The sequence below is a fragment of the Camellia sinensis genome, chromosome 14 (genome assembly GCF_055761805.1).
Source record: "Camellia sinensis isolate YWXY chromosome 14, ASM5576180v1, whole genome shotgun sequence".
Classification (NCBI taxonomy): Eukaryota; Viridiplantae; Streptophyta; class Magnoliopsida; order Ericales; family Theaceae; genus Camellia; species Camellia sinensis.
In genome coordinates this window covers 2,238,255-2,382,433 of record NC_138974.1, presented here as the reverse complement: position 1 = coordinate 2,382,433, position 144,179 = coordinate 2,238,255, and the positions used below count along the sequence as shown (strand labels likewise).

Genomic DNA, 144,179 nt, shown 5'->3' with positions numbered 1-144,179 from the left:
TTTTAAATTTATTAATTGTGTAGTTATATGAGAATTTAATGTGGTATTTAATTAATTTAATGTGTTATTTAATTATAAGTAATTAATCCGAATATTGATATGTTTATATTGTTTAAAAAAAAATTATATATTGATAAAATATATATCATATTTATTTATATTTTAATTATGTTATATTTATATTATATAATATAATAACTATTATAGGTATAATAAGTGATTAGTTTGTATTTATATTATACTATTAAAGTTATAGAATAATACAATAAGTGATTAGATTATCAATTAAAGAAAGAAAAAAAAAAAAAAAGTGATTCAGAGATGCAGCGGAAAGGCGAGAGAGAGAAGACAGAGACGGCGCGGAAGTAGAGGGAAGGGGAAAAAATATTAGGGTTTTGTTTGGGCGGCTCTATTAGATTTTTAAATAATTTTTTCATTTTCAAAAAAAATATTATAAGTACAAAATTTACTTCTCTTAATTTATGTTTAATTTGTTGTTTTATTTATTTATTTTTATTTATTTGATGTTGAATTGATTTCATATTTGTATGTAGATGATTGATTATTTTTAATTATTTTGATTAGTTGTGTATGTAAGGTTTAGAGTTTTTAGATGTTTAATTGATTTTAATTATTTTGATTTGTTGTGTATGTAAGGTTTAGGATTTTAGATGATTGATTGATTTTAATTATTTTGATTAGTTGTGTATGTCAGGTTTAGGATTTTTATATAGATTTATTTTATGGTTGTAATCCCCCTCATGGATATATGAAATTAAAATAAATTAAAAATCCATAGATAAATTCATTACATTCCACAATGACTCATGGATTGTTGTTTTATTAGAGTGTTGTGAGAAAGAGTGTATAAAAAAAAATTGAGAATTATGAGATTTATTTGAATACCTTAGGCTTAGCATTGTTATGTTTATTCTCATGAGTGAGATGTTATGTAAATATATATTATTGACTCGTTCTCATGAGTAGACGAGTGCTTTGATTTACACGCGTACGTATATGCTAACCATCCAGGGAGTGTGGATTAAACTCGGGACGATATCTCCGTGTAAGTTTAGCTTTGGAGCTGTGTTAGATATACGGAAGGCACATGAAATATATGTGTAGGCGGGAAGTGATGGGCCGAAGTGGTGGAGTTAAGGTACAAAGAGTTTAATTATGAGATGATTGTTATAGTGTGTATTGTATTGATTTGTAAAGGTTGAAAAATAGTAAACGACCTTGATAAATTATGAAATTTGAGCAGAGACATTTATACATGATTCTAGACAACTTTTGTGATTTAGTTTGTTATTAAAAAGATTGATTAGAACTTATAATCGGATGATCTTCGTTGTTGTCAGTTTGATTCATTTTACCAATTAAGATTTTAGAGGCCGTTTTAACCCACAAAATGAGCTCATTTTTATGGGTTTCGCATAAACTGAAGTAAAACATTATTCTGCACACTTTTCATATTTTGAACTTTTTTGAAAAAAATCATCTTAGGGCAGTTTTTGTTCATTTTCAGTTTCAGATTTTCCGATTGAATTCCGTCTAGGTTTTTCTATCAAGTTTTTCTCTCAACCTGTTCAGTTTCTGTTAAATTCATTCGCATAATTTTTCATGAAATTTGATTCTATACAACTTTCGTTCTTTGAGTTTTGGTCAATTCAAATTATTTAAGCATGAAACGGTGTATTTTTATACTTTTTCAGCAAGTTACTTATGACTAAATTATACTTACTTTATTTTTTTTCCAGGATGGTGGGTCTTACTAATTTTTTTTGCAGGGCTAACCCACCATATTTTTATTTTTATTTTGTTTATTTTATAATCAATTTATATTTCGTTGTGTACGGACAATAAACTAAATGCCACCGTATTTCGGGAAACTACTCATTCGTCTCAGTGCGGTTAGAACTACTTGTCTTGTCCCGTAACAAGAATTAAATGTATTTTTGTTTGTGTCTGGTGGACATGTGGGAGTTAAATTTTATACTCATACAAGTATACCTGTATACTGACCTGTTTTGTCTTTTGGCAACTCGGGTGTGTTCTGTTTGAGAGCAGTCGAGCTTCCTTTGCAGGATTAGTTGGGGCTACGGTGGTGACATGGAGTAACTATAGTTTTTGGACATATCTCTTCGATTTCTTTTGTTTTCTTGAGTTTAGAGATGATATTAGTTTATGTATTTATTATTTTTTTTATGACTTTAGTATTGAAATAATTTGGCATGATTTGTAACCGTACTTTATTTAAGTTGTTTTGACTGGTTGTTGCTACCTGAACGTTAGATATTGGTTAGTTATGATATTATGGTGGATGGTTTGGTTGACATTTAGTTTTTTTTGTTTCACCCCTAGGATTTGGATGATGGAATATTGATTGGGGTTTAGCCCTAATTTAATATTTAATTGTCTAAATTTTGGGACATGACACTAACCATTTAGAGAAGAGTTAGCCAACAAGTGGCTGGTAGGCCATTTTCAGGTGGCTGGTCGTACCTCATCATGACCGGCCGGCCATGTTTAGCACAAACAAATATTTGTCCCCATGTGCATGCTTTGCCCCAACTTTCCTCATTCAGATGTTTCCGACTTGAAATGCTGTTTTTCTATAAATACAAGGCCCCCCTTATGGTTTGGGGTTGAAAATTTTTGCCAAGAACCATAACTTGTCCAACACACTTCCCTTCTCTCTTGCAATATACATACACCTTCCAAGCTTAAACTTGAGGCTTTTGCTCAGGTTCTTGAAGATAATTTTACCTACTAGAAAGTGTTAAGCTTATGGTTTGTTAACTAGGAAGCTCTTCCTCTCTTTAAATGGGTAATCTTTGAACTCTTTAACCATTTTTTCTCCCTATTTTTGTTGTATTTTCATATTGTTAGACTTATTTATTTTGATGATTTATTTAATTATATTTTAATTTATTTGAAAGGGAAAAATAGAATCTAAAATTTATTTTGATGATTTATTTAATTATATTTTAATTTATTTGAAAGAGAAAAATAGAATCCAAAATTTATTTTGATGATTTATTTAATTTTAATTTATTTGAAAAAGAAAAATAGAATCCAAAATTTCTTTTGATGATTTATTTAATTATGTTTTAATAGAATCCAAAATTTATTTTGATGATTTATTTAAATTATGTTTTAATTTATTTGAAAAAGAAAAATAGAATCAAAATTTATTTTGTCCCATTATTTCTCACCTAAACTTTTTTCATAAATATTGTTTGAATGTATTTAATATTTGCTTAAATCAGGAGTTTATTTTAACCTAAAAATAATGCCCAAACTAGAGGTTCAAATAGCCCAAAACAAAAGCAGCAGGCCAAAAGGTTCAAGTGGAAGATATTCAAATTAGTAATGATGGAGTGGAAGATGTTCAAATTAGTAATAATGGAGTACAACGGCTATAAACGGCTATAAGTTTCATTATATATATACCAAAGCCTCTAATGTAAACAAGTTACAAAAAAAAATCAGAAAATATTCTTTAATCTATAATCACTCACATCTATTCTCTGAAAAATTCTCTGAGAAATGTTCTTCAATTTTTGTTTACATCCTCTTTCAGAAATTATGCACTGAGACGTATAGCTTTAAGCCCATCTTTCTTGTGTGAGGTTTACAAAAAAACTAGAGTTTCATTTTTATGTCTATCTTTGAGAGATAATTCTTGTAGTTTCTATGAAAGCATAGTAATTTCAGAGTTATTTTAAGCTTAAGCCTCGTTTGGCAAGTGACCTTTTTAGCCAAAAAGTCAAAAAGTCACTAAAAAAATTTAAAAGCCAACAACTCATACCAAAAAGTCAAAGATTCTCTTTTCTCTCTATTTGCACATCTTTTCGTAAAAAATCAAAAAGTCATCCCAAACATACTAGTTTTTTTAGCTCATATTTTAGCCAAATAGCCAAAAAGTTACTAAATTAGCCTGTTCCCAAACGAGGCCTTAAAAAAGTGATTTAAAGTCACAAAAAGATGAGGGGTTAGCCACCTTTCCTTAGGTCTTGTTTCATAGCTTGTTGCTTTACCTTTTCTACTTTGTTTCTTTTGGCTTTGGCCACTGTTTTTTTTGAGTTTAAGGGTTGTTTAGTGTGTGAATTTAATTTATGTTTTGAATATTACGCTTGTGTTGTTGTGAGTCCTCATGGATTTGGTGTCTAGGCCATAGCTTCCAATCCATTTGAGTTGATAGTCTTTTCTTTCTTTTTTATAGCTTTCATACACATATTCACGTCATTGTAATCATCCACCATTTCATTCATGATTTGAAACCTCCTTCATTTCTTTGTTTTTTTTTATGATTAAGAGTTGTATCAAATAAAAGGCTACTGCTCAAGGCATAAGAAAGAGACCCCTCATGCTAAATAGTTTAATCTCTTCGGAGGTTCATTAACAAGGCATTACATCTCTCTTATGCTAAGCATGATCTCTTGTTTGACATTTATCTATCGCTAGTGCATTACTTCTAAGGGACTAATTTTCTAGTTAGACCCTTGGAAATCATAAAGGAAAGAGTCATTATAGCTCATTATCGGGTTTGAATTTAGAGTCATTATCACTCAATTCGGGTTTGACTCCAAGTTCATCATCGCTTGTAAATGAGTTTGATTATTCCTTTGTAGTTTTCCCTGTAGAAAAGGGCTTGAAAAGCTCATTTCTCGAGTCAAGTCATGCTTGCTATTCTTTATTGCTTTGAACTTAGTGGACGTATTCATCACCTTTGGACAAAAAGGAAGAAAAGATAAGAAAATGGAAAGGTAAAGTAAAAAAAAGGCTAATAAAATTGAAGTAAAAATGGGTAGAAAGATAATAAAATTTGGTCAGGTTTGGTCAGACATTATACTGAACCTATTGCGTTTTGAATCATCGCATACTATTTCAGTGATGTTCGATGATTTTTGAAGCAAGTCTACCACCTCCCTTAAGATTACTCCATGACAGGGAGGAGTTATTGTCTATATTTTGTTTCATTTATTGAGCTATTGTCCTATCGTTTCTAAGATCGTCATGCAACAAATTTGTAATGATTGATGATTTGAAAATCGAATCTACTTCTCCCTTGATCATCTTCATGATAGGGAAGGGCAGAGAGGATAAACATATCTTGGAAACACTCTATTTTGTTCTATTTCAGCTCTATTGCAATAGGATATTCCCCAGAAGTAATGGTCGGTCGCCTATCATTCTGTATGGCCAACCACTCTTTTAGGCCGGCCGACTACCAATTTTTGTACAGGTAGTGGTATTTTTACAATAGAATAGAGCAAATCCAGAGGCCAAAACAGAACAGTTTTTGGACTATAAACAGAGCAAATTCTGGCAACAAATAGAGACGTTTCCAGAGGATGTTATCGGTTGTGCACACGCAGTTCCTCACCTCTAGTTCGAGTCTATTAGATTAGTAGCTTTTAGATTCATATGTTGTAATTAATTAGTTGTTTTGGTTTCATTCGAATTTGTAATAGTTAATTAATTAGCTTATCCATTTGTGTTGTAATAATTAGTTACTTAGGACATTTATTCGAACCCTCTTGTGCGAGGGTCAACTTGTAATATTTGTATGTCTTCCAATCCTCATTTCTTTATTGATAGGCTTATTGTCACGACCCCATTCCGCCCCTGGTAGAATGGTGCCGTGATGGCCAATAATCCGAGATTACCAAAGGCCAACTTGCAAGAATTCACACACAATCAGAGTATATATATATGGGGCTAACATGTGAGGAAGTAATAAATTTAGATCTAATTAGTCCGTAAGAGCTGTGCATAAGTCAAATGAAATGACATACATCTTTACATAGCTTTACACCTTGGGTACAATAAAATGAAGTACAAAAATACATCTTGACCAAAAGGCTTCTCAAGCCATCATATACAAAACACAATGAATTACAAGCTAAGAAGCATGACCTTCAAGATGCTACAAAATGCGAGTCCAAAACAAGTTGTAAAGCACATCTAGGCGTCACTGCCGTCCTGCTCATCACCTACATATATATAGAGAGGGTGAGCTTGGATACTCAGTGAATGGTACAAATAATAAAGGGTTTGCATGAATAATATCCGAATCTTTATCAAAGTGACACACATTATATCTTGCACAAAGTCAAAGACAAAGCAAGCTCATCTAACAAGTCTTTCAAGCTTCATCAATCAAGTCTTTCAAGGCTTTCAAGTTTCAAGGGGTGACATTAATAAAGGTTGTACTACAAATGCTTATAGTCCCCTAGCACGTACAGACTGTCAAAGGTTGTGCTACAAATGCTTATAGTCCCCTAGCACGTACGGACTTTCAAAGGTTGTGCTACAAATGCTTATAGTCCCCTAGCACGTACGGACTTTCAAAGGTTGTGCTACAAATGCTTATAGTCCCCTAGCACGTACGGACTTTCAAAGGTTGTGCTACAAATGCTTATAGTCCCCTAGCACGTACGGACTTTCAAAGGTTATGCTACAAATGCTTATAGTCCCCTAGCACGTACGGACTTTCAAAGGTTGGGGTCCAAAATAAGGCTAACACTTGATACACAAAATAGGGACAATCATTCATGCTTAACAAATACTTTTCAAAACAAAGTAAAGCTTTATCAAAACTTTATAACATAACTTTATTAAAAATACCACTCACATAGTTCTTCAATGTCGGGGTCAAGCGAGAGTCCAAGTCCTACAAGCACATGGCAAAGTCTATTGAATGCACTTTCAAACAAGCTTTACATGAATGCAAATGATCTCGGCATTCCTTCAAAACTGAGTCGAGCCGAAACAAAACATTGTTTCTCATATCGGGGAAACTTGCTGGGCACCAACCAGGTCTTGGCCGAGGTCCCACATCTCCTTGCCGAGGTGTGGTCCCGATGGCCACATTCAAGGAAACAAAGTCGGGAAAATCTGGGTTTCCCTTTCTTGAAGAACATGAACATAAAGAACATGGATGCAAAGATCATAACTTATCATTGCAAAATTTGAGATTTCATGCTATGAATTCAAAAACATGGACCTGGGTACCCATACTCGAAGATTTCATGAAAACAAACACAAAAACATGAATCTCGATGCAAGCTTTCATATCAAACAAGGCTTCTATTCAAGAACACATGAATATCACTTTCTCTTTCTAAACCCAACTTTAAATCGATGCATGGCTTGCAAATCAGGTTCGATCATGTAATGCAACTAGATGATCAATAAGAACAACAAGAGTAGGTTAAGATTCTAACCTCAAAACACGAATCAAACGGTTTGAACTCTAAGGATCAAGCTTGGAAATCTATTCCTCCTCTAAGAACTTCTTCTTCTTCTTCTAGAGCTTCTCTCTCCTCACAAACAAAGACATATAGCAGATGATACATTTCTAGGTCTGCTGGCTGGCTTAACACTCAGCTCAGACACGTGGCAACGGTTGGTTGGTTCTACTCAAAAAGGTGACTGAGTGAAAAGACAAGACTATGACAAAGTGTGTTCAACAAGCAAGATGGCATAGGCACTCCGGCAGGTAATGATCTCGGCTAATAACAAGGCATCGGCAAGTAAGGGAACAATGATCTCGGCTAGGAAGGACAACACTTGACTAAGCTGTGCCTGTCACGACCCAAACCCGGCCCTATGGGTTTAGCACCGTAACCGGCCAGTAATCCGAGATTACCGAAGGCCTACAGGACAGTAGTACAGTAAAACAGAGTACAGGGCCTGGCGGAAGCCAATACAGTAATTAAATAGTGTCCATTGAGCTGTGACAGTCTGTATGCCAAAAAGATTTTTCATGCATTCATACATAAATAGTACAGAACAGTATGTACAATATTTACATTCATTTAAACTAGGGGCTCAACCCTAGGTAGCAGTACAGTGAACAGTCAGTCTATACAAAACAGTGAAACAGTACAGAAGGGGGAATTCTTAAAACACCCCTAAGCCTTAGCAGGTAGGCTCGGAACCTCGCAGTGAGGCACATAGGCTGGCTTGACAAAACTGGAGTTACTCTGACGCACCTAGCTCCGATCTGGTGCCTGTACACCTACATATATATATGAGCAGTGAGCTAAAACCCAGTGAATAACATAAAGCGTAAAGGGGTTTAGAATGAATGTCCTTACAGTAGTGAAAACAGTACAATTCAATCAGTGTTTCAGTTGTTCAGTACAGTAAACAGTCATATGTGGTACATCCATTAGCATAACAGTAACAGTAGGTCTTAAAAGACCGAGCAGTAATGATGGCCATCAGTCAGTAAACAGTAGTGGTTCCACGAGGGAACCGACAGAGATCTCTGTATCAGTAACAGTAAACAGTAGGTACTAAGGATGCCACAGTACAGTTCGGAAATAAAGGACATACATTCATTCAGTAATACCAGTTCAGTAAACAGTTCAGTTCAGTATTCAAAAGATATCAGTTGAACATATCTTTACACAATCGTTACTCACAGAGTTTGGGCTACGGTGTGCTAGAGCGTGTCTCTCCAGTCGCCAACCCTACACAGTTAACAGATTGAACACACTCTAAGCTACGCAGTTGGGAAAGATAATAACTTAATCCCTAATGCCTCGGTGTGCTCTACATCTATATCCTCAACAAGATGCCTTAAACTAGGCCTAAGAATGCCTAGAATGGGATGAGGATGCAAAGATGCACAATTAAAAACAGTTTCAGAATTTTCGCAAAAACAGAGTCCCGCTCGAGCGCAGGTTTCCCCGCTCGAGCGGTCATGCAACAAAGGTACACGCTTGAGCGTAAACTTTCCCGCTCGAGCGTACTGTAAAAGTACTAGATGGGTGAAATCTCCGCTCGATACCCGCTCGAGCTGAGACCTGACTCCGCTCGAGCGCCCAATCCTCCGCTCGAGCGTACGGCGAAACAGTGCAGAGAGATGGTGAATGCTCGGATTCTCCGCTCGAGCGTACACTTCCCCGCTCGAGCGGAAGTGCAGAATCTGGGAAACCCAGATTGCACCTCCAAGCTCAAAACCAAGTTTAAAATGCAACAAAACCGATCCTCTTGGGCCCATTTTCTGGAAAACATTTGTAAACACATAGGATATCATGTTTCAAAGCTCAATTTTTAGAAATCAAAGCCCAATGGTGTTTAATTCAAACTCAATTTAAACCATTTTTCAAGCACAAGATGAACATGCAAACATGCATGAATTCAAACCATTTCAAAGCTCCAATTTGATGCTCTAAGGAGCTAATTCTTTTCAAAACATGGTGAACTCATGGACTATTACAAAATTATGAACATGCATGCACCAATTTACCATGAATTCAACCCCAAACTCATTAATTCCAACATGCATGCATGAATTACACTCTATAACAACATGTATGCACCAAAACATGGCTTAGCTCTACAATTGAAGCATGAATTGTGCAAGAATGAATTCTAAGACAACAACAAGAAGGTGAATGTCCTACCTTAGTCTTGTGTTCAAGGTCTAGGAGCTCAAAGTAGCAATCAACACTTCAATTTCAAGCAAGATCAAGCAAAACTCTACAAAATGAACTCAATTCTCACTCTCACTCTCACTCTCTCTAAGTCGGCAAGAGCAAGGAAGAAGGCTGAGGGAATGGTTTTTGATTCAAGTGTATGAGTGTATACAAGGCTCAAAGGTGTGTGAGATAGTGGCCCACTTAGTGGCAAGTTGGTAATTACGACGAACTTTGCAATTAACTTGTTTTAATCTAATTTAATCATACCTAATCAGTTTTCAGGTGATTATACCATAAAATCATATTAATTATGAGGATCATAAAACCTCAATCAATTCCTGGTTCGGCCGCCGATAAGGCCTTCAATTAGCAGTTTAAACATCTAAGCATGAACAGATAATCATACAGTCAAACAGATAGAATGCAATTTAATTAACATATACTCAATCAATTCGGTTTAGCGGTAATCGATGGTTATCGGTAATTAATCAGTCATAAATCGGTAAACAGTATGAGGGTTGTTACAGTCTCCCCTCCTTATAAAGAGTTTAGTCCTCTAAACTCGAGTTACCTTCATTCTGGAAGAAAACAGGATTCAGTGGAAACAGTTCAGAATATCGTTTGGCCATGTCATCTTCCCTTTCCCAAGTGGCATACACGCCACCGTGGTTTTGCCAGTCAACTTTCACTAACGGGATCTCTTTGTTCCTCAATTTCTTGATTCGTCTGTTTACAATCTGTATAGGCCGTTCCTCGTAAGTGTAGTCATCACTCAACACTACGTGGGTAGGCTCTATTACATGGAAGGGATCCCGGAGATAATCTCTTAACATAGAAATGTGGAAAACATTATGCATGTGTTCCATTTCAGGAGGAAGCGCAACTCGATACGCCACCGGATTGATTTTCTCAATAATCTCATACGGTCCGACATATCTCGGCGCTAACTTGCCTTTGACTCCAAAACGAGTCTGGCCTTTCATTGGTGTCACTTTCACGAAAATGTGATCACCCACTTCATACTCTCTGTCCCGTCTTCTGACATCTGCATAACTTTTCTGTCTACTCTGTGCAGTTTTCAGTCTTTGCTGTATCAGTTTCACTTTCTCAGTTGTTTCATAAACAATCTCGGGCCCAAGCAAAGGCCCATCTCCAACTTCTGCCCATCAAATCAGAGATCTACATTTCCTGCCATACAATGCCTCGAAAGGCGCCATACCAATACTCGAATGGTAACTGTTGTTGTAGGCAAATTCAACTAATGGCAGATGACTTTCCCAATCTCCCTGAAAATCAAGGACACACATTCTCAGTAAATCCTCCAGAGTTTGGATGGTCCTTTCTGACTGTCCATCTGTCTGAGGATGATAGGCACTACTCAGCCTCAATTCAGTACCCAATGCAGTCTGTAGGCTTTGCCAAAACCTCGATGTAAACTTCGAATCCCTGTCAGAAACAATAGACACAGGCACTCCATGCAGTCTAACAATTTCATCAATATAGATAACAGCCAATTTGTCCGCATTATAAATCGTCTTGACAGGTAAGAAGTGAGCAGATTTAGTCAGTCTATCAACAATAACCCAAATTGAATCCATACCTTTTCTGGAGCGAGGTAACCCAATGATAAAATCCATGGTGATATGCTCCCATTTCCACTCTGGTATGGGTAGGGGTTGCAATAATCCGGCAGGTCGTTGATGTTCAGCTTTGACCTGTTGGCAATGAAGACATTTGGACACAAAGTTGGCAATTTCTTTCTTCATTCCCGGCCACCAGAAATTCTGTTTCAGATCTTGGTACATTTTCGTGTTCCCTGGATGGATAGACAGTTTTGAGTTGTGGCCCTCTTGCAGAACTCTTCTTTTCAGTTCAGTATCATTTGGTACGCACAGTCTTTCTTGAAATTTCAGCACATTATTCTCAAATTTGAATCCCGGTCTCGGTTTAGATTCCTCTTCTTCGATGATCTTTTTCAAGAAGTCATCCAGTTGCTGTTTCTCTTTAATTTCTTCAATCAGAGCCGGTTGAGCAGAAATAGCAGCTAAGATTCCACCTTGTTCTCTCAAAACAATTTCAATTTCAGATTTTTCAAGGTCGCAAAGCAACTCTTTCTGCCCTGTAAGCAAACAGGCTAAGTTTCCAATCGACTTCCGGCTCAATGCATCGGCAACGGTATTGGCTTTTCCCGGATGGTACAATATCTGTAGGTCATAGTCTTTAATCAGTTCCAGCCATCTCCGCTGTCTCATATTCAGTTCTTTCTGTGTGAAGAAATACTTTAAACTCTTGTGGTCGGTATATACTTCACATGTTACCCCATACAGGTAGTGACGCCAGATTTTTAGTGCAAATACTACCGCAGCAAGTTCCAGGTCATGGGTCGGGTAGTTCTTTTCATGTGGTCTCAACTGTCGGGAAGCATAAGCAATAACTCTCCCATTCTGCATTAAAACACATCCCAAACCCTTATGAGAAACATCACTAAAGACAGTATAACCATCCGTACCTGATGGTAAAGTTAAAACTGGTGCAGTCACTAATCGAGTTTTCAACTCCTGGAAAGCAGATTCTCTTTGGTCAGTCCAGTCAAATGATATCCCCTTCTGAGTTAGTTGAGTCAACGGTAAAGCAATCTTGGAGAAATCTTTGACAAATCTTCTGTAATATCCGGCCAATCCCAAAAAGCTTCGGACTTCAGTCACATTTGTTGGTCTAGGCCAGTTCACTACAGCTTCAATTTTCTGCGGATCAACAGAAATCCCATCTTTGCTAACAACATGCCCCAAAAACATAACATGATCAAGCCAAAATTCACATTTAGACAGTTTAGCATACAGTTTCTGTTCTCTTAAGGTTTGTAGGGCAAGTCTCAGATGATGTTCATGTTCTTCTATACTCTTGGAGTAAATCAATATATCATCAATAAATACAACAATAAAATTGTCAAGGTATGGTTTAAAAATTCTGTTCATGAGGTCCATAAAAGCAGCTGGTGCATTCGTGACTCCAAAAGGCATAACTAAAAATTCATAATGTCCATACCTCGTTCTAAAAGCAGTTTTATCAATGTCTTCCGGTTTAACCTTCAGTTGATGATATCCCGATCTAAGATCAATCTTGGAAAACACTTGCGCACCCTGTAATTGATCAAACAGGTCATCGATACGCGGTAATGGGTATTTATTCTTTACAGTTACCTTATTCAGTTCACGGTAGTCAATGCACAGTCTCAGTGAGCCATCTTTCTTCTTTACAAACAAAACCGGTGCACCCCAGGGTGAAGTACTGGGCCTGATAAACTTCTTATCCAGCAGTTCCTGCAGTTGCACTTTCAATTCTTTCAGTTCCGTTGGGGCCATTCTGTAAGGAGCTTTAGAAACCGGCTGTGTTCCGGGAATCACATCAACAGTAAATTCAATCTCCCTGTCAGTCAAATCCCCTGGAAGATTATCTGGAAAAACATCTGGGAATTCTCTGACTATAGGAATACAGTTCACATCAGTCTTAACACTATCATCAGTAGACACAGTCAATACAGAACACAGATACCCTTTACACCCCTTTCTAATCAGTTTAACAGCTTTCACAGATGAAATCAGATACGGGGGAGGTACTACTCCAACCCCATTAAACACAAATTCAGGTAGACCAGGTGGACGGAAAACAACTTGTTTGGTCACACAGTCAATAGTGGCATGATATTTTTGTAACCAATCCATCCCCAATATTACATCAAAATGATCAATGTTCAATGGCAGTAAATCAATAAACAGATGCATATCCCCAACAATAATTTCACATGCGGGGTACATATAAGCACATGTCATGGACCCTCCTACGGGTGATGATACGGCTAACAGATAGTTCATAGGTTCTAAGGGTCTATTCAATTTCCGTGAAAAAGCATGCGATACATAAGAATGCGTAGACCCCGAATCAATTAATACATAAGCATTCTGGGTACAAATAGAGAGAATACCTGACACAACGGTCTCGGTATTCTGGACGTCTCCTGGTACTAGGGCGAACACTCGGCCCTGCCTCATAGGCTCTTTCCCGGTAGCTTTAGGGTTCGGTTTTGGTGGAGCATTTGATGCTGCGCCGCTGGCTGCAGCTTTGCTATTGCCCTGAGGAGCAGAAGGGCAATCTTTAACCATGTGGCCCACCTTGCCACACCTGTAACAGGCTCCAGATAATTTGTAACAAACTCCCTTATGATTTTTCCCACATTCAGAACAGGGCGGTATTGTACGGTTTCCTTGACTAGAAGTAGTCATTGACCCTGTGTTTTGCTTTTTGTTCAACGGGTTGTACTTGCCTTTCTTAAATTTGAAACCCTGCCTTTTACCATGCCATTCAGTTGTTGGTGTTTCAGATTGTTTCACTGCTGCAATGTTTGACTCGGCCATCAATGCCCGGTCGAGAACACCCACAAAAGTCGGTAGTTTCAAAACGTTTATTCGGTCCAGTATTGCCACATTAAGGCCACCTTCAAATTTTCTGGCCTTCTTATATTCAGTATCCACCATGTGCGGTGCATAACGGGCAAGTTCAGTAAATTTGGTTTCATATTCTGCAACGGACATTGTGCCCTGCTTCAGCTGTTCAAATTCAGTCACTTTTCTATCCCTGACACACTGAGGGAAGTACTTTTCAAAGAAGGACTCCTTGAACTGAGCCCAAGTCAAAACAGCATTTGTATCGCGAATCAACATCCACCACCTTCTAGCTTCTTCTTGAAGGGTAAAGGTAGCTAACAATACCTTGTTCGCTTCCGAGCACGGAAACACTTCAAATAATTTCTCTGTTTCCAGAACCCAAGCTTCAGCTTTTAACGGTTCAAGGCCTCCCTGAAAGGATGGCGGTTTCATTTTGCTGAACTTCTGGGTCAAAGCAATTATGTCCCCATCATTCACATTCGCATTAAGTTCCGGCTGTACCGGAGGAGGAGGAGGCTGTTGGTTCTGTTGTTCAAGTCTAGCAGTTATCAGTTCCATCATTCTTTCCATTCTTTCCATTCTTGCCTCGGTAGACGAGGATTCAGGTTCATTTGCATTGTCCATTTCACTATAAGCAGTTATAACAGTTTTAAACATAAGCAGTCATTTGTTTAACAGTTTAACACATTAGCATGTATTCGGTCATAACATAACCACACACTTATCATGCTCATGAGATGCCCTAATCACTTTTCTAGGACACCCTATAGCTCATTTGGACACGTGTGTGCGGTATAACTCGTGGTAAGTATCGCTCTGATACCACTCTGTCACGACCCAAACCCGGCCCTATGGGTTTAGCACCGTAACCGGCCAGTAATCCGAGATTACCGAAGGCCTACAGGACAGTAGTACAGTAAAACAGAGTACAGGGCCTGGCGGAAGCCAATACAGTAATTAAATAGTGTCCATTGAGCTGTGACAGTCTGTATGCCAAAAAGATTTTTCATGCATTCATACATAAACAGTACAGAACAGTATGTACAATATTTACATTCATTTAAACTAGGGGCTCAACCCTAGGTAGCAGTACAGTGAACAGTCAGTCTATACAAAACAGTGAAACAGTACAGAAGGGGGAATTCTTAAAACACCCCTAAGCCTTAGCAGGTAGGCTCGGAACCTCGCAGTGAGGCACATAGGCTGGCTTGACAAAACTGGAGTTACTCTGACGCACCTAGCTCCGATCTGGTGCCTGTACACCTACATATATATATGAGCAGTGAGCTAAAGCCCAGTGAATAACATAAAGCGTAAAGGGGTTTAGAATGAATGTCCTTACAGTAGTGAAAACAGTACAATTCAATCAGTGTTTCAGTTGTTCAGTACAGTAAACAGTCATATGTGGTACATCCATTAGCATAACAGTAACAGTAGGTCTTAAAAGACCGAGCAGTAATGATGGCCATCAGTCAGTAAACAGTAGTGGTTCCACGAGGGAACCGACAGAGATCTCTGTATCAGTAACAGTAAACAGTAGGTACTAAGGATGCCACAGTACAGTTCGGAAATAAAGGACATACATTCATTCAGTAATACCAGTTCAGTAAACAGTTCAGTTCAGTATTCAAAAGATATCAGTTGAACATATCTTTACACAATCGTTACTCACAGAGTTTGGGCTACGGTGTGCTAGAGCGTGTCTCTCCAGTCGCCAACCCTACACAGTTAACAGATTGAACACACTCTAAGCTACGCAGTTGGGAAAGATAATAACTTAATCCCTAATGCCTCGGTGTGCTCTACATCTATATCCTCAACAAGATGCCTTAAACTAGGCCTAAGAATGCCTAGAATGGGATGAGGATGCAAAGATGCACAATTAAAAACAGTTTCAGAATTTTCGCAAAAACAGAGTCCCGCTCGAGCGCAGGTTTCCCCACTCGAGCGGTCATGCAACAAAGGTACACGCTCGAGCGTAAACTTTCCCGCTCGAGCGTACTGTAAAAGTACTAGATGGGTGAAATCTCCGCTCGATACCCGCTCGAGCTGAGGCCTGACTCCGCTCGAGCGCCCAATCCTCCGCTCGAGCGTACAGCGAAACAGTGCAGAGAGATGCTGAATGCTCGGATTCTCCGCTCGAGCGTACACTTCCCCGCTCGAGCGGAAGTGCAGAATCTGGGAAACCCAGATTGCACCTCCAAGCTCAAAACCAAGTTTAAAATGCAACAAAACCGATCCTCTTGGGCCCATTTTCTGGAAAACATTTGTAAACACATAGGATATCATGTTTCAAAGCTCAATTTTTAGAAATCAAAGCCCAATGGTGTTTAATTCAAACTCAATTTAAACCATTTTTCAAGCACAAGATGAACATGCAAACATGCATGAATTCAAACCATTTCAAAGCTCCAATTTGATGCTCTAAGGAGCTAATTCTTTTCAAAACATGGTGAACTCATGGACTATTACAAAATTATGAACATGCATGCACCAATTTACCATGAATTCAACCCCAAACTCATTAATTCCAACATGCATGCATGAATTACACTCTATAACAACATGTATGCACCAAAACATGGCTTAGCTCTACAATTGAAGCATGAATTGTGCAAGAATGAATTCTAAGACAACAACAAGAAGGTGAATGTCCTACCTTAGTCTTGTGTTCAAGGTCTAGGAGCTCAAAGTAGCAATCAACACTTCAATTTCAAGCAAGATCAAGCAAAACTCTACAAAATGAACTCAATTCTCACTCTCACTCTCACTCTCTCTAAGTCGGCAAGAGCAAGGAAGAAGGCTGAGGGAATGGTTTTTGATTCAAGTGTATGAGTGTATACAAGGCTCAAAGGTGTGTGAGATAGTGGCCCACTTAGTGGCAAGTTGGTAATTACGACGAACTTTGCAATTAACTTGTTTTAATCTAATTTAATCATACCTAATCAGTTTTCAGGTGATTATACCATAAAATCATATTAATTATGAGGATCATAAAACCTCAATCAATTCCTGGTTCGGCCGCCGATAAGGCCTTCAATTAGCAGTTTAAACATCTAAGCATGAACAGATAATCATACAGTCAAACAGATAGAATGCAATTTAATTAACATATACTCAATCAATTCGGTTTAGCGGTAATCGATGGTTATCGGTAATTAATCAGTCATAAATCGGTAAACAGTATGAGGGTTGTTACAGTGCCACACCTTGGCCTAGATGTGTCACACCTCGGTGTAGGTCATACCACTCCAGGACAAGATCACTTAGGTGCAAACGCAACATCTCGGCCTAGATAATATACATCTCGGCTTTGGTGATGAACACCCCGGCCTAGATAATGACATCTCGGCCAATATGTCAGGGCGAAGGTGGAGGTCAAACAAAGTGGTTCCAAGATAATTCTAGACCGAAGATGACCTCAGTTAAACTTACACCAAGCAAGGTACAAAACATGCAAGAAACACTTAAGCAAAACAAATCAAGGTTTGCAAAATGCAACATATCAAGGCAAGACCATGTAATATATGCAAGCATGACTAGAGTAAAGTGAGGGTTGTTACACTTATCGTGGTCGCATATAGCATTATGTTTTCATTTTATATCATTATCATGCTTTATATCCATTTTTGCATAAATAAGGTTCGGTTCATCATTTATTGAATATCATTGTCATTTTTTACTTACTTGAATACGTGCATTACCGCATGCTCTAAGTTGATCCATATGACATGTTAATAAGCCGAACTTACTAGTTGCATTACTGTATGTGCTGCATTAGTCATTTTGCTTATAGGATCATGCATTTTTCTAACTATATTCTTTTCTTTGGCTTGTCTCGGTTGAGTACTAGGTGAGCACTATTACATGTGTGATTGTGTTGCCATGTCAAGCATACCACCCTGAGGCTACGTGCTTATTTGAAATACCTCTTTGAATGCCTGTGGATGAAGGCTATTTCGCTTAAGTTGGAATGACTTTGATTAGTGTACATGTGAGCTCACTTTTTCAAGTAGCACATATTCAAACCTCTTTTCAAACAAACATGAAATCAAAGCATTCCAAAGGTCTATACTTATGTGCCTCACGTAGTAAGTTAGCCTAATAATCAGAAATATGAGCATATACTATCTATAAAAATCACATCATGATTAGTAGAGGTCGATCTTTGATCGGGTGAATGGGGTGCTCAATTCGTGACCTTCCCCTCTCATACCTAAGTTTTCCAAGCCAAGACACTTTGGTTATGACGGACAAGTGGCTTTCAGCATGAGTCATGGGTTTCCTAAATTTTCTAAAAATATTTAGGTGGTGACTCTGAAATCTGGCAATGTAGTTCATTTTTGGCATCTCTGATAATTAATGGATTTTTCTAAGATTTGCTAGATTTGGACTCTCATTCATTTTTCTGTTTCACATTGCACTTGTGAAACCAGATTCAGAACCACGGGAGTTCGAACTGTAGGACTATCGTACCCGAAGAGACTAACCCCTCCGAGGAGCGCAAAAACCAGCTATAATCTCAAAAAGATATAACAATATCTGAATTTGAATTATGATTTAGTAATATAATTATCTATTTTTTAACCAACTACATACTCAAACTTGACTATTTCAAAATGTTATTTCATTATAATTCCAATTAAGAGAATTTTCAACCCTTAATATTTTTTTTATTAAATTATAATTTGATAAAAAGTTAAAAAGATGAAACGTTGAAAATTATTGTTTTTTCTATCAAAATTGGTGAAAATAAAAAAAAATTGACATAAGAATAAAAGTTCTTTTAAAAATTGATAAAAATTTAATGAACAAGTTAAAATAATTCATATCAAATCAAAAAATTTATTCAAATTTAAAATCAAATTAGATAAAAAAATTAATTTTAAAAAAAAAAAAACTAAAAGAAAATGATGAAAGTTTAAAATTTTTTTGAAACCTTCTTATTCTTAAAGACTAGAAATGTGTATATATATTATATTCATATTGTATTTTTAGTTATAAAATTGAAATCAAAAGAAATGTAATTTAAATTATTGGATTATTAATAGAAACGTCATATTAATTGTTGTTAAATATCACTTCACTTTACATTTAATAATAAAATTATATATTTGTCTTAATTATAACTTTTAAATTTGTATATTTTCATATCTAGAAGAGGTATGTCATAACTCATTTAATCAGGTTTAACTTCTTTTTTTTAATACAAATTATCAAAATTGCTCTAAATAGATTTATATATATATATATATATTTTAATTTTTTAAAACTATAATTTAAAATTTTATAAACGTAAAAGTTAACTTATAAATTTCATGTATACCACAAGACAAAATATTAGATTACTTCAAGATAATGATTTTTTTTTTAATTTATAAAGCCTCGTGCATAGCATGGGCTACCACTAGTAATATTATATATATGAGCACATGATTTGGCGTTTAATAGTGTGGTGACTTCTCCTTCTGCCTTGTGCAAATTTTCCTATCCTCAAAAAAAATAAAAAAATAAAAAAATAAAAAAATAAATTTAAAAGCATGAGCAAGATTTGAACCTATGACCTTGAGTTCCATTAAGAATATTCTTACCATTTAGACAATACACATATTATGATATTAATTTCTTTATTATTTATTTTTATGCTTACCTATCTGAATTGCACACGCATTGTGTGTGCCACCCACTAGTATATGTATATATATACACTATCGAGTCTCACAAATAATGCGTGTGCAATTTAAAAAAATATAATAGTATAAGAATAATAAATAAATAAATAAAATGTATATTTGTTACTTAAATGGTAAGGACTTATTTGTCAAACTCATGACAAGGAAAACAACAAAGTTGAGATTTGGATTTGTCCGCTATAATTGTCCAGTTGCAACAAATGTTGCCATTAAACAAGATATGGTGCAATAACAAAGCGTTGAAGGTGAAGAATGCAAAGTTTGAAAATGAGCAAAAAGGTGAAGTACAATTTCCAGTTAATCAGATAAAAGAAAGGAAAATGATTTTCAATAATGCTGGTAGGGAAATGAGGGTATCATATGCTAAGGTAGTGAAAAGAGGGAAACATTGAAGGATTTAGTATCCACAATAAAAGTAGAAGACTATGGGACTGACTGGTTGTATGTAAGTATAATGATTAAATTTAGAAACCAATTGTCATTTTATAGAATTCACAAATGAGCAACAAACAAGTGGCTTGAAAGACATTTAAGTACAAAAAAGGGTGTAGCATCCTCAGTTTTAGACCCGACTTGAAACCTTGTAGGTGGGTATACTAACGTCGAGTTCGAAACTTTAGTGTGACATGTCTTGTTTCGGTGATTGTAATTGGGACCACATTAATTCCTTTTGGCATCTAGTGTATTCAATATTTCGTTTCAAGTGTAAAAATGAAAAACAGAGTAGAAGCATTTTTGGAACTAGTGAGGTTTGGCCGTACGAGCAATCAAATCCACTGCACGAGCGACTAAGTTAATATTCTTTTCTACTAGAGCTCCACACAAGCCACTGTTTCCTCTGTACGAGCGATAAGGCCACCGCACGAGTGGCCAAGTTGAGTTCTCTTTTGCTGAAGCTCAGCACGAGCGGCCAAATTCTTCTGCACGTGTGGTGAGGCTACCAACACAAGTGGCGGGGCCACCGACACAAACGGCCAAGGCTTGTAGGCCACGACGTGGCAACTTCTCAATCCAATATTTTGACTTTTTTCATATTTTGTGTAGAGAAATCAGCATCCCTTTTCATTCTTTATAACTTTCGCTATATCTCTCTTCTCTCTACACTCTCTCTCCACCATAACTACACAACTTTAACTTTTGATTTAGAGCTTTTAGAGTTGAAACCGATCTCCAACTCGAGTATTAACATCGTATAGCTTGACGAGGGCATTGAGACCATCCAAGCCAAAATTTGATTAGGATCTCATGAGATTTTGCTTCTCCTCTTCTCTTCAAAAGATAGGGTTTTCTTCTACTTATGTAATATGGATTTAGATGAGTATGTGTGCTAGTTTTGATATTTCATTGAAAATTTTGTAGGGATGTTGTGAAAACTCGCATTAAAAACTAGGGTTTGAGATTGGTTAGATAATTCTCTAAAATTTTCTTATCAAACATATTTTCATGTATAACATGTGGTTATTTTAATTTGAGAAAGCCTCAAATTTGGTAAACCTTAATTTGTGAAATGGTATGAATCGTAGAAATTATGTCAAATGGTATGAATTGTAGAAATTGTGTCTTTACCTTGAAATTGAGAAAATTTTGCATGAGTATTATGAAATTGAATACTAATAGAGATTGCATTGTTGGCCATTGGTAGCAAATGACATGGTTGTAGAAATTGAAATCTTAGGATAAACTAAAACCCATTTTTTTAATTGTATATGTAAATTATTGTATTCACCGGATGAAGACCTGTTGTTAAACAAAGGTGTGATGAATACATTTTGAATATAATTAAGAATGGCATAAGTTGCCCATTTGTTTTATTTAAACATTATGGTTTTAAATTGATTAGTATGGTGAATCTATGTAATGTATAGAGAGTGAGATAACTTGGCTCGATAGTCCAGGGTGAAAGATCGAAAACCTGTGTAGTGTATGTTCCAAGCTCCTTCCGGTTAGAAACTTGTAAATTAGGTGGTGCTTAGCGATAACCACTAGTAGAGTAGTGCTCATAGAAGCCTACTGGTTAATTAGGTGGTTCTTAGCGATGACCACGGGCAGAGTAGTACTCATGGAAGCCTACTTGTTGATTAGGTGGTGCTTAGTGATGACCATTGGCAGAGTAGTGCTCATGGTAGCCTATTAGTTGATTAGGTGGTGCTTAGCGATGGTCACTAGCATCTGTACCTTGGTAGGATTCATTGGAATAAAATGAAGGGTTAGGATTATAAAACGATATTTTATCAAACTTGTGATAACTTGTTATTTGAGAAAGTGGAAACTTGCCTTGATTTTGAGAATGATTTGAGAAATCAAAGAGCATCTTATACCTTAGTAGCATCATGATTATGTGCTTGTGTAGATGCATATTAGTGAGTAGAAAGATTATCTTACTGGACTATATGTTCACTCTACATGGCTAAAATCTTTTTCAGGTATTGATGACTTGCCACGATAATAAGTGGCCTTGGACTTGTGCAAGGGCTAGTCAGAGCTCTCTTGGAATGTCAGCCAAGCGATTTTTTGTTTCATAGGTCAAGTTCCTTTACATTTTGTAAGGTTTAATCCCTTTGTAGTTGATGTAAGCTTGAGGGAATTTTGTTTTATTGTTGGATGTTTTATTTCGTATAACATACTGTATGTTCACTCCACCTAGAATTGAACATATGGTGTATGTAATGAACCAACTTGTTGGCTACATATTTTGTATAAGCCAATCACAGTTCGACACATGGCAGGATGAGGGCAATACGGGAAGACAATTCAAATCTTCAATCATAATCACACACGTGGTAGTTAGTATTGGTCATTGTAGACCTGCATAGCACTCGATCAACAAAGAGATGAAAAATGACGTGGCTTCAACGGTTACTCATATTTAAATTCAAAATCATGAGGGAAGCCTAACTGCAAATATGGCATAGTGGAGCTAACTGTAAGGCAATATGATCAGCGATCATAGAGGGATGATTCGACGGTTAGAAACGCATTTCGACGGTTGTCATTGAGAAGTATAAATAACAGAGAATGCCCCAGAAAGAAGCCCCACACTCAGATCCAAAAAATCAGTTTTATCTACTTTATTTTCCTTCCAGTTTTTACATTTCTTGTTTTTTATAATTCTGTACTTCAAATTCCTGTATTGCACTTCGTTCATAGGAGTAGTTTCAAGTAGTTTGTTGTTGTAAACCTCTATGAGGCTGATTTGGATCTTTGTAAGTCTTCCATTTTACTTAATGAAATACTACAATTGTTCTTCATTTAATCGTTGTTTACTTAATTCTCCTAAACAAAGCCACCAGTAAAAGTTCTCTTCATTGAGGCTGAAAGAACTAAAACACAATTGTCTGATAATTGGTTGACAATTAATATTCTATAAGGATTGATTGATCCTTACTGGCACACTCAAAATTACAATAATAACCTTCGAAAGCCAAAAAAGCCAACATATATTTTTGGCACGCCCAGTGGAACTAATTGAAATGGCTAGACGTAGGAGACAACGAGAAAATGAAAGCTTGGAAGAAGGCGTGGAAGGAGAGGTAGAAATACCTAATCCAGAGGATAATGTAATAATACATCCTGTAGAAGTACCTGTTTTATTAGAACCTATGGTCGAACAGACCAGCACTTCGGAGCAAGTACCGCATGTTCAAAGTATTGGACAAGGACAAAGAATTGGATCATCCACTGTTCCATCTACTCAGCCAATGAATCCATGAGGAGGCCTAATAGATGCCATGGGACAGCAGTTAATGAACACAATGGAAAGATGGGCAACATCCTTTATGGATCGAATGAATACTCATCAACCAACTAATGCAAGGCAAATTGAGAAAATTTCAAATGTCCCTCAGCAAAGATTGGTTAGAGATAAACAGCCTACGCAAAATAATGGACTTTCTAATGGTCAAACTAGTAATCAAAACAATGAAAGACCATCACCTCAGTCTTGGTATGAGCCTCTTTCGAGGCCTGTGACAAATCAAAATGCCTCATTACTTAGCAGTGAAGCCATGCAAATTGGTGGATATGGCCCAATACAAGAAAATGGCATAAAGATGCTTCCAAATCCCATGTTCGAAGCCATACTTGGCACGAGGGGGTTCACTAATCCTTTGTTTGAATTTATACCCGGGGGGTTGGAAGGGTTTCCTGCAACTAAAATAGACAAAACACCTATTCTAGCACCTTTCGTAGGACAGGCTTAGAGGGGTTACCCATACCCTCAACAGCAGCCAACACCACAGGGACAACCAGTCCCAAATATACCGCCCTATGGACCAAGAGGACCTCAGACACAAGGTTATCCACCAAATCCTGTGTTTGTTCCTCCAGTAGTGGTTCAACAAGTACAAAATATGGTCCCTAGGGACCAAATTGCTGATATTGTTAGAGAGATATATGAACCAATGGCTCGGGGGGTTCAAACTCCTGTGTACAGGAAACCATATCCAGAATGGGTAGATAGGGTACATGAATACCCAAGAGGGTTTAGGATACCAGACTTTGCTCTTTTTTATAGAAATGGAAACCAATCAACGGTAAAGCATATTGCTAGGTTCGCTGCTTAATGTGGTGAATTTACCAATAATGATTACATGAAGTTAAGACTTTTCCCAAATTCTCTAACTGGGGCAGCTTTTGTATGGTATATTAACCTTATACCATGCTCCATCCAAACTTGGCAACAAATGGAGGAGGCATTTCATGCCCAATTCTTTCAAACGGAACCAGAAGTTTCCCTGGCAAACTTGGCAAGGTTGAGTCAAAGGCCTGATGAGAAGGCTGCTCAATTTATTGCCAGATTCAAAAGAGCATGAAACAAATGTAGAATCATCCTACTAGAGCCTGAGTTCGTGAGATTGGCTCAAAATGGTTTAGAGTTTAGGCTTCGAAAGAAGTTTGACTCAACAGAGTTTAGAGACTTAGTGAAACTGACCTATAAGGTGTCTATGTATGAAGCATTACTAGAAGAATAACAAGATTGAAGTAATGCATCATACAAGACGTATTATAGAGACCCTAATTATGAGATTGATTCAACAGAGATTGTAGGGAAAGAACCTGTGATCTGTGAAGCATTAATTCATAAAGACACAACAATAGACTAGCATTTTAAAAAGAAAGACTTTCATAGGAAATACTCTTTCGATTTAACAAAGGCAGATGACATTTTTTATCATTTACTTGCGGCAAACTTCTTGAAGTTACCAAAATAAGTCAAAATTCTGTCTCTAGAGGAACTTAAAGGAAAGGTGTATTGTAAATGGCATAATTCTTGGTTTCATTCAACTAAAAACTGTATTGTTTTTCGAGACAGGATCCAAGAGCAAATTCGAAAGGGGAGTTTAAAATTCGCAGCTAAAGCAGAAAAGGCCATGGGGATTGACACTAATCTGTTCTTAGAAATTGGAGAAGTTGTAGCCAATGTTATTGTGCCAGACTTCCAGAACTTATCCTTGAAGGAATTAGAAGAGGTCAATGTACAAATGCATGTTGCCAACCAGACTACTATCAAGAAAGATGCTAGAAGTTTACCAGCTGTTAGACAAGGCTTTGCAGACTAAAGGGAAGACTCTGATAAAGAGACACTAGATGATGATTCTTTAGAGGTAGCTGTTATGCAAAGAATGTGTCCCAGGTGCAGGTTGAGCTACAAGTGGTTGAAAGGGATTCCGATTGATGGGAAACAATATTACAAGGATGTGCGGAGGCGTCCTAAACCAACTAGTACCTATAACAAGAGGCCATATCTAACTGGTACTAGGTAGCAGCCATTCATGGCTGAGCCAACAGCCACTAGAGTGCACTCCAAGGGCAAGAGACCTCTACATGAATTCAAACCACCCAGTTATTACAAAATGAAGGGCAATCATCCTGAAAGGAGACTTGCAGTGGGCTCAAGTGATAGGATCAAAGCCAGAGATTGGCCTCCTAGACCAGCCTCACACAAAAAGGAAAGTGGCCATCTTCATGGAAGACCTAAATTAGGCCCAAAACAGGGGGTTAGGGCCAAGCAGTGGCCTTCACAGCTAGCTTTGAAACTGGCTTCGAAGGAAGAAAGAGACAGTTCGACAACTGGGCTAGTGGGTTCAAGGGTACTTGGGGTTCCAGATTGGTTTGTTGTACAAAACAAACCAAAGGAAATTCCTACCCAAAGAAATGTTGTTGGAGACCAGGGTAGGATGGTCAAACCTCCCTTTGTGGCTCCAAATAATTGGGTGTTACTAAAGCATCCAAAAACAAAGGAACCAAACATGGTCCCAGTGATTTCTAGATCCCAAAGGAGGAAGATCCAGCGAAAGTATACTCAGTACCAGAAGGATCTGAAAGAAAGTAGAAAAATCTCTTCATTGGTGCAGTTAAAGGGCTAGACAGAGGGAAGAAAGAGTCCAAAGTTAGGTCATAGTCCAAAATCGACTCTTCAAGACAAAAAGAGTTGCAGCAGAGAGCAATTGGCCAAAGTTCACTCCAAACTAAAAGCCAAAGAAAGATCCAGTTTAGCAGGATTGGAAAGGGCTTTGATGGAAAGCGATAGTGAGACAGAGGGAGAAATTGGCCTAGGCCAAAGGAAGGAGATGGTTGAGGAGGAAATGTTCAAAATCTTCATGGCTGAATAGACATTTTTGGTCAAAAAATCAACAAAAATAGACCATTCGAAGAAAGTTACTAGTACTGAAGTGTCAGAATGCAGCATGGAAGATGCTTCTGAAGTAATTGAATAAGTTGGCCAGGAAGAGAAGCAGGTACAGCCAGTCGTCCAATTTGGCTCATTTCTTCCAGTAGCAGTGAATATGGTGCATATACTACCACAGGAATTCAAAACTGAAGATGAAAATCAAGAAGGTCAGCAGATTAACCCAATTCCAATTTCTAGTGAAGATTCACAAGTGAGTATGGTGCAAGACGAATCTGAAGTGGCCACGCCAATGGAAACTGAAGACGAAAGTGAGGAAGAGATGAGTATTAACCTCTCATACCCTTTTGAGTATCCTACGACATCCATGACACTGCATGTCAAACCCTTGTATATCAAGGCCTTCTTCGATGGGATACAGATGAACTGGGTATTGGTGGATAATGGGGAAGCAGTAAACCTGCTTTCAAAATCTTCTTTGAAGAAATTAGGAAAGAGGCACCCCAGATTAATCCCAACAGTACAACCATTGCTGGTTTCGCTGGAGACAAACAGATGGCTCAGGACATTTTGCCCATCAACCTGAGTGTGGGAACCAGGGACTGCATGACGACATTCTTCATTATTGACAGCAATGCTAAGTATAATGCTTTACTTGGTAGGGATTGGATTCACACCAATAAATGTGTGCCTTTCTCTCTACATCAGAAGATCATGATGGCCTTGTGCAATGGAGAGAAAGAGAAGATCAATGCAGACCCTCAACCCTTCATAACTTGTGCAGATTTTGCAGAGGCCAAATTGTATACTGAAGGAGTGGCACCACTCAGTGTACTGAGAAAACCTGATGGATCAGCCAAAGTGACGGCTGATGAGGAATTAGCACACCTGAAGCACTTAGTTCAGGAAAGTGCTGATGAAGAGTTTGTCGCCAAAGATGACAATGATGCCTGGTTGTAGGCAAAAAGATGGAACCTAGGAAGCCAAATATGTGGCTTTAGTTAAGTTCTCAGTATTGGACATAAAATCAATAGTACAGAGGGTGCAAGAGCAAGAGAAAGAAGCCATGGTAATTGGCTGTAAGAAGGAGCAGCAACAGGCCAGGGTTTTGGCCTTGGATAAATACTGTGCATTGGACATTGAAACAAAAGTTGAGGAGATACAGGAAGAAGAAGCCTTGTGGACAGACTTTGTCTATGAGGTGGAGGACAAAGATGTTGAATCAAAGAAACTGGGAGCAGAACAAAGCAAGGAGATTGCTTCGAAGACAGAAAAAATCAAAAAAGAAGCATCAGTGAGTCCTTAGATGCAAGACCCTTTGGAAGAAGTGAACATAGGGAAATGTTCTATACAGCAGCCCACCTATATAAGTGCTTGGTTAAATGCTCTTAATAGGGACCAGTTGTTGGTGGTTTTAAAGAGATATAAAGATTGTTTTGCATGGTCTTATAACAAACTACCAGGATTGGATAGGTCATTAGTAGAATATAAGCTTCATATAAGGTCTAATTTCAAGCCATACAAGTAGAAACCAAGAAGGATGAGTCCTGAAGTGATTCAGAAGGTCAAGGAGGAAATTCTTAGGCTCCTTAAGGTAGGCTTTATTAGGAAAGCCAAGTATGTTGAATGGCTATCCAATATTGTGCCTGTAGTTAAGAAGAATGGTAAAATGAGGGTATGCATCGCTTTTAGAAACCTGAATTTAGCAACTCCAAAAGATGAGTACCCCATGCCCATAGTAGATTTATTGGTGGATAGTTTAGCAGGGCACAAGATTTTACCAATGATGGATGGACACTCTAGTTATAACCAAATCTGCATTGCAGAAGAGGATATCCACAAGACAACATTCAGATGTCCTGGGAACATTAGCACCTTCGAATGAGTTAAAATGTCATTTGGCCTGAAGAATGTTGGGGCTACATATCAAAGGGCTATGAACACTATCTTTCATGATCTCATTGGAGGATATTTAGAGTGTTACATTAATGACATTGTAGTAAAGTCCCAATCCATAGAGGAACATTTGTTTCACTTGGAAGCAACTTTTGAAAGAATGAGAAAGTTCAAGTTGAAACTTAATCCTCTCAAATGTGCTTTTGGCGTATCAACTGGAAACTTCTTAGGCTATGTAGTACACAAGAAGGGAATACAAATTGATCAGAACAAAGCCAAAACTATCATTCAAGCCAGACCTCCATCAAGTAAGAAAGAAGTATAAAAATTCCTTGGGCAGGTTAATTTTCTTCGAAGATTTATTTCTGATACTGAAGGGAAAACTAAAGTATTTTCTTCCTTATTAAGGTTGAAAGATGAAGAGGAATTTGTGTGGACAGCAGAGCATCAAACTGCTTTCGAATAAATCAAAGCCTACTTGGCCAACCCTCCAGTGCTGATGCCACCAAAGGGTGATAAGCCCTTGAAGTTGTATATAACTGCAGCAGAAGATTTACTGGGAGTTTTCTTAGCCTAAGACAATGAAGAAGGCAAAGAGAAAGCAGTTTATTACCTTAGTAGGTTTTTAAATTCTTGTGAATGTAAATATTCAACTGTAGAAAAGCTGTGCCTTGCATTGTATTTTGCTGCAATGAAACTAAGATACTATCTTTGGCCTACCACTGTCTTGGTAATTGCAACCACAGATTTGGTTAAATATATGTTATCTAAACCTATGTTGAGAGGAAGAATTGGCAAATGGATATTAGCTTTATCAGAATTTTATCTAGAATATGTTCCTCAAAAGGCAGTAAAATGACAAGTTTTGACTAATTTCTTGGTAGATCACCCATGTCAAATAAAAAGCCAAGAGATAATGGAACTTGGTATGGTTAGTGTTGAACCATGGCAAATGTGGTTCGATAGATCAAAAGCTAATGGTCTAACTGGAATTGATGTGGTGATTAAGTCACCACAAGGGGTAGAAACCACATATGGTTTCAGAGTGGATGAAATTACTTGTTTCAATAATCAAACTGAATATGAAGCTTTAATAATGGGACTGGAAATACTTATTGGATTATAACCTCATGCAGTTGACATATTTGGAGATTTTCAATTGGTGGTTAACTAGGTGAAAAGAATTTTCAAATGTCAAAATGTAAGCATGTTGCCATACTATGTTGTTGCATTATATTTGCTTTCTCAATTTCAGATAGCAAATGTAACTTATGTTTCAAGATTCTTGAATAATAAAGCTAATGATGTGGCTCAGAAAGTTTCGAATTTCAAGAGAATGGATAACACTCAAATGAATATAAGCCAAACAACATATCAAAAGGTAATACCACCTTTAAATAAAAGGAATATGGTCTTAGAAGTCAATCATAATGACTTACAAGAATAAAATTGGAGACATCCAATACTGCAGTATCTAGCTGGCCTATCTTCGAAAGCCAACAAGAAAATCAAATTGCAATCTATGCAATACATAATGTATGGTAATACTCTCTACAAAATGGGGCAAATGGGTTATTATTGGAATGTTTAGGACCAAAGGAAGCATTGACAGCCATGGCTGAGATTCATGAAGGCATCTGTGGTGCTCAGCAGCCTGGTGTGAAGATGAGATGGTTGCTTCGAAGACATTCCTACTATTGGCCAACCATCCTTAAAGATTGCATAGAATATGCTAGAGGTTACTAGGTATGCCCAAAGCATGGCACAATAAGACATGTACCTATAACTGATGTGCATGCAGTTGTGAAGCCTTGGCCGTTTAGAGGATGGGCTATAGATATGATAGGAAAAATACACCCACCCTCTTCGAAGTATCATTGTTTCATCTTAGTGGCCACAAATTACTTCACTAAGTGGGTCAAAGCTAAGCCGTATAAGGCTATAGACCAGAGCGAAGTTATTGGATTCATTAAAGATCTGATCCACAGATTTGGCATCTCACAGATGATAATTGTTGATAATGAGACTGTATTTGATGGAAAGATGGTATAGTTTTTTGTGGCAGAATTTGGAATTAGTCTTGTTAATTCTAACCCCTATTATGCACAAGCCAATGGTCAGGCAGAATCATCCAATAAATCTTTGAAGAAAGAAATACAGAAAGTTGTGGAAGATAATCTCAGGGATTGGCATAACTTACTGTTGGATGTATTATGGGCTTACAGGACTTCTCTAAGATCAAGTACAGGAGTTACTCCTTATGCCTTAATATATCGGCATGATGCAGTGTTACCTGTAGAAATTAACATCAAGTCCTTAAGGGTGAGGGTCAGGATCAGTTAGTTCCTGAGCAGTACTATCAGAGTATGTGCTGGGAATTAGAGAACGTGGATGAAGTTAGAATTCTGGCGTTAAATAGTATTCTTTTCCAAAAGAAGAAAGCAGCCAAAAATTATAATAAGAAAGTCAAGCACATTAGCTTTGATGAAGGTGATTTGGTATGGAAGACAATACTCCCAATAGGGATTAAAAGCCACAAGTTTGGCAAATGGTCACCTAACTGGGAAGGATCATATCAAGTTCATAGAGACTTGCCTTCGGGAGCATATCATTTGAAAAATTTGAATAGATACGTACATCCTAAGAAGATTAATGGCAGATATTTGAAATCCAACCGTGTGGGAAACACAAGGAATATAATAAGTGCTAAATGAAAAGAACATGAAAACGCTCAAATGATAAATAAGGATTTTATTTCATAATGAGTGGAATACATGCAGCCATAGATTGGTCCAAAAGTCAGTACAATGTTTAAGTTGTTCCTTTACAATAGACTCTCTACTCTTAAGAGATGGGAATAGCTAAATGGCAGTAGCCATCTCCTGCTTTCAATCAGCCAGTCCTTGGTTAGTGATTTGCAGCTTGGTGGCAATTCGATCTAAAGCTTGGTTAACTACTAATAACTCTTCTTCAAGCTGAGCTTTCTTCTCCAATAGTTGAGCTCGAAATTGGGAGACAGAGGAGTGTTGCTCTTTCAATTCTGACACTTCAGCATGTATTTTGGAAACAAAACTCCGATCTCTCAGCAATTTCTCTTCTGCAGCCTTGGCAACATCCCAGATGTTGATGTAAAAGTCAATGGTGGCTGCCGCCTGAGACAAATGACTTGAAATAGTCATGTTGGATTGGTCAATAACTCTGCAGCACTGGAGGAAGCCATTCTTGATAATAGGCCTTTGCAAAGCTTCGAAGGGGATCCTCGAGAAGGATGTCAGCAATTCCAAACAACTGTCCAAGTCCAATGTAGGCAAGGAGGTCTTACTAATAGAGGAAGAGCTCTCAAAAATTTCTAAGAGAGAATCAGCTTAGACTAATGGCTCAGTCTCATTGCTAGCTATTAAAGTGGTGGAAGGCACATCAAAAAGGCTAGCTAGTCTAGCTTCGAAAATGTCCACTTCTTCTGTTGACATAATTGGTACAGAAAGAGCTCTGATATGAGAAAGAGATGGCTGCATATGGATAGGAGGAGAATGAGAAGTATCCCTACCAGTATCTATAGTTTTAGCTGCCAGTAGGTCAAGAGAAGAGGGACCGAAGCTAGGTAGAGATAATGGACAAGGAATTGGTGAGCTACCAGTGTCTTCTCTATAGGAATCAGCTATCACTAGAGATGAAGCAATAGCTGAAGTAATAGTAGGATTTTTCTCAGAAGAGGAAGGAACAGTAAGGCTTAAAGGGAGAGCAAATTGAGTAGAGTTGAAGGATAAATGAGGAAAGTATGGAGTTAAACCAAAAGATAGGGATGTAGGAATACTTTGCCTCAGGAAATATATGAAAAATGTAGGACCAGGAGTGGGAGTATTATTTGAATAGGCTCCACATTTTGAGGTCTTTCAACTTCAGATGAAATTGAAGGAGTCCTTATTGAAGGAGAATACAGAGTAGTTGTTGCTACAAAAGAAGAAATACAAAGTAATGTTAATTCTCAATATCAAGAATTTGAGAAAAGAAAGTGGAGACATGAAATGAAATTACTGGTTTCAGAAGTGGTGGCAAGAACGGGAGAACTACGAAGGGAATAGTGCTCAGCAGTGTGTTGCCTTCTCGCAGTTTCCCTTTGGATTGTATCAGTAGCAGCAACTTCATCCCTTAATAGTTGTTGCTGCCACCTTTTTTCAACTCTCTGGAAAACAATTATTTCTTTAGAGTGTTCCTTCTCCACTGTTTTAGCAGCTACCTCATGAGTAGGATCTTCGACCAAGTCAGAAGGAGAAACAGTTATCTTCTTTCTCTTTTTTCTCTGCAGTGGTACTTCCTGCTCTTTCTCTGCCCCTTTCTCTTCAATTTGAGACTCAGACTCCTCAGGAATGAGTATTAGTTTTCTTTTCTTTTTCTGCTGGTGTTTGTCTTTGAGAATAGCTAGAGCTTCAGCTCTCTTGGGAGATTCTTTTTGTGGAGACCCTACACCAAGTAATATGAATACGAACAAAACAAATAGAAAATTCTGAAAGAAATGAAACCTAAAAATGCATGCCCTTTTTCGAAGCAGCTCTGGTAACTCTGAAATGAGGGAGTGAGACTGCGGAATAGTCTTGGTAGCTGTAGAAAGAGAGGGGATGGTCCCATTTTCTTTTGGTTTAGCCTTAGAAGGCACACCTAGCCCTATTAGTAAATCATGAGGATGTATTGCTAGATAAACTTTCATATTGGCTGTCCACCAATTTTGAAATCTTTTTAAAACTAAGCCAGATGAGAGGAAGGGGATAAATTTAAACTCACTCAAATCTTTCAACGGTTTAAATATTGCCGCCTCTAGTTTAGATTTGGGTACTCTCAGGTCTCTGGCTGTAAGATGGATATTCGAGAGGTTGCAGAGTGGAATAAGAATTCCTTGGGTAAACCCAAATTGCCTGGAAGACTAGGAATGACAGTATACCTCAGATATGCACTTATAAGCTCGAGGGTTTAAAGTACCAATAAAAAGCTCCCTTGGCAACAAAATAGAAGCCCACATATCTTTGTGCGATGGGATGGAACACTGTCTATCAGCCAAGAATGTCCTTAGCCAAGTCGGTCCTTTATTGGCATCAAATGGGGAAAAGAAGGTAGCAGCTGGGGAAACAGGAAGCTGGTGGAAAAAAGTGAGATAGTAGGTGAAAGAAGCAGGATAAAGGGCAATTCTAGCATACTTTTCTCCATAAGTGCTAGGGTCTTGAACTAAGAATTTCGAGCACTTGGGATACAAATCAGTGAAGTAAACAAAGAGCAAGAGTTGAAGCACCTAGAGGGGACCTCATTGGTTGATCTCAAGAGGTTTCTTACAGAATTGGGAGTAGGCTTTATAAAGATGGCTTAAAAGATAAGGGGCCAAGGCTATTCGCTTCTTTAAAACAAGGACCTTTGTAAGTGGGGCAAACTCAAGCATGATTCGTTGAGATGATGTACAAAAGAGAAATTTACACAACTAATATAAAATAAATGAGAAGAGTTCTTGATCACTCACAGGGTTCACCCATTTATTTTCAGCCTTTACAAAGTCACTGAAAGAAGAATTCAAAGGTGGAAAAGAAAATTTAACCGAAAGGTCTGGATAGCTGGGTGTAAAGGGAGTACTAAGTGGTAAAAGCCCTAAGAGATGGCAGATATCAAGAATGGTAGGAGCCATCATACCACAACAAAACTGAAAAAAGTTAAAGGCCATATTCCAGAAACAAAGAGCGGCAGGAATCAAAAAAGGGTCTTTAGGAATGATAAACCTGGAAAGACGAAGGGCATCGAGAATATAGAGCTTTTATAGGTCCCATTCTCTTGCAGGCACGACCCTGTCATACCACTCCTTCCATTCAACCCTTAATGTTGGCCAGCAACGATGAGGTCAGTATACCCTCCAATTTCCCCAGTCAAGCCCCCATTCATAGAGAAGAAAGTGGTCCTCCAAACGAGGGTACAAAGCAGAAAGTTGGGCGGGAACCTCTTGAAAGATAGGACCTAGGACATATTCTTGTTTTTCGCTGTGGCGAGGAACAAAGAGGCATTCTTCTATGGCACTCGATCTACCATCTTTAAACTTAGCAATTTCTTTCTCAATACATCTTTTCAAAGCCATTATTGGGCTTATACGTTCGCCAGTTGGTACTTTCAAGGAAGAAGACTCCACTGATAACGAGCAGCAAGCAAAGAAAGGTCAGTAGAGATTAAGGGTTTGTGTGTTAAGCAGATGAGTGGATTTAGAGCATGAAGTAAAAAGGGTTTTAAAATCTTTGTGTCTGAAAAATATACCCAATCGTTTTAAGTGGGTTGAATTCATAAAGAAGTGTTAAAAGTACGGATACAAAAAGTTCCCCTCAATAGTGATAATTTGGGAGAGAAATGCATCTCAAATACTAATGTTGGCTTCGAAATCAGATTTTTGGCTTCAAACCCAAATTTTGGCGCCAAAGTCAAGTGACAAACAACTTCAAAAGCAGGAGGTCAACTTTGAAACACATTCCCCACCTAAGGGTGCAGGAACGCCCAGGTATAGACTGCTTGTTCGAAGCAAATTAGTTGATTTGAAATTACTTGATTGTATTAACCATATGTTGGGGAATTGGATATGATCAAGTCAAGTTTCGAAGGGCAAAATTGGTAATTTCGAAGGGCAAAATTGGTAAATTCAAAGCTCTGATTCTGAAAGGAAACCGACAAAAGTTGTCAATTACACTCCATATGTTGGAAAAGTTCAAATTGGGCTTCTAGTATTTCGTTAGATGTGTTTAAATCAAGTTTCAAAGGACAAAATTGGTTAATTCGAAGCTAATAGCTGAAGAATTATGTTAATCCTAGAATCGATATAAAGGGCGATAATTGTTTTCTTAAAAAGAAAATTTCACACTTTGGAAGAGTTTGAGTTAGGACTTGAGTTTGAAAATTTCATATCAACCTTACAATTAAGTTTACAATTGGAGTGGTAAATCAGAGTCTGACAAATGAAATTCGGAAAGCCTAGTTTTATTGATAAGTGTTGTTTACACCGGGATTCATTTGATTACATTCTCAATTTCATAGAAATATGGAATGGACAAAGTTACAGGATCATGAAATTTAGTCCAACAAAATTCGATAAATGAATACTCCTTTTCTACTCTATTCTCTATCTTGTCTAGGTTTGGTATATCTAATTGGTAAGCCCTTAATTGAGAAGTGAGTTATTGGGCCTTCACTTCAAATTCTATCTGTTTTAGGGCTTTATCTGTGGTGTCCATCTCCTCTTCTTCATGCACTTCGTTCATTGCAACATCCTCCCCATGCTCAGAATCCTAGCTCCTGAAGGCCTTATATTCATCAAGGAGGTTCTCTGCCTCATACTGAACCTGAATTCGAGCAGAGAAGGCTTCGTCCAGAACTTCACTGGTAATGGAAGCCTGGAAGCACCAGTTGAGTAGGAGAGGAAGTTGGTCTAAAAAGGTATAAAGCTCTATTTGGGCCACAGGATTGAGAAGATGACTTCGAGATATAATGTCACAAGCCCATAGAAAGTTTTTGTAGGAAATGTCATCTCAAAGGACTTCAAAGAATAAATGGGAAAAAACAGCAAGCAAGGTCTGAGCCGTAAATTGCTGATAAGAAGTTGGAGACACTAGGGCCTGGTAAGGGGTGAAGTATTGGCCCTCAAAGAGAGTAAGCCTCAATTCATCAATCCAATTTGATTGGAAGGCAAAGGAGGAGTAGCCGGAGGTTCCCTGATCAAATCTAGGAATTCAGGTCTGGCCATACATTCTAGCCAATCAGAGGTATAAAGTTTTATTTTTTTGGCTAAAAGCGCAGGACTGATCCCTAAAGCTTCATCAGGACGTTGGACACTTCGAACCGTCCGAGATGGCAAGGTAGAAGTATACCATGCTGAAAGCAGATTGTCCTCAAGACTGCGTATACGGTCAATAGGAACATATGGATATACTATAGAACTGCGTTTGGAATGAGGGATTTCAAAAGGGTCATCGAATTCTGGGAATCGGTGATGAATGCGTTCCCTCGTCTGAGGTTGAGTAGAGGCAGGCCAAGTTCCCCAGCTAGAGGTCATAGAAGATGAAAAAGCAGCAACTTCATCCCATGCGAAAGGCTTTGTTGCAGAAGAAGAGCTTTCGATATCCATGATTGCAAATTTGTGTTCCAAAAAATCGTAAGCAATAGGTTCTTGGTTCGAAGGTCGGTGATTTGCGAAAGCTTCCATAACTTGTATAAATGGGAGTGGATAAAGGTGGCTAATCAATGCATGAAGGTTCTTTCGAGGACGAACAACATCATCAAATAACTCTTCGTATGCTTGATCAATGAAAGAAAAGACTTGCTTGGCCATAAAAGATGTACCAGTCTTTTCGAATACTGAGATAGTGGGAATGTTGAAGGGTTAGAAGAGAATTTAATGCAAATGTTTCATTGATGAATGCTGGTTGCATTTCTGAAAAGTGCAAAGCCCATACACATTCTAAGACGTGGGCAAAATACCTTGATCCACTAATATCACCAAGTATTGGGTACATTAGTACGGGGGGTAATGTTGGCTACATATTTTGTATAAGCCAATCACAGTTCGACACGTGGCAGGATGAGGGCAATACGGGAAAACAATTCAAATCTCCAATCATAATCAAACACGTGGCAGCTAGTATTGGTTATTGTAGATCTGCATAGCATTGGATTAGCAAAGAGATGAAAAATGGCGTGGCTTCAACGGTTACTCATATTTAAATTCAAAATCAGGAGGGAAACCTAACTGCAGATATGGCATAGTAGGGCTAACTGTAAGGCAACATAATCAGCGATCATAGAGGGATGATTCGACGGTTAGAAACGCATTTCGACGGTTGTCATTGAGAAGTATAAATAGTAGAGAAGGCTCCAGAAAGAAGCCCCAGACTCAGACCCAAAAAACCAGTTTTATCTACTTTATTTTCCTTCTCGCTTTTACATTTCTTGTTCTTTACATTTCTGTACTTCAAATTCCTGCACTGCACTTCATTCATAAAAGTAGTTTCAAGTAGTTTGTTGCTGTAAACCTCTACGAGGCTGATTTGGATTTTTGTAAGTCTTCCATTTTACTTAATGAAATGCTACAATTGTTCTTCATTTAATCATTGTTTACTCAATTCTCCAAAACAAAGCCACCAGTAAAAGTCCTCTTCATTGAGGTTGAAAGAACTAAAACACAATCGTTTGATAATTGGTTGGCAATTAATATTCTGTAAGAACTGATTGATCCTTACTAGTACGCTCAAAATTACAATAATAACCTTTGAAAGCCAAAAAAGCCAACACAACCGCATGTATTGGATGGTATTCATATATATATATATATATGCAAGAGGGACCTTTGAGTATATTCATTATTGCCCGTTATTTATTATTTGAGTTTATTTTATTGGGATTCGGGTCTTGGAAATCCGGGGTGTAACAAGGGAGAGGCAAAGTTGCAGCGCTATCCTTTGGATCCATGGAAGCATTAAATAATAGAAAGAAGGTGCTTGATGATTTGATAGATAAATGGTGTGAACCCATTGTAGAGTGGAAGAGAGGTGTAAGAATTGAACATTAAAGGTAGGGGTGTAAAAATGGCCCGAGGCCTGTGGGCGGTCTGAAGCTTGTGGGCGGTCTGAAGCCCGCTTGAGACCTAAGGTAGGCTTGGCCCGTTTTAGCCCTGTTAGGCTCGGGCCCGAATTTAGCTTAGTACCTTGGGCCTTTCATTTGTGGCTCGATCCAAAAAATTTTGAGGCTTGGCCCGCCCAGCCGACCCTCTCTCTACCAATGGTCAAATTTCGAAAAATAAAAATAAAAATAAAAAACAACTTACAACGGTTAAATAATTAAAAAATAATAAATAAAAATATTAATCTTGTAAAAATAAAAAATATAAAAACAAAAACAAAATAACATAATAGTTAATAGTTAATAATTTGTACAATTATCTGTAATTGAATTACAAGAATTGAAATAAAAATTTATATGATTAAATGAATAACATTAATAATTTTAAAACAAAACAAAAAATAATAATAGTTTATCCACCCCTCCCTAGCCACAAGAGAGAGAGAGAGTGGAGTAGGACCCACTAGCTGTTATAGCAGCCGAACGAAATAACATTGCATTGGAAGAAAAGAAGAGCTAGACAGGTCTACAAAGATTCAAACGGTAATATATATATATACAAACAATCATAATTCAAATGGTAATATATATATATATATTGATAAATTTATTTCACTTTTTAAAACTACTATAAATATCCTTCATTTTTCAAAATAAATCTCACAACAAAAAATTCTCTCTCTCTCTCTTAAAATCTCTGAATCTCTCTTAAACTCTTAATTAATTTTGAAGTGTCATTCCTAAGTGACAATTGCAATTATGCAACAAGAAACTTTTATCAAAAGAAGCTAATTTCTGTATCGTATTCGCCAAGTGATAACATTAATTAGTTTAATTAAATTTATTAGCTACTCATTTTTTTTCATTAATTATTTGTGCATATATATTAATTATTATTTTTTACTGATTGTATTTACACATTATTTAAATTAATTGTTAATTTTTATATATTGTTTTACTTATTACTATGGATCCTAATATTCCTAATGTTTATGTCGATGTTAATACATATACTACACAACATGAATCTGTTGATTCTCCTTTTATTGTGCCTCTTCCAACAATTGGATCATCATCTAGGAGCAGAAGTAGTAGTGTTTGGAAACATTTTGAAAAAATATCTATAAATAATTTTGATGGTTCAATTACATTTAAAGCAAAATGTAAATATTGTGCACATTTACTTAGTGTTGCATCTGTAGGGGATCTTAATATTCCTAATGTTTATGTCGATGTTAACACATATACTGCACAACATGAATCTGTTGATTCTCCTTTTAATGTGCCTCTTCGAACAGTTGGATTATCATCTAGGAGCAGAAGTAGTAGTGTTTTGGAACATTTTGAAAAAATATCTATAAATAATTCTGATGGTACAATTACATTTAAAGCAAAATATAAATATTGTGCACATTTACTTAGTGGTGCATCTGTAGGGGGTACTAGTCATCTAAAAAGGCATGTTAACAAACATTTACAAAGTCAACAACCTGATATTTGAAGTCAAATGCAATTAGGGATTTCGTCAATTGATAATTTACAAACATTTTCATATGATCCTATACGTGTACAAAATTCTATAATTGACTATATTATCAAAAAAGAATAACTTTTTACTACTAATGAATGTCTCGATTTTACCGAAATGATTCACGAAAATTTTGCACCGCAATATCAAAGTTTTTCAAGAAATACAACTAGAAATAGGATTTTTTTAAAAAAATTGAGGATGTTAAAAGTGAATTATTTGACATCTTTAAAAATTTGAATAGAAGAGTTTGTTTAACATCTAATCTGTGATCAAATAATGGTTTTAAATATAAATGTATTAATGCACATTTTATTGATAATGATTGGAAACTAAATAAAAGAATTATTTCATTTAAATTAGTTGAACTTTCATACACTAGTCATTCGCTTGGTGTAGAAATAAGAAATGTATTATATGAGTGGGCTTTACAAAATAAAATATTTACGATTAATTTAGATAATGCAGCATATTATAATCAAACTGTAGCCCATTTAAAATCAACTTTACAATTACTTGTTGATGGTGATTTATTTCATGTTTGTTGTTGTGCCCATATTTTAAATTTGATTATTAAAAAAGCTATGCATGTATGCAAGACTTCTGTACTTGCAATAAAAATGCAGTTGTTACTATTATGTTTTCTGGTAATCAAATTTCGGAATATAGAAAAATTTGTCAACGAAAAAATATGCCATTTAGAAAATTAATTTTAGATGTAGGTAGTAGGTGGAATTCAACATATAATATGTTAAAAATAGCTTGTAAACAAAGAAGAGCAATAGATTTATTTTTTGCAACAACATCAATAGGAGGAGTACTGACTCCCACTGAACTTAATTGGCACCAAATAGCCTTGTATAAAGATTTTTTAAAAGTTTTTGATACTTCAACAAAATTATTTTCTTATATATATATATATATTCCTGCTTCACCATTTGTTTTACATATGCTAGGAGAAATAGTTAAAGTTTTCATAAAATATATGGGTAATGAATATTATGTAACCATTATTATTTCAATGAAAGAAAAATTTGATAAATATTTTGATCATTTGTCTTTTCTATTAGGTTAAGCCATAATAATTGATCCTAGGTGTAAAGAAATTGGTTTACAAGAATTTTTAGAACGTCTTTTCGCTGATCAAACACAGTTTGCCCCTATTATGCAAACATGCAACAGATTATTTGAAGAATACAAGGCAGCTGCATTTGTAAATACACCTACACACACTACACTAGCAGTCTTATCTTGAGGCAGGAGATTAAGTGTTTTTTTCAGCAATAAAAAGTAGAAGAATATCTCAACATATAAGTGTAAGTAGTTCTGAACTACAACATAATTTGGAAAGCCCGTCAGTGGATGATTCTGATGATTTTGACATTTTGGAATCGTGGAAACAAAATGAAACTATGTGGCCTGTGGTTTCACAGATGGCCCGTGATATACTAACAGTTCCTATTTCTACAGTTGCTTCAGAAACAGCTTTTAGTGCAGGTGAACGGGTGCTGAGCGATTACCGAAGCAGACTTTCACCCGAAATGGTTGAGGCACTGATGATATCCAGAGATCATATGCATGCGCTTACAAGAAGACAAAATTATAGTGAAAATGAGCGAATTCAAAATGATTTGGATGACATGTCCTCGGGCAACGTAATTGAAATGTCTGTCTCCTCCGATGATTGATCAACAATTTGTTTTTTACTATTTCATTTCATTTCCTTTTTTCTTTTTTCTTTTTTTTTGTATTAAATTATTAAGGTGGAGTATAATTCAAATGATTGGTAGGCTAGTAGGTGCCAACTTAGTTGGGATGTATGTGACCTATAGTGATACAATTGCTCTACCATCATCAGTAATTTACACCTAATTTATTTAATAATATCAATTTTTGTAATTATTTATTTCATTTTGAAATAAAAATTATTCATTAAAAAAATGTTATATAAATAATTTAATATTGTAAGTTTCATTTTCATATATATATAATTATTTATTTTGAAAGAAAAGAATTACATAATTGCATACTTTTTTAGTTATAAGTTTATAATTGAAAAAACATAAGTCATACATAATTAAATTTAAATATCACCATGAAACATTACATAACCAAACAAAAAATCTCATTAATCTTAACTAAAATACTCTATTATAATTTTTTTTATTTGTTATTCCTAATATATATATATATTAAAAAAAAAAAAAAAAAACTCGACTAGGCCCGGCTCGCGGCCTAAGGCCTGAGCCCAAGCCCTAGGCCCTATTATGAGTGGGCTTGGGTTTGGGCTTGGGCCTAGGCTCTATTATGAGTAGGCTTGGGCCTAGGCCCTACTCTTTGGCCCATGGCCCGGCCCTCTAAAAAGGCAGGAGCCTGCGAGGCCCGCTTGGGTCGGCCAGAGCCTGGGCCGAGCCATTATTACATCTCTAATTTAAGGTTTGTCTAGCTATGTTGTTATGGATTCAACCTCTGGAACAGCATTAACTTCAAAAGAACTAGTAAAGTATGGGGAAAAGTAGTGGAGATTGGGGAGACTACACCCAAAATGACATCTTTAGAATGTGGTAAAGTGAAAGTATTGACAAAAGACATAGAGATGATTAACAAGGTATTTTGAACCGGTGTTGGATCGAGCCAAATTTGAAGATATTTTCAATGGATTAGATCAAAGGATTGATTGGCAAAATGGGTTGGGATATAGCCTAAACAATGGAATTGAACCTTAGACGCAAATTTGATCATTGGAAGTAAGTGGCCCATTTCAAGCTATAATTCGAATGAACCAAGAAAGGAAAGACTTGCAACAAAATAAAGAGATTTACAGGAACCATGAAGGGATAAGCAATGAGAAGAGCGAGACACAGATGACAATAGAGGCAAAGTTGAGGAGAAGTTCAGGACAAGCCATAGCTTGGTCAAGAAATGGTTTCAAAATGGGGCAATTTTTAGGGCGGTTATAGCTACAATTTCATTTTTAGTATCGCAGCATAGCTCCTCTAGTAGGAGAAGACATCTAATGAATAAAGCTCAAGCTATGATTCAAATCGGCAAAGCTTTGAGAGTGGATTTTGAAGGTAAGGAAACGGAAGTAGCTGAAAGAATTATGGAAATGGAGTAAAATGACCTGGAGTAGTTAGCTCAAAGGAATGAGGAAAGGGGTACTTAAATGAGTAGCCTAGGAGGTAAGGGAAAAATTTGTTCTACTGAAGATTATGTCTTGATTGGGGAGGTTTGAAAAACGAAGAAGAGTGAAAGATTTTCTCAAACTTATAAAGGTGGATATGGTACTTTTTTAAGAAACAAAAAGATGAAACATCTTAGACCAATTTGTTAGATCTCTTTGGCTTGGTGATTTGGTGGGGTTTATGGTAGCAGATGCTAAAGGCAATACGAGAGGGCTATTGTGTGTATAGCAATCTAAAGTGTTTGACCTAGTGGATTGCTGTAGTAATAAGAATGTCATCATTCTTTCAGGGATGATACATTATCAACTTGATTGTGTTATAACTAATGTATATATGCACATAATGATAGTGTGAGAAGAAGGAATTTGTGGGAAGTCATAACCAACCTCAAAACTGTTTTTCTTAAACCTTGGTGCATTAGGGAGGATTTCAATGAGGTTAGAGCTATTGATGAAAGGAAAAGGTGTATAAGGAGAGATAGAGAAATGAATGAATTTAATGATTTTATCGATAACCTTGTAATGGTGGATACTCCAATGTTAGGAAGAAAATATACCTGGTGCAACTCACAGGAATATGATAGATGGAGTAGATCAGATAGATTCTTATTAAGTCAAGAGTGGTTAGAATGGTTCAAATTTAAACTCTGGGGGCTACCAAGGTTGCTATCTAATCATTGCTAATTCTTTTGATGGAGGATGATACGGATTGGGGACCCAAACCCTTTAGATTTATTAATGCCTAGGTTTTGCACCCATCTTTCTTGAAAGAGGTGAGAAAGGTTTGGAAAACACATAAGTGGGAGGCTAGGCATGCTATAGAATAAACACAAGATTGCAAGCACTTAAAGAGGCCTTAAGGAAATGTAATTATTATGTCTCTGGGAATGTAAACAGTAAACTCAAAACCATTGAAGAGGAACTGCATTACTTGGATTTGATTGTTGAATTGAGATCCTTACAAGATGTTGAAGTAACGAGAAGAAAGGAAATCAAAAGGGACGTATGGAAGTTAAGAAAAATGAAAGAATGGATTTGGTTATAGGAGTCTAGAGTGAACTGTGCTCTAAAAGGTGACGAAATACCAGGTATTTCCACATCATCGCTACCAAAAAGCATAATAGGTATCTAATGAATTCAATCACTGTAAATGGAATTAGCTATAATAATCCCATGGAGATGAAGTAGGTGGTGTCTAACTACTTGAGGAATGCCTTCATTGAATATTGAAAGGATAGACCAAAACTCTCTGGTGATTTCAAGACAATTGAGCCAAGCCATTCATTTGAAATACTTGAGAAGACTTCTTTGAAGCAGAAATTTGGACTATCATCAAGGAATGTGATGGTAACAAAGCTCTTGAGCCTGATGAATTTAATTCAACATGCTTCCAAAAAGGATGGGGATTTATGAAAGTTGATATCATGAGTTTTGTGGAGGAATTTCATAGAAAAGGCAAACTGGTAAAAGGATTGAACTGTTCTTTGTGGCACTAATTCCTAAGAAGGAAAACCTTGCAAACATCAAGGAATTTCGGCCAATTAGTCTATTTTTTTTTTTGGTAGATAAAGTCATAAGTTATATACAAAAAAATAGATATTACTGTGAGGTTCATTACACACCCAGAGGCAACACACCCTTCGAGAAGGGAAAAAACAAGCATAGCTTCTATACAAAATCTAAGAAGTAGGTTAACATACAAGGAGAAACTAAAGCTAGGCCAAGCAATAATCAATGGACACACCAACAATTTCATAAGAGTCTTACAACTTGATTTCTTAGACTTGATCAAGATGCTAACTTCTGGAGCAAGTTTAAGATAGGCGATTCTCTCAATAAGCTTTTTCTTGTTTTCCACTTTTGAAGATAAGTTTGTCCATGGAACAACGAATGTTCCATTTGAAAGGGATTGAGGAGCTCCTTTGGAACGTGAAGATCATCTAGGGGCTAACCTATTTATATTACCTACAAAATCCTCTCAAAAGTCTTAGCTAATAGATTAAAACAAATACTATCAAATGTTATTAATTCAACTTAATTTGCTTTTCTGGGAGTTAGAAATATTTTAAAACAAGTACACCCCTCTTCCACTGTATCCAATTGTCGACGATCCCTCCCTTACCCTCCGCTGTCGCCGCCCTCAAAATCAAAACCCTAAAAGAGAGAGAGAAAGACGATCTAGTTGCCAAAGGTCGTTGGGGTTATGATCTGAAATGCCACTACCATCGACACAACTGTCATTGTCATCCACCTCGGATCCAAATCTTTCTTTTTGTTTACGGTGGTGATTAGGGGTAGATGTGGGGTGGGGGCGGAACTATGATGTTGGGGAAGGGGTTGGGAGTGCTAGCCGTCGACAGCAGTGGTTATCCAGAGTAGTAGAAAAGGAGGGAGGAAGGGTTTTAAAATGATGGGGATTGGAAATTGAGGGAGGGGTTGTGGTGGTCGGAGGATGGATGAAGATGGTTGGGTGGCAGTGGTGGTGGGGCTTTGAGGTGATGTCAGCGACGGTGTTGGCCTGGCCAACATTGAAAGGAAAGAAGTGAAGAGAAAGAAAAGAGTAAATTTGAAATTTGACAAAACTTCCTACCTTTTTTCAATTATTTTTTTCTATTGTTATTATTTTTGTCTTCCATTAACTTGCAATTCTTTTAACTTATTGTCATTTTTCTATAATTTACCCAAGTAAATTTGTGCAAATGAGTGCCAAAAAAAAAAAAAGAAAAAAAAAAAAAGAAAAGAAAAGAAAAGAAAAAGGGTATCAGCGTGGATAAGAACTTTTTCAGCAATTAGGAAACAAAGAAACGAGATACACGAGGAGAGCCACGTGCAAGTGGGCATTCAACACCCTCCTATTATTATAGCATTTATATATTGGGATATTTCAGAAAAATATTTGAAAGTTGTTTTTTAACTTTTACCTCATTTTATAACCTATTATTTCTCATATATTTTATAAATTTTTACAAAATTTAAAAAATTAATTTTTAACTACCTTGTCAAACCAATCCGTTATTTATGCATCATCTTCGAGGCAAACCAAGCAAGTCCCACGTGTTGCTTGCATTTGAATAATAATTACAAAAAATAGATCAGATCTGTTAAAATAATAATAATAATAATAATTACTATTAACCTATAAATAACAGATCAGATCTGTTTAAAAAAAAAAAAATCTATTAACCTATAAATATTAATAATTATAATTATATATATTTTTTATATATTTGCAATAATTTTTTTGAAATTACCATTGAGTGATAATTTTTTCTATTATTATTAGAGCAAATTACAAATAAAAAATTCGATTTATATATTAAACTTGACAAGAATGTTATGGGAATAATATTATTGTAAATAAATTTCATTTCAATGGTATTTTATTTTTAAAAAGGTTCACAATGAGTCACATCATTATGTATAAATTTTTTTATTACCTAAAAAAGAATATTTTATTACCTAAAAAACAATATGGCCTATTTTTGAAAAGTAGGTTAAAACTCAATTTTTTGACTTTCTTTGAAAAAAGGTACAAAAAATTAAAAATGTGACGTGATTCAAAAAAGTCAAAAAGTAAAAAAATTGACTTTTAACTCAGTTGATAAAATAGGCCATATGTATGCATTTGTTATTTATATGAAATTACAATATAAATGCATCTCTTGAATTTAAAATACGAATTGTCCTATATAATTTTTAAAATTACATTCTACCTCTTAAAGTTTATAATTGCATAACAAATTATCCTGTTTAATAATAAATTATTAAGTTAATTAACAAATTTTAATAAGGTTAGAAATATATTTTAATTAACAATTTATATAATTTTATTGTTGTACAGAAAAGTAGTTAGAAGTTTTATTTTTTCTATTAATTCTGTTAAATAAAAAATTCTAATAAGAATGTATTTATAATTTTCAAAACTATAGAGGCCAATTTGTATTTTAAACAAATTTTAATAGATATATTTGTAATTTGTTCTTATTACTATTATCATAAAGGGGCTTTAGTTTAAGATATCCGATATTAGGATTTTATAATATAGGTTTCATTTGGGATGTAAGTTGGCTTTTTGACTATTTTAGCCTGGGACAAAAAAGTCTTATTTGAGATAGGTTTTTTAGATTTTTTGACTTTTGTGAGAGAAAAAATAAAATGATTATGGATTAGATGTGACATTTTGTCTTATTTGACTAAAATAGTCAATTTTGTCCTATAGGACTATTTTAGTCCAAATGTGTATCCCAAACGGAGCCATAAAGGGCGTACAATATTTTTATAGTAGTTAGAGTCTCTTAATATTTTCATAGAAAAAATTGTAAATTTTTACAGAGAAATTTTACCAATTTCTCTAATAATATTATTAAGAGATCTTGACAAAAACATGTTGGATCCCTCTTACTATCCAAAATTAAAGATGAACGTTTCACTAATTTTTCCTTCATATAATACTTATTTTTATCAATAATTCGTTAGTCATATAAATAAAAAAAAATATATTTATCACTATTTTATCTTAAAAAAATAATTTAAAATATGAATCTTCAAAATAGAAATTAGAAGGAAAAATAAAATTGTGGAACAAGTAGGGCACGATGATAATAAACAGTGAATCGTTACAGATTTTTTTCCCAAGGTATGTGGATCCACAGACTTAATTTTACTGTTTTGTTTATTTGAATGGAAAATTTATATATATATATATATATATATATATATATTTTTTTTTTTATATTTTTTTGATGTTTACTACAATAGAAAATGAATTAGTGTGTTTGGTTTTAGTTTTCTGAATTCAGTTGTTTGAAAATTGAGTTTTTTTATTTTTTATGTTTTTTTGTTTGTAATGAATATTTTTTAAATTTTACGCAATTTTTTTACCTTTTTACATGCACCTTCTTAGATATATCTAAATAGTAAAATATTTGTGAAAAAATATCTTAAAAATTTTAAAAATACACAAAAATACAAAAAATGTACTAAATTTAGTATTTTTTAAAATATTTTTTGGTATTTAGTGTATTTTTAAAAAAAAATTCACAAATATTATACTTTTTAAGTGTATTGATGTTAGGTGTGTCTAAATATTAAAAAAAATTACTCAAAATATTAAAAAAATTCATTGAAAATATTAAAATACAAAAAATAAAAAAGTAAATTTTTTTGAAAACTATCTTTTAAAAATCAAAACCAAACAAGCTAAATAGTTAATAGAAAACAAACTTATAGGAGTAAAATATATTTTTTTACTTTTATAGAAATTCATATTACTGTATATACCAGATTAAAATAGCAAGTGTCGTTATTATTACTGATGAGCAAAATTTTATATTTGTAAAAAAAATCTTGTATGATAAAAAATTCATTCATTTCGGCTATTTTAAAAAAAATAAATAAATAAAAAATCGGGGATGTCTTGAATTTTTACCAATAAGATAACAAGATAAGAAGAGTTTGTTCCCATTTGGAATTGCACACTAGCATAGCACCACCACTCTCAGTTGTACCGCCACGCCACGCCACGCCACGCCACTCGGGAAATCTGTGATCGTGGGTGGGTGCACGCACAGAGGTTCCCAGTACCATCAATTAATGTATACAAAAATGGCCAACAGTTTGAGGAGATTTGCAAGGTTGGGTTGTTCTAAGACTAGGACTAGTAGTAATAATACTATTCCTATTCGGGGGACCAGCAGCAGCAGCAGCAGCAGTGGTGGTGAGGGTGAGATTAATCTCCGGCAGCAGCAGCAGCAGCAAGAGAGTGAATGTGAAAGTGAGAGTGGGAGTGTGGTTGGGGGGAAGTCGATTAACCTCTTCTCTGCTATCAACCAAGCCCTTCACATCGCCTTGCATTCTGATCCTCGGTATCTCTGTCAATTACTTTTTTCCTCACCCTTTATTTTCTTTTCTTTTCTTTTCTATATACAATATGCCTATTCATTTTTACCTTCTACTCTATAATTTGCGCTTCACTTAATTCCAATATTTTTGGCAGCAGATTCTACCTGGGATTATTGCTCTGTAACTGTCTCTGTCTTCCTCACTCTTCTTATCACATACGTTTGATTTGTTTTTCCAAAGTAATTAAGCAAGGGTTAAAAAAATTAAAAATAAAACAAAGAAGAAGAAAATGAAAAAGTAAAAAAAAAAAGAAAAAGAAAGTAAATTTGCATGGTTGATTGGTTTCTCTCCTCTCATAGCTGCAGTTTGTTTCCCAATGCCAAGGGATAATTTTCACACATAGGAAATTTTTGGAAACTAATACTCAACAGGAATAAAGGATTCGGGCATATCTTTTGTGGTTGAATCCGCAACCAACAACTTAATGGGTAAATCAGGTGCTTTTGAATCACAAACAACCTTTCTAGCGATGGAGCGATACTACTGAGTATCACCCTTGCGAACCACAACACAAAGGCTTTTGTTGTTCTCCAATGGCAGAGAGTTAAAACAGTGAGAGTTGAGAGAGATATTATGGTAACCTACGCACCATTCTACGTATCTCAGAGTTGTAACCACCCACATCTCCTTATAAGATGGGATATTTATACGTAGGATAAGGTGGTTTGAATTCAATTTACCTTTGTCTCCAAATGGGTCTTTGATCATGTCACCATGGACACCCAACCCGACTCAGTTTTCCAATATCTTCCACTCTCACGAGTTGGCATGACGCTGCCATGTCTTTATCTCAATTTGCTTAACCGTTGAACAAACTCATACTAGGCAATGGACTGTGCCACTGTTGAGAACACCTACATGTGGAAACTCTATAATAGAAACTCAAAACAAAGCCAACGTTGAGACATCAACCCAGAAATGGAAATAGCGTCTTATGTACCCTGGACCCATTTGGTTGCATTGGTTCAACTATCTCTAATCCCTCATAAAGTATACTCAATCCTCTCGAGTTTTCGTAGTTTATTCACACTCAATTTGTAGAGCAAAGTGAGTTGTTGACAATGAATACATAGCAGATGTGTAATACTAGATGATCTTCCCTTCCCCCTCATATCAGTTAAATTGGAATTGACTGCTTTCCTAGTAATATCCCTTAACTGCCAATAATACACCAAACTGGCCGAACATTAACCCTTTCACCTCATAACATAGTCAAGGGTTGCAAAGGGCAAACAATGAGGTTACCAATGATGAGCTATGGGTTTCATACCGTGAGAAAGTAGGGATCCACCCTCTCATTTCACTAACTGATCATCAAACGCATGTAATATAAATACATGCTATTGTGGAGTAACCCTTTTGAAGAGTGATATTAGACTCTATACACCATACAAATCTTAGTCTAGTCACTTCTAGGCGCACAAGTCGCTTTCTAGCATGTAAGCCAAATGCTCTATTTGCTTATCTTCTAAGCGCCAAATGATATCTCACATTTGACTATCCAAAATAGGCACAACATGAAAAGTAGGTATTAGCATCTATGGTCGGTCTATAACAAGACCTCATCTTAGCTCCAACCAAGATTACGTATATAGTGGATAATCTAAGCCCTTTTTGGCTTCAACCACTATAAATCACTAGTCTCATCCTTACTCGCTATCCAACACCAAGGGTGATTGCTCATGTGAATGAGCCAATCTCACTTGCTGACATCTAATCAACCTTTTTTGTGTCTGCTATCTCACAAACCATATTCATAAGCAGTGAGCATACATGTACAACAAAAACAAATATTAATACTAATAACATAAATATCCCCCAAAAGTCAATAGATGAGGTAAGTGATCAACTGAATACAGTAACATACACATGTATCACCACTTACGAAGTCCTAAAGTCCTGACATGACTAAGGGGTTGTTTGGGATGTTCTAAATAAGTGCACTTTTTGACTTTTTATGAAATATGAGTTGGGTTTGAAGTGATGTGGTAGAGAGGTGATGTGACTTAAATAAGATGATGTGACTTAAATACGATAGTAACTTTTTGACTTTTTTAGATGATGCCAAACCTAGCCTAAGATAAATATACCCGGAATGGGCTTAGTCAAAGGATTTGCAACCTTGTGACTAGGGATGCCAATTTTCTCCCGCTACGCTTCGCCTCGCTCCTGTATACCCTGCCCCGATGAGGAAGTGTAGCAAGGACGGGTGATGGAGACAACACAAGTGGCAACGTAATACTAAAGTCTATAAACGGTGTGGGAAAGATGCTTCTAAGGCTCAAGTTTTGATTTGGCATGTGTTAGATGATCCACTTGGGAACTAGAATAAATTAGTTAGATGATGGAGACAAGTGGTAGCATAATACTAAAGTCTATAAACTGCATGGCAAAGATGCTTCTAAGGCTCAAGTTTTGATTTGGCATGTGTTGGATTATGCTGGTTCGTTGTGTGTTGACCCATGGGTCTTGGTATTGGTTTAATATGTTTATTATGAGTTTTATTTGACATTAAATAGGTTTTAGAAGTCAAATTTTGTAGTAGTTTCTGTTTTTGGTTTTAGTAGTTTCCTTCTTGGTTCTAGTTGGCTAAGGAAGTTTCATAATCCTATATAAAGCTATATATTGCTTCTAATATAATAACAATCGGAATTTATATAATTTTCCAGAGCTTTGAGCCTCTTTACGGTTTTTGTGATGCAACCCAAACCTTAGGGGTGATGCATAAGGGATTCTAGGAGTGATTCCTATTTTCTTTCATCTTCTTCTTTTCTGTTCTGTCATTGTTCATAAATTACTACTTGCAGCCCATAGACAGTCTTTATTTTGTCACCAAATTGTTATCTCCTTAAGCCCAAACCATTCATAACCAAAACCTAAACAACGCTTAGTATTATTTCATTAAACCTACCCCTAAGTTAGCTTAAACTTGCTTCAAACTTGCGTGTGTTGCATCAATGGGTTTTCCTCCCTCGGCTCCGTACCCTGCCCCCCCGGTCTTAATTTTATTTATTAAATATATTTATATGTATATATTTTAATTTTTTCAATATAGTAAGACTAAAATGTTAAAATATTACACTTAATATTCAGGCCTCGTTTGGGAACCCTCTCTTTTAGCCAAAAAGCCAAAAAGTTACTAAATTAGCCAAAAAGCCAACAACCCATACCAAAAAGTTAAAGATTCTCTTTTCTCTCTACTTTTTGCACATCTTTTCGTAAAAGGCCAAAAAGTCATCCCAAACGTACTAGTTTTTTTTAGCTCATATTTTAGCCAAATAGCCAAAAAGTTACTAAATTAGCCTGTTCCCAAACGAGGCCTCAGTTTCACTCATTTATTTATCATCGTACATCTTTTAACTCTAATTAATTATAAATAATTATTCTCAATATACTATATTATCTCTAATTTTTATTAATTTTCTTATTTTTATAGTTTCAAAATTAACTTGCCCCCGCCGCCACCTCGATTTGTTCCACCCCCGATGTGATACAAGATGGGGGCAGGGCACGACAAACCTGCCCCGTTGCCATCCCTACTTGCGACTCATAGGAATGTGTTCCAAGATCACTTCCTTTGTGCCACAATGTCTCTAATAAAGTTAAACCTCACATCAATATGCTTGGTTCTCTTTTGGTACTTAGGATCCTTAGCGTAAGTGCAACCAGGATAGGCGAGAGCTCCTATCTTGTTGTATGTTATGATATGATTGATAGTGTTGTTGCTATGTGGATGCATTCATGATATTGTTATATAGAATCCAAGAGTATTGGAGCTCAAGCAACTTATGGATAAGTGGCGAGCTCTCGTCAACTCAACAGATGGTGATATCAGCTTTACTATGTGTCCTATGATTCAAGCCCTTGAAAAGGATTCATAGGAGTTGCAGAGGCAGGTAGGTATGATATCTCGGGGCATGTATCATGTATGCAGCAGCCGTGAGTGTAAGGTCAATGTCCCCTCAAGATTGGTCAAGGTGGAGCTATCATTTCAGGGAAGACAACAAAGCAACCTTGACGAACTCATGATCCTAGTCTTCGATCCACAATCCTGTAATGATATGCCTAGCCCTTACTCCCAGCCTAGGCAGCCAAGTGATTGAGTAGAGTGATCCTCGCTAGGAGAGTGAGTACATAGGGGAGACAAAGAGGCGACTCTAAACTTTTTCTTAAGAGGTTCCCACGTCTCAAGTGCAGTCAAACAATTCTCAAACTCACTAATCTAGTCATTTTTCATGTTGCTTAACATGGTAAAGCGAGTGCACCGATCTTTGTTATTCCAAATTTGAGAGGCTTCAAGATCGTGACAATTTTGAGTTGTATTGCCCTGCTCAGACTATCACTTGGTTGAGTGTGCTGAAAAATTTATGCTCATTGAGGAGATATTGGATCTTACATCACTAGATGTCATAGTTATCGTCATCAAATTTCTCTCGCTTAGTCAAGTCTTTCACAATATTCTTAGCTGCCATATCTACATACAGGGAAAGGAAACAAATGTGCATGGGATATTAATTTTAGGATTTGAGTTTTCTTTGAATCCATAAGCCCAAATCATGCCAATCATATGCCATCAAAAAGGTCTTGGAACAAGCTTTACAAATATGTAAGATTCGTAACTGAAAAACCAAAGTATGTGGTAGAAAAATACAGTCAAAGTTACGAGATTTGATTCTTTGACATCAAATTTCTTCTAAATGGTTTAATAACTTTTGACGAAACCTTCCAAAATTTTATTATAATCTTATGAGCTACAACATGTAAAAAATTTAGGCAATTTTGACATGTTAGGAAAAATTACCATTTTTTTGCATGGAATGCCTAATCATTGATGAAAATTTGCATATAGGAGTGATTTTCTAATCTAAAAAATGTTCCAAAATTATACTCATGCATGAAAAAGCACAAAAAGACCCTCAACAACTTTGATACCAACGTAGAAAACTAATACGTAGCGGAAATAACAGATTCAGGCATACCTTCTGAGGTTGAATCTAAAACCAAGAACCTGACAGGTGAATCACGTGCTTCTGAATCATGAACAAAACCTTCCCAGTGGAGTGGTACTATGGTATGAATAGCACCCTCTCGAACCATAGTACAGATGCTTTTGTTGTTCTCTAATGACAGAGAATTAGAGATAGAGAGTTGAGAGAAATATTCTAATAACCCACGCACCATTCTACGTTATCTAATGTATATGACATGTCTCAGAGTTGTAACCACCCACATCTCTTTATAAGATGGGATAGTAGGCTATCCATACTTATCCTAAAGATAAGGTGGTTTGAATTTAAATTACATGGATCTCCAAATGGGTCTTGAATCATGTTACCATGGACACCCAAACCCTGGTCTGAAACCCAACCAAGTTTTCCGATGGAAATGTATAAGAATTAGCTTCAAATATATAACTAATAAGTTGTAATTGTGAAAACTTGATACAATATGATTGTCTAAACATCTTTTTGTCGGTGCAGCCTATTAAATGTACTCTTGCTGCGTCTTTTGAAAAAATCAGGCAAAACAAATGGGCAATTTATTCCCAAAATTTTTCAACAAATTTGCACGTGAGCCCAATTTATTCACTCAAGCATTTGGTGTATTATTTTTGACCCTATTGTCTAGTTCAGAAGAAAATCGGCTTTCTTGCATGGGTACAGTTTTTTTATCATGTAAATTGATACCTGTTCAACTCATATAGATTATATTCCTCTCAGTGCTTATGTATTTGGAGAAGATGTGAGCTTCGGTGGAGTGTTTCGATGCACAACAGGATTAGCTGATCGATTTGGCAAACACAGAGTTTTTAATACCCCTCTCTGTGAGCAGGTAATTCTATCTCAGATGCTACCCATTCTGATCTGCAGATTCATGTCCAAGTATTTCTAAAATTTAAAACTAAACATTCATTAAGAATTTCTAGGTTGGAAACTGATTCTCTATAACATCAAACTCAACATGGTTGAGTGATAGAGAGAGCCTCATTGTTCATCCTATAATTTGATTGCTATGGATCTTTCCCATTTGGTACATTTGGTTACTTCTGTACTGATGTTATCACACATAGGGCATCGTTGGATTTGGGATCGGTTTGGCTGCAACGGTGAGCTCAAAACTTTTGTGGATTTATCATACAGTCTTCTCATTAAAACCCTCCATCAAGTTTGATTCGTTTATTTTTCTTTTCTAAAATTTTTTCAACTGATAAATGCAACTTGCGTTAATTCACATGGTAGGGCAATCGAGCGATCGCAGAAATTCAATTTGCAGACTATATCTATCCAGCATTTGACCAGGCATGCATCATCCCTGGTTCTAAGTTATACTGCATCCTCAGATTCCTCACCACTGATATTTGGCTAATTAAGCTTGTACTTTGTAGATTGTTAATGAAGCTGCTAAATTCAGATATCGGAGTGGCAATCAATTTAACTGTGGAGGTAATTTTAAGTAAAATAGTTTGTACTAGTTCAAATTTGTTATGTTTCCATTGCATATAGAGGATTCTTTAGTGATTTACCAGGTTTAACTATAAGAGCACCATATGGAGCTGTGGGTCATGGTGGGCATTATCACTCGCAATCCCCTGAAGCTTTCTTTTGTCATGTTCCTGGCATCAAGGTATATTTTCTTCTTCCAAGGTATTTAGTTTGCTTTTGCATGCCCCTTTTGTTTATAACTCATTCCCTAGTGGGTGTTGTGCAATGCTCCACAATGCCAACTAGATTGTGCAAGGATTTTAAGATATAGTTTCATGGGAAAAGAAACATAGATAGAAGTATAAAACAAAATCCTACGTGATTAATATTAGGAATTGTAATGTCAGCGTGCATTTCTCTTGAGAGATGGTAAAAATGTGACTCATTTGCAAAAAGATGCACAGTAAGAGTAGTACTAACTTCATTCGATGCAAATTATTGAATGATGAAAATTATGGGAAAAAATCACTTTGCCCCCTCAAACTGTTGCACTTATAGCATTGTACCCCCTTGAAGTATCAATTTAAACAATTACCCCCTTAAACTATTGACACTAACTTTATCCCAAATCTTCAATGATGTTAATGTTTTTGACGAACTATCACACCTATTGGCACACAAATATTATGCATGTTGTGGGATACCAATTGCATGCCCAAGAGGTCACCCCCGTTTTGTTCACAAGAAATGTGCAGTGTGAAACTAATGAGGGTCTAGATTTGGAAATTTGCAGAAAATCCGCTAATCTATCCGCTAACCTATTTTGGAAAGGTTCTATCCTCCTAACGAAAAATGTTTTGTTGAGAGTTTTTCAAAGAATAGAAAAGAAAACTCTCATGGGGAGGATAAGAATGCTTCCAACTTAGGCAACGTGCGCTCCAATCAACAAGCAAACATAGAGATATCTCAAGTCAGCAAATAGCATTATGGTAGCATGTTTAGTAAGAAAGAAAACACTAGCAAGATGCAAAAGAAAGGAGAGAAGCTCACCTTTGTACTCCTCCACACCAAGCCAAAAGCATAATGGATTAGAAAATAAAGAAAAAAGATGCATGATCCCAGATGCATGACTCTACTAAATGCAATAAAACTAATAAAAATGAATCCTATAGGCCTGGTTGCCACTAGAATGTCATGTGAATCATCTCAAGCAAAGGGAATCACATTAACATGTATAATCAACATAACAAGATAGCGACAACATCTCTAAAACGCAATAAACTGGGCCTAGTCTGGATGCACAAATTAAGCTAAGAACATACTAGTAAGTACAAGATAAGAAGAGAAGACAGAAAAAAGATAGATAATGATCAAAATCTACCTGTTACACATGGAAAGAAGTCAAGATCTCACTCAGAGAGCAAGATGAAGGCTCAAACCCAAGAAGCACTAGATTCAAAGGAAGTAGATCTTAACCATTATCAAGAGCCAAGCTAAAGATACAACAACAATACTAGAAATGACAAAAAGCAAGTAGAGAGAGATAGAAGATGGTTAGAATCTACCTCCAATGCATGGAAATAAGCATGAAAATCGTTCAAAGAACAAGATAAAGGCCTAAATCCATGATATAATGGATTTGGGAGGGTAGGTTCCACCATCATCACGAGAACTACACTAAGAGCATAATACAAATGCTAACTAACATAAGGATTGAAAAAGAAGAGGTAGAGATAGATAATGAGATGAATCTACCCCCAAAAGCATGGAAAGAGGCAGAAGTCTTGCCTAAAGGCAAGACAAAGGCCTCAATCCATGAAATGATCAGAAGAAGGGAGTAGATTCAACTCTCATCAGAGAGAAATAAGCTACAAACACAAAAGAAAAAGTAGAGAATGATCAAAATCTACCCTCTAAGCATGAAAATGAGCATAAATCCATGGAATAGTAGTTTGAGAGGATAGATTCAACCATTATCATATGGAAAATGCATGTTTGGCTACTAAGAAAGTGTGAGAAAATGAAGAGAAAGGAAGACAATGAATCTACATCAATAATAATGGGATTTGACAATAATCTCAACTAGTCAAGCCCAAGACACAACCAATGACTAATAAAACTACAACAATATAGAAGAATAGAGTTGTTTGAATATAAAGAAAGGAAAAGAAAAGAAAAGGTGATAAAGTCTAGAAAATGAAGTTTTACCTCTTCCCAAGCTATAAGCAAGAGGGAATAGCACTAGAGCAATCAACACAACTCAAATATCCCTCTCAAAGCTTCAATGGAAGCTCAAGAAGCTTCAAGACCAGCCTTCAATTGAGGTAGAGAGAAGTTAAGGGCGTGTTTGGGCAGACTTTTGGCAAGGTAGTGAGTACTCTTCTTTCTTTAGCCAAATGGGTGTTTATATAGGCCAAGCAAGGCCTCAGGTGTAATGACCAGGTAAATTTGAACCTTTAATTAATGTAATTGAGCCTCAATTAAGTTTAATTAAGCCCACAAGTTTTCCTATTCATTTTAGTTTAAACCTCCATCGGTTAATTTTCTACACATCCGATTATCTCGGTTTGCATGCACCAAATCTAGAGCCAACCCAGGACCCAAGGGATAGACCCTCCGGGCCCAGTAGATGATGTTAATGTGACCTTAGAGTCAATCCTCTTAAATTAGAATTTAATTGTTTGTTGAGATAGGCAGTGTAGCAACTGTCTTGAGTTGCATGCACCCAGGCCCAAACTGACATGAGATCCAAGAGATGGACTCACTGGGCTCAGTATTAGATGTTAATAAGTTAAAATAGTGCTATTTAATAATTTGGTAGCATTCTAGTGAATTGGGAATTTGGATGGGTAGTTTGTCTTGATTCATGTGTGCACATGTCTGATCCAATTTGAGATTTGAGAGGTGGATGCTCCAGGTCCTATAATTATCATTCTTGTGTTATTTATGTGAATTTTATTTATTTTAGTTGACCCTGTGAATTTCGTGAAATTGTAGTACATAAAGCATATAAAAATTGTGTAGTTTACATAGAAAATTGAGTTGTTTGGTAAATGGGAACAAGGGAGACTATAAGCACTATAAGAATTACATAGAAAAACCCTTTATTCAGTAATAAAACCAGCCCTCTATTTTCCCTATGCCTAGCATGTGACTTTCCTCTTTAAGGGTGAACAAAACCTTATTCCTTATTGCTGGAAATTTGTGTTAATGCATATAATAAGATAGTGGCATATGATAGTGGTGTTGGTGGTAGATAGTGGCATGTATAGAATATGATAGTGGTGTTGGTGGTAGATAGTGGCATGTATAGAATATGATAGTGGTGTTGGTGGTAGATAGTGGCATGTATATAATATGATAGTGGTAGATAGTGGTAATATATAATATGTAAGTGGCATATAATGGGTTATAATGATGTTTGTAATATCTCCTATATAAGGAGTGTCATTTGGTCTTGTAAAATAAGAAGTTTTGAATATAACAGAAATATATTCCTTCTTCCTCATATTTTCGGAGTTCTTCTTCCTCATATTTTCTAAGTTGGTATCTGCTGGAAATTTGTGTTAATGCATATAATAAGCTAGTGGCATATGATAGTGGTGTTGGTGGTAGATAGTGGCATGTATAGAATATGATAGTGGTGTTGGTGGTAGATAGTGGCATGTATATAATATGATAGTGGTAGATAGTGGTAATATATAATATGTAAGTGGCATATAATGGGTTATAATGATGTTTGTAATATCTCCTATATAAGGAGTGTCATTTGGTCTTGTAAAATAAGAAGTTTTGAATATAACAGAAATATATTCCTTCTTCCTCATATTTTCGGAGTTCTTCTTCCTCATATTTTCTAAGTTGGTATCAGAGCTACAAAAACCACAGCAGCCCTAAAACCGTCATAGCCATGTCGGAAGTCACGTCCGAAACCACTTCAACCCCTGCCGCTGCCATTCCGTTGAAAACATCAAACTCTCACTCTGTCCAAATCACCACCATCCGCCTAAATGGTGATAATTTTCTCCGCTGGTCACAATCTGTCCGGATGTATATCCGTGGGCAAGGAAAGATCGGTTACATCACTGGTGACAAGAAGGCTCCTGCTATTAATGATCCGCTGTTCGACAGTTGGGACGCTGAAAACTCCATGGTTATGACATGGTTGGTCAATTCCATGGAGGAGGATATAAGCTCTAATTACATGTGCTATCCTACTGCACAAGAATTGTGGGATAATGTTAGTCAGATGTATTCTGACCTAGGAAATCAATCTCAAGTTTTCGAATTAACTTTGAAGTTGGGAGAGATTCGTCAAGGAGATGATTCCGTCACCAAATATTTCAATTCGTTGAAAAGGTTGTGGCAGGATCTTGACATCTTCAACACATACGAATGGAAATCGGTTGACGACTGCAACCACCACAAGAAAACTGTGGAAGACAACCGTATTTACAAGTTTCTTGCCGGCCTCAACATTGAGTTCGATGAAGTGCGAGGAAGAATTATTGGCAGACCTCCTCTCCCATCCATTGGCGAAGTATTTGCCGAAGTCCGAAGGGAAGAGAGCCGAAGGAGCGTCATGCTTAAGAAAAAAGGTACTGGTGAATCAATTGAAATTTCTGCTTTAATTAGCGATGCTGCGGCCAACAAGGCTGCAAATTACCAGCGCAGGTTTGATGATAAGCCACGGGTCTGGTGTGATTTTTGCAACAAGCCTCGCCATACACGTGAAACGTGTTGGAAGATCCATGGCAAACCTGTCAACTGGAAAAGCAGCAAACAAGGAGAGAAGAATCGTGGCTTTCCTACCGCTAATGAAGCCGATTCAGGTCCCTTCAACAAAGAGCAGATTGATCAACTCTTAAAGCTGATAAAATCCAACTCCTCATCCGGTACTCCTAGTGTTTTGTTGGCACAAACAGGTAGAAATCCTAAAGCCTTCTCTTGCCTAAACTTCTCTCCGTGGATCATAGATTCCGGTGCCTCCGATCACATGACTAGTTTTTCCCATTTATTTAGTACCTATTTCCCTTGTTCCGGTCATGACAAAATCAGAATAGCCGATGGTAGTTTTTCACCTATTGCAGGAAAAGGATTTATTAAACTAACTGAGAAAATTAATCTCAATGCTGTTCTTCACGTCCCCAACTTAGCCTGTAACCTTTTGTCTGTCAGTAAACTATCTAAGGATTCTAATTGTCGTGTTACATTTTTTGAATCCCATTGTGAATTTCAGGACCAGAACTCGGGGATGATGATTGGGCGTGCTAGGATGCTTGAAGGTCTTTACTACTTTGATGAAGTACCTGTTAGTAATAAAAAAGCTCAGAGCTTTAATAGTACTAGTTCAATCTCTGTTCGAGAAAAAATAATGCTATGGCACTATAGGCTAGGACATCCTAGTTTTCTTTATCTGAAACATTTATTTCCAGAATTATTTAAAGGGATTGATTGTTCTTCTTTTCATTGTGAAAGTTGCATTTTTGCAAAATTTCATCGCTCTACTTATTTGCCAAAACCTTACCAGGCTTCCAAACCTTTTTATTTGATTCATAGTGATGTTTGGGGCCCTTCTAAAATCACTACTCTTTCTGGTAAAAGATGGTTTGTTACATTTATTGATGACCATACCCGCTTATGTTGGATTTATTTGATGAATAAAAAATCTGACGTGAAAAATTTATTCACAAATTTTTACAATATGATTGAAAACCAATTTCAAACCAAAATTGGTATTTTACATTCTGATAATGGAACAAAATATTTCAATGAGCAGTTGGGTGAGTTTTTGGAAAAAAAGGGAATTTTTCATCAATCTACATGTCGGGATACCCCTCAACAAAATGGCATTGCAGAACGAAAAAATAAACATCTACTTGAAGTAGCACGTGCTATAATGTTTTACATGCATGTTCCTAAATATTTATGGGGTGAAGCAATTTTAACAGCCTCTTATTTGATAAACAGGATGCCTACAAAGGTGTTAACATACAAAACGCCTTTCGATTGTCTCAAAACTTTTTTTCCTGACACGAGGTTGTTTTCTGATTTACCCGCCAAAGTTTTTGGATGTACTGCCTATGTTCATGTTCCTAGTCAATTTCGTTCAAAACTTGACCCCCGTGCTATAAAATGTGTTTTTTTGGGTTATTCCTCAAACAAAAAGGGGTATAAGTGTTTCGACCCTCAAACCAAGAAATTTCATGTGAGTATGGATGTGTCATTTGTGGAAACAAAATCCTATTTCCCCAACACTTCTCTTCAGGGGGAGACAAGTGGAGTAGAAGACCGTTTTTGGGATATTTCTATCCCGCTCCCCAATGTCATTTATCCTACACAAAAACCACATCTGTTTGATAATGATCACTTAGGAGAACCAAGTTCTATGGTGCCTAGTCAAGAAGATTCTTGTTTAGGGGGAGAAGTACTACAAAATGATCTAAATCCTGAGCTTCATGTTTATACTAGGAAGCGATTTCATCTGAGGAATAATGACCCGAATGTCCATCCTAATGACCCGAATGTCCACCCGAGTTCTGGCATCGAAATTTTAGGTAATCCTATTCCTTCTATTTCCGACCTTGATGTTCCTATAGCAATTAGGAAAGGTGTCCGAAATTGCATTAAACATCCTATTGCAAATTACCTCTCCTATCAAAGACTGTCTAAAAACCATAGAGCTTTCACATCTAGGATTTCACACTTGTTTGTTCCAAGGAATATACAGGAAGCATTGGATGATCCGAATTGGAAATTAGCAGTCATGGAGGAGATGAATGCTTTAAGGAGAAGTGGTACTTGGGAGATAGTTGATCTACCCAAAGACAAGAAAACAGTTGGGTGTAAATGGGTGTTTACGATAAAATGTAACGCAGATGGAAGCGTTGAGAGATACAAGGCGAGACTGGTGGCTAAAGGCTTCACTCAAACTTATGGGATCGACTATCAGGAGACGTTTGCTCCTGTTGCTAAAATAAATTCCATCAGAGTACTGTTATCTCTTGCAGTAAATTCAGATTGGCCTCTACATCAACTTGACATTAAAAATGCATTTCTCAATGGTGATCTTGAAGAGGAGGTGTTCATGAGCCTACCGCTGGGATTTGAGCAGAGACTTGGAAGCGACAGAGTATGCAGATTGAACAAGTCATTATACGGACTCAAACAATCACCAAGAGCATGGTTTGAACGCTTTGGGAATGCAGTTATCAGTTGTGGCTTCTCGCAGAGTCAAGCAGATCACACAATATTTTATAAACATTCAAAAAACAGTAAAATTGCAATTTTGATTGTTTATGTTGATGACATCATTTTAACTGGTAATGATGAAGCAGAGTTAGCAGCCCTCAAAGAGAAACTCGCAAAAGAATTTCACATTAAGGATCTGGGAGCCCTCAAGTATTTCCTCGGAATGGAATTTGCAAGATCCAAGGAAGGTATATTCGTTAATCAGAGAAAATATGTTCTTGATCTCCTTGGAGAAACAGGTATGCTTGGTTGTAAGATGGTGGAGACTCCGATCGAGCCTAACTTGAAGTTACAAGCTGCTAAGGCTGAAGAAGTCAAAGAGAGGGAACAATATCAGCGACTTGTCGGGAAATTGATTTACTTGTCTCATACGCGGCCTGATATTGCCTTTGCAGTCAGCATGGTAAGTCAGTTCATGCACTCACCAGGGGCAGAGCACTTTGAGGCCGTTTATAAGATCTTAAGATATTTGAAAGGAACTCCAGGGAGAGGCTTACTGTTCAAGAAAAATGGACATCTTCAAGTTGAAGTATACACAGATGCAGACTGGGCAGGAAGTGTTACAGACAGGAGATCAACATCCGGATACTGCTCCTTTGTAGGTGGGAACCTAGTTTCATGGCGGAGTAAAAAACAGAATGTGGTAGCTAGAAGTAGTGCAGAAGCAGAGTTCAGAGCTGTTGCCCATGGAATCTGTGAGGTAATGTGGATTAAAAGAATTCTTGAAGAATTAAAGCTTTCTCACCCGACACCTATGAAGGTCTATTGTGACAACAAAGCAGCTATATCTATAGCTCATAATCCAGTTCTACATGATCGCACAAAACATATAGAAGTGGATAAACATTTCATCAAGGAGAAAATCAATGCTGGCATAATCTGTATGACCTACCTTCCAACAGGTGAACAATTAGCTGATGTGCTAACGAAGGGACTACACAAGAAGCAATTTGATAAGCTGACTAGCAAGCTGGCTATGGAAGATATCTTCAAACCAGCTTGAGGGGGAGTGCTGGAAATTTGTGTTAATGCATATAATAAGATAGTGGCATATGATAGTGGTGTTGGTGGTAGATAGTGGCATGTATAGAATATGATAGTGGTGTTGGTGGTAGATAGTGGCATGTATAGAATATGATAGTGGTGTTGGTGGTAGATAGTGGCATGTATATAATATGATAGTGGTAGATAGTGGTAATATATAATATGTAAGTGGCATATAATGGGTTATAATGATGTTTGTAATATCTCCTATATAAGGAGTGTCATTTGGTCTTGTAAAATAAGAAGTTTTGAATATAACAGAAATATATTCCTTCTTCCTCATATTTTCGGAGTTCTTCTTCCTCATATTTTCTAAGTGTATCAGAGCTACAAAAAACACAACAGCCCTAAAACCGTCATAGCCATGTCGGAAGTCACGTCCGAAACCACTTCAACCCCTGCCTCACTCTGTCCAAATCACCACCATCCGCCTAAATGGTGATAATTTTCTCCGTTGGTCACAATCTGTCCGGATGTATATCCGTGGGCAAGGAAAGATCGGTTACATCACTGGTGACAAGAAGGCTCCTGCTGTTAATGATCTGCTGTTCGACAGTTGGGACGCTGAAAATTCCATGGTTATGACATGGTTGGTCAATTCCATGGAGGAGGATATAAGCTCTAATTACATGTGCTATCCTACTGCACAAGAATTGTGGGATAATGTTAGTCAGATGTATTTTGACCTAGGAAATCAATCTCAAGTTTTCGAATTAACTTTGAAGTTGGGAGAGATTCGTCAAGGAGATGATTCCGTCACCAAATATTTCAATTCGTTGAAAAGGTTGTGGCAGGATCTTGACATCTTTAACACATACGAATGGAAATCGGTTGACGACTGCAACCACCACAAGAAAACTGTGGAAGACAGCCGTATTTACAAGTTTCTTGCCGGCCTCAACATTGAGTTCGATGAAGTGCGAGGAAGAATTATTGGCAGACCTCCTCTCCCATCCATTGGCGAAGTATTTGCCGAAGTCAGAAGGGAAGAGAGCCGAAGGAGCGTCATGCTTAAGAAAAAAGGTACTGGTGAATCAATTGAAATTTCTGCTTTAATTAGCGATGCTGCGGCCAACAAGGCTGCAAATTACCAGCGCAGGTTTGATGATAAGCCACGGGTCTGGTGTGATTTTTGCAACAAGCCTCGCCATACACGCGAAACGTGTTGGAAGATCCATGGCAAACCTGTCAACTGGAAAGCAGCAAACAAGGAGAGAAGAATCGTGGCTTTCCTACCGCTAATGAAGCCGATTCAGGTCCCTTCAACAAAGAGCAGATTGATCAACTCTTAAAGCTGATAAAATCCAACTCCTCATCCGGTACTCCTAGTGTTTTGTTGGCACAAACAGGTAGAAATCCTAAAGCCTTCTCTTGCCTAAACTTCTCTCCGTGGATCATAGATTCCGGTGCCTCCGATCACATGACTAGTTTTTCCCATTTATTTAGTACCTATTTCCCTTGTTCTGGTCATGACAAAATCAGAATAGCCAATGGTAGTTTTTCACCTATTGCAGGAAAAGGATTTATTAAACTAACTGAGAAAATTAATCTCAATGCTGTTCTTCACGTCCCCAACTTAGCCTGTAACCTTTTGTCTGTCAGTAAACTATCTAAGGATTCTAATTGTCGTGTTACATTTTTTGAATCCCATTGTGAATTTCAGGACCAGAACTCGGGGATGATGATTGGGCGTGCTAGGATGCTTGAAGGTCTTTACTACTTTGATGAAGTACCTGTTAGTAATAAAAAAGCTCAGAGCTTTAATAGTACTAGTTCAATCTCTGTTCGAGAAAAAATAATGCTATGGCACTATAGGCTAGGACATCCTAGTTTTCTTTATCTGAAACATTTATTTTCAGAATTATTTAAAGGGATTGATTGTTCTTCTTTTCATTGTGAAAGTTGCATTTTTGCAAAATTTCATCGCTCTACTTATTTGCCAAAACCTTACCAGGCTTCCAAACCTTTTTATTTGATTCATAGTGATGTTTGGGGCCCTTCTAAAATCACTACTCTTTCTGGTAAAAGATGGTTTGTTACATTTATTGATGATCATACCCGCTTATGTTGGATTTATTTGATGAATAAAAAATCTGACGTGAAAAATTTATTCACAAATTTTTACAATATGATTGAAAACCAATTTCAAACCAAAATTGGTATTTTACATTCTGATAATGGAACAGAATATTTCAATGAGCAGTTGGGTGAGTTTTTGGAAAAAAAGGGGATTTTTCATCAATCTACATGTCGGGATACCCCTCAACAAAATGGCATTGTAGAACGAAAAAATAAACATCTACTTGAAGTAGCACGTGCTATAATGTTTTACATGCATGTTCCTAAATATTTATGGGGTGAAACAATTTTAACAGCCTCTTATTTGATAAACAGGATGCCTACAAAAGGTGTTAACATACAAAACACCTTTCGATTGTCTCAAAACTTTTTTTCCTGACACGAGGTTGTTTTCTGATTTACCCGCCAAAGTTTTTGGATGTACTGCCTATGTTCATGTTCCTAGTCAATTTCGTTCAAAACTTGACCCCCGTGCTATAAAATGTGTTTTTTTGGGTTATTCCTCAAACAAAAAGGGGTATAAGTGTTTCGATCCTCAAACCAAGAAATTTCATGTGAGTATGGATGTGTCATTTGTGGAAACAAAATCCTATTTCCCCAACACTTCTCTTCAGGGGGAGACAAGTGGAGTAGAAGACCGTTTTTGGGATATTTCTATCCCGCTCCCCAATGTCATTTATCCTATACAAAAACCACATCTGTCTGATAATGATCACTTAGGAGAACCAAGTTCTATGGTGCCTAGTCAAGAAGATTCTTGTTTAGGGGGAGAAGTACTACAAAATGATCTAAATCCTGAGCTTCAGGTTTATACTAGGAAGCGATTTCATCTGAGGAATAATGACCCGAATGTCCATCCTAATGACCCGAATGTCCACCCGAGTTCTGGCATCGAAATTTTAAGTAATCCTATTCCTTCTATTTCCGACCTTGATGTTCCTATAGCAATTAGGAAAGGTGTCCGAAATTGCATTAAACATCCTATTGCAAATTACCTCTCCTATCAAAGACTGTCTAAAAACCATAGAGCTTTCACATCTAGGATTTCACACTTGTTTGTTCCAAGGAATATACAGGAAGCATTGGATGATCCGAATTGGAAATTAGCAGTCATGGAGGAGATGAATGCTTTAAGGAGAAGTGGTACTTGGGAGATAGTTGATCTACCCAAAGACAAGAAAACAGTTGGGTGTAAATGGGTGTTTACGATAAAATGTAACGCAGATGGAAGCGTTGAGAGATACAAGGCGAGACTGGTGGCTAAAGGCTTCATTCAAACTTATGGGATCGACTATCAGGAGACGTTTGCTCCTGTTGCTAAAATAAATTCCATCAGAGTACTGTTATCTCTTGCAGTAAATTCAGATTGGCCTCTACATCAACTTGACATTAAAAATGCATTTCTCAATGGTGATCTTGAAGAGGAGGTGTTCATGAGCCTACCGCCGGGATTTGAGCAGAGACTTGGAAGCGACAGAGTATGCAGATTGAACAAGTCATTATACGGACTCAAACAATCACCAAGAGCATGGTTTGAACGCTTTGGGAAGGCAGTTATCAGTTGTGGCTTCTTGCAGAGTCAAGCAGATCACACAATATTTTATAAACATTCAAAAAACAGTAAAATTGCAATTTTGATTGTTTATGTTGATGACATCATTTTAACTGGTAATGATGAAGCAGAGTTAGCAGCCCTCAAAGAGAAACTCGCAAAAGAATTTCACATTAAGGATCTGGGAGCCCTCAAGTATTTCCTCGGAATGGAATTTGCAAGATCCAAGGAAGGTATATTCGTTAATCAGAGAAAATATGTTCTTGATCTCCTTGGAGAAACAGGTATGCTTGGTTGTAAGATGGTGGAGACTCCGATCGAGCCTAACTTGAAGTTACAAGCTGCTAAGGCTGAAGAAGTCAAAGAGAGGGAACAATATCAGCGACTTGTCGGGAAATTGATTGACTTGTCTCATACGCGGCCTGATATTGCCTTTGCAGTCAGCATGGTAAGTCAGTTCATGCACTCACCAGGGGCAGAGCACTTTGAGGCCGTTTATAAGATCTTAAGATATTTGAAAGGAACTCCAGGGAGAGGCTTACTGTTCAAGAAACATGGACATCTTCAAGTTGAAGTATACACAGATGCAGACTGGGCAGGAAGTGTTACAGACAGGAGATCAACATCCGGATACTGCTCCTTTGTAGGTGGGAACCTAGTTTCATGGCGGAGTAAAAAACAGAATGTGGTAGCTAGAAGTAGTGCAGAAGCAGAGTTCAGAGCTGTTGCCCATGGAATCTGTGAAGTAATGTGGATTAAAAGAATTCTTGAAGAATTAAAGCTTTCTCACCCGACACCTATGAAGGTCTATTGTGACAACAAAGCAGCTATATCTATAGCTCATAATCCAGTTCTACATGATCGCACAAAACATATAGAAGTGGATAAACATTTCATCAAGGAGAAAATCAATGCTGGCATAATCTGTATGACCTACCTTCCAACAGGTGAACAATTAGCTGATGTGCTAACGAAGGGACTACACAAGAAGCAATTTGATAAGCTGACTAGCAAGCTGGCTATGGAAGATATCTTCAAACCAGCTTGAGGGGGAGTGCTGGAAATTTGTGTTAATGCATATAATAAGATAGTGGCATATGATAGTGGTGTTGGTGGTAGATAGTGGCATGTATAGAATATGATAGTGGTGTTGGTGGTAGATAGTGGCATGTATATAATATGATAGTGGTAGATAGTGGTAATATATAATATGTAAGTGGCATATAATGGGTTATAATGATGTTTGTAATATCTCCTATATAAGGAGTGTCATTTGGTCTTGTAAAATAAGAAGTTTTGAATATAACAGAAATATATTCCTTCTTTCTCATATTTTCGGAGTTCTTCTTCCTCATATTTTCTAAGTCTTATTTACACATTCTTACCTCTTTCACAATTGGGGAAAGGGGGGTCACATGGGCTTGACCAAGCTTTATACATAAATGATATATATGAATAAAAATCTGATTTTTGAACCTAGGGTGGAGATTTAAAGGGTTTTCAAGCTTGATATTGGCCATTGATTGAAACTTGAGTTAGTAGCTAAGCTAGGATCAATCTAAGGCTAGTTTAGAGTTGTTGGGTGTTAATTTAGAGAGAGAAAACATTGTCTTCTCTCCCATTTTCTTCTCTTCCATTATTGTGCACTTTAAGTCTACTTTTGCTGATTCATTATTAGGTTTAATACTTGTTTGAGTTGTTGAGGGCCATTGCATACACTAAGTGAGTTGATTAGTGAGTTTTAAGTGAGTTGTAAAAACTCTTTGAAGATCACCTTGGAGCTTTGGTTGGTGTTCATGGAGCCATTATCCTCATTGGAGGTTAGTTGCACTACCTTTTTCTCTTCATTTTTGAAAGCTTCAAGTAAAGATAGGGGTTTTCTCATTTTCTTCTTAAAACAACGTGTTAGGGCTTATTTCAAGTTAATCATTTGATTTCATGAGTTAATGGTATGATTTGGTATGAAAAGCATGATTTAAGTTGTTTTTATTTAAATCCATGGAATACACATATTAGTTTATGGAACTTTGCATTAGTTTTTGAGTTAGTTAAGATTTTCATTTTCTAAACTTGAAAAGTGTTTAGTTGGTCGAATTCATGAATTTAGAATATAATAGTCATGTTGCATTTAATTTCATGAAATACAATATTTAATAAATTTGGGGCTTTTTGCTCAAATCTCGAAAAGTGTCATTTGTGTCATATTCTAAGATTTTTGATGTAAAGAATATAATTTTTGGACAACTTGAAATTTTTGAGAAATATTTGAAGTGTTGAGAAATTGGGGAAAATGGTGTAGTTAGAATAATCATGGGTTAAAATGAGTTAGTCTAAAAGACGGTGTGATTTAGAGTTGATTTACTATTTTTCCATAATTTTTACCCTAGTTTTGTTTACTAGTTTCTTAAAAATACATGTTTCAATGACTATTTTATTATTTTAGTTGTGTTTATGAGTTCCCCATTTGATGGGACTTAAGATTTGATTTGGTTTGGTTTGGTTTGGTTTGGTTTAGTTGTGTTTATGAGTTATTTGGATTATTTAATGAATTTGGTACTTATAAGGGCAAAAGGATAATTTTTACTCTTTAGGGGTAAACTAGTCATTTGGGAATATTTTGGATTATTTGATTGAAATTGACACGTAGGAAATTAACTTGGGATTAATGAAGGGTAAATTGGTGATCTCAGGCATTGAGGGCATTTTGGTAATTAACACCTTAGGGGTAATTTTGGTAAAATTGTGCCTTAGGGGCATATTGGTCATTTCACACTAAGAGTATATTTAGTATTATAGCCACAGGGGCAATTGGTTAGCTAGAAAGGGGAATTATTGAGAAGGTGGCTAAGTGTTGAAAAATATTCTGCAGTGTGGAAAAATGAAACTTAACTAAGTATTAAATAACTGTGTTGGTATTTAGTATACCTAGTTGTTTTTTGGGCGTGGCCTGGGTTATAGGCTTATAGCCATTATTGTGATCCAGTACGCTTGAGGGAAATAGTGGATCTGATTATCTACAAGTTAGACCTCCGGACACTATGCAGTTTAGAGGAGTAGTAGCCTCCGGCGGTTGAGGATGGAGTTCCTTTTTGACATGCAATTTGGAGGGAGCCTGGGGCATGATCAGGGTAGGACCTATTATGTCCTTATTTATGGCTTGGGCACGGTATGTGTTGGCGAGACCATGTTTTTTGCCCTATTGGCAAGTTACTGATGCCCTGTTGATGGTTATTGATTTCAGATTGTTTCTTTTATTGAATTATCCTAGTGTGAGTTGATTAAATAAGATTGGACTTAATATGATTAAGTAAGTTAATCCATAAATTGGACATTTCATTGCATAATTTTACTTGTCGTGACACTAACGTGTGTATTTAGTAAGAAATGAGATAACTGTCGGGTGAGTGTCAAGAGTCAACCAGTTTTCCTGTAGCTAGTATTGTTCTTTTTAATCACATTGATTTGTCTATCATGATCATTCTTATAACGATGCCCTTATAGTTAATCAGTTATGTTAATTTGCATGATCTACTAGCGATGACCTTAGAAGTCATCAAGAGATGAAACATGAGAGAGTATAGAGAGCTATCCTCAGAATTGAGGATCGAACAGAAGATAATCATTATCCAGACTGACGAGAGATCTAGAGGGAGTCTAGTGGAGATTATAGAGAGGAATCGACAACAAAGCTTCTCACTGAAGATAGATTTGGGAGGTGTAAGTTGGGCAGCGAAAGTTCTTCAGCTTGTGGGGAAGCTTTACAAAGGAGGCTCTTTCTTTAGTAAGTATTAGAGTAGTTCTGCTGTGATTTGTTTACACAAGTATACCAATGGTAGGGGTGTTTTTGTTGATTTGTCGAAATGGGAGGGAGGTGTTAAGGGAGGCAACATTATTATTCCGGCGGGGAATAATGGTAGTGGGTGGACAGATACAACTATCATGCTTCGTAAAGTCATTTGCAATGAACCCAAGAGAAGCACTATAGGCATGGAGGCCAAGGTTAGAGTTATAGAAGGAGTTCAAAGCAAGGGGACAAAGGAGATGGCTTTGGCAAGGAAAACAGGGGTGAATAGAGGAAGGATGTTTGTCGACTTGTTCAATGAGAATCGAATGGGTACTTTAAGGGTCGATATGGAGCAGGCTGTAGTCTGTGTAAGATGTGATTTTTCAAGTAGCTGGGCTCAAATTGAAAAGGAATTGAGCAAATATTTAAAGATGTCTGTTGCTTTTTGGCCATTTCAAATCAATCGAGCTTTGTTCTGGGTTAGTAATAGAGAGGAAGCGAATTTTATTGGAAACAAGGGATTGAGGTTCTTTGACAAAGTTGTGGCGATTAGCTTGGAGAAGTGGTCTAAGGAGAGGCACGTTAAACAAGAGGTTATTGTCTCTTATGGACGGTGGATTGCAATCTGCGACTTGCCATTTACCCTTTGGAATGAACAGGTTTTCCAGTACATCGGACAGAGATGTGGTGGTTTGTTGGAAGTTAATAGAAGAACTGTCTCTTTGGACAATCTTTTTGAGGTAAGATTGAAGGTCAGAGGCTTTGATTGTGGTTTTCTGCTAGGTGGGAGGTCGATCTTCCATGGTGCGCCTAAGGCCATTGTCCAAACCAGGGTGACAACAAGTGGAAGCTTGGCCAAAGATGTTCCAGCAAGAGTCTTTAGGTGTACCTTTCGCCAGCAACAGGGAAGACGAAGGGGCGAGACGGCCAGGGTGGACACGTGGCGACATGAAAGGTGAAAGCCGAAAGGGTGCAGTAGTCGAAGGGGCAGGAGTCAGCTCCCGTGCGATGGAGGGAAGATCAAGGGATGGGGGGCTTGGGGAGATCCCAAATGGGCAAATGGGGCATCATGGGCCATGTTTTATTCTGGGCCCAAATGATTTATATGAAAAGGGCCAGAGGTTTATTAATCAGCAGCCCAATTCGTCTTCCCCAAGAGACGGGCCAGTCTATAAGAAACAAAAGGATTTTACTGTTGGGCCTCAAAGAATGGATAATGTCCATTCAGATGACTTGGGCCCAGTGGGTCATTTGAATGGGTTTCATAGTTTGGAAGAGAGTATCCGAGATGCAAATAGACCTGAATTACTTGAAGAAGAAAGGCGACCCAGTGGAGAGGAGGTTCAACGTAGGCAGTCGGCTGGGGTGCGAGAGGATGTGGATATTGATTGCAAGTTGAATTCTCAGAGGAATAATTAGTTTCGACTAACGACAGACGAGATTCAACTAGGATTAGCCGACTTAGTGAATGGATCTATCGAGGATTTGCAGAGAACAGAGGGGATATGGAGGAGTGGGTCGATGATAGGATAGAGCAGGTGACTGATGTTGATTTGTTGAGTCGCAATGTAGATGATGGGAGTTTTGAACCTAACGAAGTGTTGCAAGATCTGGAAATTTATGGGTCTGAGGTCAGCTTTGAATTCGACTCTGGTTCAGGAGGTGATGGAGGTGATCAAGAACAGTACAATTTTCAGCTGTTTAATCTCTTTAAGGAACAGGGCACTGTTGAGGAGGAGGAGGAGGAGGTTGATGGTGTCTCTGAAACAATGGGTCATGTTAGTGATACTATAATTCAAGATACCACAGCTCCAACATCTGAGAGGGGTAACATTGCTAGTCAAGTCTTTTCTTCTCTTGGGGATAGAGTAGAGGGATCTTAGTGTCTGGGTCTTGATTCTTTTGTCAGGGGAACGGATGATGAAGGAGTCAGGCCGGATATCTCCAAAGCCATGATGGATGCCTCTACCATACATCCTGTGTCCTATAATGCTAACATTACTGTAGGCCAAGTAAATGATTCTCAAGAGGGAGTTTCTGTTAATCATATGATTAGGAGGAGTTGTGTTTTTAGTTGGGTGAGGGATAGTGAGGCAGAAACAGAACTTTGGTTAACGGAGTTAAACAAGTATGCGGCTTGTCCTATTAAGGAAAATGAAGTACCTCATTCCAAGCATTTGTTTCAAGTTATGGGACTTTCGCTAGTAAGGTTAAATGGGAGGGATGGTGGTAGTGGACAGGAAAATAGTGTCACTAGAGGGGACTGTGTCAGCAGGGGAGGGGCTTCGGTTAGAAGGGGGGCTAGAGAGTTAAGGAATTTGGTGAGCTCAATTAATTATGATATGAGACAAGAGGAGGTAAAGGGTGGCAATTTTTCTCAATGAAGATTGTTAGTTGGAATGTGAGGGGTTTGGGCTCTCGGAAGAAGGGGGGGTCATTAGAGATTTTGTGAGGAAACATCAACCTGATATTGTCATTTTTTAGGAAACTATAGTGGAAGCTTGTGATAGAAATTTTATTAAAAGTGTTTAGGGAGTTAGGCATAAAAAGTGGGCTTTTGTACCATTAGTGGGAAGGTCTGGAGGTATTTTATGTATTTTGGATGAAAGGGTGGTTTTTGAGTGTGAATCTTTAGTTGGAGAGTTTTCATTATCAATTAGGTTCAGGAATCTAGATAATAGTGAGTGGTGGCTGTCGGGGGTATATGGCCCAAATTGTCCTTCTCAGAGACAGGCTTTGTGGGAGGAGTTAGGTGGGTTATATGGGTTATGCTACCTTAACTGGTGTTTAGGGGGGGACTTCAATGTGGTTAGGAAGGTTTCAGAGAAGCTTAATGGGAGTAGAATCAATAGAAGTATGAGAGATTTTGATGGGTTTATGGAGATTCTCCATTGAGTGATTCATTATGGCATGCGGTTATTAGAAGTATATGTTAGCATATTATATTAGCCGAAAGTTTCACTAAGGTCTGTCTGTAATCATTTTGTGCCCTCAGGGATTATCTTGTAATTGACTCTCTTGTAAACCCTAATCTTCATTTTATAAATAGGGGGTGATATTCTATCACACCCTTAAGCTGGTTACTCGAGCTTCATGGTATCAGAGCAGAACCTCTAGGGTTTCGGCTCACCCTCGTTGGTAGACCTTTACACCAACGACACTCTAGGGTTGGAAGGTTACCTGGGTGGATCTTCACTCAGCCGTCAGCTCGTCTTCCTCGCCTTCCTCTGTCGTCTCCCTCACCTCGTCAGCTCGTCAGCTCGTCTTCCTCACCTCGTCGATCTCCTCAGCTCGTCTTCCTCGCCTTCCTCTGTCGTCTCCCTCACCTCGTCGATCTCCTCGCCTTCCTCTGTCGATCGTCGCTCGTCGTCATCGTCCTCAGCCTCTGTCACTGTGGTATGATCTCAGCCTTGGTATATATAAATATATATATATATATCCTGATATATATATAAATATAGCCTGTTATATATATTTATATATAAATACATGTATACATAAATAAATCAATATATAAAAAAAAAAAAACAAAAAAAAAGAAAACAAAAAAAAAAAAAAAAAAAAAAAAAAAATGGTTTCTTAATTTTGTTATGTCTTTATAGTGGTCATTGTGCCTGTTATCTCACTACCATCTTTCGGATTTGTGATTTCCACTAGTTTTGTTGCGGGTTTGGTAGTATTGTATCCATGACAGATTCCACCAGTGTGTCCCCTTCTTCTCAAACACCAAAGAGTGAGAGTCCCATTCTACCTACTACCATGACTGAGAACCCCAACCCTAGTCTGAAAATCACCACCTCTCTATTTAATGGTCAGAACTACCTAGCATGGTCTCAAAGTTTGACTATGTTTTTGAAAAGCAGAGGGAAGATGGGGTATGTTGATGGCAGGATACAGGCACCTAGTACCACTGACTCAGGTTATGACCAATGGGAGATTACCAACTCTTTGATTATGAGTTGGCTTATCCATTCGATGGTTCCAGAACTTGGTGAGGGCTACTTGTCTATGGAGACTGCCCAGGACGTTTGGGAGGCTGTGGCTGTTACCTATTCCCGCAAAGGAAATTTTTCACAAGCATTTGAGTTTCGCCGATCTATTGAGAGCTCACTTCAGGGGGAGCAGACTGTTCTTCAGTACTTCACTTTCCTCACCAACGGTTGGAAACGCCTTGACCACCTGGAAGACTATAAGCCCGTTTGCCCTGCTGATTCTGTCGGGTACAAGAAGTTCATCGCACGGGAACGGGTCTTTAAATTTTTGGCCGGCCTAAATGTGGAGTATGATCCAGTTAGGGGTCGAGTTCTGAGTATGGACACTCTTCCTTCACTTCAGGAGGCATTTGCCTATGTCCAAAATGAGGAGAGTCGTCGGTCTGCTATGATGTCCCCTGTCTCTACTGACCGTTCCGCATTACTGTCTACTCCTTGAGATGGCCTCAGCCTGCCTCCTCCGTCTGCTGCTAAGGAGTCTGTATTCTGTGATTATTGCAAGAAGCCGCGGCATACTCGTGAGACGTGTTGGAAGCTTCATGGGACTCCATCTGGGGGTCGAGGTGATCGGTCTGGTTCTCGAGGAGGTCGGTCCGGCCAATCTCGAGGACGTGGTTCCTATTCCCGGGCTCATCAGTCTAGTGCCGTTGATACCCTTGAGTCTACTTCTACTTCTGTTACCCAAGCTTCTGATACTGAGCTGGAGGATGCTTTGCGCCAATTGTTGGACCGCCGATCTTCTACTGCTCTCAGTACCGCTTCCTCGTCCTTTGCCCGCTCAGGTAACTTAGCATCTTCTCCTTGTGCTTTCCTGGTTCATCCATCTTTGCCTTGGATTATTGATTCTGGTGCCTCAGATCATATGTCTGGCTCCTCTGATCTTTTCTCGGTCTATAAGCCCTCTTCAGGTCAGGACAAAGTTAGGATTGCCGATGGTACTGTTTCTTCCATTTCTGTAAAAGGTTTAGTCCAAGTCACTCCTACCATACATCTATCTTCTGTTCTCCATGTTCCCAAGTTTTCTGTTAATCTGTTATCCTTAAGTCGTCTTACCCAGGATTTGAATTGTAGTGTGACGTTTTTTTCTGATCATTGTCTTTTTCAGGACCTTGTCACGGGGAGGACGATTGGCAGTGGTAGTGCAGAAAATGGTCTCTACTTCCTAGATCAACCGGACAAACTTGCTTATTCTTCCACCACGTCTTCTACTACCCCCGCTGATTTATGGCTGTGGCATCGGCGTCTTGGGCATCCCTCATTTCATTTACTTAAGCATTTATTTCCTTCTAGTTTCGCAAATCATCATGTGTCTGACTTTCTTTGTGAGTCTTGTCAACTTGGCAAACATCATAGAGCTTCTTTTGCTCCCAGTTTGAATAAAAGTTTCGTTCCTTTTTCATTAATACATTCTGATGTTTGGGGTCCCTCTCGTGTTCTGTCTGTGAAAGGTCATCGCTGGTTTGTTACATTTATTGATGATTTTTCTCGTGCTACTTGGGTGTATCTCATGAAAGATAAGAGTGAGGTTTTCTCTGTGTTTCGCACTTTTCATAAAATGATTTGTACTCAGTTTGGGGCTACTATCAAAATATTTCGTTCTGATAATGGCGGGGGATACATAGATTCTGGGTTAGGACAATATTTCTCTATTCATGGCATTATCCATCAGACCTCTTGCACAAATACCCCTCAACAAAATGGGGTGGCCGAACGCAAGAATCGGCATCTTCTTGACATGGCTCGGTGCATGTGTTTTTTTATGAATGTGCCTCGGCCCTATTGGGGCGACGCTGTTCTCACCGCTGCCCATCTTATTAATCGTCTCCCTATTCAGGTCTTGGACAAACAGGCTCCGCTTCACGTCCTCCTCGGTTCTCCGTCCTTGTTTTCTATTCCTCCCAAAATATTTGGTTGTGTCTGTTTTGTCCATAATCACTTTCCCTCTCGTGGTAAGTTGGACCCTCGCTCCCTCAAATGTGTTTTCCTTGGTTACTCTCCTACTCAAAAGGGGTATAAATGTTACCACCCTTCTTCTCGTAAGTGGTTTGTGTCCATGGATGTAACTTTCTTTGAGTCCCAGTCCTATTTCTTGTCCTCTCCGGTGTCACCGTCCTTATTTCCGGGGGAGCCTTGGTGTGAAGTGAGTCCTGTGCCTCCTATGGTGGAACCAGTTCCTGTGCCTCCTATGGTGGAACCAGTTGTTCTTGCACCACCCTCTACTACTATGCTTCCTATGGTGGAACCAGTTGTTCTGGCACCCCCCTCTTCTACTGGGACTATCGAACCCACTGTCACCAAGAATAAGGACGGGCATGTTTATGTCCGGGACATAGATAGAAAATCAGTTAACTGGATACACGGGACCGTTTCTGCTACTCCACTGCCATCTCCTGCTTCTGATGAGAGTCTGGGTAACTTTGAATCTCTTGAGTCCATTGATCTTGATGTTCCTATTGCCAAGAGGAAGGGTGTGAGATCTTGTACTCAACATCCTATCTCACAGTTTGTATCATACTCTCATTTGTCATCCTCATATAGAGCATTTGTGTCAAATATTTCCTCTGTTAGCATTCCTAACCATTTTCAGGATGCTCTTGCTACCTCTGAGTGGAAACTAGCCATGATTGAGAAAATGAAAGCACTTAGGAAGAATGGTACTTGGGAATTGACTGAGTTACCTACGGGCAAACGACCTGTGGGCTGTAAATGGGTATATACTGTGAAACACAAAGCAGATGGGTCTATTGAGCGTTACAAGGCAAGACTTGTGGCAAAAGGGTTTACTCAGACATATGGCATTGATTATCAAGAGACCTTCGCACCAGTGGCTAAAATGAATTCAGTCAGAGTACTTCTCTCTCTAGCAGCTAATCTAGATTGGCCGCTTTATCAATTTGATGTCAAGAATGCTTTTTTCCATGGTGACCTCGAAGAAGAAGTATATATGGACATTCCTCCGGGTTTTGAGGATCATCAAACAGAAGGCAAAGTATGCAAACTACGGAAGTCATTATATGGTCTCAAACAGTCTCCAAGGGCTTGGTTTGAGAGATTCACTCAGGCTATGTTTAAATATGGCTTCAAACAAAGTCAGGCCGATCACACATTGTTTGTGAAACATTCCTCACGCGGTAAGACTACAGCACTTATTGTTTATGTAGATGACATAGTTCTTACAGGCAATGATAGTGGGGAAATACCTCTGTTGAAGAAATATTTAGCTAAAGAATTTGAAATCAAAGACTTGGGAAGCTTGAAGTATTTTCTGGGAATTGAAGTTGCTCGCTCTAAGGATGGGATATTTATCTCACAGAGAAAATATGTGCTTGACCTGTTGAAGGAAACTGGGATGCTTGGCTGTAAGGCATGTGTCACCCCACTGGAACCCAATCAGAAATTGGGGGATGATGAAGGAGGAGAAATTGTGGATAGGGGGAGCTATCAACGATTAGTGGGTAAGCTCATTTACCTATCTCACTCCCGTCCTGATATTGCTGTTGCTGTCAGTGTAGTTAGTCAGTTTATGCATGCTCCTCATCATATTCACTTTGATGCTGTCATGAGAATCTTGAGGTATCTGAAGTCTGCTCCTGGTAAGGGTCTGTATTTTTCAAAGTATGATCATCTTCGTGTAGAAGCCTATACAGATGCTGACTGGGCTGGGTCAGTAACTGATAGGAGATCAACTTCAGGGTATTGCACATTTGTTGGCGGCAACCTAGTTACTTGGAGGAGTAAGAAACAGAATGTGGTTGCCAGGTCAAGTGCAGAAGCTGAGTTTAGAGCTATGGCACAAGGTGTGTGTGAACTTTTATGGATCAAATTATTGTTGCGTGATCTAGGTATTGATCAGACGGACTCCATGCGGTTATACTGTGATAATAAGGCCGCCATCAACATCGCTCACAATCCAGTTCAACATGACAGGACAAAACATGTTGAGATTGATCGCCACTTCATTAAGGAGAAACTCACTAGTGGTACCATTTGTACTCCTTTTGTCCAGTCTGGTGAACAACTTGCTGACATTCTCACCAAGGGGATTGGGAATAAACCATTTCATGATATATTAGGCAAGCTGGGCATGAGAGATATCTTCGCACCAGCTTGAGGGGGAGTGTTAGCATATTATATTAGCCAAAAGTTTCACTAAGGTCTGTCTGTAATCATTTTGTGCCCTCAGGGATTATCTTGTAATTGACTCTCTTGTAAACCCTAATCTTCATTTTATAAATAGGGGGTGATATTCTATCACACCCTTAAGCTGGTTACTCGAGCTTCAGTATACATGGGACTCGGGTTAATGGTAAGGACCCTCAGGTGGTCACGAGAGGCAACGGGCGTGCTCCTTGGAAGTCCATTTCTCAGATTTATCCCGTTTGGTCCCGATTCATTTCTGTGACGGTGGGTAATGGGGAAAAGGTCAAATTTTGGGAGGATGTTTGGGTGGGTTCTTCGTCCTTGGCGGAATCCTATCCACTCTTGTATAGCATTTCTCAGTCTCATTATGTTTCTGTTGCGTCTGTGGTGGGTTCTTTGGTGGCTCATTTTTCTTAGAATTTTAACTTCCGTCGGAATCTTCATGATAGGGAAGTTCCGGAGTCTCTTTTGTCAAGACTCGAAAATGTTTCTCTGTCTCCAATCTTAGAGGATAGGTTGGTTTGGAATATTCATTCGTCGGGTTCTTTTACTTGTAAATAATTTCTTGATAAAATCATTGATTCTTCTCATATACCTCAGTTTCTGTTCCATAAAAAGATTTGGAAGGTATGTGCTCCTCTTAAGGTAAAAGTGTTCATGTGGATCTTGGTTCATGGGGGTACTTTGACAAATGATTCATTGCAAAAGAGGAGACCCTCGCGGTATCTTAATTCTCAATGGTGCATTATGTGTTGTAAAAGTAGAGAATCTCTAGATCATCTCTTTTTTGCACAGCTTGGTGGCTAGGCGGTTGTGGCATATGGTGTTTGGATTGGGTAGTGTGATGTGGGTGGCCCCAAAAAGATGTGCTCAAATACTATTATTTGATTTTCAAATTTTTGGAAGGTCGAAGAGGGCTAAGGTGCTTTGGAGTGGTGTCGTCTTTGCAATTTTTTAGGCCATTTGGTTGGAAAGAACTGCGCGTGTTTTCGAAGGAGTTGCCCGGGATATAGACTATTTATGGGATAGGGTGAGATGCTTGGCGTCTTTTTGGGCCTCAGCGAGCTCAGTATTCCGAGGGATTCCGCTTTTTTGATTGCTACAGATTGGGTGTCAGTTTGTACTGTGTAGTAATAGTTGTTTGTCTCTTTTTGGTTTTTTTCCCATCTTTCTTGTAGATGCCTTATCCTCTTTTTTTCTTGGCCTTAAGCCTTAATATATCTTTGTTTGTTGCTGATAAAAAAAAGAGTGTCAAGACTCAACCCCCAACATTGTGTAGGTACCAATGGACATCCATCGGTGTGAGTGTCAGGATATGGTTTATTTTGTTAAGTATAGACCCTAAGTTAATTGGGGCCTGCATGCCATTGCACCTTTTGTTGGATTATTGTATTTTTTAGGCGTGATTTGGGATGATCTAAATAAGTGCATTTTTTAACTTTTTATGAAATATGGGTTGGTATTGTAGCTCGAATTTTTCGCGCGCCCTTTCAGAAGTCGAAATAAGCCCTACAGTATCGGATTCCCGCGGTTCTGAATCTGATTCCACAAGTGCAATGTGAAATAGATAAACACCAAAGAGTCCAAATTCGGCGAATCTTTTGAAAAATCAATTTTGAATCAAATTGCTAAAAATAGACTGCTTTGCCAGATACAGAGTCGCCACTTAAATGTTTTATTTTGAAAAAATTTAGGAAATCCATGACTCGTGTCAAAGGCCACGTGTCCGTTATCACCAACATTGTCTCGGCTCGGGAACTTAGGTACGAGAGAGGAAGGCCATGCATTGAGCACCCTTGCTCGTCCGATCAAAGAGTGGCATTTACTAATCATGATATGAATCTTACTTTGCATTATATGTTCTTGTTTGTGTTATTAATCTAGCATTACTATGTGATGCGCACATACAAGTATAGATTAACTTGCAAAAATTGGAACATTTGAGTCATGTTTGTTTTCTGAAAAGAGTTTGAATTTGCCACTTGAAAAGTGGGCTTAAATGTGCGTGGCTCAAATTATTCCAATTCAAGCAATTAGCCTTCATCCACAGGCATACAAGCAGGTATATCAATTAAGCACTTAGCTTCATGGTAAGCATGCTAGACATGACAACAATCACACTCATGCAATATGCTAAAGCAAGTCAAGGCTCACCTCGTACTCCAAGCCAAAAAGACATGAGAGAGTTAGAAAAAATACATGATTCCTAACTCTGCAATATGACTAATGCAACACATGCGATATTCAATCTAAAATAGGCTCGGCTACTTAACATGGCATATGAATCAATTGATAGCATGTGGTTTAAGCACGTATTCAAATAAGTATTAAACTAACAATGCAGTTGGAATGATGAACCGAGTCTCGGTGCATGCAATACAAGTGGATGTAAACATGAAGAATGCTAATTTAAACGTGATGTCCCTATACTAACCATCATAAGAAGTTAAATAAAAGAGAGAACGATGTGGGATTGGAAGACATACACATTATTACAACATTATGCTCTCATGAAGGAGAGTCCGAATGAATAAACTAACTAGCTAACTATTTAAGCTAAGCTAATTAATTAACTATTACAAACCAAATGAAATAAATTAACTCACAACTAATTAACTACTTTAGCTAATTAAATAATTACAACAACACAAGTATAATTAAAAGAAGTAAGCTAAACAACTAATTACTCCGCCTCAGGAAGCGAGGAATGATCATGCACATGCTCGATTTCCACCCGAAAAGCCACTGTTTTGCTTCTAGAGAGTCTCTGTTGCACAATAGAACACATACACTGTTGCCCACTTCCAGAATGGCTCTACTCCGCCAAAGGAACACACTGTTCAATTTTGCATTAGTGGCCGGCCGGCCACTAGTGAGGAATGTCGGCCACTGCTGGCCGTGGAAAGTGGCTTGCCGGCCACTATTGCCCAGTTCATCTTGTTGCAACAGAGGACAAACAGAGCATGCACAGGGTATTCTCTAGGGTTGTCTGCACAACTCACCCCTCCTTTTCATGAACGAATCAAAGGAGAAGTAAACTTAAGCCACAAACCACTAACTCAAGCAATTTCATTGCATGATGGCTTGTGAATCAAAGTGTGCGAGTTCAATAAATGCAACAAAATATGATTCTAACCTCTTCCCTTTCATGAATTGATCAAGGGAAGTGGTAACCTTGGAAACTTGAATCATTTCATCACTAATGAGTATAAATTGCCTCAAGTTTCCATGCGTTCAATTAACGTCCGATTGAGCACAACCAAATTATTATCTTATACCATTTTAGTCTCAATTTTAGTTACTCAATTTTAAATTACCATCCGTTCTTTAATTCATTAAGTCCAATGGTGAGTTTAAGTCCTCTAAATGGAAAGAAGCGCCAAACAAGGAGTTGTTCTTGGCATGAGAGAGATGTAATGCCCTGGTAATGAATCTCCAAAGAGATTAAACTATTTAGCATGGAAGGTCTCTTTCTCATGCTAAAAACAACATATATGGGACATCAATTCACCACTTTTAATTAGATTACAACAATATACAATATAACAATAAATCAAAGCAAAAGAACAAAATAAGTAAAAAATGAAGGGTTTGTGAAATTCACCTTCCAAGGAAATGATTAACTTTTTAGTTCACAAATTCCCTCTTGATCACCCTCAAGTGTAGGAAGTGTGTTCTCAAATCCTCAATTTGAAATTATGGAGTTTATGGTATGGAAAGTGGCTAACTCTCTAGGTTTTCTCACTTTCAATCACTAAACATTCTTCCTTATGATCAAGGCAATTGATCTTTGGCTATATTAGAATTTTTTGAGTGTTTTTGGTGTATGGAAATGAGGAATTTTAGTAGTTATATAAGCTTTGAAGTATTTTGGCTCAAGATTGAAATGTTTAATGTTTTCTCTCTTCTCTCTAACTCTTTCTAACTCTCTCTTGAATCAAATATTTTTGCCCCTTGCTGAGCCTCTCCCTCTTTGTCCTTATATAAGCAAAATATAATATAATAATATATGCCTCATCTATATGCATATAACATAATAATAATATAAATATATATATATATATATATATATATATATGCCTGATGTTTGATGTCGGCAGCCGAGGGCTGACCGACATCAAACAATTTTTTATTATTTATTTTTTTATAATATATATAATATAATATATAAAATATATAATTTAACTATAGATAAAATACTAAACATATAATATAATAATATTAAACATATAATATAATAGTATAATTTTTTTTATTATTTTCTTTTATATGTATGAAATATATAATTTATACCAATTTATATAAAAACATAAAAACACCAAAAATATCAACAAACACATAAAATTATGCAAAATTACAAAAATACTAAACTAATGAAAAATTCAGTATTTTAAAACAATTTGGCCATAATGGTAAAGGTTGGGATTAAAGTTCATATTCCATCTCTCTTACTGAGGATTCTGTGAGAACACATTTTAATTGTCATCATCGGAAAATTAAAAGAAAGCGCTCAAGTCTTAGGGCCGATCAAAATTGGAGTGTCTACAGTTGCCCCTCTTTGACAGAGCTCAAAGGCATTTTATGATGCGAGTGAATGTCAAATCCTGCAGACAACCCATTTGATGAGGTTGTAAGACTTGGGCAAACAAACAAATGTGCAAACAATTGGTTGAACCCGATGGTTGCCTGCGTATCCTTTTGAGGACTCAAACCTGCGTAGTTCAGGGGTAAGATGCAAATATGCATGATGCAACTTTGAAAGACGGACTGACACACTTCGCGAAGCCAGCTATTTTGAAAATGATCATGCAAGATGCAATAAGCAATAATGAATACAATATGCAAGATAGCAAACTAACAACACATGAATGAGCAGCTTCAAGCGCAAAGCGAAAAGATCCAGAACAACACTCTACCTACACCAAAACATAGGATAAGAAAAGAAAATCTCGCTTAGGGCTGCATTTCACGTGCCCTGAGAAACAACAAAGAGGTGTGCGATAGATGCACAAAGTGAATGAGTGCGATAGATGCACAAAGTGAATGAGTGCGATAGAGGCACAAAGTGAAGGAGTGCGATAGATGCACAAAGTAAAGGAGTGCGATAGATGCACAAAGTAAAGGAGTGCAATAGATGCACAAAGGGATCGAGTGCGATAGATGCACGAGCTGATCGAGTGCGATAGATGCATGAGGGGATCGAGTGCGATAGATGCACAAAGGGATCGAATGCAATAGATGCACAAAGTAATCGAGTGCGATAGATGCACAAAGTGGAGGTGTGCGATAGATGCACAAAGTGATCGAGTGCGATAGATGCACAAAGTGATCGCAACTACAAAGCCGTGCACGTTCTCCTACCGAGACACGAGACACGAATAACTTATTCGGAACTCCTCTGAATGAACCGTACATACAATGTTGTTTGGTTACAACATAACCAACAAACTACCTAATCATATCTCCTATGGAGAGGGGAAAGATTTTAATCAAGTAAATATCAAATCCTAACATATTTCACGTGAGCCATGAAGGCTTCGGCCAATTCCTCCCAATTCCGTTTCGCTGAATCTTCCAACTTGGCATACCAGATGGCCACTATACCTGACACAGTGCGACCGAAAAGGGATAGCTTCTGCAATCAGGTCAAGTCGCCCATGAGTTGCAAAATATCCGAGAGCAAACGCAAATGCACCATTGGGTCGCCGGAACCATCAAAGCAATCAATGTGCGGCATTTAAACCGCTCTGGTAACGTAATTGCAAACTCGGCGTACCCTTCCTCTATGTTTGGAATGGAGTCGACTCCTTGTGCTTTTTTGAACAATTTCTCCAGTTTGTTGACCTTAAGCACAGTCGGGTCAACCTCACATTCAAATGGACCCTCAACTTGATATATAGGTGCTTTGGAGGCCTGTGCTAGGATCGGTTCTGCTAGATTGCCCTGATTGCCCTGCTTTTCCTGGACATTAGCGGTGTGGGCAATGGCTCCTGGTGTTGGGATACCCGTAGGAGGTGCATGAGCAAGAGGTGCATGAGATGCAGAGGCCGCTGCCGGTTGTGGTGGTTGTTGTTGCAGCCTGTTTAAAATCTCAGCCTGACGAGCTGTGACTTCGGCCTGTTGAGCAACGTCTTGCTGCATGGTTTCAACTGTTTTGCTGAAGATGATGAATCAAGTCCTCCATACTGACCGGGGGATACTGTGCCATTGGAATGGGCGAATGATCTCGTACTGGACTAGATGTAGAAGACTAAGCTTGACTAGATGCAGGTGAAATGAGGGGTGATTGGTGTAGAAACTGGACTGGTGAACTTTGCCTAACTCTTCTCCATCTAGTAACTGGTGGGAGCGAAGCAAACACAGGCTGTCCCCTAACAAGATCTCCGGTTCTGTAAAGCCTTCTGACACGGGTCCAGAGTACTTGAGGGATATCAGGTTTTTCTGAAGCTATGTTGGTAAACTACCTAGCAAAAAGAAAGAATAAAATCAAAATTGGACAGCACTTCGACCCTAATATATTATATATATTATAAAAAAAAAATAATAATAATAAATCGTTTGATGTCGGTCAGCCCTCGGCTGCCGACATCAGGCATATATATATTTATATTATTATTATCTTTATATTATTATTATATTATATGCATATAGATGAGGCATATATTATTATATTATTATTAAATTATATTTTGCCTATATAAGGACAAAGAGGGAGAGGCTCAGCAGGGGGCAAAAATATTTGATTCAAGAGAGAGTTAGAGAGAAATGAGAGAAAACATTAAACATTTCAATCTTGAGCCAAAATACTTCCAAGCTTACATAACTACTGAAATTCTTCATTTCCATACACCAAAAACACTCTAAAAATTCTAATATAGCCAAAGATCAATTTGCCTTGATCATAAGGAAGAGTGTTTAGTGATTAAAAGTGAGAAAAACTAGAGAGTTAGCCACTTTTCATATCATAAACTCCATAATTTCAAATTGAGGATTTAAGAACACATTTCCTACACTTGAGGGTGATCAAGAGGGAGTTTGTGAACTAAGGAGTTCATCATTTCCTTGGAAGGTGAATTTCACAAACCTTGTCGGAACCATTAAAGCGATCAATGTGCGGCATTTTAAACCGCTCTGGTAAGGTAACTACAAACTCGGCGTACCCTTCCTCTATGTCTGGAATGGAGTCGACTTCTTGTGCTTTTTTAAGCACGTATTCAAATAAGTATTAAACTAACAATGTAGGTGGAATGATGAACCGAGCCTCGGTGCATGCAATACGAGTGGATGCAAACATGAAGAATGCTAATTTAAACGTGATGTCCCTATATTAACTATCATAAGCAGTTAAATAAAAGGGAGAAAGACGTGGGGTTGGAAGACATACACATTCCAAGGACAAACGAGGAATACGGCGAATGGCCGTTCAATTTATCATCTGCGGAGGCAAACCGTACAAAAGAGGACATTTGGAAATGCACAAGTTGTGTGTCGAGAAAGAGGAATCAAAGCGCCTAATGGAGGCCATCCATGGGGGAGAGTGCGGAGCGCACATGAACGGAGTAATGTTAGTCCGGAAGATTCTCAAGCAAGGTTACTACTGGTCCACCATGGAGGAGGATTGCATTAGTTTTGTTCGGCGATGCCACAAATGCCAAATTCATGCTAATCGCATGAATATCCTGCAGTCAAAACTATATAACATGACTTCGCCATGGCCTTTCTCAGTCTGGGGAATCGATGTCATCGGCTCAATCACACCGAAAGGGTCGAACGGGCATGAATACATTCTAGTGGCAATTGATTACTTTACAAAGTGGGTGGAAGCCTAGTCCTATGCAGTGTTGAAAGCAGCGCATGTGGCTAAGTTCATCAGAAATACCATTTGTCGATACGGAGTCCCAAACGTGCATCTATCACACTTGTTCACTTTGTGCATCTATCGCACTCGATTACTTTGTGCATCTATCGCACTCGTGCACTTTGTGCATCTATCACACATCACTTTGTGCATCTATCGCACACCTCTGTTGTTTCTCAGGGCGCGTGAAATGTGGCCCCAGGCGGGTTTTATCTCGGGACGTGTGAAACGCGACCCCGAGCGGTTTTTGTTTCTTAGGACGCATGAAATGCAATCCTGGGTGGATTTCATCTCGGGACGTGTGAAACATGATCCCGATCGGTTCTTCTTTTATCTCAGGACACGTAAAATGCGGCCTTGGGTGGGTTTGCTCTTGGGATACGTGAAACGCTATCCCAAACGATTTTGTTTCTATCTTCGAATGCGCGAAGTGTAGCCCTAAGTTGTTTTGCTTTCACCTCGGGACATGTGAAACACGACCCTGAGCGATTTTTGTCTTCTTGTATCTCAAGATGCGGGAAATGCAGTCCTAAGCGATGTTTTCCTTCCTCGTCCTATGTTTTGGCGTAGGTAGAGCATTGTTAGTTCGGTTGTTGTTCACTATCTTGCATATTGTATTCATTATTGCTTATTGCATCATCTTGCATGATCATTTTCAAAATAGCTGGCTTCGCGAAGCGTGTCAGTTCGGCTTTCAAAGTTGCATCGTGCATATCATTTGCATCTTGTCCCTGAACTACGCGGGTTTGAGCCCTCAAAGGAATACGTAGGCAATTCTCGGGTTCAACCAATTGTTTGCACATTTGTTTGCACCGAGGCTCGGTTCATCATTCCAACTGCATTGTTAGCTTAATACTTATCTGAATACCTGCTTAAACCACATGCTATCCATTGATTCATATGTCATGTTAAGTAGCTGAGCTTATTTTAGATTGCATATCACATGTGTTGCATTGGTTATATTGCATAATTAGGAATCATATATTTTTTCTAACTCTTATGTTTTTTTGGCTTGGAGTACGAGGTGAGCCTTTACTTGCTTTAGCATATTGCATGAGTGTGATTGTTGCCATGTTTAGCATGCTTACCATGAGGCTAAGTGCTTAATTGATATACCTGCTTGTATGCTTGTGGATGAAGGCTAGTTGCTTGAATTGGAATAATTTGAGCCGTGCACATTTAAGCCCACTTTTCAAGTGGCAAATTCAAACTCTTTTAAGAAAACATTCCAATTTTTGCAAGTTAGTCTATACTTGTATGTGCGCATCACATAGTAATGCTAGATTAATAACCCGAACAAGAACATATAATGCAAAGTAAGATTCATATCATGATTAGTAAAGGCCGATCTTTGATCAGGTGAGCGGGGGTGCTCAATTCATGACCTTCCCCTCTCATGCCTAAGTTCCCAAGCCGAGACAATCTTGGTGATGACGAACACGTGGCCTTTGGCACGAGTCATGGGTTTCTTAAATTTTCGCAAAATAAAACATTTAGGTGGCGATTTTGTATCTGGCAAAGCAGTCCATTTTTGGCAATTTGATTCAAAATTGATTTTCCAAAAGATTCGCCGAATTTGGACTCTTTGGTGTTTATCTATTTCACATTGCACTTGTGGAATCAGATTCAGAACCGCGGGAGTCCGATATTGTAGGGCTTATTTCGACTTCTGAAAGAGGGCACAAAAAAATCGAGCTGCAGTTTCTGGCGACTCTGCTGGGGATAATTAGAGAACTTGACTTAAAACTTATGATGTGAAATTGTGTCTACTTATATATGTTCTAATTGTCATCACCGGGTAATTAAAAGAAAGCGCCCAAGTTTTAGAGCCAGTCAAAATTGGGGTGTCTACAGTTACCCCTCTTTGACAGAGCTCAAAGTCATTTTATGACGTAAGTGAATGTCAAAGCCCGAAGACGACCCTTTTGACAAGGTCGAAAGACTTTCATGTGTGAAGACCGTGATTGCGGTCTCTAACTTGTCCCGTCGACTGCAGAACAGGACATATGAGGTACATCAGTTAAATGCATTACTCTCCTTCCTCCAACGTATGTACAAAGACGCTCGAGTAGAAATTAATGCGCTGAAAAAGCATAACAAAGAGCTGAAACGACAGGCCACCTCCGTGGCTCGATTCGGAGTTTCTTCGCACAACCAATTTGATGGCCGGCGAGGAATAATCTCCTTCAGAAGCTCTGCCAAGGCCGATGCAGAGTCTTCAAGAGTTTCGAAGGAGTAAAGATGAAGCGAAGCAACTGATGGTAAAGTCGGGCAACGAAGCTGTGTACAAATGAAGCCGGTTGTAAACAAATCAAGTCTTTTTCTTCGCTCTATTCTTAAGTTGAGGCCTACGAGAGAGAGAGGCAGAGCAAAAGCCTGCAAACTTTCTCTGCCACCACTTTACAACCTCTTTCTTTTGCATTACTCTCCTCTACCATGGCTTCTTCATACAGTTCTCTCACTGTCTCCACACATGACCTCAGCGTATATGAGTTTGCTTCGATGTCAAACTGTGCCGCCATTATTGTTCAACTGACATCGCTGGAAAGCTGAAAACAGGGAAAAGAGGAGGAGCCTACGGTTGAGGTTCATGAGCGTCAGAATTGGTCATCTCTATCGTGGACTCGTTCAGGTCTGGAAAAAGAGTGAGAGAACCGTGTGAAGAAGCCATGGCAGAGGAGAGTAATGCAAAAGAAAGAGGTTGCAAAGTGGTGGCAGAGAAGTCCAAGCGCGTCTCACACGAGTGGAAGAAGGTATAATAGAATGATTTCTTTTTTTTTTCTTGTTTTCAAAAATATGTCAAAAAGAATTTTTTTTTTATAAATACCAAATACCGTATACAAAATACACACAGATATATACATACGGTATACATATACATATTTGGGGAATATTCTGTTTGCTTGAATATTCTGTTTGTGGCCGTCAGCGGAAAGACACCGTTACTGAGAAGGCATATTCCGTTTGTTGACGTCAGCGTGCGTACGCAAAACACGCAAAAAGAAAGGAAAAACACAAATGCATGGATACGGGGGTTCGACCCTCTGATCTCAAGCTTAGTTTCCCAGTCCTCAACAACTGAGCCGAACCACTGAACCAAACAACTCTTGTGACAAAAATATTCAAACAAATATATATATATATATAATACATAGGTATACGGGATATATATACATAAAACCAAAACAAAACAAAAGAAACACTAGTTGCTATGGGGGCTCGAACCTCTGACCTGAAGCGCAGCCCCTCAATCCTTAACCATTGAGCCCGAACCACTCTTGTGATCAAATATCTTGTGACCAAATATTCAAACAAATATATATAATACATAGATGTACAATACATATACACATAAATATACATATACAACTCTCCCGTCTCTCTCTCTGTTTTTGTCTTACTCTCTCTTCATCTTCTTCGAGCGTCGTGTCTGGCGCGCGATTTCAACAATCGCAGTGCCTGACCGACAGGCTATCCAATCCTACCCCGATTGTCAATAATCGTCTCGGCCTTTCTCCCTCTGTCTTCCTTTTCACTCTCTTCTTAAGTTGAGGCTTACGAGAGAGAGAGGTAGAGCAAAAGCCTGCAAACTTTCTCTGCTACCACTTTGCAACCTCTTTCTTTTGCATTACTCTCCTTTGCCATGGCTTCTTCACACGGTTCTCTCACCCTTTTTTTTAGACCTGAACGAGTCCACGATAGAGATGACCGATTCTGACTCCCCTGAACCTCAACCGTGGGCTCCTCATCCTTCCCTTGTTTTCAACTTTCAAGCAATGTCAGTTGAACAAATAATGGCGGCACAGTCTGACATCAAAGCAAACTCGTATACGCTGAGGTCATATGTAGAGACCGTGACTGTGGTCTCCAACTTGTCCCGTCTACTGCAGAACAAGACATGTGAGGTACATCAGTTAAATGCACAACTCTCTCTCCTCCAACATATGTACAAAGACGCTCGAGTAGAAATTCGTGTGCTAAAAAAGCAGAACAAAGAGCTGAAACGACAGGCCACCTCCGTGGCTCGATTCGGAATTTCTTCGCACAACCAATTTGATGGCCAGCGAGGAATAATCTCCTTGAAAAGCTCTGCCAAGGCCAAGGCAGAGTCTTCAAGAGCTTCGAAGGAGTAAAGATGAAGCAAGGCAGCTGATGGTAAAGTCAGGTAGCGAAGCTGTGTGCAAATGATGCCGGTTGTAATCTTTGCCGCTGGGTTGCTGCCGGAAAAGAAAGAAGAAAAAGATCCCTCTCTCTTTTTTTTTATTTTCTGTTTTTTTGTTGCTTTTGTTTTTTTTTTCTTTTATTTTTGTATATGTGTTTGTACAAATTTGATCGGGGTTAATCCCTATTAATAAAACGAGTTTGTTTTTTTTTTCTTTCTCTTTTTGCAAATTTGAATGGCAATCAGTTCCGAACTAAAATTAAGCCTCTCACTGATTATAACACAAATCAAAACTCGATGAAATAACAAAACTTGATAAAATAGACACAAAATGGACACAAGACAAAGCAATACCAGTCGATCACCTGGTCGGTCGCTCATCGGAAACGCATTCCGGCAATAAAAACTCGATAGTGCGGGTATAGGACAGAATACCGGCACATAATATAACAGAACAACTTACGAATTATCGGAACAAAACAAAAAAAAACAAAGTTCCTCTTTTTTTTTTTGTTTTATTACTTTTTCTTTTGTAGTTTAAACACTAGCTTCAGATAGACTCGCTGTATTGGAAGACTTTTCTTTTGTTTTATTGCTTTGTAAAACAATGATTGAGGTTGGACCCACCAATTTGGATGATCACCTCGCATAATGTGTGATGAATGGCATGTGATGAATGGTAGCATTGTACAGGACTTAAAACTGTGAATACCTGCTCTTGCATTCGTTCTTGAATCGGATAACGACCCACAACCGGACAAATATGTAAAATGCAACTCGATAACAGGAAAACGAAATGAAAATAACTCAAAAATACTAAAAGACACTTGGTACAAACAGTACTCAAAACATAGCCGCGACATGCCAGGACAAAGGACCAGCTTTTGCATTGCTGCATCTGCACTAGTCTGGGCCACCACCTAGACCCGGCCGGGCTTCAAAAAGAGGTCGGTCAGTGCTGTCTAGCTGTCATGCATTGCTCTTTCTATGCCACTAGTCTATTGCTTCGACCTTTTTTTTCAAGTTTTTTTGTTGATTGTAATAAAAGCAACTTCGATTTGTATCAGAGATTTGGAGAACTTTAAGTTTGAAATCAATGAAATTAATGTTGTAAGCGCTGAAAATTTTCCTTTTGGTCCAAAAATGGTCTAAGTTGTAAAAGGTAAAATTTGAACAAAATCAACTTTTATCAAAACTTCTCAAAAACCATTTTCGAAAAGGATCACCACTTGACACGTACGGAATCAATCCTCAAGATGTATAATGCTGGATCAAAAGATCATAATTGCCCCTTGATTGAATACCACTACTCTGCATTGTACCCAGCTTTTCTCTCAAAGTAAGGTGACAACCAAACCCTCAGGTAAATAACAGAGAAAGATGACTTGATCAACAAAATGGACAGGACGATTGAGCTAGAATTGATTACAACCGAACTTTAGGATGAAGTTGCCTACGTATCCCGAAGATGGGAATCAGGCCTTACGTAGTTCGGTTCAAGTTCACTCGAGTATTAACACTCTCCTTTTGCGTTCTAACTTTTGCCAAGGTCGCCCTTTAGGGTTTTCAACCTTACGAGCTCAGTTTTTCTTCATTTCTAATTTTTTATGCTCTAACTTTTGCCTAGGTTGCCCTTCCGGGCTTTCGGCCTAGTGAGCCTCTCAGGGATAATATTTCTTTAATTTGTCCGTGTTGATCGGTTGGGAAAATTTCAGACCATCTAAGTCTATGAGAATGACTACTCCTCCTGATCAGATAGACTTGATGATGTAAGGACCAGTCCAATTGGGTCTAAACTTGCCCCTAGGGTCACGGATAGGAGCTTGGTTGGCTTTGAGCACCAGATCTCCTTTCTCGAGATTCCTAGACTTAACCTTCTTGTTAAAAGCCTTAGCAATTCTGCGTTGGTAGCCCTGTACATGATACAATGCCTTCAACCTTCTTTCATCAAACAACATTAATTCCTCAAATCTACTCTGTTACCAGTCGGCCTCTGCTATTTGACACTCAGCCATAACCCGCAGTGATGGTACTTCAATTTCAATTGGCAGAACAACTTCCATACTATAAACAAGAGAATAAGGAGTTGCCCATGTAGACGTCTGAATTGAAGTTCTATAGCCTCAAAGTGCGAATGGCAATTTATCTGGTCAGTCCCTATAGGTCTCAACCATCTTCTGCAACATATGTTTGATATTCTTATTGGCGGCCTCAACAGCTCCATTGGTTTGTGGTCGATATGTAGATGACTTATGAAAAGCAACATTGTATTGCTCCAACAAGTCTATCACCTCCTTCTTGAAGTGGGAGCCATATAATATAATAATATAACTTTTTTTATTATTTTCTTTTATATATATCAAATATATAATTTATACCAATTTATATAAAAACACCAAAAACATGAACAAACAAATAAAATTATGCAAAATTACAAAAATACTAAACTAATGAAATATTCAGTATTTTAAAACAATTTGGCCATAATGGTAAAGGTTGGGATTAAAGTTTATATTCCATCTCTCTTACTGAGGATTCTGTGAGAAATACATTCTAATTGTCATCATCGGGTAATTAAAAGAAAGCGCTCGAGTCTTAGGGCCAGTCAAAATTGGGGTGTCTACAGGTATCGGTTGGGTTTGAAATGATGTGGTAGAGAGATAATGTGACTTAAATAAGATGATGTGACTTAAATAGGATAGTGACTTTTTGATTTTGACTTTTTTAAGTTATGACAAATAAGGCCTTAATTTCAGGTTTGTAACTTAAATATTTATATCTGTTATTGCGTGATATACTTCACTTTGTTGGTTTGTGCGCCAAGTGAGGATGTGTTTAGTATGTGAGAGAACCCTAGAGTTTCTGAACTTAAAGGGTGAATTATTTCAAAAGGTATTAAATGGCACATTTCTCAATGCAAGCTGTATTTTATCAAAAACACCTTGTTTTGTCACCTAAAGTTAAGTTAGGCTCTATAAAGGAAAAATGGACATGTTTTCCAACCCCACCCAATCTAAGGCCATTGGGCACATTTTACGAGGCAAACCTAATTTGATAATTTAATGAGAATTGGCTAAGAAAAGTGATCTCGAGTGTGAACTATTACTAAGCAATAAAAAGAGTTTTATTTAACAAGCTCATGCTTAGGTTAATTAATTTTTGCCTAATTGATCTTTGAAAATTGAGGCGTGACAACAAGAATATGCCATACATGTATATATTCGATATATATGCATATGGGATATTCCAAGATGCTAGGGGGACCTGCGGCCGCCTCATACCACCTGCTGAAGCATGTATGACCTGCGGCCTAAGGCTAAGTCAATGGTGGCCGTAGAGTTTGTCTTGCCGGGTGAGCCTCCGCAGGTATGATCTTGTCTACGTGAGCAACCACGGTTATGATGTTGCTCGTGTGATCATCTGTGGATATGATGAGCATCTGCAGATATGCTCTAGCCCACGTGATCATCCGCAGGTTTGTAAAACCTGCAGAGTGTCATAAATACCTGCAGCTGATGTTTTCTTGAATGTTCTCCCTCCTTTCATGCAATGCAACTTCGTCTTTGCTCACTTTTTTTAAAGAAACAAGGTTTTGGTTTTGAAAAGGTGGAGTTGGACTTGGTCAAATGCTCGAAATGACATCTTTAATCCTTGAAGACTCTTTTTCGAAAACATTTTAAGGCTTGAGAATGTATTTGGCTGAAGAGGGTTTAAGTTTGGGTACTTCATTTGAAAGGCTTGCTTGAAGATAATCGAGATCCATTTTTGTTTCATCATCGAGGGGTCACTTCAAGGGTGCCTGAGCCGAGTCGTAGGGCCGGCAAAAAATCTGTTGTCTACACTTGTGATTTGCTTAATTTGGTTATAGCCAGAGGCTCTAGTTCGCTACAATTTGTTGTGTTTTTTATGCAGGACAGCGCTGTAAGGACTGTTTTGGGGCTGTGGAAGTGCTAAAATTTAAGAAAGAAAGGAAGAAAGGAGAAAAGAAAAAGAAAGAAGAGAAGAAGATAGGTTTAGGCATCACACCTAGGGTTTGATTGCATCAGACAATTCATAAAGAAGCTTCAAAGCTCTCAAATTTTTATAAAATATCAACTCTTTTGAACTAGAAGCATTACATGATTTTATATAGACTTGAAACTTCCTAATTCAACCATAACTAAAAAATGAAACTACTAAAATATCTTTGACTTCTAAAACTAAATAAGAAACATAAATAAAACCCAATTAAATAGTTTGACCCACAAGATGACCTATGGGCAAACCCTACAACCCATATCAGCAAATATAAAATTTACCAAAAAACCCTTGACCTAAAAATCCTAGAAAATATAAACTAATCATAAAATAAGACTCTAATAATACTAAAAACATGATTATGAATGGTTCCTATCAGTTTGTCTTTGAAATCATGCCAATTTCCAAATATTGTCACTTCTTTAAATTTACTTTTCCTTGAGTTTCTTATATTCTGCATCAGTTTTGTTGTTTGTTATCAGGATATTTGTCTCCTTATCTATCTAATTATTACTATAGGGCAAAGTGAAACATAGATTCAATTAATCACACTTCTGCAGACAAGTTCAATATTTCATCAAAAATATTGACCTTATTAACAGTTTGGAGTGAAGGGAACTAATGTCAATATTTCAAGTGTGATAGTTTGAGAGGAGAAGGGGGGGGGGGGGGGGGAACTGACTTTTTCCCCCTTTTTTTATGTTTCCTAGACAGAACTATGGACATTTACTATTTGTAAAAATTTATGTATTATTGATTGATGTTTATTGATATCTATTACAATGATTCATGATTCCTATATATAGAAGAGGTTGAGTGTGTAGTAGGTAAGGAGTAGGTGAAGTGGAGGTGATAGTGGTGTAGTGGGTTAGGTTTAGTGGAGTAGGTGAGGTGGTAGTGGTGTAGTGGGTTAGGTTTAGTGGAGTAGGTTTAAGTGGGTGAAGTAGGTGGAGAGTAGGTGGTTTTTAACAGCCCCCCGCAAACTCAAGGGGGATAGGAACTAACCAACTTGAGTTTGGAGAGAGTAACAAAACAAGAAAATACATAAAAATAAAAGAGGATAAGAGACACTGTATGGTCGTGTCAGACCATTGGTGAAGACACTGGATGGTGGTGTCATAACATTGTAGAGGACACTGTATGGGGGTGTCATAACCATGTAGAGGACACTGTATGGTGGTGTCATAACGGTGTAGAGGACACTGGATGGCTGTGTCAGACCGATGTAGAAGACAGTTTATGGGGTCATGTCGGACCGATGTAGAAGACAGTTTACGGGGTCATGTCGGACCGTTGTAACAGACACTGTTGTGACAGTTGTTGTGACAGTTTACGGAGTCTTGCTGGACCCTTGTAGAAACTAACCGGAATCAATGTCGGGACAGTTTACAGAGTCTTGTCGGACCCTTTGAAGGAGCGAACCGGAATCAATGTCGGGACAGTTTACTGAGTCTTGTCGGACCCTTGAAGGAGCTAACCGGAATCAATGTCGGGACAGTTTACAGAGTCTTGTCGGACCCTTGAAGGAGCTAACCGGAATCAATGTCGGGACAGTTTACAGAGTCTTGTCGGACCCCTAAAAAGTCGCACCCTCAAAAGGTGTGCCCAATCTTTCAAAAGGCGTGCCATCAAAAGGCGTGCCCAATCCATAAAAAGGCGTGCCATCAAAAGTTGCGCCCTCAAAAGGCGCGCCCACTTCATCAAAAGTCGTGCCCGACAGAAAGCGTCGAGCCATCAAAAGGTGAGCCGGAGACGCGGCGAGGCACGTGAGCGACAGTGCACGTGTCGGCCTCTTTGTCATGTTCTATATAAATCAATGCGGAGGCTGAGGCAGAAAACCTGCTAAAAACTTCTGAAAAACTCTTCCTTGCCTGAGAGAGAAACTCTGTAATACTCTGTAACCAACCCATCTCTGAAACACTCAGCAACCATAACATGGCCTCTTCTTCCCGTCCAGCTACCCAGAACATGGCCTCCTCTTCCCGTGGTCTGCTTACGCTCTTTCCAGAATTGAACGAGTCCACAAGAGAAATAACTGGTGCGGTGGCCAGTGAACCTCAACCAAACACCTCTAGTTTTGCTCCGTTGAACTTTCCGATGCGGTCGGTGGAGCAAAAAATGGCGGTGCAAACTGATATTGAGGCCAATCAGTATACTCTGAAGTCATGTGTGGAAACCATGACTGCGGTCACAAACCTGTCGCACCGGCTGCAGAGCAGGACAAATGAGGTGCAACAGTTAAACTCCCAGCTGGCTCTGCTCCAACGCATGTATAAGGATGCGCGAGCAGAGATAAGTGTGCTAAAGACAGAAAACAAGGAGCTGAAGCGGAAGGCCACCGTGATGTTCCGATTTGGAGGTCCACCATATGCTGTAGTGGAGGAGCAGGGAGGAGGCAACTTGCTTGGTGGTCTAGGAAGCACGGAGGCAACACCGGCAAGGACCACCCAGGACGGAGGCAAGAAGAAAAGACCGGCGGCTGAGTAGAGAAGAAAAATCCCACTGTGGGTGTGGTAGTTTTGTTTTTGTTTGTGTGGGTTTTTTTTTTTTTTTTTTTTTTTTTTTTTTTATGTAAAAGTGTGATCGGGGTTGATCCCCTGATATGAATAAAATGACAAGGTTGTGGAATGTTGTTGGTGTTATTTTGTGGTGTTGTTTTGTTTAATAAGAAAAATAAAAGAAAAGAAAATAATGGATAAAGAAAATAGAGAAAAATATTTGTGGATGGGTGATAAGAAAAACAGCAGTGTGATTTTTTTTTTTTTTTTTTGGTGGAATATAAAATAAATAATAATAAGAGAATGGAAAACGGGTGATGCGTATTAACAAGGGATAGGGAAAATATATTATAATAAAAAATATATATATATATTAAAATAAAAGAAAAGGGTGAAAGAACGTGGATGAAATAAATTAAGAGAAAGGAGAGATATGATTAAAGTGGGTTTGAAAGTGGGAAAAGATGAGAGAGAGGGAGATAGAGTGGGTGCATGATGATGATGTTGGGTCCATGGAGAGAGAGAGAGAGGGATGTCCAAGAAGCTTGTGCTTTTGACAGTTACACATTACCCAAGCTGTATGTGAAGATGCATGTTACTGTCTTACACTTCTGCAAGCTTGGTATTCTTTGTGGGGCACTTGCAACACGTGACATTGAAAATTGTATTCGAAAAAGATGACATCTCCAACATGAAACGTCTTGGAAGCAGCCCAGGCCTTGTAATCAATATTCCCAATGATGGTTCAACCAGCGGAGTCCCTAACCTTGTACACTGCTGCCATTGAAACCTTCAAGCCAACAAACATGGCTACCAACAACAGAGCCACAGCTCTACACCCCACACCCAAATCCATGGCTAAGAGAGAGAGAGCAAATCGGGAAAAAAACAGCAGTGACGAGCAGAAAAGCAGCGCCAGAAACGCCAACGACGACGACGAGTAAGAGTACAACCACGGATATGTGAGAGGCGAGGTGAACGGCGATAGAGGCTAGACGATGATGCGGGTGCCGCCGCCGACATAGCGGAGGAGGGGTGTAAGAAAATGTTGAAGAAGTCAAGGTATGTGTAGAAAATAAGCGGAATAGGTTGAGGTCCGGCGGGCGGCCAAGGCGAGGTTGCCGCCCGCCGGTGAAGCGAGAAATACTAAGGTTTTAACCTTGCTCTGATACCATGTAAGAATTTATGTATTATTGATTGATGTTTATTGATATCTATTACAATGATTCATGATTCCTATATATAGAAGAGGTTGAGTGTGTAGTAGGTAAGGAGTAGGTGAAGTGGAGGTGATAGTGGTGTAGTGGGTTAGGTTTAGTGGAGTAGGTGAGGTGGTAGTGGTGTAGTGGGTTAGGTTTAGTGGAGTAGGTTTAAGTGGGTGAAGTAGGTGGAGAGTAGGTGGTTTTTAACACTATTCTGTGTATGCAAGAAAATGCTGACCAATTAGATTATGATCCTTGATTTGTTTGAATGACTTGTTGGTTTTGGTCTGCATCTTCCAATTAGTTGATTTCCATCAGTTTTGACAAGATTTATAGGTTTATTCCATATGACACTGAAGTGGCTTTTAGAGTTTACTATTGAGGAGCTTGGATTTCTTTTTCTTTCTCTAGTTTCCAAAGCTAGTTGAGGGAACTGGGTTTCTTGTGTTGTTTACAAGTAGAGAATACAGACATAGTTTCCGAATATCTCAATGGTAGATTGTTTGTAGGTTGTCATTCCTCGAAGCCCTAGACAAGCAAAAGGGTTATTATTATCATCCATACGTGACCCAAACCCTGTTGTCTTCTTTGAACCAAAGGTATTGCATTTATCTACATTAATTTCTTTGAATCATTGATCGAATCATATCAAATGAAAATTGTAAGATCATGATTAATTTTAATGTCTTGGACTTTCAGTGGCTTTACCGTTTGGCCGTGGAAGAGGTTCCAGAGCATGATTATATGTTGCCTCTATCAGAGGCAGAGGTACGCTATTTTTAGTTCTATAATTGGTTGCAGATACTAAATCTGAAGAAATTGCATAATTCAAATTCAGGTGATTCGAGAAGGTAGTGACATAACACTGGTTGGATGGGGAGCTCAGCTATCTGTCATGGAACAGGCCTGTGTTGAGGCAGAAAAGGTAAATGTTTCTTTTGATAAAATTCTTCTATTTTGTTAATGTTCTTTTATTATAGAAGAAATTTAATATTGTATAATTTAAGTATACAATCAATTATCCACAATTTATCAACAAATATAAACATTTTGGAATGAATTTTCAAGTTGTCATAAGAGTTAAAAAGAATGTTTTGAGTGTCTTTTATACTTCTTGAAGTCCCATTCGTTTTTGCCCTCTTCTGTTGTTCAAAATTTTCAAATGATATACGATATATTTCTGATTAACTTCCAAATCACAAAAATTATTCACATCAAAAGAATCAGAAATATGTTAACAGGTGGGGTTTACTTTGTTCCATTATGAATTATTATTTGTAATTTTCACATGCTATACAGTAATTTAAACTACAAGATTTTGACCCTCTTTCTCTGAATTTTTTGTATGTGTGTGCATGCAACACACCCGTACTTGTGTCTGTATATTGGTTAATTGACTCATGGAGGTTTGCAGGATGGAATTTCTTGTGAACTGATAGACCTAAAAACTCTAATACCTTGGGACAAGGAAACAGTAGAGACGTCCGTTAAAAAGACTGGAAGGCTTCTTGTAAGTATTACAATCAATGCAAATATGCTTCCTGAAAGATGTGTTGCAACTCTTGGTGATCTGTCCGGTTTTTTATTTGTAGATTAGTCATGAAGCTCCAGTAACTGGTGGATTTGGCGCTGAAATTTCTGCTTCCATTGTCGAACGTTGCTTCTTGAGGGTAAATTTGGCACAATTCCATTGCTGATTTCCCTATAGAGTTTATTATTAGTTGGTTGCTTTCAGTAAAATGCCAAGCTTGGATTTCTTTATGGGTGCTTGATATAATGATGTAGTAGCCAATGTTTTGAAACCAGACCATTGAGTAAACCAAAAAACATGCCACGTTAAGGGTTGTTAGTTCAACCGTCGGGTCAACCAGAATCAAATCGTGAAATATAAGTATTAAAATTATTATAAAAAAAAAAAGAATTTATTTAAAAACTTAAATTTTCTAAAACATCCACCACCAAAGAAAAAAATATGAAAGAAAAACCAATGCAGGTATCAACTCAAGTTCTCAATCAAATTTTATAATCACTTGTATTTAAATAAGGAAAATACTAATACTGAATAACAAAAACATGCACCCAATCCTAGTTTTTGGATCACAGGCACAGAAAGGAGGATTAGAATGGGGGCTACCAGCTTTAGATGCATTGGGTAGAGGAGGAGATGCATGAGCAGTACTCACACTTGTTTGCGTAATGTGAGTAAGGTGTTTCAAGGACGAGACTTTCTTTTTTGGGGGGATGGGGGAGGATGTAAAATCCCCATCCAACTAATCTTTCAACAGTATTTCTGCATTTTTCATTTTTGGAATTTTAGTAACATATTAAAATTAATAAAATAAATGGTGAAAATAAAATTGATTAAAACATGCTTATCTGACTTCAAAAATCACATTGTTGCAAAATTAATTGATCGAAGAAATTTTTAGCAATATTTGAAAATTTAAAATTTTAGAATGTAGGGGAAATAATTAAATATAATAAAATTGGAAGTGTCATTTTTGTAAATTTTAGACACCCATTTGCATTAGGTTTATTTGCATGGCTATGTGACTCATAAGGAGAAACTCTAGCTTTTGGGTGTGCTACCCGTTAGAGGTGTTTGCCAGTGGATTCCAATGAGGTAGGTTCTCTCTCCTACTTTTTCTCTTCTATGCTTCCTCCTTGTTTTGGACCTAGTGGGCAAGTAGTCTCCTCTTGGCAGCATTTCAAATATAGCGTGTGTAGCTTTTTCTTGATAAGAGAAGAGGCAATATCCTCAGTTAAGTTCAATAGTTTTCAACTTTTCACGGTAGGGATGAATGAATCTCAAACACATTATCCTTTTGAAAATTAACTCTCTTTAATGGTGACAACTAGGAGTTCAACTCGACACAAATAACCAAAAACGGTGTCTGCTTACTTTGGCCATCTTTGTTTTGACAGTGTTGGGATGAAGTTAACTTCAGTTGCCCTTAATAATTGCACTAAATTGCTTTTGAGTAATATATTTAGACCTAGAATTACTTGACTAGTACTCATCAACCCCTCAAAATCAAGTTGATCAAATTTGAGTTTCCCAAACTGAAATCTGTAAATGAATTTGACACATCTCAATAATTAAAAAACACAACAGGGTTACACTAACATTTCAACTTGTGGTGACTGAAATCATAAAGAATGATGCCAGATGTGCCTATGAGCAACAAATGTCTAAAGTCAAGGAAATAAAAGGCGCAGGCATGTAAAGTGTCACTAGCTTTTTTAGGGAGTTCGTAAATTTGTCGTGAGCCGCATACAAGCCGTTCCGAGCCAAGTTTTGGAGTGTTAGAGCTTTGATTAGATAAAAATTAGTTAAGCTTAAAAAATGATGCTGGAGCTGGAGCTGGAGGTTGAAAAGAAAAGCCAAACTTAAAATACTAAGCATATTAAGAGGGAAAAAAAAGTGCAAATTATGAGCAGAATATAAAAGAATACTCGTATTAATACTAAATATCATCAATCAAATATGTAAATTTACACAAATACCAAACATAAATAGAGAAATAAAATAAATTAATGGAAATATTTTTGATATATTATTAATATTTATATTTATAAATATTAATTGTTTCACTAGCCTTATCAAGCAGAGCTTGGGTCTATTTGAGTTAGGCTCGATTACTAAAGGAGCCTAAAAAATAGGCTCGAGGTTGTTCATTTAGCAAATGAGCCAAGTTTGAGCTGTTTATGAACAACTTAGCTCTTTTGCAACAATGTTATTATGTTTTGGAATGCACGTTCCGAAATATGTTGCACTTTCGTTACAAACCCAAAAGTTTTTTTCAATATATTTACTAAGAGTAATGATATACAAACAAAAAAATTATACAGAAAGATGTGGCTCAATGTGGACTTTTTACTTTAAAATAAAACACCCATGAAAATGAATTTATTTACCAAAATGATATTGCCACATCATTCTTGTGGAGCTTTTTCCTTTAAAAAGTAAATAACGAAAAAGAAAAAAAAATTCAAATATAGCATACTAAAAGCAAAGGTGATTGAAGTTTTGACAAAACAAAACATCAAAAATGGATCATAATGGTTATAGTATCGTGTTGCTACATGATTAATTTGGAGAAAAAATCCTACATTTTATTAGATGTCTAATTGTTGAAAGAAAAATTTTATAGCAGAACTTTAAATTCTTATAGTGTAATGTATACAAATCTACTCATGTTGTACAATATTTTAGAGCATTTAACATACCCCGTTCCCGTTCCACTTGCCAAAATGATCCACGCTCCAAATAACATAGGTTTGCAACCGTAGGCAGAAACAGAGAGAGGTCATTTGAGGAAACTTTCAAAAGGAGGTCTTGAGAGCTTGAAGGGATGTTTTACTCTAGGAAAGAGAGGAAATTAACAATGTTAAGTGCTCTGTAAATTATGGTATGGTAAGAAGGAAGCTGTGGTTTAGAGGGGCAGTGTGATGGGAGCTGGCCTGGGCTAGGTTTATCCTTGGTGTCTTTCCATAGTGGTTGGTGGTTTTTTTTTTTTTTTTTTTTTTTTTTCTCCGCAGACATGTAAGCATCTGGTCAGGTGTAACAAAATTCATCAAATGAATCAATTATCACAAACCAAAGTGACTATATCAGAAGGTGGTGGAGTGAGATGAAGTCAGGGGGGTTCACATGGTACTGTAATCCAAAGGCAGACGAACAAAAGCAGATGCAATGAGACTTTGAAATAAACTTATTTAGAAGCCATATTGCATTAAAATTTTGATGCCTTGTAAAATATCTTTGGATAAACTGTAATTTTGCTTCAATTTTTCAGAAACATTAGTGGTTTTGTAGTCTTGCTATACTATTCAAAATACTTCAACTGAGCTCAAATTACTTGCGTAGTACTTTTAAAGACATTGCCTGGAAGTATCGATGTTACACGATATAATAATAGCGCATATGGATTGATCTAACTAGTCTTTTTTGTCTGATGTCGAAAACTTAATTTGGGATGGGGGTTTTGTAGTTAGAAGCTCCAGTGGCTAGAATTTGCGGGCTGGACACTCCTTTTCCTCTTGTTTTTGAACCCTTCTACATGCCCACCAAGAACAAGGTATTACAAAATCATTTTTGCACAGAAGCATTCATATTCATATATGTAATGTATAATACTCCCATGTGTCAGATATATAAGTTGTAGTTTGTCACTGACAATGGAGGACTCTCTGCTTGCTCCTTGCTCCTCACTCTACTTTTTATGCAGATATTGGATGCAATCAAATCAACAGTGAATTACTAAGCAACCGACTCTGCTCTGCTTTGCTCTGCCCCCTCAATATGTAAGTTGTGTTCCGTTCATTAGACAGATGATGTGATGTGATGTGATCATCAACAGCAGCATTGTGTAGATTATGAGAAGTGGTGGACAAAAATGGAAGAGAAAAGCCAAGAAACAAAAATACTTTTTGGTCGTGTCTTGTCCCAATCCCATTCCACATTGAATGTGTAGTATATATTTATGTATGTACTGTATGCAATAAGAGATTATGAGTGATTCTTGCCATTCTGGTGGAAAATAAATATTGATAGTCTGATTATAATGTTTAGTACTAGTACACTTGGTGAGAAATTTTTTTGATTTTCTTGAAGTGGCCTCTCCTTTTATAATAATAATAATAATATTCTATGTATGCGGGAGGAGGGTAGTGATTACTGACTGTGAAATCTGTTGTTAATAATTCCCCACCAAATTTAGTAGGTACAAAGATGATATTTCTTTGACAAGTTGGGAACTGAAACTGAAAGTGTCCAACAACTGTTGCTCTTCTTAAGGTTGTGTTTGTTTAGTGATGGGAAAGAAAAGGCAAGGAACTGGTTTTCTTCTGTTCAGTTGTCCCTCCTACCAAAACGTGATCCTATAATATAATACTTGTTCTGATCCATCAAAAATAAATAAATAAATTACAAATTTTATTTATTTATTTATTTTTGGTTGAGAAGCCAAAAAGCAGGCAATATATTAAAAGAAAAACAGAGTACAAAAACAACAAAAGATAAAAACCTATTACAAATTACAAAAAGTCTTAGAAAACAGCCGCGGTTTGAGAAGATCAAAAATAAAAAAATAAATTACAAAATTATGCTTGGTGAAAAAGTTGGAAACTAAATTTTGTATAAACTTTCTGGCAAGCTAAACAGATAATGGATAAAATAATTGGAAAATGTGCATATTTTTGTAAGATTACTTATGTAAGTTCGTGAAAATTTACATAAGTTTGTGTATATGGTATGCATTGCACATTGAAAAATTTTCCTTCCTTAATTGGTGTTATTTACTTGTGTTTATGCTAATGATGGCACGGATTGTCTTTGAAATTTAATTTAATTTAAAGAGTTTTTGGCCAAAAAAGCCTTTTGTTACAATTTTTAAATGCGAACAGGACACTCGAAGGTTTTCTCATTCACCAAGCAACTTTATAATTCATTTATAAAAATGTCCATGTTTCTTAAAACCTTGAGAAAAAAAAAAAAAAAAAAATCGATGTGCAATGTATACCGTTTATAATCTTACATAAAATTACGTAAATTTTTACGAATTTATATAAGTGATTTCACAAAAATGTGTAAGTTGAACACAAATTCACGTAATCACGTAAGTTTTCATGAACTTGAGCAAATTTATATTCAACTTACATAATTTTATGTAGAGTTACATACAGTGTGCTTGCACACCGGAAAATTTTCCATTAAGAAAAGGCAATAATATCCGAAAGGAAATAAGCAGAGGCAATAAATAGCGTTAATTCCTTCTGGATGATAGCAAAAAAAAAGCGGTGCTTTAGCTTTAAGCTTTAGAATGAAGAGTGACTTAGCAGTTAGCAGCAAGAGTGAAACGACTTTTCTTGGAAGAGTAGAGATCAAAAAGCCGCCAAAGAAACCATTTTGGCACTTGCCTAGTTCCAAATAAATAAATAAATAAAATCATTATTATTATTATTAGGTGTGCACTTTTCAAGAAACAGAGAGTACAACGAGGCTGAGGTTATTAGCTCAGTTTGTTGAACATTAATTCAACTTTAGATTTGTAGGTAAACTTGTTTTAAATGATGAATCTATGTTACTGAAGGAGCTTTCCTACTAGTTAATGCAGCAGCCATCATAGGCTTTGCTCAATTCATTTATACATTTTTGTTTATTCTGCTTTCATGATCCATAAATCCCAAACTACTCTCTCTCAAATTAATTTTGAGAGAGAGAGAGAGAGAAAGAGCATCATAACATTTCATTTTCTTTTTTTAAAAAGCATGTAATGCGTAACATCCAAAATTCAATCAAGTAGTTGAAGAAGTTTCACCATATTTGTATTACTATCTTCAATACTAGCTGCAATTTTTGCTAGACTGGGGACGTCAAAATACAAAATTATTATATTTCAATCTCCAACCTACAACATCATCATATGCTCTTCATTCTCCCCCCATTTTTCAGGAATTATGATTTACCTTGCAACTTACAACATCGTCATATGCTATAGTCTCCCCTACCAGTTGTTAACCAGTCACCAAAATATCTCTTAACGGTTTTGAACCAATGCAAAGAGGAGAAATAGCTCGATCTTAAGATTCTCAAACATCGGCTAACTAGCACATTACTCATTGAAGTGGTGTTGAGAGTCACCTTGAATTAATTCACGTCATGGATCAATTGAACAATGTCTGCTTACTTTCTAATCCTTGAGCTATACCATTTTCTTCAAGATTCTTGACAAATGTACTAAGGCAACCATTGATTATACGAGGGGCCGCCCCATCACAGAAGCGTTTTGCAATATCAACAGCCTTCATCAATACCCACATACAATTGAATTAAAAATGTGGACAAAGAACATGGAAACATAATAAACGGGAGAAAAATATTAGTCAAGAAACAAAAATTGCAAGGAAAACCTCATTGATGACTATTTGGTGCCTTGTTCCCAGCACTGTTATTTCAGACATGGCCAAGTGAAGAATACATAGCTCCAAGATTCTGCCCGCTGGCTCATTCTGAACAATAAAGAAACTTTTAGGCATTAGAAAAGTAACATATGAAACTATCAACATTTTCAGTCTAACAATAGCTTGGAGATACAAAACCAATAATTAAAGAAAAAATTTCATTTCATTATTTGACGATAGTCTATAGACCAACATTGTGCTTTTTGAAGGATGATGATGCCGGTCAGTGTTATACACACACACACACACACATATTTCTTCGTGTTCTGATTAGGGCTTTCGATCAGAGCCCAACGGCTTTTGATCAGAGCCCTAATGGGCTTCAACCATCATTTCTTTGAGTTTCTATCTTCGTTTTCTCTTTTCTTCTGATTTTGTTTCCCTTTTCTCTCTCTTCTCTTAGTCATGGATTAGGGTTTCTTTGTCACGTGGTTGATAGGGCTCTATTCTACTTCACTTTTTCTTCTTTGATGCTCTTTGTATTTGCTTTGTGCTTGGAGTTTTCTTTCTTTTTGTTCCTTCAATCAGGGTATCCATATCTAGGATTTTGGGGTTCGTTCTTGGCAAGGACAGGAGAGTATTAGTTGAGGGACACAGAAAGTTTGGCCATTTGAGGGTCTTTAAGCAGAATAACAAGGTGGTTAAAGAAAGGGTGAGAGGAAAGTTCAAGATAGAGAGAGTACAAGGGTAGTGAATCTTCTATGCAACTTTCATGCTATTTTGCTCTGAATTGATCAGCAAAGCTTAGCTATGTTGGGAGAATCATTGGTTTCTTGACCTGAATTGCGTTTGTTGTGCTTCCGAAGTCGTGATTGAAGTATCAGTTACTAGGTGAATCATTGGTTTCTCGACTCGTCTCTATCGAGTGCAATGATATTAGAATTTGAAGCTACACAGAATTCCGATTTTCATTTTTCTTTCCAAGATTGAATTGAAGCAGCCAAGCTGTAACCCATTGGTTTTGGCCCAAAACTTTTGGGGAATGATGTGGCATGTGAAATGGAGAGGTTGAAAGCACATGAGACAGGAAAAGTGTTATAGTGGGCTTCATGGTGAAAATCAGTGAAGTGGAGACCTTTTGAATTTCAATTTGAAGAATGGATGTGAGGGTGCCACGGCTCAGGTCTCTTTCAGGCCAAGTCTGGGGTGGTTCACGTTTCTGATCATTTTTGGAGCGGTCTGGGCACATATGGTTGCATAGGTTGATAATAGTAAGAGGGTTGTGGTTGATGCTGGTGGTGGTCCCAATTCGGTTGGAGGGTTGGTTAGCGATGTAGTTGGGCCTGCTAATAATTTGGGTGGATTTAGTGCTCACAGAGATACGAAGAGCATACTATTCAAACACAAAAAGAGGAAATAAACTTCTTACAAAGAATGAGCAGGTACCCCTACTATGCCTTAGGAATGGCAATGGGGGCAACAGGGCGGATATTAATTTCCTGTCCCCCATTCACCATCCCCCATGGGGAGTACCCTCCCCATCCCTAATGGGTTTGGGTTTTCTCCAACCTGACTTGATTTTTTTTTTTTTTAAATTTTCTTTTAAGGTTCACAACCAAAGCCAAATACACATTCAATTTTATTTATTATTATTATTTTTTGATTCAACAGCACAATCAAATACACATTAGTTAATTAATTAAGAAGGTTATTTTAAAGTAATCAAATTTATAATCTTGAGACAATCAAATAAGTTTTTACTAATCCAATAATGAACCGTATCATTATAAAACAAGCAAGATATCAGATCTTCCAACCATAACCCCAATGGATAGTCTAACTCATTATTTCTTCAAAATCTCAAAACAAAAGATGCTCATGTCAAAGACAATTAATTCAATATTAATGCAAGGTACAATTAATTCATTAAGGGGAAAGAAGAAAAAAAAAATGCATATCCTCCCAACTAAATCTCACCAAACCCCCCATTTACCTTAAACAAATAAAAATAAAAATAACAAACCACCTGACAAGAAACAGAGTCAACAAACCCACATGGATCTGTTCAGTATCAGCTTCTCTCTCTCTGTTTTCACTTTCAAGAGGTAAATCCACCAGATCACTCATTTCTTTCATCTGGGTTTTGGATTTAGTGTTTAGTTGGTTTCTCACTCATTCTCATGTGCTTTGTTTGTTTCTCAGGAATTTCAGTGGCTACATTCATTTTCATCAACAAATGTGACTACACAGTCTGGCCAGGCATTCTCGCAAAAGTCATTACAGACTCCCGTATGGGTTTCTCTATCAGACCCAAAAACAAAGCAAAAATAGCTCAGAAATCAAAATATTAGAGAGAAGTGTATACATTCCACACTAAGTATTTGAACGCGAGAGAGAAAGAGAAACAAGAGAAGAAGAGAGAAAGAGAGAACGAGACAGAGAACTCACCATGCTGGAGACAGCAGAGGGAGATCGCCGATGCTGGAGTGAGAGTGAGAGAGAGTGAGAAATGGAAACCTAGCCATAAACAGGGATGTCAAAACATATGGCAAAATGGGCAAGTACCCATTCCCAACCCATCCCCGATGGAGATTTAAATCATGACACTGACCATTGGTTAGGGTCTCCATTGCCAATTCTACCATGCCTATTTCACTTGGTGAGCATCCTTTTCCTCTCCACATAGAAATACTGGTTTTTATGCAACGCAACAAAAATAAGTGGGACGAGACTAGAAGAGTGAGCCTAATTATGGATCCATTACATCAGTAGGTAGGCGGAGGGATTCAACAAAAAGTGATGGTTATCAATTTGGGCAGGATCTATGGGAAATTGTTGACGGCAAGGATGCTGTCCCACCCGGAGCAGAGAATGCAGAAGCCTTGCTCTAATGGAGGATCAAGGCTGGAAAAGCGATGTTTGTGTTAAGGACAACTGTCCAAATAGAGTTATTAGAGTATGTTAAGGAAGCTACTACTCCGAAAGCAGTTTGGGACACATTTGCGGCGTTATTTTCAAAGACGAATGATGCGCGACTCCAATATCTAGAGAACGAGCTTGCGACAGTCACACAAGGGTTGATGACTATCAGCCAATATTTTCTTAAAGTAAAGACTCTTTGTAATGAAATTTCACAATTTGATCCTGAGCCAAAAATTAGTGAGTCCAGAATGAGGCGCATTATTACTTGAGGTTTACGACCCGAGTATAGTGGACTTATGGCTGCCATTAGAGGATGGTTCACTCAACCATCATTGGTCAAGCTGGAAAGTCTATTAGCGAATCATGAAACTCTGGCAAAGCAAATGGCTGAAGTCACACTAAAGTGTGAAAGCGAAGAGGAAGTGTTATTCAGTAGCAACAGAAGAGATGGACCGAAGTGGCTAAAACATGAAAGATCAAAGAAAGAAGAAGATGAGAGATCGCAGGATGATCAAAGTTATCAACAAGGAGTTCGACATGACAGGAATGAAAATGATCGAAGACCTAGATTTGGACGACACAGCAGAGAATGCTTCAACTGTGGCGAGATTGGCCACTACACAAAAGATTGTCGGCTAAAAAGAAGACCAGTCGAAGGCAATGTGGTAACATCCAACGGTTACCATGATGAGAGTGAAGAAGAATGGGATTTCCAAGCTTCAATGTTCGAGACCACAAAACTAAGCTACTTAGAAGAAGAGCCTGAAATTGAAGAAGAATGGGACTTTGAAGCATCTCCTACAATGTTTGTGGTCACTAAAGCAGATTCAGAAGAAGAGATAGACTTTCATGAAGGTGAACAGGAGCAGTACAACACAATTACCAAGAAAGTGGATGCATATTCCATCACAAATGAGTTAGTTCTTGCAATGGATTCTCAATCTTCAGGGGTAAAAGAACCAGAAGCTCACCTACGAGAGAAGTTGGGGGAGCAAACAGAATAAGAAGTTGAAGAAGTGATAAAGCTGCAACAACCAACATAATTAAAGCAAAGGGAACTCAATCAAAGGTACGCCGATACAACTTTTGCTAATCTAGATAAAGAAGCACATAACGATTCAAGAAACAAACAGTTGGAGGAAGATGATGGAAGAAGAAGGTATTGCATCAAGGCAGAGTTAGACTTGGCATTTGAAACCTAAGCCCAATGCTGGAGATCGTATATTCATTCGAGAATCAAGTGTTCCTTGGATATGTGGCTGTGCATTATCACTTTCTAAGAAAGAGGTTATCACCAGGAAAGATAAAGACGAAGCTCTTCAAGACAGAGGATCAAGTTGCAGATATCTTCACGAAGAGTTTCTAAAACGTGGCGTGGTTACTTAATTTAAAAAGGAGAGTTAGTGCTGAGGAGGAGTGTTAGAGTTCAACACTAACTCTCTTTGGAATTTTCTAGAGTCCTCTCTCTCTAGAAATATCAACATATAAATATATATATGTGTATGTATATTAATAATAAATGAAAATACAAGAAGCTTCTAGGAACTAAGTCGGTGGACAGAACCGACTATCATAGGTCGGTGGCAGCACCTATATATATAGGTTGGGTCATCTTATGTATGATGTATGTGTGAGAGATAGCATCAAGTGTATGTGTGATGTACGAGTGAGAGAAGTCTTGTTGTGTATATCAAAGAGTGACATGAGTGAAAGTGTGCAAGTGTAAAAGTGTCCAGCAAAGTGGTGAGCTAGTGTCACATCATTGTCATTGAGTCTTAAGTGTGAGAAGTTATAAGGTGTTTTGGTGTGTACACAATTATAGTGCACAAGTGTTTGTGTATAGGTTGATTAATAAAATATATTTGTGGTATAATTCTTGGATCTATCAGCGTGTCAAACTCAACATTGGTCATATAAAACGGAGACCAACAGAGGCAGTAATGAAGAGATGCAACACAGTGACGGTAAAGGGAAGTGTTAAGAGGAAGGGGCAAACCTAGATTAATGTGGGTTAGTGTTAGCACCTTCTACTTGGAGGCCGCAAGCTTGGCATTGGCAACACCTTGCGCCAATGTCCAACCAAGGCCATGGCATGATGGTGGCATGCCAAGACAGCAAGGTGAAAAGTTGGCAAAGTGCTGAGACAGCAACACACAACCCTTGGCCAAAGTATGGACAGCAGTTGCACAGATGCAAGGCATTAACATGACCCAAATGTGGGCTGCAGCATACTTGGGGGTTGAAAGCAATCAGTATGCAAGACTTGATCTGGTGGCCAAGATAACCAAACTCGTGGCTAACTTGATGAGGCAAACAACATAGCAGTTATCAGCAGTTATGCTTGTCTGTTGGCAGCAGTTGCCCATGTTGGGTAAAGACAAGGCAAGCATGAAAATCAGGAACCAAGGCTAGAAGACAGCAATAGTTATTAGCACTTAGTTAGAAAAATTGTTCCTAAGTCCCTAGGCAATTGGGGGTGTCAACTGCCATGCCACTTGGCATGTTTTCCTTGTAATGCTGGTTGTATATTTGTAACTAATTGTAAGCCTATTTAAGGCATAACCATGGAACTCGAAAATAACGAAGTGTTTGTAAGAGTTACCATAGGCACTCTTTTGTGTTGTTGGTGCAATTAATAAAGGTTGGGAATTTTCCTGTAATCTTTTGTTGCCTACTCTCTTACTTGTTCTAACACTTTGTGTGGGTGTGTATTCATAATTGGCTGAGATTAAGTGCTGTAACTTAGTGCCATTACAGGCTGAAAATTTGAAACGAAAATTGACCCTGTAACAATTGGTATCAGAGCACGGTTATGCTCTAATGGTTTCTGGCATGGATACCTTGAAAGAAAGAGTAACGCAGTTGGAAAATCTCGTGGGTGAACCTGCTGATGAGAACCGCTCGCTGACGAATCGATTGGATGCTGTGGCCTCAGGGTTTCTTGCCCTTGAGACCTCAACACCAGATCGGTTCAAAGACATGCTGACGGATATGCTTGCCATTTCGGATTCTTGGAAGGACAAGTTTCAGGAAGTTACGGACGAACTAACCCTTCTAAAGAAGGCTGTTTGTGGGCATACGAATTCTGACAAGACTCCTTCGAAAATCAAAGTACCAGACCCTAAAGCTTTCGGTGGAAATCGGAGTGCCAAGGAACTTGAGAATTTTCTATGGGACATGGAGCAGTACTTCAAGGCTGCTCATGTGCCAGAAGGAGAGAAGGTTAGAATCACAAGCATGTACCTTACTGGTGATGCTAAACTTTGATGGCATACACGTGTCGGGGATGATGCTCGGCCAGAGATCTCAACATGGGAGACTCTTAAGAAGAAAATGAAGGAACAATTCCTTCCTTGCAACACATCTTAGATTGCAAGAGACGCCTTGAAATGGTTGAAGCATTCTGGATTGGTGAGGGACTATATGAAAGAATTCAGTTCGTTGATGCTAAACATCAAGAACATGTTAGAGGAAGATAAACTCTTCAACTTTATGTCTGAGTTGCAAAATTGGGCCCAGTTGGAACTTCGGAGACTTGGTGTCAAAGATTTGCCCTCTGCCATGGCTGCAGCAGATGGGTTGCTTGACTACAAGTTAAGCAAGGAGCCCACGTCTAAAACCAGCAAAACCAAGAAGAAAGAGAAAGAGTAGATGGCAGAGAAAAAGTCTGCTTTCAAGAAGGGCAAAGATGGTTCCAAATACAAGCAGAAAGGGGAATCTTCCCAGAACAATGGTGGGAAATCTAACAAATGGTGCTTCATCTGTGATGGACACCATAGAGCGAAGGATTGTCCTAAGCGTGAGAAACTTAACGCTATGGTCGCTGAAGATGATAAGGCGGGATCTAACTCAGATGGCCCTACTCGAGTCAACCCTTTACAATTGCTGAATGTAATTCATGCAGAAAAGACCCCCTTATCCGATTTAATGTACATAAAGGTAATGATAGACGGTATCGAAGTGTTTGCAATGGTGGACACTGGAGCCACCCATAACTGTGTCTGAAAGGGTAGTGCAGTCCCTAAAATTGAAGATTGTCCAGAATCCAAGCAGAATCAAGACATTGAATTCTGCAGCCCAACTGGTGCATGGAATGGCTCGGGATGTGAAGGTAACAGTGGGTGAATGGACTGGATAACTAAATTTGATAGCAGTCCCGTTAGATGACTTTGATGTTATTCTTGGGAATGATTTCTTTGTGGCTGCAAAAGTGGCATTAATGCCATATTTGGGTGGGTTATTGATTTCAGATGAGAATCAACCTTGTTTTGTGTCGGGCTCTACTCGACCAGACAAGAAAAATGGGGCAAAGAAGAAGGATGAGATGCTGTCGATTGTGCAAGTGCTTAACGGACTAAGGAAATGCGAGGAAACATTCCTTGCAGCATTGATTAAAATGAAGCCTGACCTTACTATGTAAGTACTAGATGCAATGGCTGATGTCTTGGCGAAGTTCATTGATGTAATGCCTCCAGAGTTGCCTAAATCTCTCCCTGCTCGGCGTGCCACTGATCACAAAATCGAATTGGTGCCTGGAGCGAAGCCTCCTGCCAAGGCATCCTACCGAATGTCGCTGTTGGAACTTGCTAAATTAAGGAAGCAGTTGTCGGAGTTATTGGAAGCCGGTTTAGTCCGACCCTCTAAAGCCCCATACGGTGCCACAGTGTTGTTCCAAAAGAAACAAGACGGATCATTGCGGATGTGTGGATTATCGGGCCCTAAATAAGGTGACTATCAGAAATAAGTATCCTGTCTCTTTGGTGGTTGATCTGTTCGACCGTCTTAGCAAGGCCACTTTCTTCACAAAGTTGGACCTTCGCTCAGGGTATTGGCAAGTTCGGGTTGCGGAAGGAGACAAGGCAAAGACCACTTGTGTAACTAGATATGGTTCTTTTGAATTTTTAGTTATGCCTTTTGGCTTTACTAATGCTCCTGCGACATTCTGTAATTTAATAAATGATGTTTTTAACGATTATGTTTATCGGTTTGTACTTGTTTACTTAGATGACATTGTAATTTATAGTGAAACACTACAAAACCATTTGACCCATCTCAGAAAGGTATTCAACCGATTGCGAGAAAATAAACTCTATGTAAAGAAGGAGAAGTGCGAATTTGCTCAAAAAGAAATTAAGTTTCTTGGGCATATTATTTGCCAAGGCCATGTCAAAATGGATGGAAAGAAGATGCAGGCTATTATGGAATGGTATTCACCCACCAATGTTGCGGAGTTGCGATCCTTCTTGGGTTTGGCAAATTACTATCGGAAGTTTATTAAGGGATATTCAAAGAAGGCTGCTCCCCTCACTAATTTGCTGAAGAAAGATAAAAAATGGCATTGGTCCATTAATTGTCAAGAGGCCTTTGACAAGTTGAAAAGTGCAGTGGCAAGTGAACCGGTCTTGTGACTGCCTAGTTTTGAGTTGCCTTTTGAAGTACACACGGATGCCTCAGACAAAGCGCTCGGAGGGGTATTGGTGCAAGGACACCTTGTGGCCTTCGAAAGCATAAAACTGAATGCTGCTGAGAAGAATTATTCGGCCCATGAGAAGGAGATGACGGCGGTAGTACATTGCCTTCTCACCTGGAGGGTTTATCTGTTGGGATCGAAGTTTTTGGTTCTTACTGATAATGTGGCTAATACATTCTTCAAAACTCAAAAAACGTTGTCTCCAAGGCAGGCCCGTTGGCAGGAATTCCTTGAAGAATATGACTTTGAGTGGCGACACAAGCCTGGACGACATAATCTAGTCGCTGATGCCTTAAGCCAGAAGGAGATAATTGACTATGTGGCTGCTATCTCCAACATTGAATCACAATTGCTGGAAAGGATCAGGGATAGTGCTGCAATTGACTCAGAGTATCAACGGTTGGTGCAACAAGTAAAGGATGGAATTGCTCGTCGGTATTGGCTTGAAGATGGTCTTCTCCATGGCAAAGGAGATAGGCTATATGTCTCTAGTGTTGGGGGACTGCGAATGGAACTTCTTAGAGAAACGCATGACCCATAGTGGGTTGGTCATCCGGGACAACAACGCAATATGTTTGGCCAAAAATGGTAGAGAAACGCATGACCCATAGTGGGTTGGTCATCCGGGACAACAACGCAATATGTTTGGCCAAAAATGGAAGAGGACATAGAGGCTTATGTCAAAACTTGCATGGTATGCCAATTGGACAAGATCGAAAGAAAGAAGGCGGCTGGGTTATTGCAACCATTGCCGGTCCCTAAGAAGCCTTAGGTTTCCATATCCATGGACTTCATATCCGGATTTCCTAAAATAAATGGGATGCGTTTCATCATGGTAATTGTTGACCGTTTTTCTAAGTATGTTGTTTTTATCCCTGCTCCTCATGCTTGTCCCGCTGATATTGCTGCTGATTTATTTTATAAGTATGTTGTAAAATACTTTGGCTTGCCTGAGGACATAATTAGCGACAGGGATACCGGGTTTACGGGAAGGTTTTGGATTGTGCTTTTTAATTTGTTGGGTTCCGAATTAAAGTTCTCCACTGCAAAACACCCTCAGACAGATGGCCAGACCGAGAGGATGAATGGATTGCTGGAGGAGTATCTCCAACATTATGTGACCGCAAGTCAAAAGAATTGGGTCGAATTGTTGGACAGCGCACAGTTTTGCTATAGTTTACACAGATCATCTGCAACCGGGATGAGTTCGTTTGAATTAGCCACAAGGCAGCAGCCCCTAACTCCTTACTTAGTGGCTAAAACAGGCTCTGGTGGTAAATGTCTAGTAGCATACCGCTTTGCAAGGACCAAACAAGAGCTGCTGGAGGAAGCACAAGACAGTTTGGCTAAAGCAAGTAAAAGAATGAAAAAGTATGCTGACAAAGGAAGGAGACCCTTAGAGTTCAAAGTGGGAGACAAGGTGCTACTGAAGCTTACTCCTCAAATTTGGAAGAAGATAAGCAGTAAGACAATGCACCGAGGCTTAATTCCGAAATATGATGGTCACTTTGAAATCGTAAAGCGTGTGGGCAATGTTGCATACAGGCTAGTGTTGCCTGATCGACTGAAAATCCACCCAACTTTCCATGTTATCTTTTTGAAACCTTTTCATGAGGATAAAACAAACTTGACAAGGAAACAAGCTCGGAGAGCACCTCCAATGGTCAAAAAGCGGTTTGACAAGGAGGTAGAACGGATTCTGGATCACAAGACCGAGGGTCAAAGCAAAAAGAATCGAAGGACCCATTACTTAGTGAAATGGAAGGGTTCCCCAGAATCTGATGCAAGTTGGGAAAAAGATGTAACATTGTGGCAATTCGAAAAACAAGTCCAAGAGCACTTGAAGACCCTACCAATGAGGACGTTGGCTTCTTCTGGTGGAGGTGGTTTGTTAGCACCTTCTTCTTGAAGGCTGCAAGCTTGGCATTGGCAACACCTTGCGCCAATATCCAATCAAGGCCATGGCATGATAGCGGCATGCCAAGACAGCAAGGTGAAAAGTTGGCAAAGTGCTGAGGCAGCAGCACACAACCCTTGGCCAAAGTATAGGCAGCAGTTGCACAGATGCAAGGCATTAACATGACCCAAATGTGGGCTGCAGCATACTTAGGGGTTGAAAGCAATCAGTATGCAAGACTTGGCCCGGTGGCCAAAAAAACCAAATTCGTGGTCGACTTGATGAGGCAAACAACATAGCAGTTATGCTTGTTTGTTGGCAGCAGTTACCCATGTTGGGTAAAGACAAGGCAAGCCTGGAAATCAGGAACCAAGGCTGGAAGACAGCAGCAGTTATTAGCAGGTCCCAGAAATTGTTCCCAAATCCCTAGGCAGTTGGGGGTGTCAGCTGTCATGCCACTTGGCATGCTTTCCTTGTAATGTTGGTTGTATATTTGTAACTGATTGAAAGCCTATTTAAGGCATAGCCATGGAACTCGAAAATAACGAAGTGTTTGTAAGAGTTACCATAGGCACTCCTTTATATTGTTGGTGCAATTAATAAAGGATGGGAATTTTCCTGTAATCTTTTGTTGCCTACTCTCTTACTTGTTCTAACACTTTGTGTGGGTGTGTATTCATAATTGGCTGAGACTAAGTGCTGTAACTTAGTGTCATTACAGGCTGAAAATTTGAAACGAAAATTGACCCTGTAACAACTAGTATAGTAAATAGAGATATGAATCTCCTTAGTTTGACTAACCAAATGGCCTTTGATAGAGTCGAGTGGAGAAGAAGGATTCGTATAGCCGACCATTGATGGGACTTAAGGCTTAGTTTGGTTTGGTTTGGTTTGGTACATAACCTCCAAGTCATTGAGTCAAATTTTAAAATATTCTTTTTTTAACAAGAATACCCCTTAGTTTTTTTTAAGAGACAATTATAGAACCTATTTAAAAATTGCCTATTTCATTTGGCCAAAAAATTTTGTCCCCAAATACTTTGCCCCCTCTTCTAATGCATTCTTAATTATTAGATTAGATAAAAATTCATTTGTTTTGAGATTTTCACATGATTCAATGGTTGAAGAAAAATAGAGAAATTTGAAGAAAGAATCTTGGTCAATCCAACTTCTACAACTTATTTTCTTTATAATTGTTGTCCACCTAAAACAAGGGCCAAAATGATGGAAAGAACATAGCTATATAACATGTTAGTTCTGAAAAGGGAGAAGTTCCTCCAAAATTTAGGCATGAAGTCAATGGGCATGCCCAGAGGGAAAAATAAAAATAAAAAACACAACTCTAGCATTGGCGCAGGATATATATGTGATAGTTCTGGAAAAGTATGAATAAATACCTATCCAGAATCCACCTCAGAAAGATGACAGTAAAGAAAGTAAAGAAGCATAAATTATCCATTTCATACGGTAAATTGCTTATCAAACCTTCCAATTAGATGGGGCAACTTTGTCAATAACAAGAACATGACTGTCCCACCTATCTACAACTGCTACTAGAAGTTTCCTTGTGAAGCTGTGATGAAGAACAAATATAAATTAGTTCTCTCACGTACATGACTTGCTGCAGGAAACAATTACAGCTGCAAAATGAATTGTTTAATTTATGTATACAAGGGGCTCACCGCAAAATTAGTTTGCTGTACACCAACTTTGGAGGAGCTGAAAGTACCTCTGCTTCTGAGATACAGGAAAGCACATAATTATTTTTTCTTCTAGAAAGAACATTGTAGCGAAATTCACTTTCAAGAGTCATGAGAAAGGAATTTTAGGAAATGAACACTTACAAAAGCATTAAATAGTTGTTCATTTCGTATTAAACAGTTCTTCATGGCTAGGATGGTGTTTTTGCATGTATAAATGCCAGTACCCAAGGCATGGGCGGGTCCATATATATTCATGTGTGTTCAATTAACCCCACTCACTTTGAAAAAATCGCAGAAAATTTTATCCATATAGATTTTTAGGTAAAATTGAATCCACTGTGTGAGAACCCGTATTTTCAAATATATCAAATTATTTTAGTGATTATATTGTATTTCAATTTTATTAAATTAATTGAGATAAATACATTTAGCTGCTTAATTCCTATAACCCCAATTATGATAATCAATAATAAGGTCACTTTAATAATAGTAATTCAATTATTAATTAATAATGTTATAAGGTCTCATAGCAGGTATTATTTTAATCCCTTAATTTATACTTTCTGTAAAACTTTTCTGTGTAACCGAATATTAATCTAAGAAACCAATTAAGGGAAATTCTATTTTGTGGAAAATCTAAGAATTTATGTGATAATCCTCAAGTCATCTTTAGTAATCTTTATTTTGGTTATCCTGCATGCCTTATTGATTTATGGTTATTTATTGTTGTACCCTATCATGGTATTAATTGTGATTTAAACTCAACTTAAAGATGTGGGAATAAACTGGGTGGTATGGGGTATGCGTAGTGACTCGAACGCAAGAATGAGAATGGCAGTTATTGCCGAAATAAATGTGAAAATGGATAAAAATACATATTGTTTAGGGTATGCCTGTGGGAATATCATGTTAATTATGGAAATATATCGATTAGGTTGATTGTGAATATTAGATTGATTGTGTGAATAATAGATTGATTGTGTTTCCTATTTCAGATTAGGGTTAAGATTGCTATATATATTGGTTGTAATCTTTGTATTAGCACAAGTTGAATATATAGATCATTCAAAAAAACTTACATGGTATCAGAGCTTGGTTTGAAACCCTGGCTTGCAAATTCGAAACCCTTGTCTGTTGTGAATCGTGATCAATCATCGCGCCTGCTTCATCCGGTCATCTGTGGTATCATCGTGTCTCTCTCGGTTCTCGTCAACTTCATCTGGTCATCGCAACTCGTCGGCTTCACCTAGTCATCGCGACTCTCTCTCAGTTCATCTCACTTAATCATCGCGACTCTCTCGGTTTATCTCGCTTCATCTGACCCTGGTTCTCTCTCTCTCTCTTTGTGTTTTGCGACTATCAGTACTGTTATTTGGTTTAAACCCTTATTTCCTGTTTGGCCCACTTGTTAGTTATTAGTATACTTCAACCTATTTATTTTTGGTTTATAACAATGACGGACACCAAAATCCAAGCCATTAGATGTAAACTCACAGGTACCAATTATGCTTATTAGGCTAGTGTTATGAAGAATTTTCTTGGTCAAAAAAAATGGGGCTATGTTTCTGGTTCTGTGTCTCGTCTATTAGACAGAAACAAGAAGGATATCTGACTTCCTGTGACACTTGGGATTGTGATAATGCCCAAGTTCTGACCTGGTTTCATAATTCTGTGGATGACCGTATTAGAATGATGTTTTCTAAATACAGTACTGCTAAGGAGGTGTGGAACTATTTATTAGGTGTGTATCAACAGTCCAACTTTGCCAAACAGTATGAATTGGAAACAACTATTTAGAGTGCTCGTCAGTGGAATCAATCTATTCAGGACTTCTACATTGAGATGACAGGTCTCTAGGATCACTTGGCTCTCATGGAACCATCTAGCCTCAAGGCACTAGATGCTTATGTTGAGTTTCGTTAGCAAGGTCGTTTAGTGCAGTTCTTAACGGCTCTCTCCCCTCAATATGAGGTTATCCGTGGTGGCATCCTTAATCAGTCTCCTCTCCCCTCTGTGAATGCTATTGTTTGTAAGCTCCTCTCCAAGGAAACCCATCTTAAGACGGCCAGTCAGACTCTATCTCCATCTGTCTTCTTGGCTCCTACTCAGCCTCCTCTGTTGTCGACCCCACCGCCTCATCAGCTTCAGGGCAATGCAAAGCCCAAGAAGGGGCCACTAGCCGTTGATGAGTGTGCTTTTTGCCATCAGAAGAGCCATTGGAAGTACAACTGTCCCAAGAAGGGACGTCAATCCGCTCAGTCTTCTCAACCGCCTTAGACACAGTTTCGCCCTCTTGCTGCTTATACTGCATCTGCTCCGACTTCTGATCCTGACTTGGCTTCCTTGCGTGCCCGATGGCTCAGCTTCAGCATCTCCTGTCCACCTCCCAACCATCCTCATCTGCCTCTGCACTCACATCTATCAATCAACTTGATGCCTCTGATTTTGATGTTATCTTTTCTTCTTCTATCTGTTCTGTGCAGGATCGGATGTCCATGCAGCAGATTGAGACTGGCCGTAGAGTTGGAAATCTCTATGTGATAAAGAGCTTGCATCTATCTATGACAACCTCTCCGACCGCTTTTTCCTCTTTTCAGTTAAATTCTCTATCCAGTCCTTTCTACTTGTGACATTCTAGATTAGGGCATTTGTTTGCTGACCACTTACGGTCTTTAGCTCAATCAGATACATTGCGTAAAGTTTCTCCTAGTGAACGTAATGAATGTTGGGAGTGTAAACTTGCCAAAATGACAGCCTTACCTTTTCATAAAAGTACTTTTATATCTAATCCACCGTTTTCTTTAGTTCATACTGATGTATGGGGCCCTTCTCCTGTTCTCACCAAAGGGAGTTCTGCTTACTATGTATCATTTGTTGACGACTGCACCCGTTATACTTATGTTTATCTTATGACTCATAAGTCCGATTTCTATCAGATATACCGTACTTTTCAGTCTATGATTACTACTCAATTTGGGTCTACAATTAAAGCGTTACAGTCTGACTTGAGTGGGGAATATTTTAAAAATTAGTTCTGTGAGTATTTGGCCAATTTAGGTACCATTCACCAAACTTCCTGTACAAATATACCTGCCCAAAATGGTCAAGCCAAGCGAAAAAACCGTCATCTCCTTGAGACATCTAGGTCTCTTCTTCTCTCTGCTTCAGTTTCGGCTTCGTTTTAGGGGGAAACAGTTCTTACTGTTGTTTTTCTTGTCAACCATATGCCTACTCCCCTTCTTTCTGGTCGGTCTCCTTATGAGGTTTTGTTCTCCCAAATACCTAATTACTCCCTCCTTCGTGTGTTTAGGTCTGCCTGTTTTGTCCTTCTTCCCCGCAAAGATTGGACCAAACTTAGTGTCTGGTCTGTCCTTTGTGTCTTTTTGGGTTATAGTCCTACTCAGAAAGGCTATCGGTGTTACGACCCTGTTTCCCGTCTTCTTTATGTCTCCCGTTATGTTTCTTTTCTCGAACGTCTACCATACTTTCAGTTTCCACCTTATCACTACTCCGATTTCCAAAGAGGATTTGGTTCATATTAATCTATTTCCTTCTGAGGCCCCTCCTGATTAGTACATCTCTACTGTTTCCCCTGAACTTGTTCCCTTTTCTCTTCCTACCACCCCTCATACTGAGTCTTTCTCCACTGAACCCCATGAATCTACTCCCTTTTCTCCTCCTTCTCCCTAACCTGCTCCTGCTCCTCCTCCTCCTCCTCCTCCTCCTCCGTTGTTAGTTTATTCTCGTCGCCAGGCTCTCCCTCCACCAGCTAACTCTGCCCCTACTGTTGATCCTCCTACTTCTGACGACTCGGATCCTGCTGTACCCCGATATCCTACTCGAGAGCGTCATGCTCTAAACATGTTAGGTTGGTCTAATACATGTTTTTCTGCTTCCTATCGTACTTTTTTATCTACTATTCATTCTTTTTCAGAACATCGGTCTTACAAGGAGGCCTGTCAGGATCCCAATTGGGTTCGCACTATGGAGGATGAGTTGTTTGCCTTGCAGAAAACTAACACTTAGGTGTTGGTCCCGTTGCCTGCTAACAAGAATCTGGTTAGTTACAAATGAATCTATAAAGTCGAAACTTATTCTGATGGTTCTCTCGAGCAATACAAAGCTCGCCTGGTTGCCAAGGGCTTCTCATGGGAGTATGATTTTAATTTTAAGGAGACCTTTGCCCCTGTTGCCAAGATGACTACTGTCCGTACCTTGATTTTTGTTGCCGCTATTCGACATTGGTCTCTCTATCAGAAGGATGTTAAGAATACTTTTTTTAATGGTCATCTCACTGAGGAGGTCTACATGCGTCCACCCCATGGTCTTCCCTACTCCTCTGGATAGGTTTGTCATCTTCGCTATGCTCTGTATGGTTTGAAGCAGTGAGAATGTAAAATGGAGAAATTAGGGTTGAAAGTTAGGAGGAAGAAGAAGAAGAAGAAGAGAGAACTTTGTATATATTAAAAACCAATTAATTCCCTCAACTGTACATCACTCAAATATATATAGAAAACCTATAGTAGCAATATGACCATCGTACCCTCAACTTAAATAAATATTAACAAGAGAACAAAAATAACTAAAAGAACTATTCTAACACTCCCCCTCAAGTTGGAGCATAGAGATCGAACATGCCCAGCTTGGCAGACAAACGAAGAAATGAAGGCCGAGCCAAAGGTTTGGTGAGAATATCACCCAATTGATCCTCAGAACGAACATAAGGAGTCACCAGTTGCTTGCGGAGTAAGAGATCACGAATAAAATGGCAATCAACTTCGATATGTTTGGTGCGTTCATGAAACACAGGGTTATTGGCAATGAAGATAGCAGCCTGATTGTCACAAAACATGTGCATAGGAGTGGAAACAGAAAAGCCAAAATCTTGGAGAAGAGACTGAACCCAGAGCATCTCAGAAGCAGTATGAGCCATGGCGCGATATTCAGCCTCGGCACTAGAACGAGCAACGACGGTCTGTTTCTTGCTACGCCAAGTGACAAGATTACCACCAACAAAAGTACAATAGCCTGAGGTGGAACGGCGGTCAGTCGTATTACCAGCCCAATCAGCATCACTGAAGCCAGCGACAGACAAGGAGGAAGAGGGGCGATAGAGCAACCCCCGACCTGGAGCACGCTTTAAGTATTGCAAGATACGACATACAGCCACAAAATGGGGTTGGCGGGGAGCATGCATAAACTGACTGACCACACCCACAGCATAGGTAATATCTGGACGAGTGACAGTGAGATATATTAACTTGCCAACCAACCGACGATAACGACCAATATTAGGAAAGAAGTCGCCAGTGTCACCAGCAAGCTTGACACTAGAATCCATGGGAGTATCACTGGGGCGAGTGCCTAAGAGACCAGTCTCAGTAAGAAGATCAAGAACATACTTCCGTTGAGAAAGAAACAAGCCCTGAGAAGAACGGGCAACTTCAATCCCAAGAAAATACCGAAGATGGCCCAAGTCTTTGGTGTGAAATTGTTGTCCCAAATACTGCTTCAAAGCAGCAATACCATTGGAGTCACTCCCTGAAATGATGATGTCATCCACATAGACAATAAGAACAATACTCCCAGTAGACGAGTGGCGAACAAAAACAGAGTGATCAAAAGTGGAACGGTGAAAGCCATAGGCAAGCACAACAGCACTGAAGCGATCAAACCAGGCACGAGGGGACTGCTTAAGACCATACAAGGCCTTCCTCAATCGACAAACAAGATGCTCTTGGCCGGGAACAACATAGCCAGGGGGCTGATCCATATAGACCTCCTCGTGGAGATCACCATGGAGAAAAGCATTCTTGATATCCAGTTGATATAAAGGCCAAGACTGATTAACTGCAACAGAGAGAAGAATCCGAACAGAGTTAAGACGGGCCACAGGAGAAAAAGTCTCCAAGTAATCAACACCATAGGTTTGGGTGTAGCCTTTAGCTACCAGGCGAGCCTTAAGGCGCTCAACAGTTCCATCAGGAAGATACTTAACAGTATAAATCCAACGACAACCCACAATAGATTTGCCAGAGGGCAGAGGGATAAGGTCCCAGGTCTGATTTTGATGAAGAGCATGCATTTCCTCATCCATGGCAAACTTCCAACTAGAGATGGACATAGCCTCAAGATAGGTGCGAGGAATGGAAATACTCGACAAGCTACAAGCAAAAGAGTGAAGACCAGGAGAGAGGCGATCATAAGAAACGAAATGAGCAATAGGATGTTGAGTGCAAGTGCGTTTACCTTTGCGGAGGGCAATAGGAAGGTCATCAGATGGTAGAGCAGCAGGTGGAACAGGGGCCTCAGACGAAGGAGATGAACTGGCCGGGCCATAAGACACCATGCGACGAGCTTGAGACCGTTGATAAACCTGCAAAGGAGGGGTAGAAGTGAGAGGAGAGAGAGAGGATAGAGGAGTGGATGTGGAAGGAGCATAAGAGGGAAGAGTAGGAGCGAGAGAGGCTGGCTCCCCCTCACGAGAAGAGAGAAGATCAGTAGATAACTGTTGCCCAGAGGAAGAAAAAAACGGAGTAGACTCAAAAAACGTTACATCAGCACTGACAAAGTAGCGACGAGACTCAAGATGATAACACCGGTACCCTTTTTGAGTGCGAGAATAACCTAAGAACACACACTTGCGTGCACGAGGAGATAACTTATCCAACCCAGGGTCAAGAACATGGACAAAGGCCACACACCCGAAAATGCGAGGAGGCAAGGGAAAAGGAGATGTGGTGGGATATAGCAGAGAATAAGGAGATGTGTGTACAACACTAGAGGGCATGCGATTGATAAGCAAACAAACAATGAGAACAGCATCGCCCCAAAACTGTTTGGGGACATGCATATTAAACATCAGGGTGCGAGCAACATCTAGCAAATAGCGGTGTTTCCGTTCTGCAACACCATTTTGTGGGGATGTATGAGGACAACTAGTTTGATGAATAATACCATGAGCATCACAAAAGGTAGTTACAATAGATTGCACATATTCTAAGGCATTATCAGACCGAAATATCTTAATACATTTGCCAAATTGAGTAAAGATTTCATTATAAAACTTAGAGATGATGGAAGGCAAATCAGATCTTTGTTTCATTAAAAACAACCAAGTCATCCGAGAGTAATCATCCACAAAAATAACAAAATAAAAGAACCCATTAACAGTAGGAGTTCTAGAAGGACCCCAAATATCTGTATGGACAAGAGCAAAAGACTCAGACAACACGACTAACACTACGACGAGGAAAAGAACTACGATGATGCTTCCCAAATTGACAGGCTTCACACTCAATCTGAGAAACATGACTCAAACCCGGAACAGCTAACTTGAGCTTGGCCAAGGAGGGATGACCCAAGCGAAAATGCCACTGAAGAGGAGATACACTAGCACTCAACATAGCAGATGAAGGAGGAGACGTCTCAGCGTCCAAAAAGTATAAGCCATCCTTCTCATGCCCCGAACCAATCATCCTCTTGGTCTGGAGGTCCTGCAAAACACATAAAGTAGGAGAAAAGGTTATTGAACAATGGAGAGCTTGAGTCAATTGGCTAACAGAAAGCAAATTAAATGGAAATTTAGGAACATAAAGACCAGAAGGTAAGGACATGGATGGAGTGGGATGAAGAGGACCTTGACCACAGACAGGCCGAGAAGATCCATCAGCAAGTATAATGGTATGATCAACAGGTCTAAGAGTATCAAAAAGAGAGGAATTACTAGAGACATGAGAACTAGCACCAGAGTCTAGGAGCCAAGGCTGAGAGGACTTAGCCACACATGCAATATTACCTGAACTAGCCATGGTAGTAGAGGAAGAAGATAGACTAGGCCGGAGAGACTGGACAAGGGCAGTAAGCTCACTAATTTGAGTAGTGAGTGTCTCATGCGAAGTAACAGGAGAAGCATCCGAGCCAGTGGACAACAAGGAAGACTGTGAGGAGGGGACATCCATAACCTGATGGACATGATCAGGTCTGCCATGCTTTTGCCAACACCAAGGTTCAGTATGACCTTGGGAACCACAATGAGTACACTTGCGATCACCACGTGTACGAGAACCAGGTCCACTACTACTGCCACCACGGAAACCACCACGTGAGCCACCACTACGAGAACCACCTCCACGAGAGCCCCGGAAACCAGAAGAAGAGCTCCGGGAACCAAAAGAACTATGAAAACCCCCGCGAGTAGACCCATGATCACTACTACTGGAAACCAATGCAGAAGATGATAAAGAAGACCCAACAGTGGATTGTGCTTGTCCCAATGAAGAGCGTAACAGCCTAGAATAGGCATTGGCAGCCGAAGGCAGAGTGTCACTGGCAAGAATTTGATCTTTGAACCCTCGCAACTTAGGATCTAAGCCAGAAAGTAAAGAAGCCATCATAAACTCCTCCCAATGTTGTTTCTGGGTGGTCACATCAGTTGTGAAAGGTCGATGCTGCAGTAACTGATCCCACAAAGTCTTGAGACTACTATAATAATCAGGAAGAGACCGGCCAGATTGACGCATAGCAAAAATCTGTTCATATAACTCGTAGACTCGAGAGACATTACTTTGAGTTGAAAAAGACTCAGCAAGGGAGTCCCAAATGGCCTTAGAGGTATCACAAAATTCCACGGTAGTAGCAACCTGTGGTTCCAGACTATGCCAAATCCAACCCATCACACAAGAATCCTCACAACACCAATCATCATAATCCTTATCATCAGTAGAAGGAGGGAGTTCACTAAGATAGCGGGACTTCTTCTTACCTCGTAAGAAAATCTTGACAGCATGGGCCCAAGCCAAATAATTAGCACCATTCAATTTCTTTGTAGTGATAGATTTAGGCATATCATCATCTTTACCCATAGTTATAGCCTTAGCCTCAATCTCAACCATAATGATCAACCAGACTTGCAAACAGTCAATACCCACAATCACCACTATAAACACAGAACTAGCTCAACAACCAAGTTTGGACCCAAATGAGACCAACACATCAACTCAACAGTAGCAATCAATAAAGAGAGGACAAATATCCCTTGCTAGAAGGGTGTCAGCCCTTAGAGGGGTGATTTTCGTCTCCAGAAACAGCCACAAGTGATTTTCGGCTCCAGAAACAGCCACAAATTGAACAGAATATCAACCCCACAGGAGTAAAACAACAAATTAAGATCAAGGACACTTAGAGGGGTGATTTTCGGCTCCTAGGGAAGTGAGCCCAGCAAGAAAAACCAAAAAAAAATAGTCCCAAAGGCAGATTCAAAAAAACAGTCCCAAAAACACGAAATAGTTTCAAAAATCGAAAACTCACATCAGGGATGATCAAAAAATTCCACAAAAATCACCATAAATCTCAGGAGGCAATTTCGAGTCTAGGGGTGAAGGACCCGTCCGTACACTGCTGACGTCATGCTGACGTCATCGTACGGCTGATGACATCAGCACGTCTCGGTCACCTCAGATCGATCTTTAGAATCTGTAGAACCCTTTCTAATGAAGAAGAGATGGCTCTGATACCAAGTGAGAATGTAAAATGGAGAAATTAGGGTTGAAAGTTAGGAGGAAGAAGAAGAAGAAGAAGAAGAAGAAGAGAGAACTTTGTATATATTAAAAACCAATTAATTCCCTCAACTGTACATCACTCAAATATATATAAAAAACCTAAAGTAGCAATATGACCATCGTACCCTCAACTTAAGTAAATATTAACAAGAGAACAAAAATAACTAAAAGAACTATTCTAACAGAAGCAATCTCCTCGTGCTTGGTATGATCGCTTTCAGACTGTTGTTACTGAGCTTGGATTTCATCCTTCTACTTCCGACTTTGTTTTGTTTCTGAGACATACCTTGGCTAATTTTGTTGCTCTCTTACTATATGTAGATGATATGATCCTCACTGGCTCTGACTCTTTTGCTATCTCTGAGGTCAAGCAGCATCTCTTCCGCACCTTCGAGATGAAGGATCTAGGTCCTTTGTAGTATTTTCTTAGTATTGAGGTTGCTTCTTCTCTAAAGGGCTATTTCTATCTCAGGCTAAGTATGCTAATAAGGTCATTCACTGTGCTGGTCTTACTGATACTAAGGTTTCTGATACACCTACTGAGCTTAATGTGAAGCTCAACTCTACTGATGGTGTCCCTTTGGATGATCCCACTTTATATCACGAGCTTGTGGGTTGCTTAGTCTATCTGACGATAACTTGTTCTGATTTTGCCTATGCTGTTCATGTGGTTAGCCAGTTTGTTTCTACTCCTCACTCCACACATTGGGCTACATTGGTTCAGATTCTTCGCTATCTCCGAGGTACTATATTTTAGGATTTACTATTGTCCTCCAGTTCCTTTTCGGATTTGAAGGCCTATGTTGATTTTGATTGGATTGGTAATGTTACTAATCGCAATCCACGTCTAGTTTGTATATTTCTTGGTGATTCCTTCATCTCTTGGAAAATGAAGAAACAAACTGTTGTTGCTTGCTCTATGTAGACCGCCCGAACTCCGCTCCGCGCGCGAGGGCGCGAATCGTTGTTCTTAGCTAGTACAGTTCGGACTCATGTCACGGTTCTGAATCTAATCTCACAAAGTGCAATGTAAGACTGATAAATCACCAAAGAGTCCAAATCCGGCAAATCATTTTAGAAAATCGATTTTAATCAAAAAGCGCCAAATATGGACTGTTTTGCCAAATTTCAAAGTCGCCACCGAAATATTTTATTTTTGAGAAATTTAGGAAACCCTAACTTGTGCCTAAGGGCGCGTGTCTGTCATCACCAAAGTTGCCTCGGCTCGGGAACTTGGGTACGAGAGAGGAAGGTCATGCAATGAACACCCCTGCTCACCCGATCAAAAATCGACCTTTACTAATATGATATGTTGTTTTTGAAAACACATGTGTTCTTATTCCTATTATTAACCTAGAATTACTATGTGATGCGCACAACATACAAGTATAGATTAGATCGCCTAAGTTTGAACAAAACATTTCATGTTCGTTTGTTTGAAAACGGTTTAGAGGTGCTACTCGCAAGTAGGCTAAGTCATGGATTTTGCCACCCTCAAGTGGGCTTAGAAAACATGATTTTGATGAATTGTTCCAATTCAAGCAATTCAACCTTCACCCACAGGTATTCAAGCAGTTAATCACTTAAGCAGTTAGTCTCATGGCAAGCATGCTAACATGGCAACATACACATCTCATGCAGTATGCTAAAACGTAAACACTCACAGCGTACTCCGAGCCAAAACAGAGAACTAGTTAGAAATCATGCATGATCCTAGTTCATGTTAAGATGGCTAATGCAGCACATGCAAAAATGCAACTAAAATAGGCTCGGCTATTCTAAGATGTCATATGAATGCAACACTTGATAATATGCTTTGAAACACGCATTCAAGTAAATGTATTGAAATACAATACAGCTAGTATGATGCGCCGAGCCCGGTGCATGCAATACAGATGAATGGGTGGACGCATGCGAAGCATAAGGATGCCAATTGAAACATGCCCTAAACTAACCATCAAAAGCTGGTAAACAAAAGGGAGAAAGAAATGGAGGTTGGAAGACATGCATCGCACACACGCACGCTTATTACAACAGTTGTGCCCTCTCGACGGAGGGTCCGAATAACAAGGTAACTAACTAATCTAAGCTAATTAAACTAATTATTACAAATCAAAACTAATTAACTATTCCTAGTTAACTAATTATTACAAAACAAGCTAACTAGCTAACTACACTAGCTAATTAAACATTACAGCATAAATCAATTAGCTAAACACGTTAACTAATGCATGCATGCTCGGTCGCCTCGTTCGGAAATCCATCGCTATGCCCCAACTTGCCTCTGTTTGCATTTGTTCTCAGAACACTGTACAAACCTCCAGATAGCTTCTGCACCACCATGGAGACCTCTAAGAAGGCTGCCGACCACTTTATGGTGTTGTAGACCACCTGCCGACCACTTACCATTGATGTAGACCAGATAAAGTGGTCGGCCAGCCACTTTTACTGGTCTACCGACCACTTTTTGCTGCACTCTTCCAGTTTGCAGCAACAGAGAACAAGAAGGGACATGGCAATGTGTTTGCAAGATATGTGTGCACAACCACTCTCCTTATCATTTCATGATCTCAAGGGAGTGTGGTTCTCGACTCTCGAACCACCAACCGAGCATCGCAATGCACGATGGCCGAGAAACCAAGATTGCACAAATCAATGTAAATGAATGCACACATAACACATAAATGCCTTAACCTCTATCATGCACGATCAAGAGGGTCGGCGACCGAGAAATGAGGCACGTTTCATCACTTCAAGTATGAAACGTCCCTCGTTTCTCGTGTTTGAACTAACACCCAATCCAAACAAATGCGATGCAACTCAAGCATGCTAAACACAATGTAGTGCATGCATACACAATGCAATGCAACATGAGCAACCTATCAATGCTAATGGCATGCATACACAATGCAAGGCAACATAAGCATTTCAACACAAAGCGAACAACAATGCAAGCATAATGAAATGCAACATAAGTATGTATCAACAATGCAAACAACAAGCATGCAAAACACAATGCAACTCAAGCATGCAAACATGATGCAATGTAACAACATTTGAACAACATACTCAATGGACTTAAACTAAAAATGGACAGACCTCAATCACGCCCAAATCAGTGGCCAATAATGCTGAAATAAAGGCATGAAAGCAAGAGAAATGCATGCACATGTATTGGCTCACCAATTAGGCATAAGAACACAACTCTCAAAAGTGCTCAAGGAGTGACAAATCTGGACGTGTAACAACACTATAAGCACTGAAATTAGGTATAAAATGATGTCAAATCATTCAAACAACACAAGCAAGGCATGCAAGAGTCCTTAAGGCACAAAGCTACCAAGGAGGACTACTCTAGAGACATGCAAGACATGGCACAGATGCATAAACCAAGCATGGACAGAGTTCAAATAGGTCTAAGCAAAGACCAAAACATGCTAAGATGGGGGCTCAAATGTCTAAGCATGCATGCATGCACACTAGGCCATAAGCAAGGCAACAATGCACAACCCTTAGAGGCACTCAAAGAGTGAAAGAAGTGGGAACATGGCAATGCTACATGCTCTGAAATACCATGTTAAATGATGTCAAATCATGTACATGTCACAAATGAAGCATGCTAGGAGGCTCAAAGCTTGAAACTAGCATAAGCACTTGCATTATAGCTATGCAAAACATGAAGCATATGTCCATTATAACCCAAAACAGTCCTAGATCATGCTAAATCAAGGTTAAAACATGCACGGAGTATAGCCAGAACAAGCTAGCATGAAGGCATGAAGCATGGAATATGCAAGGCCAATATGGAGGATTACACTACACCTACCAAGGCCAAGCATGAGATAGCTTTGCCAACAAAAATTAGAGTTATATCATGGCAAAATAACCCAAAAAACACACTGAAATGATAGCTCGCAAGCTTAGGCATGAAGGCATACACAATGGCTCATGTTTAAGGCACAAAGCACAAACTCTCCAATGCTTTGAAAGAGTGACACATGCGAGTGTATGACCATACTACATGCACTGAAATCACATATTAAATGATGCCAAATCATGAAAATAGTCCAAGCAATGCATGCTAGTGGCTTAGAAACTCAAAGCTAGTTAGCTAGATTGAACCATGGCCATACAAAGCAATGCATGCATGACCAAAACAACATAAATCAGAGCTAGAGCATGCTAAAACATGACCAAAAGCTTGCTGAAGTTAAGCCAAAATCATGCTAGAATGATGGTCCAAAGCATGATACACATTAGGCTAGTGAATGGAAATGCACTACAAGTGCAAGGAGCATGCAAGGGGCTATCAAACCAACCCAAAACAGAGTTATGGCATGCTAAAACAACACCAAAAACAAGCTGAGATGGAGCCAAAACATGCTAGATAAACATGCTCAAACATGAGGCTAATAAGGCAAGTAACCAAGATACAAGGAGAGAGGATGACCCCCTCCTATTTGGGACTTCAAAACACAAGTTTTACTACTGAAAATCTACTGAATTTCAGTGGTTAAAAGGCCAAGAGAAAGTGATCTCAAGGGCCTAAAGTGATGGTGCAAAATAAAGCCAAACAAGGTATGCAAGGGAGTAGATCACCCCCAACACCAAAGAAGCCTTAAACAAGCATGTTAAGCACTAAAAATCAGAACTTTTTACCGTAGAAAGTTAGGCCTAAAACAACATGCAAATAGGGCCAAAAGCTCAATCAAAAACAAGGGTTTAAGAGGTAAGAAGCTCACCCTTGTAGAACAACTTTAGAGCAACAACTCCAGCAGCTTTTTTGGATCAAAACCAGTCCAAAAACACCAAAACCAACTTCAAAGTGCCTCAGCAACAAGAGTATGGCGTTTCACTATGTGTTTGTGTGCAAAAGTGTGACGAATAGACACTTTTGAGCATAAAAATGAAGTGAAATGAAGAAGCATAGAGATAGATGATATGTATAACTCAAGCAACTTTTTTCTGAACTTGGAGAATGGAGAGAGGGCCTCCCTTATATAGAAGAACAAGCAACAAGCTTGTTGAGGAAGCTAAGAACTCCAAGCCATCCCTCCATACACGTGTATAGAGGATGGTTTCTGTGCCTTCCAGCTGTTACAGCTGGCAAGAAAAGATCTTCAAAAAGGTGCTGGAAAGCTGCCAACCACTTGAAGTGGTTGGCCAGCTACTTTTTCTGGTCGGCCAGGACAAAAAGTGGTCTCCCAGGGGGGGGAGGTGGTCTACACCAGGAAAGCAAGGTTGTGGCATGGTGGGAGACCACTTTTTCCAACTCCAAACCACTTGTAGATCACCAAAAGTGGTCTACAGGGAAGAAAACTGGCTGGCAGGGAAGAAAAGTGATTTTTAGGAAGAGAAACTGGTCTTCCACCCTTATTCCACCCTCCAAGCAAGGAAAGCAAGGTTTGTACCAAAAACGATGAAAGACGAAAGTCCGGGGGGCGAGGCGCGCAGCCGAAAGCCTCGAAAACCAGTTTATGGGCACCAAAAGTGGTCTATGAGGGAAAACTAGTCTACCACCACAAAAAGTGGTCTCCCAGACCTCAGTGTCCCTCTAAACCAAGGCAACAAGGCATGGTCCGAAAACCAAGCCAAGAGGAGAGCATTAAGCGGTCCCGAGACACAGCGCGCGGCCGAAGACTCTAGAAATCGGAAACTAGTCTCCAAGAGGGAAAAGTGGTCTCCAAGACCTCAGTGTCCCTCTAGGCAAGGGAAAACAAGGTTAAGTTCAAAACCAAGCCAAAAGGAAAGCAAGACAAGGCGCTCGGCCGAAGGCTCCAGAAACCGAAAACTAGCTTACAAGAGGGAAAAGTGGTCTACGACCACAAAAAATGGTCTACAGACCTCTCTCTCCCTCCAGGCAAGGGAAGACAAGGTTTGGTTCACAAACCGAGCCAAAACACAAAGAGTTCAGAGGCCCGGAGGCAAGACACTCAGCCGAAAACTCCAGAAACTCGAAATGAGCACAAACATGCGCGATCACCGAGCGCTCAATCGATGACATCTGAGTCTTAAGGTCGGTCAAAAATGGGGTGTCTACGCTCTACTGCCGAAGCTGAGTACCGTACTATGGCTCATGCTACTACTGAGATTGTTTGGCTTCGTTGCCTCTTATCTGATTTGGGTGTCCCTCAGTCTTCTCCGACCTCCCTCTATTGTGACAACCGTAGTGCTATTCAGATTGTCCACAATACTGTCTTCCATGACTGGACGAAACACATTGAGATTGATTGTCACTTTGTCCGACAGCATTTGCAGTCTGGCTCTATCTCGCTTCCTTTTGTCTCTTTGGCTTTGTAACTTGTGAACTTCTTCACCAAGACTCACACTACAGCTCGGTTTCAGTTTCTTCTTAACAAACTCTCAGTGTTTTCTGCTAAAACACCTTGAGTTTGAGCAGGGGGTGAGAATATATTGTGTATATTCTCAATTTGGCATGATTGTATATATTAGGAATTAGGAATTAGAAAATATTGTGGTGTAAATAGTTGAATTGGCTATTTCCTTTTTCAGTCATAGGTTTAGGGTTATATAAACTGATGAACTCCTTGTAAATATATACAATTGAATATATAGTTTCATTCAAAAACTTACAATACATACTTTTGAAACTGAACAACACAGCACACTGCTGCTAGATGTACACAGTTCCAAGTAGATTTCCTTGCTACTTGATATTAATTTACTTTCATAAATAAAGCTTAATTGATTGATTTTGTTCACAATGCATCTACTGTATTGATTGATTATTTTTGTGTTTGTATTTGTTGGTAAAATCTTAGCCTAATAAGCCTAATAACATTGAGGTTATGGATTCGAGTCACGGCACAACCACTTTGTACACTATACCAAAGGTTAGGATGTACCCAATCTTTCCCCTCCCAAACACACATTAATATATACTAATTGGGCGTTGGTTATTTCTTTATTATAGATTTCCTTGGGATTGCCGGGGATGAGGCAATACTTGTGATATTTGTCTTGGGAGGACACATTTTATTTGGTGGTTTGATTTGATGGATGCTTTTGCACATATGCAAAATGATACTTATTCCACCAAAGTGTCTACCATTTCAATTTTCAACATCTCATGAGAGTCAGGTGTATTTTATTATGACACAAAATTACATTTGTTTTGGTTCAGAGAGAAATATCAATAAAAACAGTAAGAATATAGTGAAACTGTTCTGGATCAGTATAATGTGTACATTAGTAACAGAAATTAAAGGACAATATACACATCACAGTGTATTCAATGTCCACAGGAGTATCAAAACTGCATAAAATGACTGTAAGAAAAAATAAAACGTGAGAAGAGACCAAGTCTAGGAATGTTATTGTTTGTTGTAAAACCCACACTACATAGTAGTAAGAAGATGGACCTGAACCATGTATAAACTGACGGGACCAACGGAAATGACGAAAAAAACCAACAAAGGGGATAGCATGGCTTATAAAAGTAGGTAAATAAAGAATAAATCAATAAATGGAAATTTGGAAGCAATAGAGAGCGTGATAAATTACCAATTGCAGACTGGTTGGCATCATTGCGCATAAGCTCATCGGCTTCTTCAACTGTCTCTGCTGTGACAGGGGGGCCTCCAAAGCTCATGTGATTGTACTCCGTTAACAATGCCTTGTCAAACTGGAACCCAGGTTCTGCCCAACAACAACAACAGCCCAATCAATCAATCAGATAATCATTTTTATATTTATTATTTACCTCAAATACACAGGTATTTTTGTATATACAGGATTTTGAAGATATAGGCATGTATGTGGGTATGGGTGTGACCTCTTGGGGCATTCATTCGCTTTTCAAATAGCCGAACTGGATCAGAACCTTCTAAACATGCCGCATAAATGATTAACCTGACATCGGAATCGGAATATAGTTAGTTAGTTAGTTAGTTAGAGATGTGGATTAGGGGGAAAATAGATGATTCTAATAAGTGTGTGTGCGTGTGTGTGTGTGTGTGTGTGTGTGTGTGTGTGAGAGAGAGAGAGAGAGAGAGAGAGAGATACAGAGCGAGCTCTCGGGCGGCTCTGGGGCTGCAAAACCTCCCACTCTTGTCGATTTTGGGAAGAAATTCTTTCGAGGACGAGGATGACGATGAGGACAAAGGGGGGTTCGCAGCAGCAGGCTTTTGGAGCACTTCCGCTTCCGCACGATGAAATGCGCGGTTTTGAGGGAGGAAACCAACAATTCGGCATTTCCCCAAAGGAGACGACGACGATGATGATGATGATGATGGTGATGAAAGGTTATAATTCAAAACGAATTGAGGTTTCGCATAAGAGATCATATATGAACAATAACTACTACTACTACTACTCAGCACACACCTGCTTGCCGCCATTCTATTCAATTCTATTCTATTCTTCTCCTCTCCTCTTCCTCTCTTTTCCCAGACCAGACTGCTCCTTACCAACCTACTACTTCAAATCATGACCTCCACAACGCTTGGCATACATACACGGATAACTCTTTTTTTTTTTTTTTAATCTCTTTTTTTTAATAATAAATTTTAGGAGCTGACGTCATAAATTTAATTTGGTTATCATTTCCTTTAAAATTTAAAAATATATATAATAAATTTCATAAATTTATCATAATTATATTGGGGGAAAATTGGTGATAAATCCAATTTGAAGGGTATCTAAGGCATTAGGTCCAATGGATATTTTTTATTGGTGAGAAGTATACCTTTTATGAAATAGTTTGGTAAGAAATCTTTTTATTTGTTTTAAAAGACATTTTATTTTTAATTTTACACATTAATTTATCTATTAACTTTTTTTTTACTATCTCTTCAAATTTATATCTATATGTTCAAATTATTTTCTATCTGTTCAAATTTATATCTATCTATTCAATTTTTTTCCCTTTTTTATTCAATTTTTTGTTATCTGTTGAAATTTTCCCTTACCAAGGCAATGATCTATTCAATTTTTTTAACTATCCGTTGAAACATTTTTTTATCTGTTGAATTTTTATAACCTATTTTTTCTATTTGTTCAAACAGATCAAAGCAAAAAACATAGATTGAACATTTTCTTATCTGTTGATGTGGAATATTTTAGAATACACCAGTATATCCCAAACACCAAACAAAACTTGATTCAGCAACACCTAAACCATACTCCATATCAATATAGCAGCCTCTACTATTAAGCATAATGCATTTATGAAACATAGACAGTAACTCCATTAAACTAGTAGAACTCCACTGAAGCAACAACTGTTGAAATCTATCCATATACAAACACATCACCAACAATTGCCAAAAATGTGAGAGAAAGAGAGAGAGAGAGAGAGGGGTGTTGGATCACTTTTTTCACTTTATTTATAGCTTTGGATTTCACACTTGGCATTGGAATCCATAGCCTCTATCTGTAGTCTCTCTATATATCTATATCTATATACGTACATTGAGCATTTCAATCCTCGATTCCTTAAAAAAAAAAAAAATTCAAAATTTACTATTAGGGTTTCAAAGAATATGGATAAAATTAGAAGAGCATCGCATGAAGGATCATGGTACACCGACAATTATGCTGTAACTAGATCTGAGGGCGAAGTGTAGATTTAAAGAGAGAAAGGTGGTGCGGTAGGTGTTTAGGAAAGAAACAAATAGACAGAGGAGAAGGAAGCGACCGAAGACCGTGTAGGTGACAGAGAAGACGCGGTCGATGGCTACATTAGAGTAGAAGTAGTCGACCGTGATGGTTATGTTGTGATGGTGTCAGTGTTGACGAAGGAAAAGAGAAGAGAGAGGTCATGGCAAAAGCGGTAGTGGTGGTGATGGTAATGGAGTGGCGGAGGGTGAGAGGAAGTAGTAGTGATAGAAGGAGAAAAGTTGCGGAGAGGGAGATTGAGAGGGTAGGGTTTGGTTTGGAAAATAATATATATACATGGGTAGTTTGGTCATTTTACAAGAACTTGTCAGAACCCAAACCTGGTACCCAAAGGTTTAGTGTCTCAATAAGATAAAAATAAAATAATTCTAAAATTTCTATAGTAGTAACGTAATAGATAAATTAAATAAATTAAAATAAAATAAATGGGTACCAAAAATTTTAGTAAAAAGAAAATAGTCATTTGAGCTTCATGTTATTACAAGAGTCCGATCATAATTACAGACAGTAAAAAAAAACAAAAAAAAAAAACTCTGCGGTTCATTTCCAATCCCGATCCCACTAAATCTCATCACCTGAAAGGGAATAACAGTTATAAGCACATAGCAGAGTGAAAAATATTTTACATTGAGCACAAGGGTCCCAAAAATCCATGGATAATTATTAGGCTAAACAGAAATCAGTTTGGTAACTGAAATACATAACTAAGTTTAATTAGCAGAAATAGAATGCAGAAATTATATAGCAAATAATCATAACCACAGTACAGAACAAAATAGGGGTCATTAGAGTGACAATCAGAACAGGGGTCAATGGATCATTGACAAACAAAGGACCACAAAGAAGCCAAACAAAGGCCAATGGTTTATTTTAGTCCCCCAAGGCGTGGGACTCCCGTGGTGGTACTTACAGAACATAATCGTTTATAAAATTATTGTCAAATAATTTTTAAAATTTAAACAAACATATCCATAGGTTTCAATTTAAAAAGTTTAGAAAATAATCTACGTAATTAAAACATTAACGTAACCATAAAACATAAATTATATAAATAAATTATGATAACTCAAAATATTCGTAAAATATATTATGGTAACTCAAGGTATAATATAACTCACCTTAATATCAACCCTTAGCCTTTACTTTCCTACTATAAACTCCTCGTTATTAGCACGCTGCTCTTAGTTATTTGTATCTCCCTATATTTTCAAAGCTCTCTCAATCATTCACTATTTATAGGTGGTAATTGCATGGTTTCTTACATGTGGCTTGCTTAAAATTGGCCACCTGTCTAATAGGTGCCATTTCCTCCCTTATCAAGCCTGGTGATTCACCTAGGCTACATGGCTTGGTCACCATCCTATATATTAGGATGGTGATAAGCCACCGTTTTTTTTTTTTTTTTAAAAAAAATTTACTTCAAATTTTCTTTATTTACTCTTGGCCCACAGCTTAAAGTATTCACAAATAGGGATGTTACAATTACTAAGGAATTGTATTTATTTATTTTATATATATATATATATATCTATATATTTCCTATTCATGAGTAATTACTATAAATACAATATTAAATTAAAAAAAAATTCAGGTGTTACAGAACTTGTTCTTATGGACAAAGTATTTGAGAACCTGAATCTTTAGGCAAAGAAAATCCAAGATTGCATTTATCACCTGAGCACCCTTATATTGGACTCTATTAATATTTTTAATTCTTATAGTACTTGCCCTTTTTTCATTAAAAAGTCTTTGATCGTATGAATGAAAAAATAATATTGTTACCTCTTTTATATTAAAATACATATATTTATCTAACCTTATATATCTTTGAGTGTTAATATCATCTGTATTAGTTTTTATCTCTTTAACCTTACTAAAAAAAATGTCAATATAATTATCTCAAAATTGTGAGGTTTGCTATATTTTTTCTAAATCTTAAGGGACATAAGTGTAATTTACCCATTCAATTTTCAAACTTATTTGGTAATCACTCCTGCCACTAAACTCTTAAGGTCACAACGACATACATTTTCTAAACCAAACCAAACCAAACCAAGCCTTAACTCCCATTAAATGGGGTCGGCTGCATGAATCATTTTTCTCCACTCGACTTTATCCAAAGTCATTTCGTTAGTCAAATTAAGGAGATTCATATATCTATTTACTACACTAGACCAAGTCAATATAGGTCTACCCCTTCTTCTAACGCTACCATCTACCGTCACTGTATCGCATCTCTTCACTACTACATTTGTAGGTCTCCAACCAAACTATCTCAATCTATTTTCTCTCAACTTATTTTCTATCGATACTACTCTTACCCATCCTCGAATATACTCATTCCTAACTCTGTCTTTTCCAGTCTTGCCACACATCTACCTTAGTAGACTCATCTCAGCAACACTCATTTTTATCTACATGTTGTTTTTTAGTTGCCCAATATTCCGTCCTATACAACATCGCTGGTCTAATAGTCATTCTATTTCCCTTTTAGTCTAATGGGTACTCGTTTATCGCACAGTACTCTAGACATACTCATCCACTTAAGCGACCTCGCCTTAATTCTATGGATCATATCCGCTTCAATCTCTCCAGTCGTTGTGATAATCGATCATAAATTACGAAAATGTTCACTCTTAAGTAGTTCTTGGTTCTTAATTTTCACATCTCTTCTGTTTTTATTGTTACTAGTACTAAAATTACACTCCATATACTTTGTCTTAGTTGTGTTTATCCTAAATCCTTTATATTCAAGTGCTTCTCTCCAAGTCTCTAACTTAGTGTTAACCCCTTCTTTATTATCATCTACTAACACGATATCATCTATAGAAAGCATATACCATGACATATTATCCTGAATAGTTCTCGTCAACTTATCCATAACTAAAGCAAAAGATAAGGATTTAAGGTTGATCCTTGGTGTAACCCCATAGTAATTGGAAATACAGTTGTCTCTCCAGCTAGTAATCTAATAATGGTCACCACATCTTCATACATGTCCTTAATCACATCAATGTTTTGTCGCCCCTTTTTTCTTTAACACCCACCAGATTATATCCAGAGGCACTCTATCATATACTTTCTTAAGGTCGATAAAAACCATATGAATGTCTATTTTCCTCCCTCTATACTTCTCTATTACTCTCCTCAAAAGATAGATCACTTCCATTGTTGACCTACCGGGCATAAGTCCAAATAGATTCTTTGACACATTTATTATATCTCACAATCAATGTTCTACACTCTCTCCCACACTTTCATTATATGACACATCAGCTTGATTCCTTTATAGTTGTTGCAATTCTAGACATTTCCTTATTCTTATACATTGGCACTAAAATACTCTTCATTCAATCCTCTGGCATTTTCCTAGTCAACAAAATTTTGCTAAATAACCTAGTCAACCAAACAATCCCCTTCGCACCCAAACATTTCCATGCTTCAATAGGTATATCATCGAGTCCTAAAGCTTTATTCGACTTCATCTTCTTAAGTGCAAATTCCACTTCAAAGTCCCTAATCCTACGATAAAACCTATAGCCCTGGTTTTTCTTATTACTGCTTACTTCCTCCCCTTTTGACCTACCTCCATGTTACTCATTTAACAATTTCTCAAAATAGTTGAACAAAATTGTATGAGTCATGTGATTAATTGCTTTAGTATTACCGTATTGTATGTTTGTTGTTACAAGGTTAATGTCGGGATATATTTTGATGACAACATAGACTAGGACGAATCACCTGCTTGGGTTATTAATTGTTAAATAATTGAGAAATAAGTTCAACTTCCGTGAAGAAAATCGAATGGAAAAGAAGTTACCTAAGGGAGGAAATGAAATGAGACCAGGCTATGTGACTAATTTTTGATACAAGTATCTTAAGTTTGGAGGACCAAACTTGCTAAGGGGAGAGACTGTGATGACCCTACCACTTATAATAATTTGCATTTAATTAATTAAGGAGATTTGAATTTGAATTGTTCATTATTCTGGTTCAATTTGAGATTTATGGGAATTATTCTATCTGATTTGTGTATGATTTGATTAAGGATTTATTTTGGAATTAGAAATTGAAAGCCTAATGGCTCAAGAATATGAATTGATGAGTTGAATCAGTTTAATTTTGAGTATCAGACTATATGAGAATTTAATTAAATATTCGATTCAGTTTAGTAAAATTAAGATTTGATCAATTGGGTCCAAATTGGAGTTACTAAGCTATGAGGATTGAGAATTAATATTATCATGAATTAAATTTACTTATGAAGTGTTCAATTTGACTATGTAATTTACTGACGAAGATTTTGAGTTTGATATGAAATGGAAGACCTTAAAGATTTGGGAAACCAAAATTGATGATGCTAATAAGTTCAATTTGATATTTGGAGCCTTTTGGGAGTTTGATTAAAAATCTGATTCAGAGTTATAAATTTAATTATGATTGATTGAGCCTTAATTGAAGTTAATTTGACAAATTAAGTTATGTGGGATTTTTTTGGATTAATTAAGACTTAATTGGAATTGGTCATATTAATTAAATCAGGTGTTGATTATAATTAGTTAAAATTAAGTGGAGTTTAATTAAGTTAATACATAAAGTAGTAACTAAGTAAATTCTATTCATTTAGTTAATTGAGAATAAGTGTGTAGGTCACTACAAGAATTTACATATTTGCCGACCACTTTTGCCGACCAAAACAATTTTGGTCGCAAAAAAATGACATTTGGCGACCAAATATTAATTAGTCGCGAATGATCATTATTTTTGGCGACCAAATATTATTGGTCGCAGAAGGTTATATTTTGGCGACCAAAAAATGAGTTGGTCGCAGAAAGTTGTTTGCTTTTGCCGACCAACTACAAATTTGGTTGCGGAATGTCACATATGTTTTGGCGACCAAAAATTTGGTCGCCAAAAACTTATTTTCAGCAACTAAAAAAAATTAGTCGCCAAATTAGTACATTTAGCGACTAATGTTTTAGTCGCCGTTGATTGAGATTTGGTAACTAAAAAAGTTTGTCGGTGAAAGTACCTTTTCTGCGACTAATATGGTCTTTGGTCGCCAAAAGTTTGGAAGGGAAATTTGAAACGTGGAGGTGGGAATTGAAAGCCCTGGCTCCCAAGATCAACAAATAAAAAAAATCAAAAGGCCTGACTCTCAAGATCGATAGCTCATTAAAATTCTACGGTTTCAATAGCTCATTGATGTCGATGGAGTCTCCACAGTTTACCAAAGGGGTTTCGTCTAGGGCTAAGGATGTAGTTAGGGATTCGAAATCACCAGCCTTATTTGGTTTGGGGCAAACTGAATCGGGGTTTGAGCTTAGAGCAAGGGGAATCGAAAATTTCCTCTGAGGAGCTTCCTTCGATTAGTGTTAACAGATTGACGATGGGGGGTAAAGGGAGTCTTAGCCCTAGTTCGAGGTTGTTCGCTGCTTCTATGGAGGGCCTTCGATCAGAAATTGTTGCGATGGATGCTCTTGGTCCTGATGAGCGAGGTTTAACTAGAGGGAGGGTTTTAAATCGGGGTTCGGATGTGGTAATTTCTCAGTCTCAGGCTATTGAGGACCTGCGGGCTAGGCTCAACACCATTTGTTTGCAAATATGTTGGGGGTTTTGAGGGAGGATCTGGTACCCATTGAACTTGTGCAAGAGGAAATATCCACTCCTGCACTTCAGCGTTCAACCTGCTTTAGACTAAGTGGTCGGACATTGTTGAAATGGAAGGGGGAGAGGAGGCTGTTATTGATCGATTCAAGGACCAAATGGCTACTTCCGTTCTATTTTTTGGTTGATTTCTGATAATTTAATTTTCAGTTTATTATCTTTTCTGGTTATTTGTAGTATTACTAATTCCAGGCATTCTGCACAACATAAGGCTAATTCAATTTATTTTGTTGCTGAATAATCATGCTATGACAAACTTCTCACTGCACTGCACTGCACTGCACTGCACGAAACAATCTAAGTGGCATAATGAAATATGTTTCCTTTCATAATATCTCTAACTAATCAAGTTTGTTCAACACTTTGTTGCTGAATTTGTGAGTATTATTTATTTTTATTCATAGTTAAACGTTCAAGGAATTCAAGTCACTGAATAATTTCATGGAATTATCTGCTTTTGGGAGATAATTAAGAGTAACTTTAACTTTAGTATGTTGGCTTAAAAAGACTCGAGAATTGATAAGAGTTACAGTGATTGTTTATTTAATGAGACTGCTTGTTCTGTAGATTGTCATTTCTAATCTGTCAGAACTGTAGGCTGAGTTTTGTGGGATCTTAGGAAGGCAGGAGTGCCTTTGGCTTACCTAATGGACCACATTTAGGTATGGGTTCAAGGGAAATACACGAAATAAGGGTTATGTTTTTACCATTTAGTTGATTGTTATACTATGAGCTAAGATCTTCACTGTGTTCCTATCTATGTCTAGTCTTTTTTCCTCATTCTCTACGGCTAATTTCAAAACTAATGAAACTTATTTATAATTATAAGGTGCAGTGAATTTTGAAAATTTAACTACCATCAAGCTGTAGTTTGTTTTATGGTGGGTTGAATTGTTCTTATGGTTAGTAGATGTCGCCAACAATGAAATAATCCTCCCCATCAGGTATTAGTTTTGCATGCCGTATCACTATACTTTTCATATAATAGACATATTTTTATAAGTCAAATAGTGAAATTAATATTACTAACTTCAAAATTAAAGTTCTCACTTTAAAAACTGTTAGCTAAAATAATG

At 38.1% G+C, this 144,179-nt stretch overlaps 2 protein-coding genes across 2 annotated transcripts; one reads left to right on the top strand and one right to left on the bottom strand.

Moving 5' to 3' along the window:
• The first annotated feature begins 47,845 nt into the window (after positions 1 to 47,845).
• Positions 47,846 to 103,998, top strand: LOC114259854 (2-oxoisovalerate dehydrogenase subunit beta 1, mitochondrial). Its single transcript, XM_028199884.2, has 13 exons — positions 47,846 to 48,302; positions 54,060 to 54,171; positions 54,410 to 54,445; positions 54,579 to 54,638; positions 54,725 to 54,782; positions 54,866 to 54,963; positions 98,850 to 98,939; positions 99,040 to 99,108; positions 99,179 to 99,265; positions 99,755 to 99,850; positions 99,933 to 100,010; positions 103,335 to 103,421; positions 103,572 to 103,998. Exons 1-13 carry the CDS (start codon positions 48,031 to 48,033, stop codon positions 103,605 to 103,607), a joined length of 1,179 nt encoding a protein of 392 aa, XP_028055685.2. The 5' UTR covers positions 47,846 to 48,030; the 3' UTR covers positions 103,608 to 103,998.
• Positions 103,999 to 105,647: 1,649 nt separating this feature from the next.
• LOC114259855 (uncharacterized) lies at positions 105,648 to 136,383 on the bottom strand. Its single transcript, XM_082906134.1, has 7 exons — positions 135,823 to 136,383; positions 135,593 to 135,669; positions 135,322 to 135,456; positions 118,217 to 118,271; positions 118,020 to 118,107; positions 106,255 to 106,353; positions 105,648 to 106,146 (listed from the first exon to the last, which is right to left on the bottom strand). Exons 1-7 carry the CDS (start codon positions 136,155 to 136,157, stop codon positions 106,009 to 106,011), a joined length of 927 nt encoding a protein of 308 aa, XP_082762260.1. The 5' UTR covers positions 136,158 to 136,383; the 3' UTR covers positions 105,648 to 106,008.
• Positions 136,384 to 144,179: the final 7,796 nt, after the last annotated feature.

Coding starts and splice junctions, on each gene's coding strand:
- LOC114259854 (XM_028199884.2), top strand. CDS start 48,031: ATGTATACAAAAATGGCCAACAGTTTGAGGAGATTTGCAAGGTTGGGT. Junction 54,172..54,409: donor ATACCCCTCTCTGTGAGCAG/GTAATTCTATCT, acceptor TATCACACATAG/GGCATCGTTGGATTTGGGAT. Junction 99,851..99,932: donor AAAAGACTGGAAGGCTTCTT/GTAAGTATTACA, acceptor TTTTATTTGTAG/ATTAGTCATGAAGCTCCAGT.
- LOC114259855 (XM_082906134.1), bottom strand. CDS start 136,157: ATGGCGGCAAGCAGGTGTGTGCTGAGTAGTAGTAGTAGTAGTTATTGT. Junction 118,272..135,321: donor TGCCAACCAGTCTGCAATTG/GTAATTTATCAC, acceptor CCTGTATCTCAG/AAGCAGAGGTACTTTCAGCT. Junction 106,354..118,019: donor TTGCCCCATCTAATTGGAAG/GTTTGATAAGCA, acceptor TTTATTGTTCAG/AATGAGCCAGCGGGCAGAAT.